We start from the raw sequence: 144,179 nt of genomic DNA on the forward strand, positions 1-144,179 counted from the left end.
CCAGCCCTCCTGAGAAAGTGTGTGTTATCTCTATTCTGATGTTTACATACCTGGGCCAGCCCCAGGAGTTTGCAAAGTGTTGTGGAATGGAACAGTTCTCAGACCAGTTCAGGGAGGCCTCACCCTCTGTGCTCCAATCTGTTAGATCTACTCCAGGTGTCCAGAATCTACAACAGTGTCGTCTCTAGAGAACTTATAACATGCTACACATTGGGGGAAATAAATATAGCAGGAATGTCTCGATTTTCCAAGTGTTTTGAGCACACTAAATGCTCAGTGTTTCAGTATCATGTGACTCACATATTCCAGTGTTCTCAGGCCATTGTCACGTTCCTAGACAGAAAAAGATTCACGTTTAATATAGAGAAAATAACAGATACAGAAGAGGAAATATTTTATGGTATTATATGGAAATAAAATATAAATAGCATATTTAGCATTGCTAGAAAGTCTTAAAATTTGAACCAGTTATGCTATTTAACCTATAAATAAAATCATAGGACTTTCTTGGTTCAGAGCAGCACAGTTGAGCCTTTTTCAATTGTTTGTTTGTTTCATCAATAAGGGTTTTGCCTCCTATGCCCTACATTGGAATTTTAATACAATTTCACTCAATTTAAATAGATAATAAGTGGGATCTTACCATTGTTAAATTACTAACAGTTACACCTTTTTTATAAATATGTTGGAAATTCAGTTAGAAACCGCTTCTCTCTACATCATTTCTGTAGTACCACAGAAGCACTGAGAAGCTCTGTCTTCTCTTTCTGGCTCTGCCAGTTACTGATTATTTAACCAAGGGTAATCTCTCTGAAAATTAATCTCTCTGGAAGTCAATTTCCTCATTTATAATATGGGGACAATAAATCTTATGTAACCTACATGAAGGGGTTGTCATGAGAATCAAATGAGGTAAAACATATAAATATATTTTGAAAACAAAAGGAGATATTATTCCTGGAAGCTTAGAAGAATTTTAATAGTAATAGAAATAACAAGTCCTCATTTTGTAAATATTTTCTTTTATTAGGAATCTTATGATTGCAAGCGATAGAAATCAATCCAAAGTAGCTTAAGGGAGACAAAAGGCGGAGAGAGGATTGTATCATAAGGATACAAAAGCATCTCCTGGTATCTGAAACCAGGAGCATATCAAGGTCTCAGGAAAGAACTGGAACCAGTTACTTCTATTTTCTCTTCTATTTGTTGTCTGAAGCATTTTTTTAAATATCCAAAGATAGATTTCTTCTGCTTCTCCTTGAATGAAAATGTGGCTACCCACAATCCCCAGTGTGTTTTTACAGATCCAGCAACCTAAAGACACTTTTATCTCTTTCCTTTCCAACTACAAGTTCACAGGAAATCTGGTGATGCCTGACTTATGTGCCCACCCATAGTCCTGTACTGTGATGACTGACCAAGGACAAGATCAACAGAACGGCTGTTTGGTGAACACTGCTATTCTCCAGTAGACTGGAAGAGAGACCCTTTTTCCCTCCCAAGAAAAGGGATGGTTGAACATAAAATCCTGTAGATAACCACTGCTCTTCTTGACTTCCAAAGCACTTTAACATGTGAATAAAATGAAAAAAAAAAAAGTATTATCTTAACAGATAGAAACAGAATTTCTCTGAGGGATGGAACTGTTTTTGTTGAGGGGAAAAAAATGCCTTGGCAAGCTATTTGAAAGAGAAGTGAGACCAGCTGAGTCCCAAGCACAAAAGAGTGCTTAAGGGTGCTCTGCTCCAAAAAATGAAAGGCATTGGGTTTTGCTCCTAAGAGGATTGGCGAGGAAAAAGAAAAGAGGAGACTGGGAGGTAAAGAGACCAAGAAATGCTCTGCATCAAAGCTGCATGGAGCAAAGAATTTGTAAAAATCTCCCTGGTGGTAGGATACCCCCAGCACTCCCTTCCCCCAAAAACATTTAAGAAGAAAAATAACCAATATGTGATTTGTGGTTGTTGCTGTGTAATTTGGGTTATATGTCTGCTCTGTGGACATTACGTGAGTGAGCTAAGAGTTTGTGTGTGTGTGTGTGTAAATTAAGTATGTCTGGAGCAAATCAGTACAGATCAGAGGAAATGTGTGCAGAAGCAGAAGCAGAGGCAGAGCACACATCACCCAGGATTTCAAGGGCAGGGCAGCAGGGGCTGACTCAGGGTTATAAATGCATTATTTCCTATGAGCTGCCCGATAACTTGTCAAGTAATTAAAACATATATCATTACTGTTGAACAGATGAGGAAACTGAAGTTGCAGCAAATTAGTCTCAGAGAAGAACTAAGCCTGTATGTCTCCTCACTCCTGGGCTCATGTTACTGCATTGAATCCACTTTATTTCCTTCAACTGTTAGGACAACGACACAACAGTGGTAGCACACCTTAGTGGCAAGAATCAAGAAGACATTTTTTTTGATGAAATGCTTTTAATGAAATCACTAAGATACGTTTTATTCATTTATCCATTCATTTAATATATATTTGTTGAATTCCCACTCCGTGACCAGCCCCTTGCTTATGAGTAAGACTAGTTTGACCAAAATGAATCTTAAAATTGTGAAAGAAAATGACTAAATAGTAATGGAGGACCATGCAATTCACAATGTTCTTGATTTTTTTTTTTTTTTTTCTTTTGGTACTCTTTGAAATTGCAGTATCACACAAAGTCTGATCTGGTTTCAGCAGCAGAAACTCACCGCTTCAACCTTCATACACTGCTGCTGGGAATGCAATGGTGCAGCAGCTTTGGAAACAGCTTAGCAGGTCCTCAAAAAGTTCAACATAAGAGTTATCATCTGACCCAGCAATTCCACTCCTAGGTATATGCCCAAGAGAAACAAAAACAGGTTATTCAAACAAATTCTTGGACACGAATGTTCATATCAGCACCATTTACAATAGCCCAAAGTAGAAACAACCCAAATGTCCACCAGCTGATGAACGGAAAAACAAAAATGTGGCATTTCCATACAACGGAATAATATTATTCAACAGTAAAAAGGAATGAAGTACTCATACCTTCAACAGCATGTATGAACCTTGAAAATATTAGGCTAAGTGAAAGAAGCCAGACACAAAAGGCCAAGTGTTGTATGATTGCATTTATATGAAGTGCCAAGAATAGGCAAATCCATAAAGACAGAGAGTAGATTAGTAGTTGCCAAGCACTGGGATGAGCAGGGAATTAGGAATGACTGCTACAAGTATAAGTTTTCTTGGTCAGAGTGATGAAAATGTCCTGTAATTAGTAGTCATGGTTGCACAATCTTGTGAATATATTATAAACTATTGAATTTTACACTTTAATATGGTGAATTTTATATGTGGATTATATCCCAATTAAAAAAACTAACCACAATTCTACTTATGTACAAATTCAGGACAATAAAATCAGCATCAAAGTGAACACTAGCCACACCGCAATCACAGGACTTCCATTGCTATGCTACATTTTCTTTTCAGTGTTTTCCTGTGCTGTCCAAATGTCCTTCAGTCAGCCACTTTATGTTACAGAGGAGTCTCAATAATCTTGCAGACATTGAACTCTAGGAAGGAGCCAATGCCCTACTTTACCTTACCTTTCTCAATATTCTGGCTCCATCTCAGGGTAAACTTTTTGTTGTTGTTGAAAAAGCAATGTTAGTGGCTCAACCTAGTATAGGTCAGTTGTCCATCTCTGCTTGAGAATTGTTAGAGGTTAGGGTAAAGCCTTGGTAATTATTTTAAACTTTACTTTCTAGGACCAATGAATGCTTGGAAAGTGCCCTGCCAATCTAAACACTGTTCCTCATCCAGGAGTTCCCAAAGAGCTGTTTGGAAAAGGGACAGGAGCACTTTGTGAAGCAAACCACCACCCTGTCAATAGCTGTGCAGCCCCAGATAGCCAAGTAGAGCTTTGTGAAAGGATGTGGTTGAACTGGTGGCTGAAGCTTGTGGGCTAAGCAGCACCTCCCAGTCAGCACATATTAAAAATTTGTGGGCCAACATGCTCAGGCTTGCTTGTGAAAAATGGTGTACCCCAGGCAGGCCATGAGCCCATTTACCACCCAGGTGCATCCAGGGAAGAGAGAGGCTCTGCCAAGGCCCTGCCTGCATCTGCCTACCCTGCAGAAATTAGAAACAGGGTGTGCAAGGAGAGCATGGATTCCGGGAGCCCGCCTTTGAGAGGAAATCAGTGCACTGGGACCCCTCCTTGTCTGGGTCTGGACTGCCGAGTTATTTAATTTATCTTCCTGGGTGTTAGGGGTAGAGTAACAGGGGGCTGGGAATCAAAGGCCAGGGTAGGCCAGGCACAGCGAGAGGTGATCAAAGATGCTCTGCCAACACTACATATATTTTACCCCATCACTTCTCATGGGAGGTTTAGGATCTGATCTTCAGCTTCTGACTAATTAACTCTCCACTTTACATGCTGCTGTGGTTGGGTATATGGAAAATCTGTATAATTTCATGTTTTAAAGCCCTTCATATGTGATTTTTTCCCCCCATTCAATGACCCTGACCTCTTACAAACAACTCATTTCTTAATAACTTAATATAAAATATATTTTGCCCATTTTATCCCCTAATCCACATACAGCCTAATGAGGTGTTGATATTCAACAAATGCTGGCTAAACTCCTTACTACCATTATTTGGAATAATATTGCCAATAACTGTAGTTAAGACAAAAAGCTCTCAGTGTTTCCCTGAATCCCTCTGGCCTGGCTCCTGCTCCCAGTCGTCCATCAGTCCTTCTGTTGCAGTTCCTGCTGAGCTGAACAAGAGACACACATGTCAGTTTCACAGCGTAGACAGAGAGCTACAGTGAAGGAAAAACAGCTGAGCCAGCAGGAAGCATACACTGAGGGGGAGGTGTTAATATAGCTATTTTTTAATCCAACATAGTAAACAAACACAGACTTTAATAAAGCCAAGTAGCTCTTCCTTTGAGATACTAGCCTATGCTTCAAGTTGGCCCAAAGTTTACTCGATCTTTTATTAGAACAGCATTTTTGAAATTTTGGTAAAGTCAAACAAATATAGGGAAAAAAAGATATGTCTTCATTCTCAGGCTTATTTTTAAAAAGAAAAGTAGGAAGCTTGAGAACTGTGAAAAGACAAGGCAGATAAAAATTACAGGGCCGGCCCTGTGGCTTAGAGGTTAAGTGCACGCTCTGCTACTGGCGGCCCGGGTTCGGACCCGGGTTCGGACCCGGGTGTGCACCGACGCACCGCTTCTCCAGCCATGCTGAGGCCGCGTCCCACATACAGCAACTAGAAGGATGTGCAACTATGACGTCCGGCTATCTACTGGGGCTTTGGGGGCAAAAAAAAGGAGGAGGATTGGCAATAGATGTTAGCTCAGAGGCGGTCTTCCTCAGCAAAAAGAGGAGGATTGGCACGAATGTTAGCTCAGGGTTGATCTTCCTCACAAAAAAATTAAAAAAATAAATAAATAAAAGCAAGTGTTTAAAAAAAAAAGAATTACAAAAATACATTCAAAATTTTAGCATTATCCATCCAGATACAAATGGATACTAGATCATGAAATTGACTATAACCTAATTTCTCCTCTTTGGATCTTATCCAAACTCCTCATCTTGCCCTCAAAGCCTCCAGTTGTCCTCTCCACCTTACTCTCTTCTCTCCTCTATTTTGCAAAAGAGTAAAACACTTAAACTCCTGGATCTGACAAAGCAGAAAGAAAAACTACCATCATTATGAGCACATGATGTGCCAGGAACTGTGCTATGCATTATGTTATTTAATCATCACAACACTTCTGCTAATATATGCAGGTTTTTTTTTAGCTGAGGAAGATTCGCCCTGAGCTAACATCTGTTGCCAATCTTCCTCTTTTTTGCTTGAGGAAGATTAGTCGTGAGCTAACATCAGTGCCAGTCTTCCTCCACTTTATATGTGGGTCACCACCACAGCATGGCTGACGAGTGGTGTAGGACCTGGGATCCGAACCTGCAAACCCCGGGCTGCCAAAGCGGACCATGCAGAGCTCAACCACTACGACATGGGGCCAGCCCCTGATATATCCAGTTTTGAAGAGTAAACTGAGGCTTACAAATTCCAATTTAGGATAAAGTTAGAATAAATTCTGACCATCCTAGAATGGTCTGCACAGCTCCATAGAATATGGCCCCTGCCTACCTTGCAGCCCTCACTCTCTTATCCTCTGCCTCTCTCATCTTCACTATTTCGCTTCAATCAAATGGCCTTTGGGTTCCTTGATTAGGTCAAGCTCAGTTCCACCCTCGGGACTTTGCACTTGCACTTTGCCAATGACAGTGACTGGAATCCTCTTCCCTCAATCTGATTCCTTCTTATCTTCCAATTCTCAGTTCAAAAGTGTCACCTCCTCAGAATGCTCTCCCTGAACATTCAGTTGAAAGTACCTAATTCTTCCCTCAGAGTAAGTCCCTGGTGTGGCCATGGAGCTGTATCACTCAGATCACTCTTTAGGGGGGTGTAGTTGGCTAACCGCCTCCAACTGCCCCACCTTTAGATCCACTGCAGAGTTCACACGTAGACCTGAGGCCTTACTCTTCTGAGGCTGCCAAGTCCATGACTGAGCAAGGTAGGGGAACTAGATCCAGACCACTTCTGCCCAAGGCAGGAGTTCTCTAACAAGCAATATTTACTAGGTGTTGAGGGAAGGGATCCCCATTGGCCTGGCCAAGGTTTTCTCAGAGTTGCACCATAGACTGAGGCTCTTCCTACTCAATCCTTCCTCATTCCTTCTCTCCTTCCCAAGTGTCAGAGCTGCATCCCATTTGAGGGCTCTCCCCATCTCCTCCTGCTCCCCTCTCTCCTTTGTCCTTCACAGGCACTTCCTCCACCAAATCTCTTGCCTGTCTAATTCTGTCTTGGTGTCTGCTTCTCAGAAGACCTGAATTGGTGTAAAACACTCTTGTTTCATTCACTCTTGTTTAATTCTCTTGTAAACCACTCTGTTTAATTATCTTCATAGCACTTACAACTATTTTTGAGTATATCCTGTTTAATTGATCCACTTACATATTTATTTAACATTGTTCCTACCACTGCCCCCAACCCCACTCTATTGTAACAGGTCTTATTCACCACCTATTCCCAGTGCTAAGAGCATTGCCTAGCTCACGATAGGTCTTCAATTAACATTGTTGAATGAATTAATGAATAGTTTAGAAGATTAGATTTATACTCTAAACCCAGCTCCTCCCCTTTATTCATTTACTATGGATATTTACTGTTCTAGAAATTGGAGATTAAACAGTAAACAAAAGAGACAAAGTTTCTGCTCTTTTGAATTTATATTCAAGAGAGGAAAGATAGGCGATAAACAATCACAAAAATATGTGATAAGAGTTATAAAGAAATGGTAGTGCATAGTAAGGGAATGAAGAGTGACAGACAGGTGGTTAGGGAATATATCTCCCTGATAAGGTGACATGTGAATAGAGATTTGAATGAAATAAGGGAATGAGCCAAGCAGACTTCTGGTAGAAGAATATTCCAGGCAAGGGGAACATAAGTGCAAAGACCCAATGACAGAGTGTGTTTGGCAAGTTCAAGGGATAGCCTGGAGGTCAGAGAGGCTGGACCACAGAGAGCAAGAGGAGAGTGATAGGAAATAATATCAGAGTGAAAGACAGGAAATAATATCCGGGTGAAAGAGGTGAACTTGATAAATCAGGTAAGTCCTTGTATGTCATCATAAGAACTTTAGATGGCGTTTTTCTCTAGGTAAGATAGAAAGTGAATGGATAGTTCTGAGTAGAGGAGTGACAACATCTGATTGACATGTTAAAAGGATGACTCTGGTTGGTAGGTAGAAAAGAGCAGGGGCTAATGGTGGAGCAGAGTGACTAGAAATCAGGCTATCGTAATATTCCATAGATATCTCGAACTAGAGTATATCAGTGGATGGTGATATTTGGCCAAATTCTGGATATATTTGAAGGCAGAGTTAACAGGATTTCCTGACGGATTGGATATATAGGGTTTGAGGGAAAGGGAGGAGTCAAAGATGACTCCAGGTTTTGGGCCTGAGCAAATGGAAGGATGGATAGAGTTGCTGATTACTGTGTTTTCCTCCAGTCAAGCTCAGCTGTACGGATGCAGACACAGAGGGGCAAAGAGTTGATTTAACCACATTTGAGCTTTTTCCTGTTGAATACAGTGGTGGATGCTTTGGGAGTATATACAAAGGATTGATTATCCTGGTCGAAGATGGAACGTAAGCTGCATAAGGAGAGAAATTAGCACACCACAGGGGTGAGGGACAGGGAAAAGGCATATGGTCAATGGGCGGAAGGTCTATGTGGGATTGAAGAATTAACGGCAATGAGGTATCAGAGGGAGTGAGATGGAGAAATTAGAGGTAGAGGTCAGAAAGTGGGGCAGCCATGTTCTTTTGTACCATAACAATTTCCTTTTCCATCTCTGCATAATACTTGAGAAGAAGAGTCGTGACTGAAATGAAACAAGTCCCAAACCCACCTCTCCAACTACCAACGCATGTGTCTACCACTCTTCATGGCTAACGTTCTTGAAAATTTCCTCATTAAGTTCTGCATTCTCAGCCTTTACCTACTTCTTAATTGTACCTGTTATGGCTTCCATTCACAACAGTACATCTAAGTGCTTTGGTATATTTGCCAACCATCTCCTGCTGAAATGATAGACTCATAGAAATTCAGAATGATTGGGACCTTGCAGATGATCTAATTCAACACACTCACTTTTACAGATAGGGATACTGCAATTTATAGAGGGTAAGGGACTTTCAAAGACAGATACACAGTTGAACACAGCTTTGCATGGCTCTAAGGTTATTTGATTACCTATCTAAAGCTTCTTCTATCACAGACTATTGCCAATTCTCTTTTTCTTTATACTTGTCCCTGGGGATATTTTTTGATGCATTTGAATCATATATTACCCTTTTCTTCTTAAATCTCTCCCTCCTTTACTTATGCACTATTATATTCCTCAATGCCCCTTGGCCTCATCAGCAATGACTTCAAGACTTACCTGCATCAGCAGGAAATTAAGCTTCCTAAAAATGTTCCCCAAATATTTCTGAGAGCCCACTAAGGTGGTATCATAATCACATGTGCTCACAAACCAATCTGTTGGTTGAAGTCACTGCCTAATATCCTTCATGTTTTTCCTCTTCTTTTCCAGTTCCCTTTTGTCATGACCACTGTCTGTGAAGCTGCTTGAGAAAGACTGAGTATTGCCGATGGTGCAATGCCCATCAGCAAATGTCCATACCAAAAGCACTGTCTCTAGAGGCTTTCAGTCCATCAGTGCTCTGGTGCCTGACTGGTGGTACGTTCCATGCAGAGACAATGGCCTCTACATTATCTCTGTCCCACAATGTTGTAGCCTGCACACTCAAAGAGTGCTGCTTGTCTTATAAAGTCTCTCAGTAATAATTCAAGGGCTTTTGTTTTTCAAATTTGCCCGGAATCTCACAACATCTCTAATAAAAATGGTTTGGGTTTGGGGCCCTTATGTCTATAATGATAGAAGGGTACAATTGCCATGCTAGCCCCTCTATTCTCCTAATTATTCCTAGCCTCTCCCTAACCAAACTCTCTCCTTCTTATTTAGAAAGCAGAAACCTCAATGTAGACAATGGAGAGGTGTCCACATGCCACATCTGCTCCCAATTTATCCAGCCAAAGATACACACTGCCCTCTGATCTCTCTCTTTCTGTGTGTGTATACATGTCAGGTTGTCCTGACTCTGTCTTCTTCTATGGTTCCCTCTTCTCCCCACACTAATCCATCAACATACCAAGCCAACACATCTCAGATAAACTCTCCTTTCCCACTTTTGCTTGTTTTTCTGATGGCAGGATGAGTGGGGAAAAGGTTGGAGGCCAGCAGTTTCTTAATTTTAATCTCAGTTCTTACACTAATCCCATTTGACTTCTGAATAATACAGAATCTCACGGTTGGAAGGGATCCTAAAAGTTCTTCTATATCTAAATCTTTCCCAATATGCGACCATCTAGTCTAGATTGTTACATCTTAGTTAAGAATGTGTGAGTTTCTGAGGTGCGCTATTTCCTTTGTGGGGAATTGTACACTATTTTTTCTCACATCATGATAAAATTTCTTGCTATAGCTTTCTTCCACTACTTCTAAATCTACCACTTGAATCCACACAGAAAATGTCTATTCCCTCTGATTTACAATATCTCTTCAGTCATTTGGAAATAGCTATCATGTCTCTTTGTACCTTCTCATTTGTATCCCCAGTTTCTTCAATTATTTCTTATGACACAGTTTGGAGTTACTTTAAGATTTAGATGCTCTCAGCTGAATGTGTCCCAATTTGTCTTTTAACATGTCTCTAATTTTCTTAACATATGATGCTCAGTATAATTCAGCAATAAAAAGAAGTGAAGTACTGATACATGCTACAGCATGGATGAACCTTGAAAACCTTATGCTAAGTGAAAGAAGCCAGTCACAAAAGACCACATACTATATGGTTCCTTTTATATAAAATGTCCAGAATGGGCAAATCTGTAGAGACAGCAAGTAGATTCGTAGTTGACCAGGACTTGAGGGGATGAGGCGGGGGTGGTGGAAAGATTGGAGGATAATGGCTATGGAGTACAGGGTTTCTTTTTGGGGTGATGAAAATGTTCTAGAATTGAGTGTCATGATGGTTGTACAACTCTGTGAATATACTAAAAGCCACCGAATTGTACACTTTAAATGGATAAATTATATGGTGTGTGAATTACATCTCAATATAGTTGTTTAAAAAATATGATGTCCAGAAGGGAAAACAGTACTTTGAAGTAGATTGCTTTAACCTCTGTATTTCAATTTCATTCTCTACAACATTGATGAGTTAATATATCTGCTCTACCTCCTTGACAAGATTGTTGAATCACATTTTGCAACATCATAATTATGTAAATTATTAATTTGAATGACTCTTGCCACCTCATACGGTATTACTAAGACAATCTACTTGCTGGTAACTCACTTGTTTTGTTGGGTAAGAGATTTTTTTTTTAAATACCTATTACCCAATTCAGGAGAACGTAAGGAACACTTAGTACCCATTGTATAAAGTCCAACTCTTCACCTTAATATTTAAAGCTCTCTTTCAACTTTGTCCCACACTTCCTATCATTCTTCGCAGCCAAACTACATTTCAATGACAAAACAACTGCTTTCTCTAACATGTACATTACACATTAACCCTTTTAGCTGGTTATTCCTCTCAAACAAAATATATCCTATTATGGACTGAATGCTTGTGTCCCCCCCAAATTCATATGTTGAAGCCCTAACTCCAATATAAGGCTATTTTGAGGTGGAGCCTTTGGGAGGTAATTAGGTTTGGATAAGGTTATGGGGGTGGGGCCCCCATGATGGGATTAGTGTCCTTATAAGAAGAGGAAATGAGACTAGAGCACTTTCTCTCCACATGTGAGGGCACAGCAAGAAGGTGGCCATCTGAAAGCCAGGAGGAGAGTATTCACTGGGGAAATGAATTGGCTGGTATTTTGATGTTGGACTTCCCAGCCTCCACAACTGTGAGAAAGAAATTCCTGTTGTTTAAGCCAAACAGTCTATGGTATTTTGTTACAGCAGCCCAAGCTGACCAATACATACCCCTTGGAATTCCACAAAGATCCCCAGTCATGGCTTTCTTCTTCCTTCAAAAGGTTTTTCAAAACTTTCTTCTCTCCGAATTTCCCCTCATACTGATCGCTCCATTCCTATGCCTCCTCTCAGAAGTTTAGCTTCATATAAAGCTATGTTCTTATTCACAGAACTCTTTTCAGTTCTTATTCATCCATGTATTATATTTTGCCTCCTCACCTACTTGATAAGCTTCTCAAATGAGAGGGGTAATGTGTATAATTCTGTTATAATTTCTTTTCTTTAAAACACAAATTTTTTATCATTTCCACCAGTACTCAGTTATGATTGCTTCCTCTTTTCCTGTCATTGTAGGTCCCACACTCTATATGGCCTGAAGCTTATAGGAAAGACAATAACAGATAATCCAAAATGGCTAATACACAAACACTATGTTGAAAGTTCACTCCATCAAGTTTAATTCCAGAGTTTCTGAGGAACATTATCATTTAGAGTGCCAAGAAATACAAAGAGGGTAGAAGGTGACTAAGTACACTTTAAGGCTTGCTCCTTCTTGTTGTTATATTATGAACAGTTGAGGCAGTTCTTGAAATGGCATCCCTTGAGCCCAGCAGCTTTGTAGGAGAACAGGAAAGGGCACGTCCAGTAGGGAGGACACTGACAGTCTCTGCTTGCCCACAGGCCTGGCCTACGTGACCCGCTCTAAAGCTATTCTGACTGTAGCATCAGCTCAGCCTCACACTGGAAAACTCAAGCCCAGTTTTACCAATGGCTTTTAGAAAATAAGACTTCCAGATGCAAACCAAAGACCAATTTCCTAAATTTTAATACATCAAAGAAGATATTTTTCTTTGCTACCAAGCCCATGTTCTACGCAAACAACATTTCCTGAGATGTATGTAAGGGAAAGGTGCAGTGCGCAGTGACAATGGCAGGAACAGACCAGAACTTAAACCTATGCTCACTAATTGGATGCTGAGCAGAATGCCTCAGCAGGCCCCAGGAGCTGATCTCCCCCAGACCATTACAGCTGGGAGGATGGAGTGATGGTGTGGATCAACTCCTCATTTTCTGGGCAAGGAAGCTAAGGCCTGCAAGAAGGAATGACGTGCCCAGTGGCTTATGATTTACTCACATGGTCATAAATATCGGTTCAAACTCGGCTCGGAAGCTTACATGCCGCCCCAGAGGAGAGCAGATTTGTTTGTGTGGGTGTGTTTTATAGCTCTTGTCATTTTAAAATACACTCGTTGATTCTTTGTCTCACATTTTCTCAGGTCGTGAGGAAATCCTTCCAAATGTGCTCTGCTTGTGAAAAGAAACGTGAGAATGGATGGAAGGAGGAAAGGAAGGAAAGGAACACGGAAGGGAGGAAGCTGACCTCCTATCCTCCTCCGCAGACTTTTCTATTCCCCCGTATCCCCAGCTCTGCTTTCGCCACGGCTCCGTTCCCTCCCCAGCTCCCTCTATTTTCCACAGCCCAGGAGGCCGGCCGACTGGGCTTTGCGTTTCGGAAACCCTCGCGCTGCTGCCGGCGCTGGGCATGCTCAGACGCCCAGGACGGGCTTTTTTCCCCTTCCAACTTTGGCAGCTCTCCCACCCGCAGCCCGAAGGGGCAGGTCCGCACAGCTCCCTCGGTGCGAGCAAACCCGGAGAAATTATCCGCGCCCGCGAAGGCAGCGAGATGGGGGGGCTCGTTGGGCAGCTCCGGGTTTCGAGGGCGCTTCCAAGGGGCGCGCGACGCCCGGGTGGCCGCCCTCCGCGCGGGGGCGCGCGCCCGTTGAAGGGGCCGCTGTCCGAGGACACGTGCGCGGGAGCGCGCTCCGGGAGTGGTCGCGGGGCCGGGATGGTGGGACCGGCGGAGGGGGCGGGCGGAGCCGCGGGGGGCGGGAGCGCGCTGTGGGAGTGGTCTCCGGGGGCGGGTGGGCGGGGCGAGGATGGTGGGAGGGGCGAGGCCTCGGTGGGGGCCCGGGGGCGGGGCGGAGCGGGGCGGGGCCACAGGGGGCGGGAGCGCGCTCCGGGAGTGGTCGCGGGGCGGGGCGGCGGCGGCGCGCGGACGCCAGCTCCCTGGGCTTCTGGAGGCTGCGGCGCGGCCAGCGGCAGGAGGCGGCGGTAGCTGTTGCCAGAACCCCGACACCCGGACTTGTGGGGCACCGAGGGGCACCGGGAGCGGAGCGGCCGTGGGGAGCAGCGCGGTGTGCGGCCCCTTTGTGGACAGCGCCTTCCCAGCCGGTCAGGAGGGGCGGCGGAGGTGGCCGGCGCCGGGAGGGTGGATCGCCCGCGTCCGGAGAGGAAGCGCTCACCTGCGTTGGGGACTGCACGGCCGGAGGGCGCCGCGCTCTCGCTCGGGCACGATGGGCTGCACGCTGAGCGCCGAGGACAAGGCGGCGGTGGAGCGCAGTAAGATGATCGACCGCAATCTGCGCGAGGACGGCGAGAAGGCGGCGCGCGAGGTCAAGCTGCTGCTGCTCGGTAAGGGCCGGCGCCGGCCCGGGGCCCGGGGGGCGGCGGGGGCGGGCGCGGACTCCGGGGCGTGCGGAAACCCGGGGGACGTGTCCCGGCCGCCGATGGCGCGTGTGGTAGTGCCCGAGATGGTGTCCGAGGGAGCGTGTCCGGTCCTCGTCCCCCCTCCTCGGCCGGGGAGGACTCCCCGCGGTGGGCGGGAGCTTCGCTTCCCTCGCTCGCGCTGGTGTGGACCCCCGAGGGCCGAGGAGTGGATCTCGAGGAAGCCCTTTTCTTTGGAGTTAGCTCCGCCGTGTGAGGATGAAGGGCACCCGCACAGTAAGAGCCCCCCACCCTTCCTACAAGGTGCGCTCTCGCGGTTGTGGTTCCCCACGGGCAGGAGCGCCAGGCTTTGTGAAGTCAGCGCACCTTCTGCGGGGCCTCCGTGGCTTGCAGCGTGTCTCCACCGGCGACTCGGTCAGTGTGAAGGGAGCACTGATTGCATTGACCCCCCGTGAGAAAGTAGGCTATGCTGGGTGCTCCATTTCTGTTACTGTGGGGTCCCGGAAACCACCAGAGTTGGTAACATTTGCTCTAGTGAGATGCTCGAGCGGAGAAAGCCGATGGGAAAGGTGCGAGAGGGTCACGCCGAAGACGGCACTCCTGGCCGCCTCACTTTCGGATGGATGAGGTTGGCCAGGTACTCGCCAAGGCTTTCATTTGTTCTTAGCATTGTTCTCTTAGTGAAACGCTGTGTGAAGGTCTTTTCCAGTTGTTTGAAAGGAGAGAACATAAAAAGAGTGAGCCAGGGTTTTGACTGAGGGATACATTAGGAAATATTCACAGCCTAAGATTTGTAGTTGTATGAGTTAGGGTTTTCTTTTGTTTGCTTGTTTCCCCCCCCCACCCTATAGTATTTAAGTAGATGAAAGGTTTCTTACAATCTTAATTTGCACTCTCAGCGGTTGCTTTTAATTTTATAACAGTTATAATAAAAGGCAAATATTGCACAAGCTTCTGTTTCATTAGTTTAATGACTGCAGGAAAAATGGTGGTTTTTTTCCTCCGTTACTAGTAGGCTTAGAAGCAGAAACTTGGCGTGACTAAAAGTAATAATGATCTGAGTCATTTTTCGAGCGAACTGTGAAATAACTTTGCATTTTAAAGACCTGGCTGGCTTTCTTCACCCCCACCCCCAACATTAATCTTTCTCAGTTAATACTGTTTGCTTAAGTTTTTACATTAATAAGAAATACCCTATTTTGACGAGGGGAGTGTATTTTTAGTGTATTGAACATAAAAGAGACACACCTTGGTATGGAAACATGTAGATGCTCCTCTTATGAATTGAATGTACTTGAGGCAAAAATGCAAAAAAAATGATTAAAAAGTTATTTTCCTGCAGTTTCTGCACTCCTGCTCTGATATATTATTTCAGTGTATTGTAGTGTGACTCTTAGTTTGAGCCAGCCGTCCACCATGTTTAAAGCAGTTGAAAAATGAACCCTCTGGTGTTATTTTATGCTTTAACTAGATGTCTGTTAGAGAGAGACGGACTGGGATAAAGGTCCAGGAAGTTGGGTTTTGCTTCTACTCAGAAGAGATCGGTGTTTCTCAGTCTTAGCACTGTTGGCATTTTGGGTAGGATGCTTCTTTGTGGTGCAGGCTGTCTTGTGCATTGTAGGATGGGAGCATGTCTTTGGCCTCTACCCATTAGATACCCGTTGTAGCCCCCTCAACCTGTGACCCTTGAAAATGTCTTCATATATCCCCAGATGTCCTGTGGGGGCAAAAATTAACCTCTGCGAGAACCACTGTTCTAGATTAATAAGTAAATATAGTTGAATGTGTAATGAAGAACCAAAAGTTGCATCTCTATAGCCAACTATAAGAGAGAGTTATGAGAAAGTGTAGCAGAGTCGTGATTTTCAGAAGAAATTGCGGAATTTTTGTTTCTCTGTGCCAGTAATGTCAGAAAGATTTCTAAATGATTTTTGAAATCTTTAGGTAACTGAGTTCCGTCTGCTGTCTTCTCTGGCTTGAGTCTTTTCCCTGCATCTCTTCTCTGTGTGGAGATTCTGCCGCATTCCTGGCTTGTGGGCCCAGCACTCCTCCTCCTTCCCCTCAGTGTCTGTCTTACTCCCACTGAACTCTACCCTTTTGCCCAGAATTCTAGCACCCTAGTTCCTATAAACAGAATACTGGCTTACTTATTTAGGAAATCATAATTCTTGAAATGTTTGAAAACATTTCTTTTTCCCCTGATTTGACTTTAGCGGGAAGTGTTGACCTTTGGTTCTTTTCTGGATGTTTAACGTCATATATATAAGCAAGTCAGTGGAATCGTTCCATATAAAACACGGCAACCGAATCAACTAGGAATATAAAATGGTTTCCAGGTAATCTGTAACGAGGGTCACTTCCATTTACATCAGGTCTTCTACCTCTTCTATTATTTTGTTTTTCTCATCACATGATTTTTTTTTTCATTTAAGGCAAAAAGCCTCTAAAATATATTTAAGACATATATTAAATAGTTCATTATATTGCATTTTTCCTTACGGCCTGTATTGTCTTTTTAGACATCTGGGTTGAAAGATTCAGGTATGAAACACACATTATTAGTAAAAAGCTTTGGGTAGTGGGTATCTATTATAATTTTTTTTTAAAAATCAGAGGTATTTCACTATCTTTGTTAGGAGCAGTGAATTAGGTCTTAGAAAAGAGAAGACCTAGTCTAATCATTGGCCTAAAGGAAATTAGCTCAGCCTTTGGGTGGTTCAGTTCTTCAGGTTTTAGTATTAGATTAGGTCTTAGGTATTAGTATTAGTTTTCAGGCTTTAGCATTAGAATAATAATCCTAAGTAGAGAAACTTAGTTTAATAATGAAAGTTTTCTTTCCATTGTATATGGCTCAGGGGAATACATTTTTTATTGTTATATCTTTGACCATGTTACAATTTGTCATCCTTTTAAGGGCAGTATCATTAGGCCTGGACCATTGCTTCAGGGAGATGTTCTTGTACATACGGGTACTTTATTATAATTTTCAAATATCTAAGGAGTTAGATTAAATAAAAGTAAAATGTTCATGAATTAGTTCTTCATAAATCACTTCACTCCAAAGCTTTGAGTTTTTATTCTTCTGCACTCTACCTCATTATCCTTCCATCCACTCCACTCCTCCTCGCAAGTAAAAGTCCATAGCCTCATCTCCTCCTGGAGCTTGGTTTAAATGTTCTAGGTCGAGTGAAAATGAGGAGAGGGATTAGATCTCTTCTGCTTGGTGAGTGTTTTTTCCGTTGCTACCGCAACCGGCTGTGTGACAAGCTCCATCGTTAATCTTTTCTGTTCCCTGTGAATTTGCCTTATGACTTCTTAGTTGAAAAATTCTGGCATTGCAGGACTTTGGATTTTGCGTTGATTTAGCTATTTCTTAGAACTGGCTCAGGATCTTAGATGTCAGAAAGACTACTTTCTTGAATAAATGGACCTGGTATTTCATGGATTGTCTGCTTCTCTCTGTCTCTTCCACCTCATATTGGCAAGTACTTTGATAGAAGCCACAGGTGGTATTGCAGTATGTTCTGAAACGGCTGATTTTTCTGTATCCTCTCTTTGTTTGTTTCTTTTTTTTCCTGAAGAAGATTAGCCCGGAGCTAACATCTGATGCCAGTCCTCCTCTGTTTGCTGAGGAAGGTTGGCCCTGGGCTAACATCTGTGGCCATCCTCCTCCCCTTTATATGGGGAGGCTGCCACAGCATGGCTAGACAAGAGGTGCGTCGGTCTGTGCCCGGGATCAGAACCTGTGAACCCTGGGCCACTGAAGTGGAGCGTGAGAACTTAACCGCTGTGTCACTGGGCAGGCCCCAAAGTATCCTGTTTTTCATTCTCACCTCTATAGTTGAGGTTCTGCTCTGCCTCTGGCAGCCTAATTCCAATAGGCTTTCCTGCTTCCCGTCTTTGCCCCTAGCCTGTTCTTCCTATGTAGATGTCATGCTCCTTCCTCACTCAACCTTTGTTGGCTTCTCCATTGCCTGCAGAATAAAAGCTTCTTCTACACCTGGCTTCCCTCTGTCTTTATACTCTTCCTCAGGGCACCCTCCTCCTCTAGACAGACACAGCTGACATATGGGGAAGCATATTTGCACTCCGGCTTCCCGTGTTGTTTAGCCTTATGCCCGGCCTTTTTCCCCACTGGCGCAAGCACTTTACCGGCAGAATCTTTGTAAGTCATCCTTCGTGTCACTAACATCCCATTTACTTTGCCATGTGCATAATTAGTTCTTAATTGTGTTAATATCTTGTGTAGGATTAGGACTTACCTAGAATATAAACTTTATGCTTTGCCATTTTCAGTATCGATGGGAATAAATAACTACCCAGCCAAACAAAAAGGAATAGTAATAGTATGTGATAACCAAAATAAGTGTATAGTATCTCAAAGCAAATTGTTTGGTTTAAGAATTTTTTTCCGTATTTATAAGAACTTTTCACAGTCATTATATTATTTGATAAATTAGAGAAAATGACAATGGATAGTCATTGGAGCAGAGGGTCTGCTCTGGTTGTGCAGTTGTGTTATTCCTTAAAACATGTTTTTTTGGTAAGAATAGATCTCATTTTTGGCTTCTTTCAACTATAAATAAAGAGCATAAATCTTGTTAAATTTATCGATGATAGGAAATATAATACCTATCTTATAGGATTTAGTGGAAGATTTATTTAAATCTGAAAAAGATCACTATAATTTCTTAAACAAAAATTGAATTTCCAACCAAAATCTTAATTTTTATTTTGTCATGCATCTCTCTTCTTGGAAAATTCGGGGTACCACAAACTCACATGGGAGGACCTGAATGTACTTGTCCCATTTCTAGGTCACATATTTCTTGGTCACATGTTCCAACATGCAGTTACCTAGTGTGTGACTTCCCAGAGTGTGACACTGGTGAAGCGCAGATCCCAGATGGCATGTGATCCATATGAACTGAGGTCAGTGGCACCTAATCAATGTCGTGCTTAGGTTGCTTTCTGTCGTAATTTCTTAAATACTAATTAAAAACCTTAACAGAAAGAGGGCAAAATAATTTTAAAATGAATGTTTATTACCATACACTTTGTGGCTTTAATACAATGCAGAATTTATTAATTTTACATTTCTGAAGGTCAGAAGTCCAAAATGGGTTTCCCCAGGCTAAAATCAAGATGTCAGCAGGGCTTATTGTCCTCTAGAGGTCTTGGAGAAGAATCCATTCCTTCGCCTTTTCCAGCCTCTGTCTAGAGGCTGCCTCTTTTTATTGGCTCATGGCACCTTTATCTTCAAAGCCAGAGATGGCTGGTGGAGTTTTTCTCATGGAGCATGGCTTTCCTGCCTCCCTCTTCCACTTATGAGGACCCTCGTGATTACACTGGGCCCACCCAGATAATCCAGGATAACAGATCATCTCAAAATCTTTATCTTAATCGCATCTGCATAGTTCCTTTTGCCCTGTGGGGTAACATGTTCACAGATTCCAGAGACTCGCACATGGGTATCTTTGGGGGCTGTTATTCTTCCTACCACAGTCTGCCCTCTGGCCCCCAAAGATTCATGTCCATCTCACATGCAAAATGCACTTACCCTGTCCCAACATCTCCAGAAGTCTCAACCTGTTACAGCATGAACTCAACGTCCAAAATCTGATCCAAATCTCATAATCTAACCCAGTATGGGTGAGATTCTGGGTATAATCCATACTGGAATAAAATTCTTCTCTGTGCACCTAGAAAACACAGTATCTGCTCCTAGAATATAATGGTGAGACAGGCCTGGGATATCAGTTACAGACATTCCCTTTCAAAAAGGGAAGAAGTGGGAAGAAAAAAGGAGTCATCAGTCACATGTACTTTCCAAGCTGCGTTAGGTTTCAAGGCCTAACAGTAATCCTCTGGGCACTGGGCTGCCCTCGGAGTCATCCTTCCTTTTTAATGAAAGGTGGCACATGTTTTTGCAGCTGAGTACTTTTATCAGCCTGTTTCTTGCCTGTAGAATTACGGTGATCTGAGAGCATTCTTTTATTTTGTACTCTCTTAATTTATCTTTTTCCTCTCCCACTTTACTATAACCAGCAAGAAAAAAAAACACCTTGCACTTTCAACAGTTTGCTTGGAAATCTCCTCATCTAAATATCCAGTTCATCGCTTACATGTTCTGCTTTCCAGATACCTGCAGGACGTCATTCACTTAGGCTTTCCATCACTGTATGACAAGGATCCCCTTTCCTCTAGTTTCTAGTAACACGTTGCTCTTTTCCATCTGAGTCCTCTCCAGCAGCACATTTAAAGTCCGTATGTCTATCAACAGTCTGTTCAGGACAGTTGAGGTATTTTCTAAGATCATATATGTTTTCTCTGCCGTGTTCCTCACTTCCATCTGAATCCTCACTAGGAGAGACCTTAACATCTGTATTTCTAACAGTGTGTCAAGGCAGTCTAGGCTTTTTCTATCATGCTCCTCAGAATTCTTTCAGCCTCTGCCCGTTGCCTAATTCCAAAGCCATTTCCACATTTTTGGTATTTGTTACAGCAGCACCCACTTCCAAATATCCTTATTGATATCTCGTGTATAACTTTAGGGAATGTGTAATGATTGTAATTTTACATTCTTCAATCCTTTGTAATTTATGTAACTATCATGGTAACAGCAAAATCACCAGTTTTTGGTGCTTCATATTCAACCCATGGTATTTCATTTGAGACATGGTGTGAAAAAGAATAAGAGTTTTCTTTGCCTTCTCTTCAGTGAACTTTTTCCTGACCATCCAGTCTTCCTTCCTCTCCCTTCCTAATTACACCATTTTGAAATCATCTTCTGCATTTACTTTTTTACTGTCTGTTGCATCTCTCTATGGGTTTGGCTCCATCAGAGCATGAATCCTGTTCAACTTGTTTATCACCTAGTGGGGTGATATAGTAGTCCTTTGATAAATGTTGATTAAATGAATGACTAGATAAATTATTGAACATTAATTCTGACTAATAGTCTTTAAATGGAAAAAGTTGATACATTTTCCTTGTGCCTTGGGTAATTTTAGTAAATTTTGTATCCCCAGTGTATCCCCATTTATCTCTTTTGTATCTTGCTGGTTAGAGTAACCAAGACCTACTACGTTATTTCTCACATAGTTCTAAAAAATGAAATTAATTTGGAGGACCTAATTCCTTTCTTTTTAGTTTATTCATTTTATTTATTTAAATTTCAGTTGTACAGCATTATATTTCAACTTCTGTCTAGACTACATGTGTTCCCCACCAAAAGTCTAGTTGCCATACACGTGCCGCTTTACCTCTTTTGCACTCCCCTCCCCCTAACCACCAATCTGTTCTCTGTTTGTTTGTTTATCTTCCACTTAAGAGTGAAATCATACAATATTTCTCTTTCTTTGTCTGACTCACTTCGCTTAGCATAATACCCTCAAGGTCTCTTCATGTTGTTGCAAATGGCAAGATTTCATCTTTTTTTTATGTCTGAGTACTATTCCAGTGTGTATTTTATATATACCACATCTTGTTTATCCATTCCTTCATTGATGGGCACTTAGGTTGTTTCCAAGTCTTGGCTATTGTGATTTATGCTGCAGTGAACATGAGGGTGCATATATCTTTTCAAATTAGTGTTTTCGTTTTCTTTGGATAAATACCCAGAAGTGGAATGGCTGGATCATATGGTGGTTCTGTTTTAAATTTTTTCTTTCTTTTTTTTTTGTGTGAGGAAGATCAGCCCTGAGCTAACATCTGCCAATCCTCCTCTTTTTTTTTTTTGCTGAGGAAGTTTGGCCCTGGGCTAACATCTGTGCCCATCTTCTTCCACTTTATATGGGACGCCGCCACAGCATGGCCTGACAGGCGGTGTGTCCGTGAGCGCCCGGGGTCCGAACCGGCGAATCCTGGGCCACCGCAGCAGAGCACGCGCACTTAACTGCTTGTGCCACCCGGCCGGCCCCTGTTTTAATTTTTTGAGAAAACTCCACACTGTTTTCCGTGGTGGCTACACCAATTTACGTTCCCATCAGCAGTGTACAAGGATTCCTTTTTCTCCACATCCTCTCCAACACGTGTTATTTCTTGTCTTTTTAATAACATCCATTCTGAAGGGCATGAGGTGATATCTCATTGTGGTTTTGATTTGCATTTCCCTAATAATTAGTGATGTTGAGCATCTTTTCATGTGCCTGTTGGCCATCTCTATATCTTTGGAAAAATGTCTGTTCAGATCCTCTGTCCATTTTTTAATCAAGTTGTTTGTTTTTTCCTTTGCTGTGCAGAAGCTTTTTAGTTTGATGAAGTCCCTTGTCTATTTTTTCTTTTGTTTCCTGTGCCTGAGCAGATATATTCAGAAAGATGCTGCGAAGATCTATGTAGGTTGGTGTTGAAAAGTGTACTGTTGAAAAGTGTACTGCCTATGTTTTCTTTAGGAGTTTTATGGTTTCAGGTCTTACATTCAAGTCTTTAATCCATTTTGAGTTAATTTTTGTGTATGGTGTAAGATAGTGGTCTACTTTCATTTTTTCGCATGTGGCTGTCCAGTTTTCCCAGCACCATTTGTTGAAGAGTCTTTCCTTTCTCCATTCTATGTTCTTGGCTCCTTTGTCAAAGATTAGCTGTCCATAAATGTGTGAGTTTATTTCTGGGCTCTCAGTTCTGTTCCATTGATCTGTGTGTCTGTTTTTCTGCCAGTACCATGCTGTTTTGATTATTATAGCTTTGTAGTATATTTTGAAATCAGGGAGTGTGATATCTCCAGCTTTGTTTTTGTTTTCTCCCCCCTCAGGATTGCTTTGGCTATTTGGGGTCTTTTGTTATTCCATATAAATTTTAGAATTCTTTGTTCCCTTTCCATGAAAAATGTCATTGGGATTTTGATAGGGATTGCTTTGAATCTGTAGATTGCTTTAGGTAATAGGGACATTGTAACTATGTTAATTCTTCCAGTCCATAAGCACGGAATATCTTTCCATTTCTTCCTGTTGTCTTCAATTTCTTTTCAACAATGTCTTATAGTTTTCAATGTACAGGTCTTTCACCTCATTGGTTAAGTTTATTCCTAGGTATTTTATTCTTTTTGTTGGGATTGTAAATGGGATTGTATTCTTGATTTCTCTTTCTGCTAGTTCGTTATTAGTGTGTAGAAATGCAACTGATTTTTGAGTGATGTGTGAGGAAGATTGGCCCTGAGCTAACACCTGTTTCTAACCTTCCTCTTTTTTACTTGAGGAAGATTGCCGCTGAGCTAACATCTGTACTAGTCTTCCTCTATTTTGTACGTGGGACGCCACTGCAGCATGGCTTGATGAGCGGTGTATAGGTCCATGCCCAGGACCCAAACCCTCGAACCCTGGGCCATTGAAGCGGTAGTGCGCCAACTTAACCACTACACCACTGGGCTGGCCCCACAACTGAGTTTTGTATGTTGACTTTGTGCTCTGCAACTTTACTGTCTTCATTTATTATTTCTAATAGTTTTTTAGTGGATTCTTTAGGGTTTTCTGTATATAAAATCATGTCATCCGTAATAGTGACAGTTTTACTTCTTCCTTTCCAATTTGGATTGCTTTTATTTCTTTCTCTTGCCTAATTGCTCTGGCTTAGACTTCCAATACTATGTTGAATAAGAGTGGCAAGAGTGGGCACCCTTGTCTTATTCTTGTTCTTAGAGGGATAGCTTTCAGTTTTTACCATTGAGTATGATGTTAGCTGTGAGTTTATCATACATGGCCTTTATTATGTTGAGGTATTTTACTTTTATATGCATGTTTTGAGAATTTTTACTGTAAATGGATGCTGAATCTTGTCAAATGCTTTCTCTGCATCTGAGATGATCATGTGATTTTTATTCTTCATTTTATTAATGTGGTGTATCATGTTGATTGATTTGCAAATATTGAGCCATCCTTGCATCCCTGGAATAAATCCTATTTGATCGTGGTGTGTGATCCTTTTAACGTATTCTCATATTCAGTTTGCAAGTATTTTGTCGAGGATTTTTGCATCAACGTTCTTCAGCGATATTGGCCTGTAATTTTCTTTTTTGTGTGTCCTTCTTATCTGGTTTTGGTATCAGAGTAATGTTGGCCTCATAACATGAGTTGGAAGTGGGAGACCTAATTCTTGTTGCATGATCAGAAAAATACTGTTTGACTGTTGGTAAATTAAGTGGTAGAGTGAAATGTGATATTTATATTTGAATATTCTGGACACTTCGTTTTCAACATGATTGTTACATTGCTACCTCACGTGTTATTTGACTGCTTTCTTAAAATGTGTACGGTAATACAATGAGGCGTTCAGTATAGTCTCACAACCATGTTTGTCACACAGGATGATGGGATTGTGAATAACTGTGGCATTCAGGAGCCAGCAGGGTGCTCAGAAACTCACCACAGTCTCTTCTTTATGTCTTACCTGTCTTCATGTGTTGAGAATTATCTCTGAGGGGATTTGTAAAGTGCGTTCTATGTTTTTGGTGTGGAATTATGCCTGAGGTGTACCAGATCCTTAAGATCATTTGTAGTCTACTTAGGGAAATACAATATATACATATAAATAATTCCTCATAATGGCAAGTGGGGAGGAAGGTAGTATAAGAGAGACCAGGGGAGGTGAGCTTCAGTATTGGGGTCTTCATTATAGATCTTGTGGGATGAGGGTGGAGGGAGCATGCCTCTCAGAAATTACTGTGGTAATAAATCTGTCCATTTTCTTCATGTATTTCTGAGTTTGCTTTCCAATCCTGATTGGCTGTGAGCTCTGTATTGTATAGAAACCTACAATCTAAAAGAGACTTTGCTATCTATAATTTAGTTTTCTTATATTCTCCACGTACAAGGAATTTTATCCCTCCAAAGTTTATTTAGCTCTGTAGGGAGACTGTCCAGATAGGGAAAGGCGGTTGACCCAGAACTCCAGCAGTAAAATGTTTTCCTTGAGACCTTGGCCAGGTTATCCCAGTTCTGTAAGCTTCAGTTTTCTTTTCTATAAATGGCAGATGGTAAATGTACCTACCTCATAGGGCTGGGGGACAGAGTAATCTAGTGCATCTAAAGTATTTGGAACAGTACATGGGACATAAGTTCTTAATGAATATAAGCTGATATTATGAATACTTTAGAGACTCCTTGGGTTCAGCCCTTCCTCCCTGCCTCCTTGCAGTTTGATTCATTTGTGGTGATAGATGTTAAATCCTTCTGTTGGCTCTTGTGAGCAAAGGGGGTGTTCATAGGAAAGACTTCAAGAAGTATAAAATCAACCTTAATTACTAGTTTTTGATCCCACCATAGCTTCCTTGTGGGACTGGGATTTCTGTGACCAGTCTCCCCACTGGGAATAGACTTGGTAAATACCTGTGCTATGTGAAGAATTCTGTAGAGTGAATTTTAAGTAATTGGAAAACTTTACACATGATTTAAAAGTGGTTTTCTCTCCATTTTATTACCCAGTTTTAGAATAAATGAAATAATTTCCTGCAAACTTTCCTTTTATCTTTCTTGAAAATAAAACAAAGCTATTTTGTTTTATGTATAATTTCATAATTTGAGTTGATTCAAATGAATGTACCATTTCTCAGGAGAGTTTGTGATTCCTTCCCGCAAATTTTAAAACCTCTCTGAAACTCCCTGTACTGATGACTCAAAGAGATTCCTAGTAAAACTCCAGAATTACCGTGAATTTACTTTTAAGAGACAAGCAGCATATCTTGAAAAGTAGCAGTAATCTTGATATAGAAACAACGAAGCATTGAACGTGTAGTATTTATGCCTTTTAATAGTTTTTCAAAGGAATCCCTTAGGACTTAGCCCTGAGTTACCTGGAATTCCTTCTGTTTACTTTGCCTGTCTGAGGTACAGTCCAGATTTTTTTTCCTGTAATTTACTTATCTATATTACATTTTTTCTTCTTTGGGCACTTGCCTTTCATTTGACAGCCTTTCATGGTATTTAAGAGGCATGGAACCTGTAAATAAACCACACATAAGATCAATATAACGTAACAGGAGTTAGAAGGAAACTGCCCTCTTAGACATAGCTCTGAAGTTAATCTAATTTCAGGAATTACATTTGTATCTATACAGTTTAAAATTGATCCATGAATGGTTGCTCACGGAGGTTTCACCAACTGAGCACATCAGTGTAGCCAGCAGCTAGATCAAGAAATGTCTGCAGGGGTGTCCTGGGCCTGTAAAAAGTCGTAAGGCTGCTCAGTGAAGTTGGTGGAGGTGGTGAGGTGATGCTCCCCTAGTTCCAGGCCAGCGCTCTGCACTTGCTCCCACTCCAGCATCCTCTCCTGCCTCCCGGCCCTCCTCATCCACCCGGACTCCCTCTGCCATCTTCACACTTCTTAACAGACTCCTGTGTCCTGGTCCATAAACATTCTCAAGTCATGCCCACCATTAAAAGTAATAAAATCCAAACAAAACTGTTCATACCTGCCTTAGGTAATTTTTAATCTCTCATTTGTTCATCTCAACTTTTCAAAATATTAGGCTGCATTCCTGTTGTTACTTTTTCATTTTCCATTCACTTGTTCTTTTTTGGCTGAGGAAGATTAGCCCTGAGCTAACGTCTGCGTCCCTCTTCCTCTATTTTGTGTATGGGACGCCACCACAGCATGGCTCGATGAGTGGTATGTAGGTTTGTGCCTGGGATCCGAACCTGAGAACCTGGGCTGCTGAAGCAGAGCATGCAAACTTAACCACTACACCACGAGGCCAGCCCCTCCATTTGCTTTTTAGATTGCTTTTTATTTTAAAATTGTGGACTTTTTCAATGATGTAGAGGTATTGAGAAATATAACAGACACTCATGTAACCCACACCTACATATTTTTTTTAAAGAGCTAGCATCTTGTGGCCATCCTCTTTCTTCTTTCCTTCTGGAGTTTCTCTTACAATTAGATTGGGCTTCTCATTCTATCTTCTATAGCTCTTAACCTCTCTGCGGTTTTTTATCTCTTTATCTTTTTGTGCTACTTATACATTTTCTAGTTCACTTTCTCTATTCAGTAATAACCTAATCTGCCTTTTAGTGTATTGAATTTTTAATTTTAATGGTGACATTTTTATTTCCAGAAACTATTTCTAATCTTTCTGTTAAAAATAGTTTATTATTTCTATTCTTCTATTTTCTAACTTTTTAAAAAGTCATTTTCATTATACCATACTTATTTCAAAGTCTCTTTGTGAAAAATTTATTGTTTGAAGTTCTTGGGGTTCAGCTGCTTGTATTGTCTTGACTGTATCTCACGGTAGATTGTGTTCTCCTGTAATTTTTTTGTGAGCATGTATTAACTGGCACGTGGCCTGTGAATCCTGTGCACCCTGGGTGCCGGCAGTTTTCCTTTCAGTCTGGTGGGTTGAGGGTGGAGGGCAGGCTTATTTCTGATTTACCAGAACACATTACTCTCAAACTGAAGGCAGCTTCCAGACTCTCCCCAATATAGTCAACCACTTTCTCCCTCTTCCTGTTTTTTCTCTCTGAGTTGGTGGCACCACCAATCCTTGACTTCTCATTTGCCTTTACACTCAGTCAAAGCTCCATTGACTTTATTTTCTAAATAGTTTACTTGTGTTTCTGCCTCGCTTTTTATCATCCTGCAACACTGAATTTATGATTTCCCTCATTCTTGTGCTCTTTTTTGCCTACCTCCACCCTGTGCTCATATGGTCTCTGCTTAGGATGAGAGGTTTATGAGTGTGCGTGTGCGTGTGTGTGTGTGTGTGTGTGTGTGGTGGGGAGGGTCTCCCATTTCTGCTCTGGGGTCCTCACTGACGTCCATCAGGCCACTGTCCCTTGCATCCAGCTTGTTTCTTGTCTGCTGGCATCCACTGCTCAAGTGTGAATATCCTGTTGGTCCGTTATGTCTCATTTTGGTCACAGCCAGGACCATCTCTCTTCCTGTCTTGGCCCTCCTTCATCTCTCATGGATGCTGTGGACCTCCCAGTCTCTGTTTTCCCTGGGCAGCCCTCTGCTGCAGAGCCAGTACATGGTAGCCAGGCTCTTGGCTATCTTGAGTGCTCTCCCTTCTCTGGTTACCTCAAGCATGTGGCAAATCATATGTTGCATCCATTCTGCGGTGGTGGCAAGGTGCTGGGGAGAGATGGGCTCAGGTGTTCCCTCTGCTTAACCACTCTTCTCTACCAGGCTGCTTGGATGTGTTCCTGCCTAGGCGACTTGATCCTCCCAGGATCCCAAATAGGCCCCTCTGCTGTTAGCAGTCTCTTCATCTTCTCTCACTTACCATTCGCCTCTGAAACTGGCCCAAAGATGTGCTCAAGATAGAAGTGACTCCCGGCCTCCCTTATCCCCATCTGCCTTCTGCAGTTGCTACTAGGCCACCGATCTTGCTGCTCCACATGTGCTCACCTTATTTTCCTCAATTAGCTCTTCTTAAACTTCAACTTTAATATGCACAGAAATAAGTTGGAATCTTTTAAAATGCAGATTCTCGTTTAGTAGGTCTGGGGTAGGGCCTGAGATTCTGCATTCCTCACAAGCTCTTAGGGGATGCCTTTGCTGCTGAGCCACAGTCCAGTCCATACTTGGAGAAGCAGAGTCCTAGAGCAGGTGATCCTCCTGGATCGTTTCCATTTATCCATTTCATAAGCATTTTTCAAGACTTAGTCCATTGTCGCCACATTCATGAAGCCTCTCCTAACCTTGTTAATAAAGTTTTAAACAATGCCTTGCACAAAGTAAGCACTCATTATGTTTTATACATTCACATATATTACACAAATATATACAATGCCCGTCATACTTATTATATAGTTAAACTTCTTCTAATGTTGATCTGAAACCTTTTTTTTTAGTAGTGCATTTTGAGAAAAACTGATATAATCTTGCATGGAAACATGCGCTTCCTGGAGAGTGATCAAAAACTATAATTAGTGATAATGAATCTTCTGTGTATTTAGCAAGAACTTTTAGAGTGAATTTCTTCTTTTGATGAGATAGTTATTCAGGTCAGGTTGAATGTGACCTTATAATAATGTTTTATGAATGTTGTCATCTGGTAATCTTCAAGATGAAATTCCTTTGTCAGAAGTAAATAAAGGATGGTTGCAAATCTGAGAAAGTTTATAGTCATTGGTCTTGAAATAAATGATCGTACTATTTTTATATCAGCTTAGCCCTCCTTATCTCTGTGCGCATACAACATAATTGCTGTTGCCTTTGAAAGGGAATTCCGATCTTTGAAGACTATCTTTCACATTAATATTTACTGACAAGTACCTACAAAATATGAAACATTTTGTGTTTAAATATAGCATAAATGATCTATAACTTATGCTTTTATCATAGTATCGTTTGCTGGTTAGGCTTAACTTTGTTAGTTATGACATCTGGTTCTTATGAAACATATGTAAATTCATTTGACAAATATTTCTAGAATGCCAGCTCTGTGGCCTGCATTATCTTGGTATCTGGAAATAGAACAATTTTTGGGAAGCTGATATTGATTAAAGTAGACAAAACATTCTTTAAGCGTTTTACCATTAGATAAAAACAATATGGTTGTTTTGGCTTGTTTAGTTATAAGTTTTAAGTATAAAAAATGGGTTCTGGGTTTCTTCTCCCATTTGTCTTAGTATGCCTTTGTAGTAGATCATTTTAGCTTTGTTTTGCATGATTGCCTTTTATGCATCAGGTTGAATTTTATTGCTTTTTGCCAAAAGCTATTCAAAACCTTTCAGAGCAAAGAACAAGTAATGAGCTCCCAGTAACTTATGCTGAGCACATGGTGATGCTTAGAATTTCAGAACTAATTTCCTGAAGAGTTACCAACCAACAATGCAGCCTGTTGTAGTTTTAGCAGTCACATCTGAAATAACTTAAACTCTAGTATAAAAAGCACCGGTGTAAAGAGAGTGATTCTGAAAAGTAGAAAACTCTTAGCAGGCTCTTAATAGTGGCTGCCTTTGGAAAATCTGTCAGTGGGACTTACGCTTTATAATTCATAGACTTGTGTAGATTTTGAATTATATTTGGGTGTGTGTGGATGTTTTTGTTCATCGGTGAGCAAATGTTATTTTAAAAAACAAAAAAGTGTCAGAAAATTCAAGCATCAGAACTGTCAGATAAGGAACTTAATTTTTCTGAATAAAAGTAGAAAATGCCATGAGAATTTCTAGAATGGATCCTTATACATGGGGGAGTAAGTTGAGAGCTGAACTTTAATATTTTTAGACTTGTATAGAATTCTAGAAATCATTTGGCGTAATGGTTTGTCTGGATTTCTGAAAGTTAAGATTAGGTATTTAGATTTATGATAGCTTTAATCGTTAAATAGTATGTGGATACATCTGCAACCAAGATAGCCAGCTTATTTGATGGAACATTTTGAGTAAAAATATACAGGTGTAACTTACTTATGGTGTATTTCCCATATACATAGTCTGTTATTGAGGAAAGGTTGGTTTTTAATAATTTGTGTATCATTTACATTTGCTGCACTTTCAAGGTTTAGTTTACTGTAATTAAGGTTCTGTAACTTGATATGTGTGTGCCTTAAGTTGAAGCATTCAGCTGGAGCGTTTCTATTATTATAGTAATCTTCTGAATACGTTTCTTCTGCTAATAATGGATGATGTGATATAGATTCGAGATTGTTTCATGCTTTAATGCAGTCTACTGTTATAACTTCAGTGTAGAGACTTTATAAAAGACACATTCTGTCACTTTCTTGGGCATAAAATATTCACAAAGTGTTTTTCTTCCTTTCTAGCTATCTCTGTTTCTCTAATTTTGTATTTAATGTTTATATATCATTCTCTTATAAAAATAAATTGGCATCTGTGCTGGTAGATACGGTAAATATTTGGCATGGTAAATGTGTGAAGAACCCTTCTGTGTTTAGACAAGGCTCTTTACGTGCTGAGAAGAGATGCTCCTTGAATTAGCTCTAGCAAAGAGGGCATTATTACACAGAAGGCTCAGAGGAAACCAAGGCTGAAACTCTTCAAGCTGATGGGTCAGGAACCCAGGCTGGTGCCTTGGGCTCTGGAGCTGGACGCATTGCTGTGGTGCCTTCCATCTCGCCTTCTCGTTTCCTCACTTCTTGAGCTTTAAGCTCAGTCCATACCACTCACTGTCTCAAACCCTTCATTAGTTTTCCAAAAGCAGACAAATCTGATCTGCCCACCTCAGTTTTGCCCCAAACTATGGAGTCCTAGGCCTTTGGCAGGTGAAGAGTGGGCTCCATTAGGGTCAAATGCTCACTGCTTTCCGGTCCAGGCAGCTGTGGTGGGAGAGCAGTGCAGGGTCCCGGAGCCCCCTCCTCAGGAATGCCAAGGAAAGGGCGTAAGACTCTTTAAAAAAAAAAAAAAGGAGTGTGGTGCTGCTTCCAAATCCTTTATATAGCCAGTATCACAAAATAGTTTATTTATTGCCTTTTAAACAACAAAGCAATAGCTTTTTATTAAGCTACTCCATCAGTGATGACATGTATGTTCTTCGTCTCACGTGTTTTGGGTTGTTCACTCTTGAGTCTGATATGAGATATTATCAACTAATGTCTCAATGTCACTTGAATAACCTTGTTATATGCAACATTATTTTATTGTAGGAAGAAAATATAGGCATTGCTCTCTTTTGTTCTGATATCTAATTATTTTCAAATGTTGATTTTCAAATTATAAAGATTAATATGTATGTACTTTGGGCATTTGGGAAAGTCAGTTTTTGAGTAAGTTTCTTTTCTCTATGCATTTTGAATAGCTGACATGATACTGTATGTGAATGTAACTGCACTTTTTTTAGCTTATGTATTTAGCTATCATTAAACATTTTTTGTAAATCTCAAATTTAGTAGCTACATAATAATCCTTTTTACAGATCTGCCGTAGTTTATTTAATCACACTCATAAAATTGAGGTCTTCCAGTTTTATAATCAGATATTATGCTGTGATGATTATATTTTATGCATATATCGTTGCTTATATTCCTGATTATTTCCTTAAATTACAGGGTTAAAAGGTTTGACTTGTTTTAAGCTCATGATTTGTTAACAGGATAATTTTTTTCCCCAGATGTTCCGGTTTCCAACCCTGCAGGTGGTAGTGAGGCTGCTGTCGCCTCACTCTCATCAGCATCGAGTGTTCTTGTGATTATCTGCGCTAAGTAGATGAGTAAAAATGGCTTCACATTGTTACTTTAAGCTGTACTCTTGGATTTGCTAAGGAGTGGTAGAAGGACTTTCTCAAGAAGTGAATCTGGTCCATTTTGAGATTCATCAGAACCTGTCCTGTAATACTTTGCATATTTATTGCATATATTTTTCCCCATTTGTGTGCTTATTGACTTTGTTACTTTTTGATATACATTGCTTGTTTTCCTTCAGGTTAAATAAGAAGATTTAGAATTGTTTACATGGTTGGCCCATGTGACTATGCCTTGAATGATTTAACAAAATGATGTTTTTATATTCACTTAATTATACATGCCTTTAGGATACACAACCTAAGAACTTTTTCATCAGAAGTAGAGAAGACTTTCTTCGGAAGAAAAAAATGCAAACTATCATAGACAAGATGGATTAATTCATTCATGTTAACATTGATGACTTATGCACCATAAACAAAGTCGGGCCAAAGGCATACTATCTACAGTACCACCTGTTACCATGGAAGTGCAAACTAAAATAAGATACCATTTCACACCTGTCAGAATCAGACAGTATCAGATGTTGACTTGGACGACTTTGATACACTGTTGGTGGGAGCATCAGTTGGTAGAACCATTTGGAGTAATGTTTTGTCAATAGCTAGTAAAAATACACATCCCTTGGACCCAATAATCCCAGTCATAGTTATGGACTCCAGAGAAAGTATTGCACTTGTACCAAGAAAAATGTTTCCTGCAATATTGCTAGTAATAGCAAAAGTTGGAAATACCTAAATTACTCGTCAGGAGTGAATAAATGAACAGGAATGAATAAATAAATGAGAGTGTATATTAAAAATGAAATACTATATACAGCTGTACAAATGAAATCCTCTACAGAGAAAGTGAACATATGATAAATCTCAGTGACAATGTTAAGTTAAATATGCAGTTTGCAAAATGATATGCTGTATGACACATTTATATAAAGTTAAAAAAATCTTCAAAACTGTACCATATATTTCTAGGTACAAACGTATATAGCAAAAATATAAAGAGATGCCTGGGAAGGATAAACCTCAGGTGCAGAGTGCTGGTTCTTTCTGAGAAGGGAGAGAGGGCAGTGGATGAGGGAGAGGTAGCCAGGGTGCTGTGATGTTTTCATTCTTAAGCGAGGAACTAGACGCACAGATGTTTATTCTCTTATTTTCTAGATATTTTTGTATGACTGAAATATTTTGTAAGTAAACAGAAGTTTTGTTACTGTAGGCTAATTCATGTCGATTTTGGAGTCTTCTCTTTCTGTGCTGTCACATCTGGTTATTTCCCAAGCCCTGTTTACTCATTTCCACTGCCTTGCCCATCATCCTCTTTTTCCCATTTTCATGTAAGTTAATTTAGTACTCTCCTACCTGGTCTTCCTACCTACACACTTTCCGCCCTTCATTCTAAATTAATCCTCCTGAATGACGGCGTTGATCTTATCAGTAACTGCCCAGGAGTCCTCAGTAGCTCTGGTTATTTACAGAATGGCACCCTGTTTATTAGTATGGTATTCAAGAGGCTCTGTGGTTTGGCTTCCGTATCCTTCCATATCTCCCATGACTATCCCTTGACACCTCTGAGCACGTCCCGTGCTTTTCCATCTTGCTCATGCTATTCCTTTCTCCAGGAATCTCCTTCCATCCTTATCTATTTCCAGTCCTGCCCATGTATGTTCATGAGCAGAGTTTGGGACAATTTTTGTCAAAATTGAATAATATCTGGATCTTTAATAAAGAGGAAACAACTCTTATAGATTTCTAGTATTGATTTAAATGTATTGCAATATCACTTCAATATATAATTATGCAAACACATAACTAGGTATAAAAATTATATGTTTATTACTCCTAAGCAACCACAAAGCCAAAAAAAATTACAAACAAAAGTACACAAACTATACAGTTCTCATTCACATTGCTTGTTCTGTGCTGGTTGTGACATAAATCAGGTGTAGACTGCGATTGCATTTGGTGAGCCTGGACTGAGCCACAGGATATCTCCGTTCTCTCCACCACTTTCTCCTGTTGGGTTATTGCACAACTCTCATTCCTGCGGTGCTGCCACCTTCCCTGGGATAAGTGCCTCACTGAGGTGTCATCTGTGATGTCGTGCACTGTAAGGCTCTGTAGTGTTCCCACCAAGGAGCCTGCTTTTATAACATGAATAAAATATCTGGACCTAAATGCAGATAGCATTCAATAGATATTAAATGAGATACTGTCTGCTCTGGGCTGTGTCAAGTGTGTGGATCCAAAGATGCACCAAACATGGATCCTGCCCTCAGGGAGTTTAGTGGCAAAGTAAAACAAAAGAAAACCTTATTTATGGGAGGGATAAATACTGGGGTTGGGATTTCAACTTATACAAGGAGGCACTGGAATTTCAGATTCAGAGCTGTTAACTCTTCGGCCCTTCAGCTATGAAAGGGCACAAGCAGGGATATTAGGTAGATATGTTTATTTTGAGTTGATTTCTCTATTTTTATATTTATGTTCTTCATTCCTTCATTGCTTCTTCTCATTTCTTCCTCATGGACCCTGTTTCCTCCAATTTCCTAAACTAAGGTGGGTAGTAATAATCTCCTGTTACAAAGTAAGAAATTGAGGCTTACACAGGTACATAGTTTGCCCAAGGATACGTAACTAGTAAGTGCCCTGCTGGGTCTTGTGTATCTCCTCATCGGATTCCAGCTTCCTAACGCTCTTGGTGTATTGCTTGTCAGCACTTTCTTAGGCTTGGATCTAAAGGAAGCTTCCTTATGTTATTTCATGTGGGCTTTTGCATTTGTGAAATTAAAGGGTATTTTTCTCCCATTAGGGGGAAAGGGCCTGGTAAAGAGTAGACATTCAGTAAATATCAGTTGAATAAAATAATAAACAATTATATATTAGTTGAAAGAATTAGTAACTACAACTTAAACCACCAGTATTAACTGGTATACATAATTAGGTGTTTTAACTGGATTTTTAAAGGGGAGACTAAATCATAATGTACATTAAAATAGTGTCAGTGTTTTGTTTTTTAAAAAATGAGCAAGAGAAACCAACCTCAGGATGTAATCTGGGGTTAGTATGGATTCAGTCTCATCTCTTGTACAGAAGATACATCTTCTGTATCTAGGGCTGAAGTATTTCAAATGAAAAATGAAATTTATTATTAAAAAAAACTGATTCAATTAAATTCCTGAATCTCTGAAGAAAGAGTTAATTATACTTACTACACTGTAGTTACGGAAGAAAAAATGTGGACTTTTATATTTTAGAAAGACTTTTTCTGCATCAATGACTTTCCCTTTAACCAAGGTAACTAAAATACTCAATTTTTAAGAATATGCCGTAATGTAAAAATATCCCTGTCATAGACAGCCTGGCCCCTCCACGATGATGATGGAGACTCTAGGAGGGCAGATTAAATTAATCAACCTTGTCATGTCTAATGTACTCTTCAAGAAGAATCGAAGTATTCGTTTAGCTTTGCGTCCTTTTTTTCTTTGATTAAGGCCTAATACATGGTTTTACATCCCTGGTTTAAGGTTTGGTTATAAAATATATATCTTAAAAATTGGTAAGCTGTAGTTAATGCATGTTTTTTTTAATAACTTTGTAAGTGTATTGAACACTGATATGTCTAATTATCAAATTAGAATTAAAACCATTTCCATTTCTACCAGTTAACCAGGAATATGTTGGGGGTATTTTTGCTCTGATACTATATGAGAAAAAGAGTGAAATGATTAATAAACAAGTCAGAGGTGCTTAGGATAGCGTGCTTGTGCCATCAAAATGCTAAAATATCCCAAGTATGCAAAGGCGTGTTTGTGGTCAGCTTATTTTGAGGGGTCGTGTTAGTTAATGGCCTTAACATTCTGAAATATGGCCCTAGAAAGTTTATTCCAGAGGTCATCAAAAAGAGATACATCCTTTGTGCTATGGCCAAGAAGGAAAGGAAAAAATTTTTATTGAACTGAAAGTAATATTTTTTTTCTTGCATTTAGAAGATTGTCTAGTTTTCTTGATCTTAATCTTTGGTGACTTCTATTTTGTTTCCTTTAGTACAATTCCTAGAAATATTTCAGGCAATTAACTTACATAATTCTCTGTGGAAATCACGTTTGTATACTCACTAAACTAATTTTTTTAGGAAAGAAATAGAGAGGTGCATCTTTAATTGTTATTTTTATCGCTATAATGTCTTGTGTTTGAGTTCTGGATTGTAAGTGTTTTGTTAAGGGTGTATTTTTTAAACCTCTGTGCAAATATGGTGAATTTTGTATTTGGTGCAGTTATGATAAACTAGGATTGAACTTGGTGTACAGGGACTTTAGAATAAAGCCCTGATCTTCCCCAGACTCTTGAGCGTTTGCTCTGAAAAGAGTGGCGGGGATGGGGTGACAGAAACTGATTCTGTGAACTCGTGTGTATATGTTAATTTCCAGACTGAAGCTGTCTGGGGCTTTTGTTTTTTATTTGGTTACTTCTTAGATAAACAAGCTTCTACCATAATTTATATTCTTTACTAGAGTAAATTTATTAAGGTTTATGGTTGATAAATAACAGTTTAATTATTACATCATTTTTTAGGGTTGTTTCCTTCCTTACAGTGAAGCAAATGATGCATACATTTTACATTTGAGGGAAAACTATAAAATATCTCTTGAAAATTGTATTTTCTCTGAGTTGGAAGAACTGAGAAAGATTTCGATTATTGTAATGAGAGCTTTGGCCTCAGTGATAGCTTTCGGGGCTGTGCTCGAAAATATGTGATTTTAATTGTGAAAGATTTGGATTTAAAATTTATTGCGTTATGGATATAATATTTTCTAAACTAGGTTATTTTTTATAAAATATAGTTTCATCTTTAATGAGAAATATTACTGCAGCAAAAATACCTATTACATATTATGGAAAAAATAAAATAATACGTTGGTTATTCTTTATTCCATTTTAGCCAGCTCATTTTTAAATGGATTGTCTATAAATGTTGTATTTCTAACTCGAGTACAGAGATTTTTCAAAATTATTGACTCAGTAAGTAGGATTATGCAACTTTTGAATTATTGAGCTTTTCTTGGTAGAAGGAAAAGTTTATTGCTTTTAATAAAGTCTCCGTACATGAAGAAGACAAACTCTTCAGAGTTGGTATTAATCAAACACATGAATTATTTTGTTTTTTGGATATTTTAATCATAATTGAATTATTGTTTCTTATATAAAAAAGGAAACAAAATTTTCTTTGATAGTATTGTCAATTTCAAATAATTTCTAATTCTATATTTCTTTCAGGCAATAGATGTATAAAGCATAAAAACGATTTCTTTTTTTGGTATGTGCCAGGTCTATAATAGTTAAAGGTTTTAGTGATTTCAGAATTTGGTTGTTAGGGGTATTGTTTTTATTCTGAAATCACATGGTTTCATCAAGATTAAACAACTCCCGTGTGCTTACCTTCTTTTAATATATTTTATGTAGTCTAGTTTTCAAGACTTTGCACTCTTAGTCATTAAGGTGTCAAAGTCAGTGAGTAGGCTGGTGTCTTTATTATTAAAGATCAGTGATTATAATTGAGGTTTTGAAATTTTAAGTAGCAATGGCATTCCAGAAAGAATGATAACAGAGTTATGCAGTTAGATGTTTAAGAAAAAAAAAATTCCGTGTGTCACTGAGCAGACTATTAGAAAGGTATGTACATATGAGCAGGCAAGTTTGCCTGTCCTCCTGGTGGCATAGCAGAGAGCTGTCAGAGCAGCCTTAGGTGTCAAGGATGCCACGTTCATTTGCATAATTCTTCCAAACACTTTTCCCTTGTCTTAAATAAATATGTTGTATTCAATAAGCACTTACTGTGTGCTTATCCTGTGCGAAGCATCCTGTTGGAAGAAGCAAAAGAAAACAAGAAAGATAAGGTTCTTGTACCCCGATCTAGTGGCGAGTAAGAGAGTTAGGGTGTCCTTCTGTCATGTGAAACAAACCCCCAAGTATGTGTTACAGGTACACTTATTCTGAAGGGGGTCTTTTGAGTACGGAAATGAAATTATTTATTTCTGATTCCAAAACTCTTAATGAGATGTTTGCAGGCTTAACCAGTATGCTGATATTTAACAACGTTTCTAGATATTTAATTAAATTTTTCTTTTCCAAACAGGGACCTTTAAATAAAAAATCACAGTGCAAATGGCGAAACATTATTTTCTCAATATGCACCAAGCTCCTCTTGCCAGCCTCAAGAAATCCATCCCTTTCAGATTCCTCCCAGTCCATCCTGGGATTTGTCAGGGAGAATCTCTCAGCTCTGTCTTTGCTCTTGGCTTCCACATGGACGGCATCGTTTTCCTCTGCTCTTACTGTGTCTCACAGTGGTGATGTCTTCTAAAGTTGTTGAGGTCAGACGTGGCCTGGCTTCTGCCACTGCCCACCCCAGATATGCTGGGACTGCTGCTACCCAGCCTTGAGTTTGCTGTGTCTGTCTCTTGGCCTCACGAAGGCTCTTGTGATATTTCCCATGTCAAGTGAAGAGCACTGTCCTTGGCCATAGCTGCTGGGACAAGTTCTGGTGCCTTGTGCTCTCACAGTCCCACAGAGACTTTTGTGAAACAGTTCTTTTTATGTTTTACATGCTTGTTTCTTGCAGTGCCCTTGTGCCCTGTTCCAGCCCTAGTCCAAATGGACTTGGCTGAGCGACAGGCTGGTCCTTTGTTTTTGAGCCAGATCCTGTGGACTGACTCCTCCTCACTCCCCTATTTCTTTTGCAATAGTGTCTTTTAGTTCCAGAAAAGCCTAAATCCCAGATGACCACAGCTCAAGTTCAAGCAATACACTCAGTGGGTGGCCCATAGCAGACACCTGAGACATTTCTATTTACTGCCTTCTTTTTCAGTAAACATTTTGAAATATGCTTTGTTTCCTGTTTGGGTGGCCAAGAATCTTTAGTTGTGGTTATCCCCAGGTAAATTTTCTCCATTTCACTCTTCTGTGCTAAAAGATCCTAGTCTTCAAGCAGGCAGAACTCAGTTTGAATCTCAACTTTAACTGGTGGGATGATCACGACACATTTCTCAATTTCTGGGAAACTCAATCTCCTCACCCGTGAAAATGGCAGAAGACATCTGTCTCATAGGGATTGGAGATGTGTCAAGTGCTAGGCACACGCCGGATGCTCATTATGTGGTAGCTAATGTTGACCTCCCCGAGTTGGTTGGATCACTCATTAACCATCAGTAAATAAATGAATCCCTTCTGTTACTTTGCTTCATGGATCTGTGCTTAGAGGCAGCTCTGTTGCAAATCAATTCCCCGAAGCCCCTCTAGAAATGACTGCTTCTTTTTTAAATGATCCCACCACCACCCCACAAGGGACATTCACGTATATTATAGGCAGCCTCTCTTTTAGGCTAGCTCACTGCAGACAATTTTCCTTTAAAATGTGAAGGAACACATTAGAACTGTTTGCACAGGATGTGAGCATGTGACAGTCAGCAGAGTATAGATTAAAACACAACAGCTCCCAGAGCCCAGCTTCTCTGTAGTTCTCAGAACCTCAGTTTGATTATTAAGAAAAATGAGAGGAATGAACCAGGTGATCTTTTGAGAACTTTTCCACGTTAAAAAAAAAATCTGTTATTCTATAAGATAAGGTCTGCTTGTACTCAACTTTGTATGTTAGATAGGTGGTTTGCACATAAGAAGGATGTATTCTGGTATTCCCATCATGGAATGAGTGAGTGTCCAGGAGAAACTCAGTCCAAGTCAGAGTTTGGAAATTGATCAGACAGCTTCCAGCCACTTTTGGTTGTGACCTTCAAAGATTTTCATTACATTTTAAAAATGAATACTTGTGGTATCCATTAGCAAATCAAAGGCTTCATTTCAAGTTATTTGCCAATGTAATATCTTGAGTGATTTTACCAGTTAATACTCTTTTTTTTTTTTTCCCTGAGGAAGATTCACCCTGAGCTAACATCTGTTGCCAACCTTCTTCTTTTTACTTGAGGAAGATTTGCCCTGAGCTAACATCTATTGCCAGTCTTCCTCTTTTTTGCTTGAGGAGGATTCATCCTGAGGTAACATTTGTGCCAGTCTTCCTCTGTTTTGTATGTGGGTCGCTGCCACACCAATGAGTGGTATAGGTCTGCACCCGGGATCTGAGCGTGGGTAACCGAAATGGAGTGCACCGAACTTAACCACTAGGCCATGGGGCCAGCCCCACAAGTTAACACTTTTAAGAAGAATATTACCTCAAATTGTTATAGTACATTATATTCTTGAGAGCAGTGTGAAAATCTACTAAAGAGGATATTTTGGTAAAACAATTTGAGTATTTCCTAAGGAAGGCAGGAAGTATATATGTTTTTTATATTCTTTCCACATAGTAATACTATTTTTCAGGGAAAAATATTTTGATAGCCAACATAATAGTTGATATTGTGTATAGTATGATGTCTTCCATACAGTTTCCTCCAGAACACTGACTTTCCATAAGTCAAGTAAAATGGCTCCCCAGTTAATTACATCTAAGAAGTGCTGAATTAAAGCTAACAGACTTTTTAATGTAGGGCACTTTTGAATCTTTAATATGCTAATGTGCATTGTGTATCCTCAGAGAGAAAGTATAGTACACACCGTATTATGCTATATGGCCTGGTATTCACAGAAAACCTACTGACCTTCTTCATAATACTAGTGTTCCAAGGATAGAGTTTATGAGATCCCATTCATATACCATACTTTGCAGTTTATAAAGTATGCTTGCACCATTACCTCATTTGATTCTCACAACCCTGTTAGGTGTTTTGCTGGTCAGGTACATGGGCATTGGAGAAACTGTGGCTACACATGGAGGCACATGATCACTCAGTTGGAGATTAGTTTATGTTGAGAAGGAAATTAGATCTTAAATCAGCAACATCATGTTGTTTTGAGAAATATTTGAGAAGGTAATTGAGTACAGCTTTGGTGATTAAAGAGCAATCTGTTAGAAGACATTGATTTACAGAATGAGAGTTTAAGAATGTCAACTATTTATGACTGGGCGTGCTGGTGCAGTTTTCCACTCCGTAATTATGTTTGTGCCAACAAGAAAGAATTTCTTAAATGTCGTGGTCGTGTGTTTTTAGAAGTTCATTATGGCTCTGCTATATAAATTCTCAGGGTTCTTCTTAAATTAAATGTAAAAATACAAGTTAATCTATGATGTTATTGTTTATTAAGGCAGGCTGTGTCTGTTTCTGAAATGTGAGCTCCACAATCCAAAATACTCTCCGTCATAGACTTGATAGGAAGTTGAGTTCAAAGAGATTTTTGGTGTTCCCTAGTCCATCCTCCTTTTTAAAAAGCTGAAATATCTCTGCAACATTGCTACTGGATCATGGAATTGTCTAGCAAGATTGAAAGTCCCTGGAAAGGTGCTCCGTTCTGTTTATAAACAGATCCTTATACCATGCTTACCATTTGCCAGGCAGCGTCCTAAGGGATCTGTAACCATCAGGTTATTTCGTTAATAGTTATTGAGTGTCTGCTGATGTGCCAGGTAGTTTGTCTGGCTCTTTAAGGTGTTTTATTAAATCCTACAGCAACTCACTGAGAAAGTTTGTGTTATTATGTTCATTTTATAGATGAGGAAACAGATGCTCTTCTCATGCATCTCAAACTGAGAGTACGCACCTGTGTGCCGAGGTTAAGGCAAACAGCAGGAAAAGAACTATGCTACATCTTCCCTAGCTGGCTTTGTTGATGCACAAGTAAAATGAGCGGAATTCTCTTCTTCAGTTTCATGTTTTCAAAGAGATTTTGCTCTTGCAGCTACCGTTTCAGCAGCAATGGGAAATCTCTCCACCTAGAAAGAAACCCTTCTTGGGTTGAAGGAATACTTTGAACAGCTCCTTGAGGTTGGCAGAGAGATATTTAAGATACCTGAGAGAAGTAATCAATGGTCCTTATTGAGCCACGTACTAGGATCTGGTGTGGCTGAGCATGGTAGGTGGTGTTTGAGACGCCACGTTAGAGGAGAGTGCAAGAGAGTTGGGGTGACTTTCAGTGAAGAGAACCAGAGGAAGGTAGGATGGATGTGTGTGAGTAATATTGTTAGGTTTCTGGTATGCAAGGTGTGATGTAAATCTTATTCCTTATCTCCCCAAAAAATCTGTGTTAAACTTTTATTTTTTAAATAATTTGTGAAGCTGGATTTGTTTTAGGGACTGTGGCCAAGTGCTGACCACAGCTTCAAGGGAGTCTCAGAGCTGACTTGCTGAGACCACCCAAAGGAGGATGACCCATGTAGGTTGCATTTGTCTCTATGGTCCTTGTGTTTGTTTCGCTCTCAAAATGTATGTGTTGGTTCTCTTTTATATAGCATCTGAAAGGGTGTTAGATGTTTGAAGTAGAAAATAGCCCCTACCCTAGAACCCCTTAATCTTTTATTTAAGCTAAATAATTTTAGTTCTGCAATCATCTCTATCACATTACCCCCTAGACACCTTCGCATCCTAGTAGCCCTTCTGTGTGTGCGCCCATACCTATTTGCAAAACCCAGGTTTACGTGAACAGTAGCGAGTACATAGACCTTTCTCGATTGATACATGTCCTCTAGTGATATGGGCTGTGTAGGGTAGATTCTCCATCACTCAGTGGTAAGCAAACCTTTCGCTTAATTGGCACATTAATTCTGTTCCACTGAAAATCGTTATATGGCTACTTAGCTCAAACCAGTAACACATATTTGAGAAACTGGATGTTTTGAGTCTAAGTTCTGTGTTTTACATCCATTTTAACATGTGAAGATAACTTGTTCCAGCCTATTAATTACTGAATTTTGAGATATTTTAGAGATACTGGTTTTCCTTCTATCTTTTTTTGCCCACCTCATGATTAAAGTATGAATTTTGTAACACATTATTCACACGCTGATAGTAATTCATTAATCAACATTCTTTAAGTAGATACCAGATACAAGCCCACCTAAATGAACTAGCGTCTAGCATTGTGTATTCTTGTGTTGAGCATAAGAGTATTATGGGACATACTGTTAGAGCCTTGCTGAAATTAAGCTTCTCTAGGTCTCAGTCTAGTCATGCCTTTTTCTCTGTCTAATAATCTTATCAAGACGGGCCTGACCTTTTTTAGTGAGCCTATGCCACTTCCTCATGCTGGTGATTTCTTTTCTGAGTGCTCACTATTTACCTTTTAATGAGTTGTCTTCAGAATTGTCAGGAATTGATTACCTAATTTTCCCACTCCTCTTCGCCCATCTCTTCTCTTCTCTAACATCCTCCATGATTTCTCAGTTTTCGTCGGATGACCTTACAAAGATACCAGCAATTGGAGAAGCAAGAATGATGACTTAGTAATAGGCAATTGACATTTCAGAGCATTGGAGTACCACCTACTTGATCACTTGGCCTTTTGAGAGTCATGGAGAGGCATCAGGAAAGGCTGTGTAACAGATTAGAAAATAAAGCCAAAGATGTCATATTTGTCCCTCAAAAAGAGAAAGCTGACGACTTTATATGTGAGGATGTATTGTAATGGCCAACTATTTTGCACATTCCACAACGCCTGAACAAAAGGAAATGGATTTAAGCTGGGCTATTCAAGGATTTATATTGACTATAAATAGGAATTTTATGATTCTAAATATTGTTCATCTCTGGAGTGACTTTTTAGAGGAAGTTGGATTTTTTTTCCTCCCCTCTAAAGTCTCTAAAAATAACAGATTTTCATCTCCCAGCAGTGGTGTAGTCTTGTAGTGCTCCCAAAGGCTAACAGAGATGCTGGATGACCTTTACAAGTCCTTTCTTGCTCAGTGATTCTATCTTTTCACAAATCTCACCTCACATCTAGAGGTCTGTTCTGTTAGAGTCACTCTTATTCTTTCCCTTTTTGTCATTTAAAGTGCTGTTAACATTCCATCAGAAATCTGCTAATGGAGAAGTGACTGTGCAGTTTAGTGTGCTATTCCGTATAAAAATAAATACTTCATATGTTTATATAAAATGTAAATACTTCATATAATATTTCAGTAATTTAAATGGCAGAAGATACTTGATGAATTATTTTTTATTTATTTATTTTTTTTGTGAGGAGATCAGCCCTGAGCTAACATCCGCCAATCCTCCTCTTTTTTTTGCTGAGGAAGACGGCCCTGGGCTAACATCTGTGCCCATCTTCCTCCACTTTATATGGGACACCGCCACAGCATGGCTTACCAAGCAGTGCGTCGGTGCGCACCCGGGATCCGAACCAGCGAACCCCGGGCCGCCGCAGCGGAGCGCGCGCACTTAACCGCTTGCGCCACCGGGCCAGCCCCCTTGATAAATTATTTTTAATGACATCTTTGTTTTTCAGTTTACCTTAAGAGTTTTGGCAGAGCATTTTTTTGCTGTCTTTTGTGAAATTGAAGATGCCATGCATTTGTTTTTACTTTCTCTTAATAGTTCACTACTAGTTAGTTCTTTCAGCTAAATTATTCTATAACCAGAAGTATTTTTCATTATAGTACTTTTTATTTTATTTTTTTTTATTTATTTATTTTTGTGAGGAAGATCGGCCTGAGCTAACATCTGCCAATCTTCTTCCACTTTACATGGGACGCTGCCACAGCATGGCTTGACAAGTGGTGCGTTGGTGTGCGCCCAGGATCCGAACTGGCGAACCCCCGGCCGCCACAGGGGAGCGCGCACACTTAACTGCTTGCGCCACTGGGCCGGCCCCTATAGTACTTTTTAAAAACTAGATTACTATAAAGCAGGTCATATTATCTGTTCCAAGAGAACAAATACTATTTGGAAATATCATCCCTAATTTTTTTCTGATTTGGAATTAAAATAAATCATAGATATAATCAAAATGTTAAAGTAAATATGTAAAATATTTCCATAACAATTACTACCCTATTTGGACAGTGTCATCTGGTTTGACCTTCCTTACTTTGTACTTCTTTGAGAGTTAAAGACCAGAAGGTAAATTAATACAAAACCTTTGACTCCTGGATCTCTACTTGCAAGTGATGTGACCTTGGGCAATTTGTTTAATCTTTGTTAGGCGTCAGTTTCACTATTTATATAACATGGTAACGATGCAGTGCTTATTAAGATTGATGAAAAAAAAAGAATGTAAAATGCTTAGCATAGTGCGTGTCACATAGTAAGAATAGAAAGGTAGCTGTTTTTATGCTTTAAGAAAGCAGGTACATTTGCTTATTACCATGAACGCCCCTGTTCATGGGGCGTTTTGCTAGGCAGTGAGCAGGCAACAATGAAAATTCAGCTCTTGCTCTGGGGCAGCTGTCGTGCTTGGATGGGAAACATTAGGTAGAAACAAGTAATTTGGATACAGGAGTGATCATAGAAATGCAGTCTTTCAGAAAGTGGAATTGGATAGTAACTTGCTCCCTGGGAAAAACAGAACTTCCAAGTTATTTTTAAAAAGGGTGGGTGCTATTGAGATGATTTTTCTTTGTGAAAAATAGATTGATACGTTGTTCTTATAAACATAAATAATCATAAAGTTAATAGTAGAAATACGTTTCACATTTGCTTGACTATAAGTGATTGTGTGTAGAGCACTGCTGGGGGAAGTGAGAAGTCTCACAGATAATTTAATTGTGAATATTTGCATATTGGTAGTAATTTAGTATTCTAGGTTGACTTGATCACTCATATTGAATTTTCATTCTAATTTTGTTTCTTTACGTATTATAATTTAATTTTAGTCCTTTCAAACTACTGGGAGTTTTGATAATATGTATATTTATAAATTTATGTTCAGTTTCATCCCCCCCCCACTGTTCCTAATGTCCTTGGTTGGGGATGGAAGTGGATCATCTTCTACACGTGCTCTATATATTCCTGTGGTTCTTAAAAATGATTTGCTATAGTTCCCCAAGCAGGTTCCAGGTGCTTTTTCCTTTGTAGTCTTCAGGTTTATAAGTTGACGAGGTCTGTGAAGGTTGTCATGACAGCTTTATTGTCATCATTGGGGTATACCACCTAGGGCATCATGTTGCTGTGAGAGCTGCTGAAGTGGATGGCATCATTATAGACAACAACCAGTGAGAGTGAGTGGTTAATGGATTGCTGTTTGCTGGAGTGCTCTATAACCTAAAGTCAGCTGAGAAACACTGGTAGTTTCATAGACTTCTTGGAGTTGGAGAGAATCTTGGAGTTGACCCTTGTCTAGCCTTACAGCTAATGTAAGAATGAGCTTTGTCATTCTGCCTCTCTAAATGGTGGGCATCCTGTCTGAGCACTGCACACAGAGGGATGGAAGGGAGAGAATGAAGTGCTTCTTGAGATGCTTGGCATTCTGTGGAAAACAGAGTCATGTATGGCAAGAGGCATATGGAGTTAGCTTCTCTTTTCTGTACTTGAGATGGAGGTCAGTGTTGCTGAAGTGAAGATGGAGGCAGCTGTCTGGCAGAGGAAAGGAGGTCCATATTTTACTTGCCCTAAAGCAGTGGTTCCCATAATTGTCAGATCCAGTGCCACTTTTTGTTGCAAATAATTTTAATGTGCCCCACGATAACCTGAAACAAAATTTGTAGATAATAATGACCTATCTTTATATACTTATTAAAAACAGTCAGTAGAACACCCTAACTGAAATGTTTTAAGAGAAATAAAAGAAAGTGATTTGTAATATGTTTTTCAGTTTGTAAATGCTCAGCCACAACTACAAGGTATCATTACAAAAGTCAGAGACTTGTTTCTGTAGGGAGAGTCATTTGTGGTTTGCTGCACGTGCAGACTGCGATAGTATGCCATTGAGAATGTGAGTGTTAGAGCTGGAGTTCAACTCCTCTGAAATTTCTAAATGATAATGATAACGTTCTTCTTTCCACTTATGCAGTAGCTGCATTCCTGGAAAAATTCAGCATGCGTTAAAGCCGTGCAAACAGGTCTTTCTGTTTATATGGGAAATGGGGTTAGTTTCTAGACTCAGATGATGAACTTTTTTTTAATTTTTTTAACCAACAAAGATGTTCAGAAGATCATTGGAAAACTGTGCAGAACACAGAACAATACTTCATTGATAGGATTGTTTTGTATATTGCAGTAATATACCTAACCATTCCAACAACCAAAAATGCTCTCATAAATTTCCATTACACTGCCCGTGGGTCTTCACCGTCCTCTTTGGGAGTCACTGCCCTGTGCTGACTCCAGTAGAACTTCACCAGCAACTTGAAACCCTGCTACCTCAGGTCAAAAAGCTTAACATGAACCTGCGCATGTGAAAGTGCTCTAGAAATCTCTAGTCGTGTATTGAACCCCTTTTCACTAACTTACTAGATTTTAAGATGCTGTGAAATTTGTTAGAAACAAGCCCCCATGCATACAAAAGCCACATCTAAAACACCAGATACACTTTTTTTTTTTTTCCCCATTATGGTAAAATGTCCTTAACATAAAATTTGCCATTTCAGCCTGTTTTAAGTGTGCAAATCACTGGCATTAAGTATAGTTACACTGTTGTTCACCCATCTGCACTACCCATCTTTGGAACTTTTACATCATCGCAAACTGAAACTCTGTACCCATTAAATAATAACTCCCCATTCCCAGCCACTGACAACCACCATTCTACTTCCTGTCTCTATGAACTTGACTATTCGGTATTCCTCATATGAGTGGAATCATGCAATATTTTTCTTTTGTGTCTGGTTTATTTCACTTAGCATAATGTCTTCAAGGTTCATCCATGTTTTTTGCATGTGTCAAAACTTCTTTCCTTTTTCAAGCTGAATAATATTCTGTTGTAGGTATATACCATTTGTTTGTTTATCCAGTCATCCATTGATACACGTTTCAGTTGTATCTTTTGGCTGTTGTGAATAATGCTGTGAACATGGGTGTATAAATATCTCTTTGAGACTCTGCTTTCAATTCTTTTGGGTGTATACCCAGAAGTGGAACACTGTATCATACAGTAGTTCTATATTTTATTTTTATTTTTTAGAAAAATCTGTTTTTTATTTTAAACTGCCATGCTGTTTTCCATAGTGGCTGCACCATTTCACATTCCCATCAACAGGGCACGAAGGTTCTAGTTCTTCATAACCTTCCCAACACTTGTTGTTTACTGTTTTTTTTGATGTAGCCATCCTAATGGGTGTGAGGTGGGTATCTCATGGCAGTTGTGATTTGCATTTCTCTAATGATGAGTGATGTTGAGCATCTTTTCATGTGCTTATTGGCCATTTGTGTATCTTCTTTGGAGAAATGTCTATTCAAGTCCTTTGTCCATTTTCTAATTGAGTTATTTGTCTTTTTGTTATTGAGTTGTAGGAGTTCTATATATTTATATAGTCATGTGCCACATAATGATGTTTCAGTCAACGACAGAATGCATATACGACAGTGGTCCTGTAAGATTAGTACCATACAGCCTAGGTGTGTAGTAGGCTAGTTTTGTGTATACCATCTAGGTTTGTGTAAGTGCACTCTATGATGTTCGTGCAACAACGACATTGCTTAACGACACATTTCTGAGAACATATCCCCGTTGTCAAGCAATGCATGACTGTATTCTAGATATTAGTCCCTTCTCAGATATAGAATTTCACAATATTTTCTCCCACTCTGTGGGTTGTCTTTTCATTTTCTTTTTAGTGTCTTTTGATGTACAAGTTTTAAATTTTGTTGACGTTCAATTTAGCTATTTTTTCTTTTGTCAAATCCAAGAAATCATTTCAAAATCCAATGCTTGAGGCTTTCCTCCTGTGTTTTCTTCTAAGAGTTTTATAGTTTTATCCTTTATGTTTAGGCCTTTGATCCATTTTGAGTTAATTTTTGTATGTGGTGTAAGTTAAGGGTCCAACTTCATTCTTTTGCATGTGCATATCTAACTTACTAGATTTTTAACTTTTCACTTTCAAAATTATTACATTCTTAGCTATCTTACCGTTATGTCTTAATTTCCTTTCATGTGTAACTTTTTTCTACTTAATTTTTAAAATGTTCTACTTATTTTCTCATTTGCATTATGCAGTTATTTTTATTCTTAAATATGTGCACATTTTATTTTTTTTAATTTTTTTCAATTATTTTAGCTTTGTCCTCTCTGAATCTTTCTTATTTTTAACCATCTCTTTTTTGTACTTGCCCACTTGATATATTATTTACTTGGTTTGAGTGCTATTTTTCTATTGTAAGATTATTTTTATTATAAAGCGGTGTGATTATTATTTTAAAAATTTACCAAAAAAGATATATAAATTAGAAAATGAAAAACATTCATAATCCTAGTCTGGAGGGATAAGAACAGTTTGGTCTATATCCTTCCAGATACTGATTGGTTGTATATGTGTATATCCATACATACATATTTAATCTATCCATACATGTTCATACCCTGCTTTTTCACATCATGTGTCCTGTACATTTTTCTGTGTCGACTCAGAGCTATCACATTTTTAATGCTTAGATAAAAATATATTCATATGGCTATTTCATAATTGGTTTAATGAACTCCCTAATCCTGGACACCCAGGTTAACTATACTCTTTTCATATTGTTAAAATGTATAGATGTGTTTAGGACAAATCTCTAAAAAGGATTGTGGTGTGTGGATTTAGGGTATTTTTGAAGGCTTCTGAAACACATTTTCTGTTGCCTTCTGAAAGGTTATAACAGCTCTACTCTCCTAACGGTATGTGAGTGTACTCAGACCCCCACACCGTTTCTACAAATATTTTTAAATATTTTATTTTTTTTGATGACTAGTGAGATTGACTATCTTTCTGTGTTTACAGGGCTTGTATGTTTCCTGTGTTGCCAGTTCTTGTGCTTTATTTTTTATTTGTTTGTTGTTGCTTGTTCTGACTTTATTCTATATTGGTTTATTGGTTTCATCTTATCTATTTTAAATATTTTATTTTATTTTATTTTTTTGTGTGTGAGGAAGATCAGCCCTGAGCTAACATCCGTGCTAATCTTCCTCTTTTTGCTGAGGAAGACCAGCTCTGAACCAACATCTATTGCCAACCCTCCTCCTTTTTTTCTCCCCAAAGCCCCAGTAGACAGTTGCATGTCATAGTTGCACATCCTTCTAGTTGCTGTATGTGGGACGCGGCCTCAGCATGGCCGGAGAAGCGGTGCATCGGTGCCCGCCCGGGATCCAAACCCGGGCCGCCAGCAGCGGAGCAAGTGCAGTTAACCGCTAAGCCACAGGGCTGGCCCTATTTTAAATATTTTAAATAATTGTTTTCTCATTACAGTCTTTCTGTAGTTCTTTTCTTGATTCTCTCAATTTTGTTTTCACTATTTTGTCAGAATTAAAAAAAATAACTTTTCTCTTTTAAAGTATTCCTGGATTTAAAATAAGGAGCAAGAATAATGCCTCAAGAGATGACAATTTTAGGAAGATCCCACGTCTTGCATCGGGCACTTGGGGTGGCCTTTTCCTTCCACTTGCCACTGCGGGAGCCCTTCTGGCCCTCTTTAATGAAGCTCTGAAATGCCTGTGTTGAATGGCCTAAAAGCTTTTAACTTCTGCAAGTCTGGAGTCTAGAGACCTACAGGCTAAAATTTCCTCCTGAGGGATTATTTGTTGGTACTAGAATCAGTAGAAGTACATCATGCTCTCATAACACGCACCACCTATCTGCTAGGTATAAAATCTTTGGACTTCTGCTTTAGATAAAATCACTAGTCCTTCAGCAATAGATAAAATCACTAGTCCTTCAGCAATAGATAAAATCACTACTCCTTCAGCAAACTGTGCAGTCAGAAATGCTACACAGTAGAAGAAGATGCAGAAGGAAGGTTCCATTTAGAAAGAGTGTGGTCTTTTCTGAGCAGGGAACCAAGTGTTAGTCAAGGTTTCAGGATGATTTCAGGGGAAGGAGGTAAGTACAGTGTCTGTAATCAGGTTTTAAAAAATATCATTCTTAAATTATCTTTTTAATGATAATTATTGATTACCAATTTTTTATTAATTTTTAAAAACATCTTTATTGAGATATAATTCACCAACCATACAATTTGCCAATTTAAAGTATACAATTCAGTATTTTTAGTGTATTCACATTGTTGTGCAGTTATTACCATATCAATTTCAGAACATTTTCATTACCCCCAAAGGAAACCTGTATCCTTTAGCAGGTACCTCCCATTTCCCCTAAACCCCACCCCCACCTCCAGTCTTAAGCAGCCACTAATCTACTTTCTGTCTCTATAGAGTTGACATTTCTGGACATTTCATGTAAGTAGAATCAGACGACAATATGTGGTCTTTTTGTTTGACCTCTTTCACTTAGCATAATTTGTAGGGTTCATCCATGTTGTAGCATCTATCAGTACTTCATTCATTTTTATGGCCAAATAATATTCCATTGTATAGATATGCCACATTTTGTTTACTGATCATACAGTCACCCTCAGTATCCATGGGGGGTTGGTTACAGGACCCCCCTGCGGATACCAAAACCTGAGGATGGTGAAGTCTTTTATATAAAATGGTGTAGTATTTGCATATAACCTACACACATCCTCCCATGTACTTTAAATCATCTCTAGATTACTTAAAATGCCTAACACATTGTAAGTACTATGTAAATAGTTGTTATACTGTATTGTTTAGGAAATTATGACAAGAAAAAAATGTCTGTATTTCTTCAGTATAGACGCAACCATCCTAGGCCTTTTGATCTGCAGTTGGTTGAATCTGCCAACTCGTATTTGAGTTGTTTCCACCTCTGGCTACTATGAACAATGCTGCTGTGAATATTCATGTACAGATTTTGCATGGGCTTGTGTTTCATTTCTCTTGGGTATATGCCTAAGAGTGGAAATGTTGGATCAAATGGTAACTCTTTGTTTAACTTTTTGAACTGTCAGAGTATTTTCAAAAGTGACTACATCATTTTACATTCCCACCACCAGTGTATGAGGGTTCCAGTTCCTCCACACCTTACTGACACTTGTTAATGTCTGACTTCTTGATTCTAGCTATTCAGTAGGTGTGAAGTAAGTATCTTACTGTGGTTTTGATTTGCATTTCCCTGATGACTATTGATGTTGAGTATCTTTTCATGTTTATTAACTCTTAATAACTCTTAAAACTTAAATATACTAAATCCCTAATGGAAGCTCTAACCTGGCATTTAGATCCATTAGTGAGGATGAATCAGGGGAACATATATTTCATTAATTCTAAGCTACACATTTTTCACATTTAACATCACTGAAATCAGCATATCTTATAGTAAACATAATATGGCTTTAATAGAGACAATTTGAAAAAAGAAAATCCAGTTGGCATTTAAGAAGTTTACCATTTCTGGTTGCTTAGTCCTAGAGCAGCTGGTTCAACTAGAAACTAAAGTGTTCTCAAATTAGGGCCAAATAGTTCCTTCTCTTACAGTTCATCCGATTAAATTTTTAAATGACTCAGGATGTGAAGCCTCTTTGCTTACATAAACCTTTTCTGATTAGTGTGTCAGTACTTGCCAAACTATTTTATCATGTCCTAGACAATCCTGAGGGATATGATGTATTATTTATCCTCATTTTTTAATAAGAAATAATTTCCTATTTCTTTGTAAAAATTAATTTATTGGATATTTACTCAAGAATTTTTTCCTATTTCCTTCTTTATAGACTTGAAGTCCCTGTGTGTCAGTTTGCATAAGGGAGAACAGGGATTTAGTTAAAGCTGCCCCATCATTTATCAGTTTTAGACTCTCTCTTGTGTGGTGGGAAGAGCTGATGAGAACAAGCAGTGAAGGCTTGTCTTTTACTGATTTCCATGGGACTTTGGCCCTATGCAGAAACTGGGTATGGCCACAATGTATGAATTCAACATAGCCTTTTATTATTGTTTATATGAAACCTACGTTTTAACACAACTGCATGAATCAGGATAGTACAAATGATTTTAATGATTTCCAATAGTGTAATCTAGAGTTTTGTATTGCCTCATTCCCTCCCTCTGTCCCCCACTCTTTTACTGTGTTAAGAACACCTAACGTGAGACCTACCCTCGTAACAAAATGCTAAGTGTACAATACAGTATTGTTAACTATGGGAAATGGGGAGTTGCCCCATTTCTTTTTAACTTATATCTTAGTAATGTAAAATGGCATCTAGTGAAACTATATGTATGCCTCCTACAGTAGAGAACAGGGGGGAATGACAATCCTATTGACAGATGATATTGTTTTATAGATTCTGGCATCAGATTATAAATAGATTATTCCTTTTATTGAGCCAAATTTGCTTCTGTGTAATTTCTGTTATTGATCTTAATTCAGCCTTCTTGAGTGTCACACGGTATAACTTCTCTTCCCATGTGAGGGCTCTTCAGCTATTTATCAGACATCCTATTTTCCCCTAGTCTTTTTCTTTCCTAAACATTCCCCCCTCCTTCAGCCTTTCTTCAAATGAAGTAGTTTATAGTCCTCTATGCCTCCTCTCCGGATATAATTCCTTTTATCAGTGTCTTTCCTAGAAGAGTGCTTAAAGAGGGTATTTCACACATTAGTGGGCCTGTGAAAAGGATAAATGGGCTATAGTTCTTGTTTTTTGGAATTATATGTACCTGTACCTGTTTTGTTGTATGAACTTTTCCTTAACCTTTTACCATCATTTTCTTACTTTTCCTTAATTTAGTTCTTCCAGTGAATTACTGGATACATTAATTTAAGATACATGAGTAACAGGTGTTGATATTTTAAGTAAACTGCATGTGTTAATCACTTCCTCTGAGTGGCCTTTCCTTACCCACAATCTGAAGTGTTTCCTGACACCTGTTCCTCCCCCTCATGAGACCACGGACCACAGCTCTATTCCCACTCAATCTGTCCTCAGTGTCCAGTGTTGTGCCTGCCATATTGTGTGGGTACTCCATACATATTCTTTGAATGGAAGAGAAAATATTATGATTGTCTGTTTCCTTGATTGTCTTCTTTTATTCTGGATACAACTTTCTAGAATCAGGACCCAGGTCTTATTCAACTTTAACTTGGTGTTTTAGCTTAAAGGTGGAACAGACAGTGAAGGAAAGAAGAGAATAGGCTTATGGAGTACAGCAGAGACTTCTGCTCATCCCCCAGTAGCCCCTGGGATCTGTTTTCTGGACACGTAGCCACACAGCTAGGGACTGTATTTTCCAGCCTTACTGGTAGCCAAGTGAGGCCAGGAGGTTAGGTTCTGGTCATGGGGATGTAGGTGGAAATGATGGGTACAGTTTTGGGTTGTACCCTAAGAGGGAAAGTGCATTTCCTCCACTTCCTCTACTTGTTCTGCCTCCTGCTGACTGCAGGGTTCATGTACAGGTGGGATCACAGACAGATGTCTACCCCTGAGTGGGAAGCTGTGTCATGAAGATGGCAGGGCAATATGAAAAGGGCACTTGGATCCCTAACACTGTCCAGCTGACTGTGACCCTGGGACTGCTTGCCCTTAGACTGCTGTGGGAAAGAGAGGTGGCATTCTTTCTCTCATTTAAATCACTTCTGTGGCCTGGACCAGAATCCTAATTAAAACTTTAAGGTACATGTATACATTCCAAGAGCGTGGTGTCACACGGAATTGATTTAATCTGAGTTGGTGAAAGTAGAAGAAGGGAATGTATATATGCCTTGGTTACCTACTGAAGGGAAGTGTTTATGGTGGAGAGAGAATGATGTCAGCTCACACCAGGTGTGACACATGTGGTTGTCCAGGTCCGGTTGGTGGTTGCTCAGAGGAGGCTGTGGAGGTCATCTGTGAGATTTGGGTTGTCTGATAGGGGAAAGTACAGTATCCATGTCTCTTTCTAAAGATGCTTAGAAACCATTGCTTATATATTAATAGTGAGGGTTACAAGAGTTAATTCACACTGTTTTTATTTTAATTTAGCCTAAAATCAACCTACCTCTTGCTGAGCCTCTAGCTGCTGATCAGTGGGAAAATTACAAATTGTTCATTGTTGTTTAAGCCTTGGTCCGATCTGACCATTTCAACAGTCCATTTTTGTAGTGTTCAGGTAAAAATGTTTCCTCACTTGCCATCCTCCCTCCTGCTGTTTCCCCTAATTGGTGTGGGGACAGTGGGGGGGGGGAGAAGAGTGGCTTGCTTGAATTCATTGTGCAGGGACAGAGTCTGGTCCCTTAGATGTGACGTGCTCCTCCTCCTCTGGTCTTGGAGGTGATGTTCTCACCTAGGTGCTCCTGGCATCACCATTGAAGTTTCTGGCGCTGTAACTCATGGTTGCATGGAGCCTGCCTGCCTGAGCTGCCTCTAAGTGCAGGCCTCGGAATCTCTTACCTAAGTCTCTGCAGGGCTCTGGTCTTGGTGCCCATCCCATCTGCCATAATGGGCCATGTAGCAGGCCCAGTGTCTGCCAACCCAGTTTCCACACTCCCTGAAAATTGGATGTGCCTTCGCATCAACCCTAGATGCTCCTCTGCCTAAATATGGTGTGGTCTTTTTTAGTGCCCGTGTTGATAACGGGCTCCACATGGGAGAAAGTAGGAGGGAGGATCAGAGGCAGGGATGATCGTGAAACTTTTGGAAGTAAAAGTAATTTGCTGTGATTTGAATGTGAGATTTATGTGCATGAGTGATGAGATGAGAACGTGGGTTGAAGCAAATGAGATTAAAGAAGATGATTTTATTCAACTTTAATCATGCAAGAGATATGACCAAATTTTTCTAAGTAAATTGCGTGGTTTTGATTCAATCTTATGTACAATGTAAAAATTTGGAAATTACAGAAATGTTTGAAGAATAAAATTGCATTACGGAGATATAAACACTTCAGTGTATTTCTTTCAATGTAGTTTTTTTTTGCATAAATATATGTATATAGTTTAAAAATATTATATATGTATGTTTTTCCTCTAAATTGTGTTTGTGTCTTTTGCTATTTGGAATATTGGTATTTTTCTGGTCCATTAGTGTTAATTTATTATGAATTAAAGAAATCTGTACTTTGATACTCATCAATTACTAATATTTTTCCCTATCTGTAGTTTGCCTTTCCACTTTATTTATGGTGATTTTTTTAAACATTGTAGATTTGAGGACTTCTTTGTTTTGTTTATATATCTTTATATATTTAAACCTAGACAATTTTTAAAAAATTTCTCAGCGTAAAGGCCAAGCTCTGTATCAAAGAAACCTAACCTGGCCGTGGCCTAGAGAAGATAGATGCTTATTTCTCTCGTGTAACAAATCTGAGGTGAAATAGTGCTGGAGCGCTCTGCCTCACGTGGGCGTTCAGGGACCCAATTTCCTGCCTTCTCATTGCCCCACCTTCCCTGGGTATTGTCTTAATCCACATGGTTGGAACAAGACTGTAGGCATACTCTTTCTCTGGCTCATCCGAAGGAACAGGAGAGAGGGAGTCCAAGGCTGCATTTTCCTTTTACACACATGTGCTTTGGGGAGAAATGTGGTTTATACCTGGCAGCAGGGAGCCTGAGAAATGTGGTCTCTAGCCGCCGTGTGTCCAGCCACTACTCTTATTAGAGCAGAAGGAGAGAACCTGTTAATGGGCAATCACTAGCTTCCACCACACTTTTTCTTGCTTTATTCTGGTCTTCTAGTAGCAGTAGGAGAACTCTGAACTTAGGGATCCCCAATTTTTTTTTTTCGTAATGTGCAGTAAGCCTTTGTTCCTGAAGATACATTATCTGCTTTGTACTGGACGTAAACAGACCTGCTCTCTTCTCCAGAGGGAGGCGTTATTTCTGTCTTCGAAGACTGTTCTCCATATAAACATCCTTGAAAAGATGGTAGAGAGAACAAAGGCAGTTGGTGCCTCTGCCCATACATGTTCAGAAATGCCAGAGAAACCCATGGAGAATTGTAGGTCAACATAGGACAAGTTGAGAAAGTTTGTATGTGTTAATTATTTACTGATCCTTAATAGTAAACAGCTGAGCAAAAACATGAGCACAATTAGACTTGAGTTTTAGACAAAGCAACGTATGGTTCCCTGATAAAGGAAAACATTCTCCCCCTGTGTGGTCCTAAATTATTTTCATAAATATGTATCACTATCATTGGGAGCAAAATTCCTTATGCTTGTAGGTCTTATGTGAACTATAAAAACAATTTTATAAATTAATATATTTAAAAAGTAAAATTAATATTAACTTAATATGACAAATAATGATATATTAGCTGCAATAAATTGTACTTGCAATATGATTCTTTTGAAATTAACATACCTCTTCTGCAGTGGGCTGTATAATGACTACTTTTCCCACATCTTTTCTCCATCTAAACTTCTGTAACTTTCTTTTGTAAAGCATGCAGTAATTATCATTTGACCTTCACTTGGTGTAAATGGATCATTAACCTCCTTAGTTTTTCCCTCATTAGCTAAAGATAATTAAAGTAATACTTTTTGGCACAGGGTTAGTCCAAGCTCTTTTGGGTCCGTGTGACAGAAAGCAAACTCACAACTGGCTCTCATAGCTTGGAAGTCAAGGTGAAATTGTCTTCAATTATGACTAGAGTGATATATTTCCTGCTTTTGCCCGGTCAGTCCTGGTTTATGCTGCCCCAAACTCGCAGCACTATCCCACTTTGGATGGTAAATTGCACTCATCTCTCTAAGTGAGACTTCATCTAAAGGTTCAAGTAGTGTTGTCAGGCTCCTCTTGACTTCACTTTCTCTCAGTCTCTCGGTGCTGCTTCCCTGTGTTGGGCTCCATCCTTTAAGTGTCTTCCATGATGTGATCATGGAAAATGGCTTCTGTGGGCCAAATTTCACATTATCCTTTCAGTGCTGGGATTTTTCTGATAGCTTTCACATAAAAAGCCAGGGAAGACCTCCGATTGGCACCTAGATCTCATTTCTTTCTTGGAGAGAAAATAAAATCACTGTATCCAAAGTTACTATTTGGTAAGTTTTATATATATTATATACAAATGTGTCTACATATATTAATTTATAAAAGGTTTTGTTTGATGGTTTGTATAAGACCTATAAGCATAAGTATTTTTTATTCCCAGTCACACAGCTCTGATTGGCCAGCTAGGAACACATGACCCCTTCTTTGGGTAAAGGGTCAAGTGATTGACAGCCAAACCAGATAGAGTGGTGGAAAGACAGGTTCCCAAGCAAGGTAAATGTTTGACACTTGCTTGAGTATCTTAGGCATCTATAAACACAAACTCAAATATAGACCCTGAAATTGTCCGGCTCTGTTCAGTCACATGGAGTCATTCAAGTGACTGAGAATTTCTTAAATTATTTGTTATGCAAGTAAAAACACTGAATTACAAATTCTTCAGAAAACTTGTAGAGTCCCAAGAATATGCTTGTGGCCTCCAGTCCTTCATCCTTCCTCCCCCTCACTTTGTGAGTCTGTAGACTTGATGTGTAGAAATGTTGATCTCTCAGTTAGTGTAGCTGACTTAACGTGGTCTCTGACTGGGTTGCCCACAATCTTCCTTCCTTTTGTCCTGCTTTTCTAGAGTAGTCTCGTGTGTGCAATCATTCTTGCTCCATGTAATAGTATGATACCTATCTCAGGCTTGAGTGGCTCAGGGGGTAGGTTTATGGGGAGTTAACATGGATTTTAAAGTTTTTAAGTTAACATTGACCCATTAAAGTGGGTCATCTAGGGGACCTAGATTCTGATGTTTACAGTCATTATCAAATTATTTTAATATCCCAAAATGTCAGATATATTCCATAAATGTGTGTATATTTATTTAAATATAAGTTCAGAGCTTCTTATAGCTAAATAAAAAAGATTTTTAGATTATTACCCATGTTGGGGAATTATAATGAGAAACAAAATCTTCTCCCAACCCAGAAATCTTCTTCGCAAAGGTAGTAGAGAAAGAAAACACTTTTTTTATTGAATAAGCATTGAACCAGAGTGTGGTGTGCCTCGCAGGCAGTCTGCTAGGAGAGTGCAGAGACAGGAACCTCATCCCCTGATATGGGGATGATACAACGTATTACATACACATTTTCAAGAGGCACAATAACTAGTCCTTAAGTAAGAGGCTTGACAACACCTCATGGCTCACATAGTTCGTCCTAACTTTACCTGCTAACTGGGGAACTGTCTGTGTTAGCTAATTGGCCTTATCCAGAGGAGGAACAAACTTCTCCTGTTTTTATGACAACTTTTTGCAACTTGTAGCAAGGCACCCACCCAAGTTAGGCTCCTACTCTCCCACAGAAACTGGGAGATGGGGGTGCTATCTCCCTTGATGTTTACGTTGCAGAGAAATGGCTTCCACACCCTCGAGAAAGACATTCTAGGTCATAAAGCTGACAAAAAAGGCATATTTAGTTTTCAAAGGGATACACACACACACACACACATTTCAAAGAAAGGAGAAAGTACGTACAGTTACAATTTTTCTAAAGTAGATGCTCTAAGAAAAAGGAGGGGAAGGAAATCTTTTCCCTTCCTTTCAACTGGAATAATTAAGCCTCTTATTTTTAATTTCTATTTGCCCTTATACACTCTTTATTTGCTTCTATCTTAAAAGGGGGGACCTTGATCTTGCTAATCTTTAGTAGCACTATGATAAACAGAAGTGACTTTAAATGCACTTGTAATTTAGACTAAATTATAATGTAGCTTTATTCAATGTAAAAGTTTTAAATTGTTAAGTTCTACATAAAAATTAGGATTTCATGAACGTTGAGTGGTGGTGTCAGGAATTCAGCATAACTTGACTAGATCACCAATTTAATTGCTGAACAGCCTGTGATATTGGGCAGCTTACAACCCTGAAACCAGGAAATAAATGTTATAAATGTGACCTTAAGTAGAGGATTAGACAAAGAATCTTCTTAAAAAAAAAAAAAAAGTATTTGTTTTTTGAGAGTAGAGCCTTTTTTTTTCTTTTAAACTTTGCCAGCAGTTAAAACTTGAGATTTCCTATACTGCCCAGCTCCCCCCAAGATCAGGGGCAGACACTGTTTGATCGTCATTTCTATAATGTCAATTATGTTAATTCTATTCAAGGACTTAGAATCTAGCCAAGGGTTACTTTACATAGATCTTGGTTTGTTTGGAGTTTCCCCCTCCCCCTCCCTCTCCTTGTCCTAACTTGAAGCATTTCCTTTTCCAAGTTCTGTTAGTAGGGGCTATAGGTGTGTTCCTGTGACCTGCAGATGAGTTCCCTGGCCATGGTTCTGTGTCGATGCTCCCTTGCCCTATACCTTCCGTGTGGTGCGTTATCATCAGATGCTGAGTTCGGAGTCATACTCCTGCTGGGCGCAGGATTTGCTCTCAGAGATGCAGTTTTCTATCAGCCACTTCCTCCTTGAAGAGGGGCCTGAGGGATCCCCTCAGTGACCCTGCCTTTGGCTTTGCAGTTATGGGCCTGCCATGACCACTGCACACATTCTTGGCCCTTCCCACAACTCTGAAGTCCCACTCATTTCACAGTGCCCAGCTTGTTGATGCTTACTTTACAGACCACTTAGTCACCTTGACTAGCCTGGCCTTGTGACCGCAGTGGTCACATGCTTTGATCTTTGCTGACCAATACATGTTATATATTACTTGTTTCTTCTTGAAAGAAGGGTCTTTCCACCCCTTTAATCCCACCTCTGGACTTAACGTGAAAAGCAGTAGCTGCCTCGCTGATACTTTTAGGGAAATTTACCCTTTTCTCCCTTCCCCTGCGCCTCCACTACCTCTGCGTTTTTTTACAATATTGCTTCCTGCTGATCTTCAAATGTGACTGGGCTGACTCAACTCTGTAGAGAGCATCCTTTAACCCTTTCCTGTACACTCACTACGTGGAAAGAATACCAGTACTCAGAGGGTTGGAACCATAACCATGTGGCATTTCTCATGTTCCTATTAGGAGTCTGTCTGCGTGAAAGTGAGAATTGAAAACTAATTACATAAATTGCTAAGCTTTGAAAGATTTTTTTCAGCATTTCTGCCTGTAGGATATCTGTTCCACCCAGAGTACCTTGTGACTAGCAAAGAAATTAGGTAGCAATTCAATTAATAACACTACTATCCCTGCTCTTTAATGTTAAACAGATTTCAGGATTTTTTGAACCGTAAGCCATTGACTAGATGTTCATTGCAAAGTAAGCTAAGTGTCAACTATCACCAATTATTTTAAGAGATAAGTAAATTAGAATTTAAAGATAACTCCTAACATCTGGAAAATTTGCTTTTTCCTTGTTAAGATTTAAAAATTCTCATATGTGTACACATAGTTCAACTGGTAAACAATCTTACTCTTTACTGTTTCTGTGTCCCCTCGTGTGGCTCTCAGACCTCACCAGGTTGGCTCATGTGAGCCTTTCTCCGGGCCTTTGAGTTGTTGAGTTCTTTGGCTAACAGAATGGGCCATGGGTGGCTGTTCATCAAAGCTCACTATGCCTGTGGAATCACCACCTCTGTGTATGGATGCTGGGATCTAGAATGTCCAGTCCCCACAGCCTGGCAGCTGCTGATTGACTTGCAGTGCTCTAGAAACCCGAGGGCCCCCTTCCAGATCGCCTGGAAACTACCTCACACATGTTCCTTGGGCAGACCTCTCAAGTTAGAGAAATGTGTGAGGCTGTAATGCCTACAATTGTGCTTGCCACAGAGCCAAGTACACTGTTGTTGATTAATAAATAATGGGTTGTTTATCTTGGAATTGTTTTTATTGGCAGATGCCCTGAAAGATTGGAAGGCTGTCTGTACATGAAGAATGCCCTCGTTGTTTATTCAGTTCCTGCTTTTCCACTTAATGTGCTGGTATCTTGGGGAAAATTTTTTGAATATCAAATCACAAGTAAAATTTAAGCACTCCCCCCCCCCCCCCCAGATTTTCAAATAGGCCGTTTACCTATGACCTGTTCTCAGATGCCTCTGATGGTTTGGGTGCGCGTGTCTGTGTAGCTAGAGGGAGAAAGGGGCGAAGGGAATGGAGCCCAGAAGGTTGCCATCTAATTGTATCCCTTACAAATAGTGTAAATAAGTCCAAGTACATTTCTGGTTGATGGACTCTGTATCTGGCACAGGCTGCTGAGAATTCAAGTAGAAACAAGTGCAGAGTGAGAGGCAGGGATCACCTGGGGAGTGGGTCAGGCCGTGATGAAGGAGGTGAGTTTCGTGGTTGATAGAGGATCACCAGAGCGGCAAGAGGAAGCAGAGCAGATTGCGTTTTGGCAGGGGAAACAGTGTGAAGCTTTGGGCGTGATCAGTGGTAGGTGTTCTTGGAACTGTAAGTTGTTCAGTGATGCTGGAGCGTAAAGCACTGTAGGAATCTCCCTGGGAAAGTGGGAATGTGGGGCCCAGACAGTGAAAATCCTGAGCCCTCTCTCTCAAACCGTAATAAACACCTCCACGCTATGTAGCCCTGACCAAAGACAACGTGAGGCCAGAAGATATTGTTGTATCTTCCTTGTTTTGTGTTCTGCACTCAGATGTTTTCAGTATCTGGCAATCAAGAGGAGCCGGACAAGTAATTGATCTAATTGGACATAAAGATAGCAGCTACTCTAAGTGTGAAGGATAAGAGGGCTCTGATTTTATAAAGGCCATTTCATTGGTAATATTTTCATGTTACCATGGCATAATGCTGGGGACTCAGATTGTGAGGAGACCCTGCGTATTAGAGTGGAGGAGAGTTTTGAGAATGGGCTTATGGCATGGGTGACAGGGAAGATGAAGACATTTCTGTCCTGCGCACCGTCGCATCCTCAGTGCAGCAGCTTGTGTTGGCTGTTTGTCAGTTGTTTAATAGTGGTGGTTGAACATATTGCATGAGACAGCTATTTTAACATATATTCTTGAATTATTTTTCCTGTGGCTTCTTGGCACCACTACCATCTACTTCACAAGAGCCAAAGGCTAAAATTATGATAATTGGCCAAACGGTTAAAACATCTTCGAGGGAGCAAAATCCTAAATAAAACTACTTATAGTGTGTCAATTTAAGTTATAGAAAATTGAATTTTTTAATGCTTTAGGGAACACACACAAATACCAATGAAAGCATTTTTTTCAGTTGAGTTTATTGAATTTAAGTACTAAGAAATAATAAACAGGTGGGACTTACTTTTGAGAACTTTTCTATATGTTTGGAAACCAATAAAAATCATTTTGTCATAAAACAAAATTCAACTGTTAGAGGCAGAAAGAGAGAGAGAGAGGGAATGTGTGTGCATGTGTGTTGGGAGTTGTATATACATAAGTGATTAAGTTAGAAATCCCTTATTTTATTTTACTTTTTTTAGGTGCTGGTGAATCTGGGAAAAGTACAATTGTGAAGCAGATGAAGTAAGTAGATTTAAGACATTCAATTTGTGTTTTGTGTGTAAGTGTGCCCTTCTGTCAGAGGAAGTGAGTGTTCTCTGTTTTCTTTGTCTCAGAATTATCCACGAAGCCGGTTATTCGGAAGAGGAGTGTAAACAGTACAGAGCGGTGGTCTACAGTAATACCATCCAGTCAATTATCGCCATCATCAGGGCCATGGGGAGGCTGAAGATAGACTTCGGTGACTCAGCTCGGGCGGTGAGTTCTTAAATTAGTTGGAGCAGGCGTGATGAGTAGAAAGAATAACTTGCCTGGTAATACCATACCACATAACATAGATTTATCAACCATCTCAGGACCGTTTTGTAAAAGGATTCAGAAGCACAGTAGTGAGTGAAGTGGGTCAGAAGCTTCAGAAGTGAGTGAAATAAGAATACACAAGATCTCATCATCTGCCCTTGATAGCTGGAATACTTCCCTTATCCATCAGGTGGTTTGGACAACTCAATACCCATTGCAGTATTTTCTGTATAACACGTGATATTTGGTACGTTGTGTCTCCATAACAATTTTTAGAAGTTACTACTGAGTTTAGTAAACTGCCCACACTGGCAGTCTTCAAGATTCATTTTTATAATTTGGAATGCTGAAATGATCTAATTACTTGTATTCATGCCCGGACTAAAAAGCAGTCTAATATGATGAGAACAGTATAAAAGGTTGTCTGTCTTTGGAATAGGAAAGTCTTGGCTATTAGAAAACAGGTATCAGAATTTCAGAGCTAAAGGAACAAGGACCTTAGGAGAAAAGCTGGTTCCACCCCTTTATGTTATCAGTAAACAAGCTGGAACCCAGGAGATGCATGATAGAAGGAGTATCGCACAGTTAGTGGTAACCCCGGCACTGGGCCCTCTGCCCACTTATTTGGCCCAGTAACTTGTTTTTATTTTGATTGGAAGCAGCCCTGGTCCAGTCCATACCACGCTTTCTTTTTCTTCTTTTCACCCAGCCAGTTTGCTTGCTTAATCTGTTTATTTCAAGTTTTATTATATGTGTGTGATTTTTTCTTCACTGATTCTTTTTCTGTTAACTAATGTAAAACTTGACCTTCCCAGAAACCCTTAGCTGAATCTCTAGCTTAATTTTTAATTTTTACTGTACAAAGTAGGTGTATTATTATTACTACTACTTCTACTACTACTACTTTTTATAATTCCTTTGTATTTTTGTGTGTTCCATATGTGCTCTCTCCCTCCTAATACTATGAAGATTTTTGTGTACAGAGACTAACTTTTTGTTTTTGTCTTCTTTGTTTCTGTTAGATTTGTTTTTAACATATAGGCTCAATTCATGCTGGATGGAAAAAAATGAATGAAAGCAACATTAGGAAATATACATTGGAGAAATCTGTAAAATAAACCTGCTTAATTCTTTAGAAGTTACTCTAAAATTTCTTCATAAGTTACTGAGCCTTATAAATTTACTAAGCTTTTCCTTTTAAACAAAGATTAAAAAGCTTAGTATAATGAATTACAATTTCCAAGTAGATTTCAAGATCATTTTTAATAATAATTCATAACATTCTTCTAAATTGTCTTTTCTGAAACAAGATTCAATCAGATCCAGACATTTTTTGCCTTATCTACTTACTATCCGCTCAGTCTGTAATTTATTCATTTATCTTTTATTCATTCAACAAATGCTTTTTGAGCTCTTAATCTTACACAGCTCTTAGTCTAACCACCCTTAGATAAAGATAAACCACCCCCTGGGCCTGGCCCAGTGGCGTAGTGGTTAAATTTGCATGCCAGGCCCAGTGGCGTAGTGGTTAAATTTGCGTGCTCTACTTTGGCGGCCTGGGGTTAATGGTTTCGGATCCTGGACACGGAACTACACCACTCCTCAGCTGTGCTGTGGTGGCGACCCACGTACAAAATAGAGGAAGATGGGCACGGATGTTAGATCAGGGCCAGTTTTCCTCACCAAAAAAAAGAAAAAAAAAGATAAACCACCCTTAGATTGACATAAATTGTACTTTATACCAATTCCAATTATGGTAATTTAAACCTTTGGTCAAATTCATGCATACAGTATTTCTACATTCAGCTCTTATATGTGATTATTAGAGATTTTGTAGCCTCCATTTTAGGAGGTAATGAAAGATCAATGCAGGCAGTGTTTTATTAAGTCTATTTATTTTCATATTTTTCTCTCAAGAAATGTTGCCATTTTCTGCTTTTTTAATTTTTCTTTTTCTTTTTTTTTTTGGTAAGGAAGATTAGCCCTGAGGTAATATCTGTTGCCAGTCTTTCTCTTTTTGCTGAGGAAGATTGGTCCTGAGCTAACATCTGTGCTCATCTTCCTCTACTTTATATGGGGGATGCCTGCCACAGCATGGCTTGATGAACGGTGCATAGGTCCTCCCCCAGGACCCAAACCTGCAAACCCTGGGCTGCCAAAGTGGAGCGTGCAAACTTAACCACTATGCTACCAGGCCGGGCCCTTAATTTTATTTTTTTTAACGTAACTTCAACTTAGTTTCAGGACTGACTGGGAATAACTACTCTCTCACCACAAGCCTTTTTTTTTTCCACTCTGATTTTCTGATGCTTTGAAGTCGACATGTGGGCCTGCTGTGCTCATCCTCGTTTTGCTGGAGCTGGTTTGACCCACTCTTTTTACACTCCCTCTAGCTGTAACCGAGTAACTGCTTTCTTCTGCCTTCAGACTGTTACTTCTGTTTGCACTAGCCGTTGTTACTGACTCCTTCACACAGATGTCTTCACGCTCTCACGTTGGTTTTGATTGGTCTCCTCCGTGTCTTATGTTACCTTGCCTCTACATAAGCTTTAAATACTCCAAGGCTCTTGGAACTGTGCTGAGGAATCAAAGGTGGATTAAACATGGCCTGGACACGAGGAACGGCCACTGGAGCTTGGTATTGAAACACATAGAAGAGTTTTCTAGACAAAACAACAAAAAAGCATTCTACAAGTAAGAAGCAGTATCTTCAAAGGCTGAATATATTTCCATTTCTAAACTATCAATTCCTGGAAGTAATATCGCTGAGTTGAGGGATAACCAGATATTTAATTTTGATGGGTACCACAGATTTGCTTTCAGAAGAAAAGCGATGTGAGTAATCTTTTCTAGCAACCATGCATCAGTGTCTGCTTTACCAGAGTTTCACCTGCCTAGATATTATCAGCATTTTAATTTTTAATATCTCATGAGTGAAAATATTGTCTTCTTTTTTAGTTTTTATTTTCCTGTTTTTTAGTGAGGTGGAGTATCTTTTTGTCTTCTGTGAACTCCTCTTACTATTCTTCACTCAATTCTGTTAAATTACTTGTCCTTTTCACATTAATTCTCTTTAAATATTAGAGATATTAACTCTTCTTTATGTTTTGCATATATTTTTGCTCAATTCATTTTACTTTTTTGAAATAGTATTTTTCTTGTTATAGAGGTCTTAAATTTTTTGCGGTCAATTCTGACTCGTATGTTTGCGTCTTGTTAGAAAGATATTCTTCAACTTACAATTATTTTTGAAATTATTCTTAGTTTTCCAGAATGTTTATAGTTTTATTGTTTACATTTATCTCTTCTCTCACCTGTAAATGTTATTTTTGTCTCGTGGTAGGTGGGATCTAAGTATATTTCATAATCTGATCATTTCTTGCCTTATAACTATTTGTTAAATACTCCATTTCTCAGTGACTTGAAAATGCTCCCTGTAGCATGAAATTGGGTGTGTTTCTGGACCCCATTTTTCTTCCCATTGATATATTCTTTTTTTCCCCCAGATCAGTCACTTATTAAATTATCCTCTCTGAGTTTGTTTCATCATAATAAGGTGGAAGTAATAGTAACATCTGCCTTGGACGGTTGTGGGGAGTAATGACATAATGAACATCAAGTGTTTACCTCATGCCTTGGTCATAATAGATGATCAATAAGTGTTGTTGCTGCTGTTGTTGTTATTACTATTGTCACAATCACATTGTTTTAGTTTCTGTTGCTTCATACGATTAATTGGTATTTGGCAGAGTAAGAGCACCCATCCCATTGTTCTTCTTTTACCAAATATCAAGCCTGTTATGCATTTCTCTTCTAGATGAACTTGAGAATCAACTTAATTCCCTGCATCCCTGTTGAAACGAAACAAGCAAAAAAAACCTGTTGGTATCTTGATTGGAATTACATCTTAATATCTAGGTTAATTTGGTGAGAATTGTATAAAAAGATGTAAAATTTTAAGAGATGGTAACTAATTTGCTGTGGTTTCCTTCATATTTGGCAGTTACCAGATTTGCAAAGCAGATTATACATCACTTATTTGAGATGGAAGGAAACAAAATTGTTTTTAAGGCTGTTGCAGAGCAATCAAGTTTTGTGCCTAATATCCTTCCAAAACTTGCTCAGAATGAGTGTAGTCAATCTGTGAATGCTGATATATTGATAAATTAGATCATTGTTTCTAATAATGTGAAGTTAGGAAAGTATTGTGCAGGGGCCTATTAGTATGTCTTAAGCACCACATCACTTAAAACAGTGCTGCTCAAAGTATGGTCTGTGGACCTGTGTCAGTCCACAAGCACATGCACAGGAGAAAGACAGAAATTAAGGTGAGCATTTAGAGAGATTTATAGCAATCGACAGGGTAATTTATATGTTGACTCTGATAGTTTAAGAACATGGATTTATATTTTATGCCATCTAAATTTCCTTTTTTCTTTTTTTTTTTTTTTTTTGGTGAGAGAGTTTGTCCATGAGCTAACATCTGTTGCCAATCTTCCTCTTTTTGCTGAGGAAGATTGGCCCTGAGCTAACGTCTGTGCCAGTCTTCCTCTATTTTGTATATGGGACACTGCCACATCATGGCTTGATGAGCGGTGCATAGGTCCACCCCTGGGATCCGAACCTGCGAACCCCGGGCCGCCGAAGCGGAGCGTGCAAACTTTACCACTACGCCACCAGGCCGGCCCCTAAATTTTATTTTTCTAATGGTATTAGTTCTGAAATAGATTGGAAACAAAAGAAAATAAAACACAAGACTGGCCCTTCGTCACAGGTAGTGTGAGAAGCACTTACTTGGAATAACCCAGGCTGTAAGGAGCAGAAAAGCTTGCCTTGAGTTGACTTAAAGAAGCTCCTTCTCTCCCCCAGCCTCAGCATGCTCCTGTGTCATGGACACTTCCTTCCCTCTAATTCTGTAATTTATTTCATTAGTTAGTTTATATCTGTCTGCCATATTTGCCCAGATCACTTTTGAGAAAGGTTGTATCAGTTTACCTTCCTAGCAGCGGTTTACGAGAGTGCCTTATCTTAACGCTCTAATAGCCAGATTTTAGGAATCTTACATTTAAAAATATTCAGTGCAATCCCTATCAAAGTTCCAACAACATTTTTCACAGAAATAGAACAAAGAATCCTAAAATTTATATGGAACAACAAAAGACCCCGAATAGCTAAAGGAATCCTGAGAAAAAAGAACAAAGCTGGAGGTATCACACTCCCTGATTTCAAATTATACTACAAAGCTATAGTAACCAAAACAGCATGGTACTGGCATGAAAACAGACACACAGATCAATGGAATAGAATCGAAAGCCCAGAAATAAACCCACACATCTATGGACAGCTAATCTTTGACAAAGGAGCCAAGAACATAAAATGGGGAAAAGAAAGTCTCTTCAACAAATGGTGTTGGGAAAACTGGATAGCCATATGCAAAAAAATGAAAGTAGACCCTTACCTTACACCATACACAAAAATTAACTCCAAATGGATTAAAGACTTGAATGTAAGACCTGAAACTGTGAAACTTCTAGAAGAAAACATAGGCAGTACGCTCTTCGACATCGGTCTTAGCAACATCTTTTCAAACACCACGTCTGACCGGGCAAGAGAAACAATAGCAAAAATAAACAAATGGGACTACATCAAACTAAAAAGCTTCTGCACAGCAAAGGAAACCATCAACAAAACGAAAAGACAACCTAACAATTGGGAGAAGATATTTGCAAACCATACTTCTGATAAGGGCTTAATCTCCAAAATATATAAAGAACTCATGCATCTCAACAACAAAAAAACTACCAACCCAATTAAAAAATGGGCAAAAGACCTGAACAGACATTTCTCCAAAGAAGATATACAGATGGCCAACAGACACATGAAAAGATGTTCAAAATCACTAACTATCAGGGAAATGCAAATCAAAACTACAATGAGATATCACCTCACGCCCGTCAGAATGGCTATAATTAACAAGACAGGAAACAACATGTGTTGGAGAGGATGTGGAGAGAAGGGAACTCTCATACACTGCTGGTGGGAGTGCAAACTGGTGCAGCCACTATGGAAAACAGTATGGAGATTCCTCAAAAAATCAAGGATAGAACTGCCATATGATCCAGCTATTCCACTGTTGGGTATTTATCCAAAGAACTTGAAAACACCAATTTGTAAAGGTACATGCACCCCTATGTTCATTGCAGTGTTATTCACAATAGCCAAGACTTGGAAGCAACTTAAGTGCCCATCAAGGGACGAATGGATAAATAAGATGTGGTATATATACACAATGGAATACTACTCAGCCATAAGAAACGATGAAATCCAGCCATTTGTGACAACATGGATGGACATTGAGGGTATAATGCAAAGTGAAATAAGTCAGAGGGAGAAGGTCAAATACCGTATGATTTCCTTCATTAAGTAGTAGATAATAACAACAATAAACAAACACATAGGGACCGAGATGGGATTGGTGGTTACCAGAGGGGAAGGGGGGAGGGAGGAGGGTGAAAGGGATAATTCGGCACGTGTGTGTGGTGATGGGTTGTAATTAGTATTTTGGTGGTGAACATGATGTAATCTATGCAGAAATAGAAGTACAGTGATATACACCTGAAATTTTTACAATGTTATACACCAATGTTACTGCAATAAACAAAAAATTTAAAAAAATAAAAAATAAATAAATAAAATTGCAATAAAAAATAAAAATATTGGCTAATTTATTAGTAAATCTTATTTCACTTTAATTTATATTTTCAATTTTTAGTGTAATTGTACAGTTTTCCCTATCTTTGTTGACTATGTTTTTATTTCTTTATGTCAGTGGCCTGTTTTATCCCTTATTCCCTCACCTGTTGGGGTCTTGGTGTTTGATTATCTGTTGGCTTGTTCACATGTACATATGTATTGACGCTTTGTCCACTAATGTAAATGTTCCCTCACATTTTGCATATTGCCTATAATCTTATGGTTTTTGATTTTTAAATTTTCCCCTATTATTTCTTCCATTATGTTTAAATTTAGAAAATCTCTCAACCAAAGATTTACCAAATATTCATGCTATTTTAAGTTTTTTAGGGGAGTGAATTTTAACAGTTTCCTATGTTTATTCTTTAGTCCCTCTGAAACTTATTTTGTTATATATGAGGAGTAAGGATCTACATTATTTTTTTCCTCTTCAGGTGGCTAATTATCTATTAGTGTTTGTTGAATATTCATATGCTTTCCTACTAATTTACCTTCATCATATAATAGGTTCAGCTTTGTGGGTTTTTTTCATATTGAGCTGCAATAATACTAAACAGTCTACATAGTGTAGGCTTTTAATATCTAATAATTTTAGCCCTCCTTCCCCAGTACTCTTTTTCAAAATGTTCCTAGTTATTTCTACTTGTTATTTTTCGAGATGAATGTTCGAATGGGTTTTGTATTCTGCCTTATGTTTGCAAACTAAGATGATGTTACAGGATTATAGTGTTTTGATTCTGAGAAATACAGATTTATATATATAGCAAAGTGATACTAACCTTCATTTGAAATGTAAGATGTGCCTCCAGCACAGTATTTTCTATTTCCCTCCATTCATGTATCGATTATCACATATTTGGATATCTCTTTGGACAACAAGTTCTATTGTCCATACAAAGAACACTTAACTATTTTTTATTTTGTTAACTTGAAAATAAAAATATATATAAGATTCATAAATGTATGCATAAAATTTATATTTGTAATGCATTTATTGTAATTTTTTATCTTGACATAATGAACTCATGCTCACTGCAGTTTAGTCAAAATTTTTGCTGTCTGCAATTTAGTTAAAATTAACATAGAATGTTTTATTTTTAGGCTTTTTCTGCCTTTTAAGCAGTGTTATGGGAAAAACAACTGATTTCTTATTTCCTTGCCTCAGTCATTTTTACTTGGGTTACATTTGTGTTTTTAGAGAAAAAAAAGTTGTACATTTATGTATTTCTTAATCAAAGCAGTTCTTTAATGTCTGGGATTGGCACCATGAGCTGTGGAGTGGTGACTTCGCTAAATTTCTCAGGATTTCCTCAACGGTACGCTGACTTTGATATAAGCAGTATAGCTGTCTTAAATTTATAGGAGTGATTATATGCTACAGAAATGTGGTGGATTAAATGAGCAGTTCTCATATGTGGTGTTCAGTGTTCTTGGCTAATGTTAGTGCAATAGTTGAGCAAAACCATTGAAACAAAAGATTTCCATACATATAACAATCATGACATCAATATATTATCCTTCTGGCCAAAAATTCAGAGGTGTCACTATTTTTTAACACTCTTTTATCATATTATTTAGCCTCTGTTGTAGAAGAGCTCTCTGATGTTTTCTGTTTAAACTCTTAATCTCATTCATAAATTCTGTCTGCTATCACAGTAAGTAATCATCTAGCCCTTGCTTAAAAACTTCAGTCTCTTGCTCCCACTCCCCTTTTTTTGGATGGCTTTGATTGTTAAAAAGTGTTCTTCATATTGAATTGAAATAATGATATCTTCTCCCTAAGAATTCTTCTTTTTCTGCTCTGTTTCTAAACACAAAGTCTACTCTTTCTTACCTTTAATGATCTTTAATATGCCAGAAGACAGCTGTCATGGTCCCTCAAAGTCTCCTCTTCCCATCCTGGGAGGACTCTTCTGAATTCTCACGAAGTGGGTGACAGCCTCAAATTCGGTGTGCTGTCGCTAAGTAAATACAGGTGTTCTCTGACCGTCAGTAGCAAAGGCCCTGTTATGTGTCTCTCGACAACCTACCATTTCAGATCTCCTTTCTGAGTTTCCAGAGTACGCAGTTTGTTGCTTACATCTCCAAACCATCTTATTTCCATCTAGTTCTTAGTAATCTTGAAAACATATTAACTTGGCTACATCCAAGGATTTTTCCTTGCTGCTCACAGATAATTGCCTGGCAAATAACATTCCTTTCTTTTTAACACCACCAAAGAGTTCCTGTGAACTGCTTTACAGCCTGTCGCCCTCTGACTAGGCTCCAGTGTTTTCTTTCTGTAATCCCTGTTCTCGTTCTACCCCATGTCACCTTGTTTTTGGTACCCTCACGTTTATCTTTCTAAGTGTATCTTTCTAAGTGTTCTTAAGTAACATAATTTTCCACGAATCTTGAAAAGACGTTATTCCACGGCAAGAAAAGATCGTTGTCATCCTTCTGCAGTTTTTAAATATATCCTGTTTTAGGCAATGGCTACTTACTAGTTGTTGACTGACTAATATGTATGATTGGGTGACTCATTAGCTGTGGAACTTTAAATAAGTTGCTTAACCTCTCTGTGCCTCAGATTTTTTTAATATCAAACAGAAAATTAGAATAACTTCTAAAGTACCTTCCTGCTTAAATTCATTACCTTAAAGCTCATCTACAGACATCTGAATGTCCTGCTAATGACATGGAAATGAGTGTTCCAATTAGTTTTTCAGGGAAAAGAAACTATTTTACACTTCGTAAAGAAGAGATATTTTTGAATGCCACAGAGAGAGTACAGTTCATAAATACAGCTTCCAAAGTTTCTCATGTCTTTTCTTCAGGCTTCTTCCTAGAAGGTTTGAAGACAATGTGATCTTTTTTTTTTTTCCGTGAGGAAGACCAGCCTTGAACAAACATCTGATGCCAGTCCTCCTCTTTTTTGCTGAGGAAGATTGGCCCTGGGCTAACATCTGTGCGCATCTTCCTCTATATGGGACGCGCCACAGCATGGCCCAACAAGAGGTGCATTGGTGCTCGCCTGGGATCCAAACCTGTGAACCCTGGGTCGCTGAAGCGAAGCGCGAGAACTTAACCACTGCGCCACCGGGCCAGCCCCAAAGAGAATGTGATCTTATGATGCGTACTGGAGGGCATTAGTCTTTTCTGTCAAGATATTTTATTAAAATTGAAAAAAGGTACAATGAAAGCTCATTTAGTAGCCCACTTAAGTGAAAAGTACTTTTCTAAAGTGAATGGAGACAATTGTTTCATGTCAATTAATTAATAAATATGACCAAATTTAGAAATTTCTGATATATAGGTAATTATTTGGAAAACTGAATAATTGTTTACTGGAATTAGGTAAATGTGCTAAGAATGACTTGGAACCATGTTGTGTTGGGGTTTATTAAGGATATTGTACACGTGTTGGTTGCTTGCATGTCTTTCTCTTGTGATTTACTAAAAAGGGGAACATATGCTTGAATAGTATGTTCCCCAGCTGAGAGACTTAATTATTTTTCACAATGGGTTCCATCTGAAAAGAAAATGTTTCTCAAATTGGCAGCAGAATGAATCTACATTGTCAGCGGGTACCCTCTGTAGCCTGTGCCACCAAATGCTTCTCTTCTGTACACCTTATTGTCGTGTGCACCATCACTTTATAAACAGCCACAATATTTTTGAGAACAATTAGGGATTGTCTACTCAGTTAACATAAAACTGTTAAGTCTCAGGCTAAAGAGAATTAGCTGTTACTACCTAAAGACTCGAGGCGTGTTATCCAGGACTGTAGCTGCTACACACGAGTGTATTTGAAATGTGTCTAGTCTGAGTTGAGATGTGCTGTCCGTATAAAAAACACCAGATCTCGAAGACCAAATACATATAAACAAGAATGTGAATCATCTTATTAATTTTATATTACATGTTGAAATGATAATATTTTATATATAGGTTAAATAAAATCATTAAAATGTTTCACCTTTTTTTTTTTTTTTACTTTTTAAAATGTGGTTATTAGAAAATTCAGAATTACATCAGTGGCTCACGTTGTATTTCTTTTGGACAGCACTGACCTAATGTGGTGGATTACCTGCGGATCAGAATAACTGTACATATTTGTAGCCTCAAAACCTACAGAAAATTTAATTAACTTTGTATACAGTATTCCTTCACTTAAAAACTTCGGCGCACTGTCTTCTCTATGCATCCTGAGTATTTCTGCTCCAGAGCTGTGCCTGTTTTGTTTCCTGTGCCTGGGTCAGCAAACACTGGCCCCACCTCCATTGATTTTAACGTATATACACTTGAAGTTCTTCTGGAAAGTCGAAGACTATTCTGTGAAACTGTTCTTGCTTATTCCACATTGATTTCTCCCTTCCCTGAACTTATTTTGCATCTACAAAGTGTATCAGAAAGCTAACATTTAATTAGATTCTGTTTTAAAGTGATCTCTAACAGTGTTAATCTGTTTCTTAGATTAGAAACATTTTTGGGAGGGAGGGGCAAGGCATACATTCTTCTGTTTTCTCAAAAGTGGTCATCTTCAGTGTTCCACGTATTGTCGTGGATAGTGGGTTAATATGTCCCCTGATGACCTGTACATGTAGTCATTCTTCCAGCTTCCTAGCACTGTGATAGCTCTTACTAATACCACAAAACATAGACTCATGATTTAAGATTATGCCTTTTTGATTAAGCCAATTTTTTTAAGTGGTGCTTTAGAGAAATAAAAGTTATGATACCAATAAAAAACATAAGGGAAATTTCACTATTGCACTTTTTGCAACCCATAACGTCTCCCTCTGTACTTTTTACCTGTAATGTCTCCCTTTTTACTTTTTTACAAAACGGTCCTCGAATGTTCAGGATGATGCTCGCCAACTCTTTGTGCTTGCCGGTGCTGCCGAAGAAGGTTTTATGACTGCAGAGCTTGCTGGAGTTATAAAGAGATTGTGGAAAGACAGTGGTGTACAAGCCTGTTTCAACAGATCCCGAGAGTACCAGCTTAATGATTCTGCAGCATAGTAAGTAATCATAACTTCAGAACTAAACTATCATGAATAATTACTTGCAAGTCAAATATACCTCCGAGTCACTTTTATTGCAGAATTGGCTGATATATTCTTGTACAACTCAGGATATTCAGGATGACAGTATTTGAAAACTTTCTCAGCCTTTTGTGTGTGTGTTTGTAGATACCAGTGCTGTTACTTCCTTTGTGTTCAAACGTGTCTTGAGACTCATGTTTACGTAACACTAATTGAAACATGCAGGATGGGACTTTCCAGTATATTTCCAAGAAAGTCACTGGAACTTTTCAAAGGTCACTCTGAATTTGAGTGTATCTCTGGTTTGCCTGGGACTAGCCAATGGGGAGGGTCACTGATTTGGGTTCTTGTCGTTGTACTCACGGTGCCTGAGAGGAGCTACTTGTCCAGTCACGGGCACCTTGAGTGACACGCATCCTTTTTGAAGAGGTGCGTGGTGATCGCAAGATGTTTTCTCACTGAGTAAAATAGCTCTACACTTGAAAATTGTCAGTTGTATGTGCCTTGTCGCATTAGACATTGTTTACAGATATCTAAGTACAGTTTTTTGCAAGAAAAATCTGCCCTGATTTTCCAAGTGGTGGCCCAGACAGTTCGTAAAGCAAGTTGTGATACAACCTAATCAGGGAGCTTTCTGCTTGGTGATCTACATAGAATTTAAAAAATCAAGTATTTGTTTCCATAATTTGGCAAACATATGAGTAGGAATAATTGGTCTTGAAACATGTGCTGTGCACTCATTTTACATTCCAAGAGTGTTCCATTCTCTTGACAAAGCTGTTGGCTTTTAGGGACACAAGTGAGTATTGGATAGAAGATGACAGGTATTAGAAGGTCTAAGTAAATACACATACTTTGCCACAATGCAAAACAAACATATGGGGTATGGCCCCCCATACCCCATTATTATCATATAACATGTCATTTGTCACATGTCAGAGTACTCCATGTGTATTACATGAATGATTTAGTGTGAGTGAATAAATGATGCATGCTATTCTATAACCCATACCAATTTTTGTAACACTATTTCTTAGTCTATATTATTGTTTTCAGATAATATTGTTTCCAATATATTATTACATATGTAGTTTATATATATATATATATATATATGTACATGTAACATCTTATTGAATAAGTAGCCCATCTTGCCAACTGGTGTCATCACTTCTACTAGGAAATATTCCTTGATTCACTGAGTAGGCCGTTGCCTCTCTGTTTTATGTACTCGTAATACAATGCATTTTCTTTCATAGCACTCATGGATTTATATTTATTTTGAGGTAATTTGATTTATATTTATATTGAGACTATTTGATTATTTTCTGTCTTTGCTGCTACTCTGTAAATTCAGTGAGGTCTGTTTTTGCCCAGCGTTCTGTCTTCATTGCCTGACACATGGTTGTCACTCAATATGCCTTTGATTACTAATGAATGAATTAATAAACCACACTTTACAGAGGCTAGAAGAGAAATTAGAAAAAATTACTTAGAGCGAGAACACGACTCTAAGACCATAATACTTGTTTTGGTACCACCAGCACCTACAGAAAGATCTGAATGGGAATCACTGTTCTGGTGAGAAGGTTGCTCTGAGCCGAGCCCAGCATGGGGGCTATTTCAGTAATTAAGGGGTGCTTTTCAGGGACAGTATATTGAAGTCTGTTTCTCCCTATGGGGGGACTTCCTGGATCCCTCAGTCTGTTGACCAAGACCCTCTCTCGTTGCACAGTGCTTGGACGTGCATTGAGAAAAACATGTCACTTTGGCTCGCCATTATTTTATTAGTAGTATTCCTGACCTTAAGGTGGCAATAACGGAGCCATTCTTTAAGAATGAAGGATGCCATAGAAATCGTTTTCTCCACAGTGGTTACAGGGCATCATGATTTCTGAGTTCTTGACTGGAAATGGGGACATGCTGCCAAGTGGCCCATTAAGACTCTTTAACCACCAATTTACACTTTAAATTTGTGATCCTTTAAAACAATTGGAGTTTTTCACAATGACTATTTTTTGTTTTTGTTTTGTTGAAATATAAATATGCATTATTTTTAGATACTATTAGAAGCATAGCAGTTTTTAAGCAAAGAAATGTATCTATTAGATAAGTAGTCAGAGCACATTTTAAATAAGAGTAGGTCACTGTTTCAAAGAGACAATTAGTAACATTTTGCAATGGCCTGTTTTGTTTGTTTATTAAATCAGATTTTCTAAAATAAGGTATAACATTATATATGTGGAATTAAAAACAGATAAAGTGCTGGGAGATTATCACCAATGCAATAATAAGATTCTTTTAAATTCAGTAAATACAATATAGATAACTCCAGCTATCATCTCTCTATGTATTCTAGTATCAACACCATATACATATACTTAACTGTCTGAAACATTTTTGATCACAAATTCAGTGTTTGGATAGCTTTCCAGCTCCATCTCCACAAATCAAATATTTATTGAGCTCCTTGTGTTTGCAAAACCCTGTTCTAAATGGCTAAGGATTTCAGAGGATAACGTCAATTAAAGTTGCAGTAGTTGGTGCCTCTCTATAATAAGCCGAGATGTATCTTCTCAATTATCCTTGACCGTTCCACTCTAGCATTAGGACACACTGCAGCGACACTCCCCACCTTCAGCTGACCTTAGGATTACTTCCAGACTTCTCAGTTCAGGTTATGCGTAGCCTGCTAGTGGCCTTACTTGCTGAGAAACAAGAGGTGACTCTTCTGCCTCCATGTTATTTCACTGCTTATCCTGGTGTGAAAGACATTCCCTTTTATCCGTCCCATTGTTCAGACTTCAGCTTACACCCCTCACTCTCCACGAATCCTTCTTTAACCACTCAGGTTCACATTAATCTCTCCATACCTAGACTTCCTATAACATTATTGACTGTATAATTTGACACAAAATAATTTACACAAAATAATTGCATGGTATGACACCATTACGTTTTTATATCACAACATGTTTGGCGTCATTGGCCGAGAATGTTGAATAAGTGACTAAAATCAGTGAGAAGTAAAATATGAGTATTGATTTAGGGAGCCAGTAAGATGCAAACTAAGGGAACATTTGTCGTGTTTCCCTGTATGTAGCTTGAGGCTGGTTGTAAAGGAACAGTATCCAGTTTAACCTTTGGCCAGGGGTTTCCTGCCCACTTTCTCAAAAACGAAGACTCTAAATCCTCAACAGAAGAGTACTGTCTGGAACATAAACACAGTGCTACATCAAAAAAGTATAATAGAGAATTTTAAGAAACAAACTCATGGTGTGCAGTTAGTTTGGGTGTTTTTTTAAGAAGTTATTATTCTGTTTTCTTTCCCAACAAGGAGAATTACTAATTACTGTCCTTAAGAAACAAATGACACAACAGTTAAAAAATGTTAAAAGAGCTGTGTGGCTGGAGAAGTATGAACATTTTCGCTTCAGTGGGAGTTGTGTGAGATATAAACTTAAACTAGTTATATTACATCATTACACAGAAATGTAAAAACGTCCAGTAATTTGGAATATTGCATGCATCGAAACGTTTTACTCTTTGTTTAGATGATCTTTATTGGCTGCATTAACTATTAGCATATTGTTTTGTTGTTTATTTTTTCAGCTATTTGAATGACTTGGACAGAATAGCACAACCAAACTATATCCCAACCCAACAAGATGTTCTCAGAACTAGAGTGAAAACTACAGGAATTGTTGAAACACATTTTACTTTCAAAGATCTTCATTTTAAGTGAGTAGCTTCAAAGCATATAATTTATAAATTTAGATATAAAACACATTGTTTAGGAAAAAAGGTATAATAATAAAAGTTTAAAAAAATTTAGAGTTGGAAATTATAAAAAACTTTGCTCAGATGATTGGACAAAAGAATTTTGGGTGAAAGAGGGCAAGAAACTTCTTAGGAGGAATATTTATATTTTTATTTATGAAAAATAGCTGCACGAATTCTCTTTGCCTATATTTTTTGCAGGGATTTAAATAAAAATAGTTTTTGGCTTTCATTTCTAAATAGAAAATACTTCTCTAATATTGTGTATTTTGGGGAAGTGTTGCCATCTATTTTTAGGTAAAAAAATACAATTTTACTGATAGAGTATATGCTTATTTTTGGAAATATTTAAAAAGAAGGGTACTTTTTAAATATTTTTCATGAAAATTTTTATTCATGCAAACTGATGTTTGCACTATTTGGTGATGAAAAATGTTCCTTTAATTTAGAGTGTACTGAGTATTAACTTACTGAAGCTAAGGATTGTAGCCTTTAGAAATGAGAGGGATACTGGAGTTCATCTTGTTCAGTCCGCTCATTTTATAACCAACCTGGCTTGAGGAAGTTCAGTTAAACATTATGTTCAAATTTACAGAACTATGCTTTTCTTCTTCCAATAAATAACAATTTCAAAGTATGAGAAAAACTGCTAGCCTTACTTCAGTTAACTCTAATGCCCTGAAACAGTAATGATAATAAAGCAGAATTTCTGAAAGCATCTTAACAAAAGGTTCCTAGTCAGAGATAAACAAATATTCATCAGCTCACCTCAGAAAGAAGCTCACTGTTACAGACTGTGTGAAGCACAGTTAAATATGTACATTTATACCTCTGGTTCCCTGAGTATTTTAAATATAATACATTTGTACTATCATTTGTCACTGTTATCCTACGTTCATTGGTTCATGTAATTGAATTTTCCAGAAAACTAAAATTTAATGTTAATTTCCCACGGCAGCTTCCCTCCAAAAGAACAAACATTGCCCTGCTTTCTTAAACAGAGACACAGCTCATAATTAGTTTATCTGACCATGCAACTTTGTGTTTTAATACGTGGTACGGTTTTGCATCTGCTTTTAATTTTTTTCTGTTTTCACTGTTTTTTAAGCTGTCAGTGGGCATCTTTTTGCTTCTGGCATTGTCTCTCATTGAAATCATTTGCCTTCTTTTAGTCTGCTTACTACTTCTAGGATATTAAATGACCAAACTCAGGAATATTAAAATATTCTTATTTTAAATAATCTGATATGTCTTATCTGAGAACTATGGTCATATTTATCTAAAAATTATGAAGTGATTTTAGTTATAAGGAAGCTCACTGTTAGAATGAGGCTTTAAGGGTTTTTGTTTTTAAACCTAGTGCACCTTAGATTCTGATTTTTTGCTTTTTATTTACCTTGCTTTAAAGACCATATTCTATAGCAAACTTAAATTGTTATGTTCAGATAATGGCTTTATTTTAACCATGTAGTCCAAGGAGAAAATGCATGGGGTTGGGGTTAGCAAGTAAGGGTTCTAGACCTAGGCCCCTATTAGGTAAGTGGGCAAACTTGGTTAAGATTCTTACCGAGAGTATTGCAATCTTGCCTATTGTCAGAGGTTTAAACGTAAAATGAGTTATTGTCTATAAAGAGTGCACGGTAGAGCTGAGAGCCCTATAAATGGTGGGAAGTGGCAGTGGTAAATGTTAAGTCAATCATTTGGTACTTCAAGCCGTCTAACGGTGTAAATTCACTCAGTCTTGGTTAGATTCCCCTTAAACATTCACTTCCAGACCATACTTTTCACTTCCAGCCTGAGTTTCTCTAAGTTGTCATTTCAACATCTAGCAAGCAGTGATTCAGTCAAGTTGTCCCTCACCGTGATCCTTCCAGGAAGTCCGTTTCTCTTGCTCTGTTTAGTCTCCTTAGGCATGGTAGAATTTCACAGGATGTATTTAGTTACTGTTTTCACCTGCTGACTTAAAGATAAACATAGGTTTGTCAGGAACTTCAGATAAACTTTGTCTTATTTTGGATTTGAATTCTGTTAAATTACTATCATTGCTAACATATGATTCCAACTTTCCTTTTTTTATATTAAAGAAGTCTCAGCAAAATAAGCATAGAAATGTACTCAGAATAATTCTACTGGGAACTCTTCAGTGTGTTTATCATTTGTGTGTTTTGTGTTGTAATTCATTGTCTGATTTTAACTGCTGATGTGAAATTTCAGTTTCACTTATTTTGTTGTATGATTGGAATTAACAAATTCAAAATGAAGCAATAAGGCATTATAAGTTAAGAATATATATTATCACCTCCATGACTAGGCATTTGTGAAAGGTGTCTACGTGGATTATTTTGCTTTAAAGTATCAACGGTCTTATTTTACTATGATGTTTTTGCCGAATATAGAATTAAAGTATTTGATTAATACTTAATCAAAATTAATTAATAAAATATAGAATTAAATATCCTTCTATTATAAAATTATCATCATAATATAAGACCAATTTCTGTTGCTTTTCTGTAGTAATATAAATGTATCATAGGTTTTGGAGTGCAGTGTCACGTTTATGGAGTTGATACCTGTGTATGGTCAGCTGGCTTTGTACCAGTCAGTCTTGGTCATGTTGGCGTTATATGATAGTCTGAGGATAAGTCAACATATCTCAGGATCTCCAGTATCCCCTTCCACCTTTCCCCGCTCCCCCTAAAAAAAGCAACCTAAGAAAACTCAAATTCACTCCCTATTTGATGCTAGTCTGAAGTCCCATCTTTTCATGTGAAGGAAAACACTTTACAATTTTGTTCTGTTTTTGGCTAATTTTTAAAAAAATAGAAGTTCAGAGTTTGAGGATAATTCTGATGTATGTGTGAAACAATGCATAATGCTCTATGCACAGTCTGACCATTTGTATTATCAGTTCTTAGTCATTTTTGCTCCTTGGTTTATGAATTAGACCAGTGATTCTCAAAGTATGGTCCCCAGATCAGCAACGTCAACTTCATCCACCTGGTGATTTTGATGCACACTCAAGTTTGAGAAGCACTGGCTTGGATGAAAGGTTCTTTGTTTGTGACCAATATATGAATGGCTCTAAATTAAATAAATGGAAGAGATTTCTTCTGTAGTCAAATTACTTGATTATCAAGATAAAGCTGTTTTATATTTAACATTTCCACCGCATAACTGGAAGATCTAGATCTTTAGCTTTACAACATTAGTCTGTTGTTGCCTGAGAGTGTTTTAAAATATTCTGTAGACAGTTCTTTCATTCATTCAACAAATATTTATGAAGTACACTTGGTGTGTGTCCAGTGTAGGACATGCAAAGTGACCAAAATAGACGTCTTTGGCTTCACATTGTTGGGCATGGGCGTTTGGAGATTAAATATTTAATATTCAGGGGTTGATGATTGCTATAGTGAAAAATAAAGCAAGCTAGGACATGTCTTAGTCTCTGGGGCTGCTGTAACAAATTACCACAAACTAGGTGGCATAAAACAACAGGAATTTCTTCTTTCGTAGTTCTAGAGGTGGAAGTTTGAGATCAATATGTCAGCAGGACTGTGCTCCTTCTGAAGCTTTAGGGAAGGATCCTTCCTTGCCTCTTCCTACTTCTGGTGGTGATGGGCAATCTTTGATGCTCCTTAGCCTTCGTCACATGGCCTTCTTTCCTGGGTGTGTCGGTTCCTTTTTGCCTAATAGTTCATTCCTCAGTTTATCTCTTTGCTCTTGCTTTTTACTGTAGCGGAAGGGAGAAACAAGGCCATGCTTTGCACACTTGGCTTGGAAACATCCTCAGCTAAATATCCAGGTTCATCTCTTTTGAGTCCTACCTTATACCCAACACTAGAACACAGTCCAGCAGTTTTAGCCACTTTAGAACAAGGGTTGCCTTTTCTCCAGTGTCCAATAACATGTTTCTCATTTCCTTCTCAGACCTCATCAAAAACATTTTTAGCATTCATATATTTCCCAACACTGTGTTCACGATGACGTGTATATTCTTTGAGATAGAAGCTTTTCTACCGTCCTCTTCACTTCCATCTAAGTCTCACCAGAATCACCTTTAATGGCCATATTTCTAACCAGCCATCTTTTCAAGGAAGTCTGGGCTTTTTCTGTCAAGTAACTCAAGATTCTTCCAGCCTCTGTGTATTACCCAATTCCAAAGCCACTTCCACATTTTTAGGTATATGTTATAGCCTCATCCCACTCTGGGTACTAAAATTTGTATCAGTTAAGGTTCTCCAGGGAAACAGAACCAGTAAGTTCTGTTTATTTCAAGGAGTTGGCTTACATGCACGGGCTGGCAAGTCCGAAGTCTATAGGGCAGGACAGAGGCTCGGACAGAAACGGATGCTCGAGGTCTTGAGGCAGGATTTCTTTTTCCTTTGGGAAACCTCAGTTTTTGCTCTTAAGGCCTTTCAGTTGATTGGGTGAGATCTGCCCACGTTATCGAAGATAATCTCCTTTACTGAAAGTCAACTAATTATAGATGTTAATGACGACTATAAAATACCTTCATAGCAGCACCTAGCTTCGTGTCTGATTAAATAACTGTGTACGATAGCCCAGCCAAATCGAACATACAACCACCAGCACAGAGGAAAAACGTGTGCTGAGGTGGGTTTGGTTGTTATTGTCTATTGAGTGGTAGGGAAATATGTGACATTTGATCAGAGTATTTAAAGTATATTATCTTTTTGGTAAAATTATTTTCAAATTGTGTTCCTTGGCAAATTAACAAATGGGTGATCATTTTCTTTTCTTTTTGTTTGGTCTTTATCACCAGCTATCCTTTTTGTATCTTACCCATTTTAACTTATTGTGTGGTAGAATCATTTTGTTATATAGCATACTTAAATTTAATGAACAATTTACTAGCTAAACCAATAGAATGAAAGCCACTAAAATGATGACAGAAGTAACAATACTAGTTGATGTACTCAGAATTGGTTTATAGGCCATTACTACCCTGCAGGGAAAATTCTTTTTGCCTGAGGATTAAATAGGGACTATTTTAATTAGTGCACCATCTAGATAAATGGAGCCTTTAAAAATGTACCAGTTTGCATAGTGTTTCCATTATGTAAGTGGTTATTTCTAGGTTGCATAACATGATGTGTATGAATTTCAACTTTTGCTTAACTTAAACTCTTATAAGAAAAAGGAAAAGATCATTGTGTTTATGCTGTTTAATAATTCTGTTACTACCCTGTACACTAACCTACGATGGTCTACTATTAGATATTATGTAAAAATTGAGTTTTTCACTCTTAATTTTAAGACTATTCAATAGGGCCACTCATTTATCTCAAATTTCATCTCATTTTTTTTCTATACCATGGTTTTACTTTTTAATTTAGGCAACCTGTTTGCCCCTGTCTGAGTCTGACTTGCTTGCTCAGCTTTTTCTTACCTGGAATAGTTTCTCCTTTACATGAAAGTCCTGCTTGTTGCCTCTGAGAGAAAATGGCATTTCGTAGTGGAAAGTGGGGACTGTGTCCTCTGCCTCTGCCGTGCCGTGACTTTGGCAAATTGAATACACTGTGTTATCTCTGCCTCTCCGAATTGCTTCATGTGACTCCTCAGTGCTTACATGGTACAGTCCATTGATTTCTGTTTGTTTTCATGTTCTGTTCTAAGTGTTCTCATCTGTTAGTGAATGTATTGGTTTTTTGAGGATATTTTAGTTTGGTTTGGTTTTGAAATACCCCTGCCCTTTAACTAAAATTTTCTTCCCATCAAGTCCTTCCTTCCCATCCCACATTCCCCTTGCAGTTTGGAGCTTTTTTGTTGATGTTATAGATCTCCTCAGAGCTTTTGAACATTTAATGTGATGTCAGACTCATTATTTTTCCTCTTACAGAATGTTTGATGTGGGAGGACAGAGATCTGAGCGGAAAAAATGGATTCATTGCTTCGAAGGAGTGACTGCCATCATCTTCTGTGTGGCCCTGAGTGACTATGACCTGGTTCTGGCTGAAGATGAAGAAATGGCAAGTAGAACCACTTTTAAAGATTGAGCGTGAAATCTGAAGAGCTGGAGATGTTGCCAAGAATTTTTCTGAGAAAAATTCTTGAGACATTTTTGTAAATGTCTAAATTAGTTGAAAGTTCAGGCTCATTTCTCTAACTCCTCTGTTGGTATACTAAAAGAGAAGTATCCTAAAGAAGCACAGATGGATCCTGAGGACAAGGAAAAGACTAAGAGTTAATCTTACCTCAACTCTATGTGTTGAACTCTGCATTTCCTGTATCTGGTATCTACATACTGAATGGAAATAAAGTTAGGTCTGTAATAGCCCAAGGCTCATTTTTTCTTAACTTGTTACTTCTGCAAAGATTACTCAGTCATCTTTGATCCATGTTACACTTTGCTACTGCCATGTAATTTTCATATGTGTTTCAGTGTCCCATTAATCTGGGGGAAATATTTTTAAATAGAAATTTAAAGCTCTATCATTTTAAATTAACTTTAGTACAGACTGGAGGAAAAAAAGAGATACAAATGTCGGTTTTATATTTTTAAAATCAGGTACGTGCAGTTATAATGCAGTAGGCACAGTGCACCACCATGCGTCCGGTTCTCTCATTTTCACTATAAAATGTGAGTGCCCTTCTGGAAACCACAGATCCTGGAAGGGCAGGAAACAGGAACTGGAGGTTTCCTTCCCTAATACACCATTATATATAGGGTGTTGGGCTAATTGTGTTTCAACTTGTTCTGTTTAATTTATTGATCTTTAAAAACCTCTACTCAGCTTTTAAGGGAAACTTCAATTAACTCTGTAATGATGAGATCTCTTGTCAGGTGTTCGCACGTGGCACCCCTGGACTGCAGGGGCCTGCGTCAGGATGTTCCAGGTGCCGTGACCATGGTGGGCGCTCAGCGAGTGCTGGTTGACTGCAGAGTGATGAGTGATGTAGACACTCACCTCGCCTAAAATCAGAGTGTGCTTGTTCTTAAATGGCAGAAATGTATTTTTGTGGCATGTTATCTATTTTTCAGCTGACTAAGCTCTATTTTGTTATAACACGTGTTATTTTTTTTTTTTGTGAGGAAGATCAGCCCTGACCTAACATCCATGCTAATCCTCCTCTTTTTGCTGAGGAAGACCAGCTCTGAGCTAACATCTACTGCCAATCCTCCTCCTTTTTTTTTCTCCCCAGTGCCCCAGTAGATAGTTGTATGTCGTAGCTGCACATCCTTCTAGTTGCTATATGTGGGACACGGCCTCAGCATGGCCGGAGAAGCGGTGCGTCGGTGCGCGCCCGGGATCCGAACCCGGGCCGCCAGTAGCAGAGTGCGAGCACTTAACCGCTAAGCCACGGGGCCGGCCCCAACACGTGTTATTTTTTAAAAGTAATATTTCTTAAAATCCTTGCCATGATGACAGACTGGTTGCATTCTTCTCTGTTACAGAATCGAATGCATGAAAGCATGAAGTTGTTTGACAGCATATGTAACAACAAATGGTTTACAGACACATCTATTATACTTTTTCTAAACAAGAAGGATCTCTTCGAAGAAAAAATCAAAAAGAGCCCTCTCACCATATGCTACCCGGAATATGCAGGTATTTTATTTTGTGGCTAGCCTGTCAAGTCATCTATTTCTAAATGCAAATTCCCCTAAGGCAAGAGTTCAGTTGTTGGTTTGAATTTCTTGGTTTAGTAAATCTTCCCTTTAAGAGAAGTTACTTATCAAACTGCTTTCAAGCACAGGTAGTTCTTTGGGGTGTGGATGAGATTACTGAAAATAACATATTCATTTTATGGAAAAGCTGTTAGGTAATTTTCTATGATGGCTCCCAATTTTCCTAAATTTAAAATATTGGTTTGTCCTTCCAGTTTATAGATCTGTGTCAGGTATTGTGTGACACACAGTGAATGACACGTGTCTCTTCTCACTGTCTCATCTTAGAGGTAGACAGACTCATAAACAAACAAATAAAAACAGCAACACAACATGCTCCTACAAAGGAAGACGGAGAGTAATCTTGAGGGGAGGAGATGAAGAAGGCATCCATGAGTTCACTGACTCCTCGGGGGAGTCAGGGAGGGTTTCACAAGAAATCTAAACTTTAGTAATGAGCCTGTTAATGGCCCTTTAATTTTACTACTGTGGAAAATGGCCCCCAGTGAGAAAAAGAGACCTGAGATACAGTCCTGGCTTTTCCATGATTAGCTCTTTGCTCTGAAACAGGGCAGTTAATTTACCTGGGTCTGTACCCCATCTGTAAAATCAGAAAGTGGACTAAAACATTGGTTATAGTAGAGTTTAGTTCCTTGGAACACCTCCTGGGCTGCTATGGGAAGTGGGTGCAGGGAACAGAAGTGCTCATGCCCTCCCCCAAACGTACAGCTTCTCTCACTAAAGCAGAGGAATTTAGCTTTCACTTTTTATTTATTGGGTTTCTGAATAAGATTTTATTTTAATGACGAGAATTCTGTGCTCCTCCAAAAAAGATTTTGACTACCGCTGGTTTATATGATCTCTAAACCTAAATATTCTGAACTTTGGTTAATGTAGCTAATTGATACAGGTTATTTACCCTCACTCCATCCTTCCTGTTTAAAAAGAAGTCTCAAGAATTTGTTTCATTATACACAAAATTTCAGTCAATCTTGTATTAAGTTGTACAATGCGAATTTACTGCCTTTCACAGGCAATGTTAAAACAACCCTGTGATAGCAGTGCTCTCGTTTGCTGCTCGTACAGGGGAGAGCACTGGGGCTTCATGAAACGACAGAGTCCAATCCAGACCCAAGTCTGTGGTGCTCCTGACCCAGACCATTAACAACCAGACTGCGTGTAATTAAATTCTCATTGGAACCAAAGGGGGAGGTTCTTGCATAAATATCATCACACTGCTCATGATTACGGAGCCCTTTTTGTGTACTGCAAAGTTATACTTCACTTCAAAATAATTTCACACAGTTGCTTATTTTAAAACTTTTGTTTTCTGTTTGAAAGTCGTAGTATCTTAAGTCACCTTATTCAGAAACATTTTTAGTGCTTATTAGGAATAAAATTATTTCTAATTGCAGAATCAAAGTGGGTCAGTTTTGCTCTTACTTTCATCTGTCTTTCAGTTCATTTTGGTCATTTCCTATGAAGTAGCCATTCTGTACTTTTGTACATTTTGTACAGAGTACCCAAGTGAATCCATAAATATCACGTATCTATAGGGATTTCAGGGTGACCAAGAATATACTTTTTAGCTTTTTCTTTGCCAGGTATACAATGTGTTCGAGGATTTTTCTTATTTTGTCAAGTTAGTAAGAATCTCCAATCTCAGAATCTTCGAACTAAGAGAGTATTATGTAGTTCTTTCACATTCCCAGTGTTAAAATTGTAATTTAAAATCTTCCATGCCGCAAGTTTTGATTCAGTTGCCTCTTGCTGCAACCTCAACTGTTAATTCCTGTGGCTGTTGCTTTCTGTAGAAGAATCCTACGTGGCCTCCAGACTCCTCACTTGGTTTATCTCCTACCTCTGTCTGCTCTTGTCTTCTTCTTTTCTTTTTATCTGGATGTTGGCATTTCACCACATTCCATCTGCAGTCCTGTAATCTTTTAGCACTCTGTCCTTTCATAGTCATATTTATTCTCACTGTGTTAAATTCTGTTGTCAACTCTGATTTCTCTCTAGAGGCTCAGGCTTGCATTTCCAACTGCTTGTTGAACATGTACATGTTTTTTAGCACCTGAAACTCAACTGAACTCATGTTATTTTTTTTCTCAAATCTCTTATATCTCCCTTTGAATTATATCACCAACCTCCCAATTCTCCATTCTTGAACCAGGTTATCATCCATATTTACCTTTATTCAGGACAGTTCTGTCACATTAGAAAAGATCTATCCAATTCCTCCCCCCAATTCCTTGCCATCCTTTTCTTAAGATTTAAAATCATATTGAAGAATGTGCTCATTATTTCATTCATGTGTCTTGTAGCTCTTGGGATTCAGTAATCTAACTAGCTACCCAGAATATAGACTGCAATGAGCTATGCACTTAATGCAAGCTCTTTTCCCAAAACATATTTTTAATTTAGAGGTTGCATAAGCTTCTGTGAGTCAACAAGATACTATTTATTGCTTTAGAATTTCAGAGAATCAACCTTATGATTTAATAAAATAAACTAAATTTTGATTTGTAAAAAATATGTGGTTGGCTACTTAAGAGTTAAAATGTAAACTTATTTTGACAACCCACCTACCTAGACTGCGAAGTCATGCAGAAATAGAAAATCTGAACAAATCGATTACTAGTAAAGAGATTGAATCACTAATCAAAAACCTTTAAATAAACAGAAGTCCAGGACCAGATGGCTTCACTGGTGAATTCTACCAAACATTTACAGAAGAATTAACACCAATCCTTCTCAAACTCTTCCAAAAAATAGAAGAGGAGAGAACACTTCCAGACTCATTTTACAGGGCCAGCATTACCCTGATACCAAAACCAGACGAGGCCACCACAAGAAAAGTACAGCCAGTATCTCTGGTGAACATAAATGCAAAAATCCTCAACAAACTATTAGCAAACAGAATTCAACAACACAATAAAAGGATCATACACCATGATCAAGTGGGATTTATTCTAGGGATGCAAGGATGGTTTGACATCTGCAAATCAGTCAGTGTGATACAACACCATAACAAAATGGAGAATAAAAATCATATGATCATCTCAGTAGATGCAGAAAAAGCATTTGACAAAATTCAGAATACATTTATGATAAAAACTCTGAACAAAGTGGGTATAAAGGGAAAGTACCTCAACGTAATAAAGGCCATATATGACAAGCCCACAGCTGACATGATACTCAGTGGTGAGAAGCTGAAAGCTTTTCCTCTAAGATCAAGAACTTGACAAGGATGCCCACTCTCACCACTTTTATTCAACATAGTATTGGAAGTCCTACCTAGAGCAGTCAGGCAAGAAAAAGAAATAAAAGGCATGCAGATTGGAAAGGAAGAAGCGAAACTGTCACTATTTGCAGATGACTGATATTTATATATAGAAAACCCTAAAGACTCCACCAAAAAACTGTTTAATCAACGAATTCAGTCAAGTTGCAGGATACAGAACCAATATTCAAAAATCTGTTGCATTTCTACACACTGGTAATAAACTATCAGAAGGAGAAATTAAGAAAATCATCCCACTTAAAATTGCATCAAAAAGAACAAAATATCTAGGAACAAATTTAACCAAGGAGGTGAAAGACCTGTACTCTGAAAACTATAAGACATTGATGAAAGAAATTGAAGAGACAAATAAATGGAAAGATATTACATGCTTTTGGATTGGAAGAATATTGTTAAAATGTCCATACTACCCAAAGAAATCTACAGATTCAGTACAATCCCTATCAAAATTTCAATGGCATTTTTCACGGAAATAGAATAAACAATCCTAAAATTTGTACAGAACCACAAAGATACCAAATAGCAAAAGCAATCTTGAGCAAGAACAAAGCTGGAGACATCATGCTCCCTGATTTCAAACTATATTACAAAACTCAAATAATCAAAACAGTATGGTATTGGCATAAAAAACAGACACAAAGATGAATGCAAAAGAATGAGAGCCCATAAATAAACCTATGCTCATCTGGTCAATTAGTTTATGACAAAGGAGCCAAGAATATACAATGGGGAAAGGATAGTCTCTTCGATAGATGGTGCTGGGAAAACTGAAGAGCCACATGCAAAAGAGTGAAACTGGACCACTTTCTTACAGCATACACAAAAATTAACTTAAAATGGATTAAAGACTTGAATGTAAGAACTGAAAGCATAAAACTCCTAGAAGGAAACATAGGAGGTAAGCTCCTTGACATCAGTCTTGATGATGATTTTTTGGATTTGACATCTTAAAAGCAAAGGCATCAGGAGCAAAAATAAACAAGTGGGATTATATCAAATTAAAAAGCTTCTGCACAGCAAAGGAAACCATCAACAAAATGAAAAGGCAACTTATGGAAAAGGAGAAAATATTTGCCAACCATATATCTGATAAAGGGTTAATATCTAAAATATATAAAGAACTCATATAACTCAGTAGCAAAAAAACACAGTCTGATTTTAAAAAAGGGACAGAGGATCTGATTAGACATTTTTCCAAAGCATACAGACAGATGACTAACAGATCTAGAAAAAGATGCTCAACATCACTAATCATCAGGGAAATGCAAATCAAAACTACAACAAGATGTCACCTCACACCTGTCAGAATAGCTACTATCAAAAAGTCAAGAAATAACAAGTGTTGGCAAGGATGTAGAGAAAAGGAGACCCTTGTAACTCTGTTGGCGGGAATGTAAGTTGGTGCAGCCACTATGGAAAACAGTATGGAGGGTCCTCAAAAAATTAGAAATAGAACTACCATATGATCCAGCAATTCCACTTCTGGGTATTTATCTTAAGAAAACAAAACTACCTACTTGAAAAGGTATCTGCACCTCCATGTTCATTGCAGCATTATTTACAGGGGCCAGGACTTGGAAACACCTGGTGAAGTGCAGAGGAGGGAAGCACTGCCATCACAGGGTGACCGTTTGCATATTGGGGCCTCTTGACATGGAGTCAGCCTCAGATGTGGAATAGAAATTGCAGAATGGCTTTGCCAAGCAGGCTGGGTAACACAGGACCTTGAAAGCCAGGCAGATAATTCTGTGTTATTACTGCAAAAGAGAGATTGAACAGTTTTTTCAAATGAATGTTTTATTGAAGTATTATATTTGTACATATGTAAAATATATACCTACACACACTGAGCACAAATGTGAAGCTCATTGAATTTTAAGAAGTGAACATAGAGATATGTCCATCACTCAGGTCAAGAAATAAAATCCAGGTCCCCAGAAGCCCCATCATGCCCCTGCCAGTCTTACCTGATCAGACCCCCTACACACACACACACACACAGAGAAACCATTATTGTGACTTTTGTCCTCATTGATTAATTTTGGTTGTTTTCCAAACATCAGTCGAATCATACAGTATACACTCTTACAGTATACACTCTTTGTGTCAGGATTTATCTGTTGAACGGTATTTTTATGTAACTCATCCATGTTATTGTGTGTAGCAGTAGAACTTTTATTCTCACTTCTCATTGCTCTGTGGCAGCTCATTGCATGACTATACCAGAAGTTATTAGCCAGTCTACAGTTAATGAACTTTTGCCTCCTAAAGTAGAAATTAGTTCTGCTATTAACAGTCCTTAAATGTCTTCTGGTGAACATACGTACAAACACACCTCGTTTTATTGCACTTCACTTTATTGCACTTCGCAGATATTGCATTTTTTGCAAGACCCCTCACCAGCAAAAAGATTATGACTCATTGAAGGCTGAGATAATGGTTAGCATTTTCTGGCAAAAGTTTTTTTTTTCTTTTGGTTTTTTTTTTTTTTGAGTAAGATTGGCCCTGAGGTAACATCTGTTGCCAGTCTTCCTCCTTTTTTCCTTTTTTCTCCCCAAAGCCCCAGTAGATAGTTGCGTGTCATAGTTGTACATCCTTCTAGTTGGTCTTTGTGGGACGCTGCCTCAGCATGGCTTGATGAGCAGTGTGTAGGTCCATGCCCAGGATCCAAACTGGTGAACCCCAGGCTGCTGAAGTGGAGCATGCGAACTTACCCACTGCACCACCAGGCCAGCCCCTAGTATATTTTAATTAAGGTGTGTACATTGTTTTTTTAGACATAATGCTATTGCACACTTAATAGACGATAGTAAAGTATAAACATAACTTACATGCACTGGGAACCAAAAATTCCTGTGACTCGCTTTATTGCGATATTCACTTTATTGCGATATTTGCTTTATTGCAGTGGTCTGGAACCGAACCCACGATATCTCTGAGGAATGCCTGTGTATAATTCTGTCAGGGGCACACCTAGAAACTGAATTGCTGGGTAACAGAGTAGGTGTGTGATTATTTTTAGATCCTGCCAAACCATTCCCGGAGCGTTTGTACTCAGAAGTCTTTAGTCACCTCAAAGCAGGACCGTGTTATTCACTTTTTTATAGCTTCATAGCCATGAACCACATTGTAGACTCTTGTACAATTTTTGAATGAAGAAAAATGAGTGAGAAATGCTAATTAATGTGTGTATAGGAAAGGGAATGAAAAATACTGATGGGCATTTAGCCAGTTTTTCTTGATCAGCCCTTAGACTAGAGCTGAAGTAGCATGCCACTATCAGGGGCTGCAGGGTTTGGTGTCAGGATGTAGAGTATTAAGGATAAGAAAAAAAGGGGGCTCTGGCATTTGGAGATTGAAGCAGGAACAAAGATCATGGGGAACATGGAATACCATGTTTTGGGGTTTGGGGTTTTTTTTAAGGGTAACTTATAGTCATTAAAAGGTAATTAACATGAGTATTTTTCATTTAGAAGAAAGAGTTTCTCTCATTCTAGAAGGGAAAATACACTTATGGAGTCCACATATTTTGTATGTGTGAAACTGATTTCAATATTTTAGGGTCCATTTTGCTTAGCTGTATACTCATTTTAACTTTTCACCATATGTTTCTTTCCTTTTCCCATCTCAGGCTCAAACACGTATGAAGAGGCAGCCGCATATATTCAGTGTCAGTTTGAAGACCTCAATAAAAGAAAGGACACAAAGGAAATATACACCCACTTCACTTGTGCCACAGATACGAAGAATGTGCAGTTCGTTTTTGATGCCGTAACAGATGTCATCATAAAAAATAATCTAAAAGATTGTGGTCTCTTCTGAGTTTTGCAGTTACTGGTAAAATGCATTTTGAAACCAAATGAGTACTTATATGTGGATCTCTCTAGGCTAGAGTCTTGCAGCAACACAGAATGTAGTATATGGCAGACACAACTGGGACCTGACCAAAGTTGTTTTGTTTTTTTAACTGAAAGTAACAGAAGGACTTTCCTTAAATGTGAAAGGTGGTCCTGGTGTGACCTAAGGGCCGTGTTAACACTGGGCTCTAGTGTACGGATGATTTCTGCGTAAGTGTAAATATGCAAACCTATGTACACATGGACTAATTACTTTACTTTTTCACGTTACTTTTAGGTTTTAAGAGTGGCAACTTAGAATTCTAGTGCGATGGCTTTGGAATGACAGAAATATTAAGTACTTTGTACTGAATGACAGACTATTACTATGTTTGCCAGTTTTAACAGCTTTATGTTCGTGTCCTATAAATTTTTAAGTACAGTAATTAATATTAGGAAATGGTGCACCCCTTATCTTGGTTATATGTATACTTGTAATCATAAAAATGTTATTTGTACAAACATTGCACAGACTATTTTAATAACATGATTTGTTCTTTAAATTTAATGTGTTTTATTGAAATGTTCTTAAAGAGGATAAATATATCTGGCTTTGGATCAGTTATTTAAACATTATATGCATTTTGATTTTTCTTTTGCGAGTGCATGCTGATCTGATTCTACATTAGATTTGGTTTGAAAACCTAAAATTTCAGATTTTAGAGGATATACTATCTTAGACTTATTATAAACACTTAATTTTTATTCAGTTGGTTTGTTTTCACTTTGAATTTTAATATTTGGATGGTATTCATGCATTGCCTTAAAGGTGATGCCAGATTAATTTTTATACACTTTAAATAACTACGTTTTTATTTATAACTAAGTTTAGGTGGACTTGAGAGCATTTTTGTGGGTAAAATAAGTCAGCATAATGAATTTGGAGACATTTATTTGTGTATTTCCTTTGGGAAATCCTTGTACTGAGCATACACGATAGCTCCATGTTTGGAAGATAACAAGAAAGATCTTTGAATAGTCTGCTGCTGATATGATACAAGTTTTAAATTCATATATGTAACTAGTTTCAAATTTAATTATCACCCTGTGTTAAAATTACTTTTTTCCCTTAGATTTTTCAAATTTCCTACATTTGCTTGAGTTTATATTATTTCTTTTTAAATTGTGCTATTATCTGAGAATGAAATCGGCAATTACACTTAGGAAATGAGTAATAGTACTTGATAAAGTCAGTGATTGTATGTATGCTCACGTAAGTGTTACATATTGGCTAGATAGTGAACTTTGATACAGTCATTTTTCTTTTGATTATTCATAATGTATCCCCTGTGACCTTGTTTCAGCAAAATGAACAGCATTCCCTACCCTACTTCTCTTTTTTATACTCATCTTGAAAAAGTCTTTGAGTAAGCTTTGTGGGTAAGTAGTTTCTGAGTTTAGTCCTGTGCTGTCGTTCTGAAATATATTTGTTGACGTGTGTGTATGTGTCTCTGGGTAACCACAAACCACGTTTATATTTGTTTCATTTTGTGGATTTTTCTTCTTTGTAATGTAAAGAAATTCAAAGTTATTAAAATTGCTTAAATGTGTTAGTTTAGATTCTTTATGTGCCTTTCATGAAAGATATGTTTTCATAATTTTACCGATGGAAGACCTGTAATATCCATATTGTGAAAGCTATGTGTGAAATTCAACTGTACTATGAATAAATTTGAATCATGAGAAATACAGTTTAAAAAGCCACAAAGAAGCACATATTGGTGACCATTGATGAATTCCTGAACTTTATTCTGTGTAATTGTGTTACTAATAAATCCTAATAAATTTAAATTTTTAAAATTTTACAAACCTGTTGGCTAACCACATTTTGCATTAGGATTTAAGTATCAGTCTTTAGTATGCTCATTTCTTCTTTATCTATGTGATCTTTTTGCAATTTCATCTACTCCAGAAGCTTGAGTTTTTCCTGCTCCAACTTTTCTCATGAGACATGTTGCCACATTTGGAATTGCCTCCTTGGTATCCCTTTCTGAGAATTTATTGCCTGCCCCCACTCAGTCTGACCAAAATCAGGTTCATCATATTCTCCCTCTAAACCAGTTCCCACCCCCCAACTTGGCCATCATAGCTGCTCAGTACCGTCATTTAATTCTCAGTGCAGAACTTTTTAGCCATTTGGAACCCTTCTTAGCCCTCATCTTCATCTCTAATAAGCCACCATTTGCTCACAATTCCACTTTTCCAATGCCTCACATGTGTTTTTGTTTTATTTTTTCTTTCTATTCCCACTACCACCTACTGAATTCAGATCTTTGCTTAACTTCCACTTGAAATGGCTTATTAATTAAATTCCTCACCTCCCATTTCTCCTTTCTCTAATCCAAGTTAGTTATTCTAATATAGAACTGTGCCTGTGTTATATTCTGTGTGTTGACCTGCACTGGCTCTGACTTGTCAATAAAATCAAGTCTAACTTAGCGTCCCATCAGGGCTCTTCATCATCTGGGCCCACTTCACTACGTCCCCACTCCTCTCCCACACTGCATCCTAATAGTGCTTTGTGCATAGCCTGGGTTTTCCTCTGAACATTGTACTACATAGCATCTGAGATATACTTAAAACAATGCCCAGAACATGGGAAGTGTTCATTCATGTCTGCTAATGTTATTATTTTTATTCATTAGCACTTTTGTTTGTGGTATATTTTTTAGATTCAACTGGCTTCTGTTCTTCAGTCTGTGCTTTGGGAACTACATGGTTCTGGTAGGGCTGCCAATCACAGTTCTCACCTCCCTGGCCATAGGCTCAGGCCCGACCAGTCCTAGTCCCCCATCACTGGGCAAGTGACCCAAACTGAACCAATCATAATTCCAGTTTCCATTTCTAAGGTTCCTAAAGCTGTTCTGGTTTCTAAGATTTCCTTTGTTCATTTCAGTACCCTTCTATAAAACTCCTTTTATGCTTGATCTAGTTCATTCAGGTTCAATCTCTTACTGAAAAAGTCCTGATGTAAATGCATATGTTCTTACTGAATGCTAACAAACAGTAACTGTGAGATAGATCAAAAAAGGCTCAGAGAGGTTAGTTAACTTGAGCAAGATCAGATCATGGTTTCAAACCTATGACTTCTGACTTGGTCAGAGAACTCCAAAAAATGCTATCTTATTGCCATAAAATGTAAAAGTAGCCTTTTTAACTACCCCCACTCTCACTTTCTCAGTTTATCTGAACCATAATAGTTTTTTAGATTAAAAATACATAAGATAGAACAAAACTGGAGGTATCACACTCCCTGATTTCAAACTATATTACAAAGCTACAGTAATCAAAACAGTATGGTATTGGCATAACAACAAGACACATAGGTGAATGAAACAGAATGCAGAGCCCAGAAATAAACCCATACATATACGGTCAATTAATTTACAAAAAAGGAGCCAAGAATAAAGAATGGGGAAAGGGCAGTCTCTTCAATAAATGGTGTTTGGAAAACTGGACAGCCACATGCAAAAGAATGAAACTGAACCACTCTCTTACACCATACACAAAAATTAAATGGATTAAAGACTTGAACGTAAGACCTGAAACCATAAAACTCCTAGAAGAAAAACATAGGCAATAAGCAACTAGACAGTAGTCTTGACGACAATTTGTTGGATTTGACGCCAAAAACAAAGGCAACAAAAGCAAAAACAAATCGGACTACATCAACCTAAAAAGCTTCTTCTGCAGAGCAAAGGAAGCCATCAACAAACTGAAAAGGCACGCTATAGAATGGTAGAAAATATTTGCAAACCATATGTCTGATAAAGGGTTAATATCCAAAGTATATAAAGAACTCATGCAACTCAATAGCAAAAAAACCAACACAACCCCGTTAAAAAATGGACAGAGGATCTGAACAGACATTTTTCCGACGAAGATATACAGATGGCCAACAGGTCTCTGAAAAGATGTTTAACGTCACTAATCATCAGGGAAATGCAAATGAAAACCACAATAAGCTTACACCACAATCTTCTTACACCTGTCAGAGTGACTTATCAAAAAGATAAGAAATAACAAGTGTTGGTGAGGATGTGAAGAAAAGGGAACCTTTGTGAAGTGTTGGTGGGCATGTAAATGGTTGCAGCCACGATGGAAAACAGTATGGAGATTCTGCAAAAAAATTAAAAAGAAAGCTACCACATGCTCTAGCAATTCCACTTCTGGGTATTTATTTGAAGAAAGCAAAAACAGTAATTCAAAAAGATATATGCAGCCCCATGTTCATTGCAGCATTATTTACAATAGCTAAGATGTGGAAACAAGCTAAGTATCCTTTGATGGATGGATGGATAAAGAATGTGGTATACATATATACGATAGACTATTATTCAGCCATAAAAAGAAGAAAATCTTGCCGTTTGTGGCAACATGGATAGACCTTGAGGGCTTATGTTAAATGAAATAAGTCAGACAGACAAACACTGTATGATCTCACTTATATGTAAATCTAAAAAAAAAAAACATAGATAAAAGGTTGGTGGTTGCCAGAGGTTGGGGGTGGAAGATGAAATGGCTGAATGTGGTCAAAAGGTACAAACTTCAAGATATAAAATAAGTCATAGGGATGTAATGTACAGCGTGGTAACTATAGTTAATAATACTGTATTGCATATTTGAAAGTTGCTAAGAGCGTAAATCTTAAAAGCTCTCATCACAAGAAAAAGTTTTTGTTAACGATGTACGGTAACAGATGTTAACTAGACCTATTGTGATCATTTTGCAATATATACAAATATTGAATCATTGTGTTGTACACCTGAAACTAATATGTTATATGTCAAATATATCTGAATAAAAATATAAAATAAAAACAAAAAAAATACATGTGGTACCTATTATGTCTTATATCAAAGCTATTTATGTTATTCTTAACACCCATTAGATTTGAAGCTACTTAAGGGGGTAAACAGTTATGGACATTTTTACATTGTTTATTGTCTGCAGAACCACCCACAGTGCTTTGTGTAATAAATGAAGTTAATAATGTAATCAATATTACAGGTGTCCGTACTGTCATTGCTTAGCATGTTATTTCAGAGAGAAGTAGAAATTGGTGGTGGTGGCAGCCTAGGCTCTGGTGTCCAGTTCGGCTTCAAATCCTGGCTCTATCTCTTGTTAACTGGGTAACCTTGGGCAAGTTATTTAATCTTGCTCTGCCTCCTTTTTATCATCTGAAAAAATACGGATTAAATTATCAGATCATTAATCTTAATGGTTGTTGTATTTAATGATAAAGTTCACAATGCCTGTTAAGCACTTAGAAGTGAGCCTGACGTGGTAAATAATGTTTTACTGTTACTTGATTATAAAGACTAATTTTGGGGTGCTTTATAATAATAATCAGTGCATAACCAATAGTTGTTGATATGAGCTTTGGATGAAATGCCTCAAAAACAAAATTACTATCATAATTTATCTTTATAGTTAAAACTGGTGAGTGTCTCACATTGATATTGGTATTGGAAAATGGGAAGGAGGAAAATTATGCATCTCTAATCAACTTCAGGGCACTTCTCTTATTTTAATGTAACCAAAAATATGTGAGATTTATGTTATTTTAAAGTTAGTTTGGGAAATTTTCTCTTGCAATTGCTTTCAAAACCCTATCTTCATAGTTAAAATGCCAGTATATCAAAAGTTTTATGTTTCACAACTCCATTGGCTCATTTCCCAGTCATTTTTCCCTTAACCAATAACTGCTTGCTTTGGTGTCTGTTGTGATTTCTGTTATTTACTTGGATTTTTTAGTTACTTTAAAAGTTAGGAAACACATTTCATCAATTCCAGAAACACCCCAATATGCACAGGCAAGAATCTGCTGTGATCACAGGCCAGGGCTGAGGAGGCCTGTACTGGGACAGTCCTCCCATGTAGTAAATCCTCTCGAGCACCGTATTTAAGGTCACATATTTCCAGCTTCTTTGATTTACTGGCCATTTTCCTGGTTCTCCATTCCAACAAAGTGAATGGAAACACTGCCATTGCCAAAAGATGGGTCTTTAAATTAAGAATGCATTATAATTGGTTAAAAATGAGACAATAGTGTTGGGCAAAGCATGTACAGAAGATCAACCAATGCAATTTTAGCTACTATTTTAGCAGCTGATAGAGTGCCACTTTTAGTAAAAGAAGGTGCCGTTTCCTCCTGAACTGCATAATGCCTCACCTAAAAGAAAGTACACAGAGGAGGACTCTTGAGAATCTAAGAATCAAGGCCAAAGAAATTCCTTTTCCAACTGCAGCCTCTGTGAAGGGGTTCTTAAAAGTAATTTTATTCCTGCACAGACACACTCTGTATGTATTCTCTCTTACCAAGATTTTCTGTATTAACTTAGATCAAGAATTTTGTGGTTAATTCTTACTGAATTGACAGATGTTTGTACAATTTCAGTGAAAAGCTAGTCTTAAAAATAATGGCTATTATTGGAATTTTACTGGATATCACCTGGACTTTTTTGTTATGCATTCTTGAATTTTAATTATTTTCTGTGAAAACATCACAGTAATTTCAGCTTTGATCCTTTTCTTACTTTTGAAAATCAAAAAGGAGTGAAGTCAAAGCTACTTCCAGACAACTGTCTTTAATTTTTATTAAATAGTACTGTTCTGGTTCAATATGGCAATGTAGGAAGATCCTGAACTCACCTCCTCTCACAGACACACGGAATTTACAGCTACATATGGAACAGTTTCCTCTGAAAATAACCCAAAAACTAGCTGAGAGACTCCTACACATCAGGACGAATGAGGAAAAACCCACAGTGAAGCAAGTAGGAGAGACGGAGACACAATCTCACCATAAACCTCACCCCGGGACAGCAACCCACACTCAAAACCCGGAGCTTCTCCCTGAGGAGCAAAGGGTTGGAACCCCACATTGGGCACCCCAGCTTTTAAAGCCTGCACCCGAGAGATAAGCCCCCCAAAACATCTAGCTTGAAAGCAAACGGGGCCTGCATCCCATGAGACCCCAAGACCATAGCTAACTGAGAAACAGCTCTGAAAGGGCTCAGGCACATGGACTCCCCCACCATCAGCCCAGAGCAGAGGGAGCTGATGGAAAGGCACACAGACTTGCTGTGAGAGAGGCACATTTGCTTATGTTAAAGCACTGGCCTGAGGGGCAGGCATCTAATTTATCACACATCTAGGGGCCTCCTCAAATACTGTCTGGGATGAGGCCAGTGGGCACCATCTTGCCCTCTCCCTCTGCCTGGCCCAGCTGGCTGGTGTCTCCTAGAGAGGGGCTTGTGCACACATATGGTGCCCCAGTTTTGGTGGCTGCTGCTGCCCAGGGACAACTCTAGATCACTGGCTCTGGTGGCCAGTGAGAGTTAAACTTGCGGTCCCACAAGACTGTGTATACTATCATACTTTAAATCTGCTACCTGTTAGAACTAATAAGTGAGTTCAGTAAAGTCTCAGGATACAAAATCAATATGCAAAAATCTGGGGTTTTTTTCTATCTGCTAATAACACACTATCAGAAAAAGAAATTAAGAAAACAATCTCATTTACAATTGCATCAAAAAGAATAAAATACCTAGGAATAAATTTAACCAGGGAGGTGAAAGACCTGTACGCTGAAAACTCTAAGACATTGATGAAAGAAACTGAAGAAACAAATGGAAAAATATTCCGTGCACATGGATTGGACGAATTAATGTTGTTAAAATATCCATACACCCAAAGCAATCTACAGAATCAATGCAATCTCTACTAAAATTTCAATGGCATTTCTCACAGAAATAGAACAAACAATCCTAAAATTTATATGGAATCACAAAAGACCCTGAATAGCCAAAGCAACCTTGAGAAAGAAGAACAAAGCTGGAGGCAGCACATTCCCTGATTTCAAACTATGTCACAAAGCCATAGTAATCAAAACAGGATGGTATTCGCATAAAAACAGGTACAGAGATGAATGGAACAGAATACAGAGCCCAGAAATAAACCCATGCGTATATGGTCAATTAATTTACAAAAAAGGAGCCAAGAATATACAACGGGGAAAGGACAGTCTCTTCAATAAATGGTGTTGGGAAACCGGACAGCCACATGCAAAAGAATAAAACTAGACTACTGTCTTACACCATACACAAAAATTAACTCAAAATGTATTAAAGACTTGAACATAAGACTGAATCCATAAAACTCCTATAGGAAAACAGGCAATAAGCAACTTGACGTTGGTCTTGGCAACGGTTTTTTGGATTTGACACCAAAAGCAAAGGTAACGAAAGCAAACATAGATGAGCAAGACTACTAATTAAAAAATTGCTGCACAGGAAAGGAAACCATCAACAAAATGAAAAGGCAAGGTACAGAATGGGGAAAAATATTTGCAAACCATATGTCTGATAAGGAGTTAATATCTAAAATATGTATCAAAAATATATAAAGAACTCAAACAACTCAATAGCAAAAAAGCACACAATCTGATTTAGAAAGGGGCAGAGGATCTGAACAGACATTTTGCTGAAGAAGACCTATAGATGGCCAACAGGTCTGTGAAAAGTTGTTAGCATCACTAATCATCAAGGAAACGCAAATCAAAACCACAATGAGCTATCATCTCACACCTGTTAGAATAGCTATTATCAAGAAGATAAGAATAACAAGTGTTGGCGAGGATGTGGAGAAAAGGGAACCCTTGTGCACTGTTGGCGGGAATGTAAATTGGTGCAGCCACCTTGCAAAACAGTATGGAGGCTCCTCAAAAAATTAAAAATAGAACTACCATATGATCCAGCAATTCCACTTCTGGGAATATATCTGAAGGAAACAAAAATACTATGTGGAAGAGATATCTGCACCCCCATTTTCATAGCAGCATTATTTACAATAGCCAAGATATGGAAGCAACCTAAGTGTCCATTGATGGATGAATGAATAGAGAAAATGTGATATATATATCACATTACATATATGTTATGTACATATACATATATGTATACTTACATATATGTATATGTACATTACATATATGTAAGGTATACATATATGTATACGTACATTACATATATGTAAGGTATACATATATGTTATGTACGTATACATATATGTAAGGTATACATATTATATACACACACATACACATACACACAATGGATTATTACTCAGCCATATAAAAGAAAAAAGTCCTGTGCAGATTTAAAGTAACATAGTTCTAAATTGAGTCTCTCAAAAAATCTTACTAATATGACAGGATTCATTCAATACCATAACTCATACATAGTTTCAAATATATTACAGATAGTCCGTTCCTTCTAATATAAATACATATAGAATATGTAGACATAATACATCAGCTGTGTGCCTACTTCTCATGCTGCTTTACTAGTGCTCTCATTTAGTCATCAGAGCAGTCCTGCATGTCATTGGTAAAGGTTCCATTTTTCAGATGAGGAGACAAATTTAAAAAACTTAAGTGTCTGGTGTAATGTTAACTACCCTGTAAGTGGCAGAGGCGGGAGTAAAATTCAGAGCTGTAAGTCATTTATTAGCCATGTCTTCAAAGCCCAAGGCGTAAAGACATTTTTCCTAAGAGTACCACATAGTATGGTGCAGCATGTCCCAAACGGTGTTGCCTAAGATGTTAATAAGCATGCACGGTGCACAGTAGCATGTGAACGGCTGTGGAAAGTCCTGCCGTGAAGAAGCCTATGTGTGTTAACCGCTGTTTTACAGACACTGAAGCTGGGCTCACGCCGCAGCCACAGCCCACATGTGACTGCAGAGCACCTGAGATGCAGCTAGTCGAAATGGAGATGTGCTGTGAGTGTAAAATGCACACCTACATGAAAAAAGAATGTACATGTTGAAACAATATTTTGGATATATTGGGTTCAATTAAATATTTCTTTAAAATTCCATGTGTTTCTTCTTACATTGTTAATGTGGCTACTAGAATATATAAAATACTCAAGCGTCTTGCATTAGATTTCCATTTGGAAAGGGAAACACTTCTTTTTTTCTTCCACAACAACTCTATTTGCACGTTCCCAAGTTTTAGAGAAGCAGATACCATGGAGAAAAAGGTAAGATTACAAGACTATTTCAGTTCTAAAATGCTAGGGTTTGGGGTGATGTAATATGGCCTCTACTGTGGGGGAGGGGGGTACCTCATTCTTGCTTCAAATATGTCAGCTGTGATAAAAGACAGCAATACACATTTTCAAATCCACACTCTAAAATGAGTTTTTAAATTAGCTGTATCCTTATTTTTAGTTCTAATACATGGAGTAGCAAAGGACCCCTCTGGGGACTGGAAAATTACTAAGCCCTGGTCTACAAACCCATCTCTTCAGTGTTATTTAGCCAAATCATAAGATTAGGGTTTTTTAAAATGTTGTTATTGTGTTGTGTTTTGTTTTTTAATATATTTCAATTCCCCCAGCCAAATTCCTTTCTTCCTCCACACCTCCCACAGGACCTGGCTGAGCACAGTCATGCATTAAAAAAGCTTCCGAACTCTTTTCGGAAAGAGTAGCTCCCCGGAGCTATGGAGGAGGACAGGAATTTCATATTATGCAGGACTTAAATTAGGATAAGATATCAACTATTCCAAGGCCTTAGATGCATATTTTGTTTTAGATAAAGACAGAAGACAGCCATAAAATCACATCTGTTCTTAAGTTTCAATAAAATCACATTTGTTTATCTGTATAATTGAAGCTTTCTAGATTCTCAAACTTCCCTCAGGATTTGAGTTCATTAGTTCAATAGTGTCAATCTGAGAAAGGTTATTATACATATGTGCATATTTTATCTATACTTCTCATTAGAGTATACATAAATAAATCACTCCATGAGAAATATGATTTTCTGTGCCAGCCCCGTGGCTTAGCGGTTAAGTGCGTGCGCTCCGCTGCTGGCGGCCTGGGTTCAGATCCTGGTCGTGCACTGACGCACCGCTTCTCCGGCCATGCTGGGGCCGCGTCCCACATGCAGCAACTGGAAGGATGTGTAGCTATGACATACAACTACCTACTGGGGCTTTGGGGGAAAAAATAAATAAATAAAATTATAAAAAAAAAAAAAAAAAAGAAATATGATTTTCTACTTGACACAATGTGCACCAAAGTTAACTATATTGGAATATGTGAATAATTTCATTTGTAATTAGTTGAAATTATTAAGACACATTTTAGAAATGTCTAGTTATTTTTTTTTAAGTTTGGAAGAGCCTAAATGATTAAAGCTAATTTAAGTCACTCTAACAATTATGAAGAAGAAAATGACTAGGTTTTATATCAACTTAATTATCATTTGATTAAATGATTATGTATCCAATAAAAGCATTAAGATTCAAGTAAATTTATATCTGTATTTTTATATCAAATAATCTAGTGTTAGAAAGAATCAAAATTTTTTTTATCAAATCATGGTACTCATACAAGTTCTATCTTCATTCTGGTAGTTCCACTTGTTTCCACTCCTCATATCACTAAATCAGTAGAATGCACTTACCTGTACTTAAACACATCATAGTTTGCATTGGAAGCAGTACTTTTCCACGGAAAAGAAGCAGCATCAATCCTGCTACCTAATTTCCTAGAGTCCAACTTTATCTTTTAGGCCTGTGATTTTTCTTGGCACAAATGTGTGGAAAATCAAAATCAATGGTTATTCTGTTTACCAAGCAGCAGAAGACTTCACACACTTGGCTGGCGGTCCCAGCCCAGGGCTCTTTCTCAACATGACTTGTCTCAATTTTGGCAAAAGAGTTCATCTAGTAAGCCATATAAATGTCCATATTTTCTAATTAAATGTTATCCCTCTTTTCCTCGAAACTTTGGCAAAAAAAATGCCCTTTCTGTTTAGTTATTGTCAAGGACAGTGGGGAAGCATTTGACCTATTAAGGAAAATACAGCTGCCAGCTCCACTTATAGACACTATGGCTAAGCTCTAGTCAAAAATCAACTTAAAAATGCAGGGGAGACATCACGAAGATGGCAACATAGGTCATTCCTGACTTTGCTCCCCCTCACAAAAAGAACAACTAACAGCTATTCATGGACAAGACATTACTAAGAAAATCCTAGGACATAGGGGTGGTGCTGAAGCACCCGCCCTGCACCACAGAGACGGAGACAGACCGTATTAGTAGGGTAAGAGGAGGGGCTATGCACTGACGGCACTGCCTTTTCCCAGGCCAGTGCAGCACCACATGGAGAGATCTCCTCTGAGCTTACACTTCTTCCAGTGGGAAAGAGAGCATGGGTAGACATCCAGCTCTGCCATCGTTATGGGTTCTTCTCAGGAGCTCTCACTCTGGTCTCGCCCCATGAGGATTACAGGGGAATCTGCAGGACTTGACCACTGGGAATCTGACTGTGATGGAGAAGGAGGTGGGGCTTGCAACAACCAGCACTTGGATCTTGACAGACTGAGTTCCTACCTGCAGCACCCAAGTAGTAGTCCCAACCAGCATCTTTGCTCACCTGCACAGCCAAGATGGTGGTGCCATCTGACCAAGGAACGTGGCAGGGTGCGGGTCTGCATGATTCAGCTGTGTAGCCCAGCATTGCTCAAGTGGAGAGTCCAGCAGGCAGAGCTGATTGCCTGAAGAACAAAGCCAGTGGTCCCGTTCAGCCAGGGCATGGCTTCGCTTGAGTTAAGACCACAAACAAAGAGCCTCTCAGGCCTTGGAGCTAGTTCTTCCACTTCACCCAGCAGGAAAACTAATTCGTAGCCCTGCTGATTGTCAAATATAGCCTTCAGCCAGCTGGACCAGGGAACCTAACTAGAACACACGAGAAGCTGCATAGCCCACCCAACATCTCTGCTTACATAGGCACTTGAACAGTGAGCACAGCCTGGGGCTTTCCCCATATACAGAGCAAAACTAGTAGCCCTGTCTGACTAGGGAATTCAGTGCATAGTCTTGCCTAGTTTGGGCCCCCAAACAGGGAGCCATGCAGGCCCTGGGGTCTGTTCTGCTGCCCAGCTACGGCAGGGAAGCTAATTCATAGCCTCATCTACTGCTGAGTAGAGTACCCAGTCCTGACTGTCTCATAATCCTGACCAGAGAACATAGGCAACTGCGGAGGCCATCCTATAGCCTTGCTTGGGCAGGAAAACATGCCAGCGGTCCTATCCAACTGTTCTCAGTGGCACGCCCCACCCCAACCACAGAGCTTGGGCAGTGGCCTCACCCAAAAATAGACTCTGAGAGCAAGCTCCTCCCGCCCAAAGCCATTACATGTGGACATATCCAGAAGCTCAAACTGAGCTGACTGGTGAAGTGAACCTGTAAAGTCTGGAAGAGGAGCTCAATTACTCAGATGTGCTGATACCAATGTAAGGAATTAAGAATCATGAAAAGTCAGGTAAACATGACACCACCAAAGGAAACTAATAAAGTTCCAGTGACTAACCCTAAGGAAATGGAGATTTACGATCTGTCAGACAAAGAATTCACAATAATCCTCGCAAAAAAGTTTAGTCAACTACAAGAACATACAGACAGATGACTAAACAAAATTAGGAACACAATGCATGAACAAAATGAGAAGTTCACAAGAAGTAGAAACCATCAAAAAAAAAATCAGACAGAAATCTTAGAGCTGAAAAATACAATTACTGAACTGAAAAACTGAAGAGAGAGCTTCAAAAGCAGACGACCATGCAGAAAAAAGAATCAGTGACCTTGAAGACAGGAAATTTGAAATTCTCTAATCAGAAGAGCAAAAAGAAAAAAGAATGAAACGGAGCAAAGAAAGCTTATGGGACTTATAGGACACAATCAAAAGAAACAACATCTGCATTATGGGAATGCCTGAAGGAAAAGAGAGAGAGACAGAAAGTATATTTAAAGCAATAATTGCTGAAAACTTTCCAAACCTAGAGAGAAAAATGGACATCCAGATTCATGAGGTCCAAAGGACCCCAAATAGATTGAACCTGAATAGGGTTGCACCCAGACACAGTATAATAAAATTGTCAAAAGTCGAAGTCAAAGAAAGAATTTTGAAAGAAGCAAGAGAAAAGAAAGAAATTACATGTAAGATAGCCCCCATAAGACTATTGGCAGATTTCTCAGCAGAAACTTTTTAGGCCACAAGAGAATGGGATGATATATTCAAAATACTGAAAGAAAAAAACTGTCAACCAAGAATTCTATACCCAGCAAAGATGTCCTTCAGAAATGAAGGAGAGATAAAGACTTTTGAACAAACAAAAGCTGAGAGAGTTCATCACCACTGGACCTGCCTTATAAGAAATGCTAAAGGGAGTTCTTTGAGTGGAAGTAAAAGGACATTAATTAACATCATGAAAACATAAGAAGGTAGTGTAAATTCAATGGTACTAGTAAACATATAGTCAAAGTTATATTCTATAATATGGCAATGGTGGTGCGTAATTCACTTACAACTCTAGTTTAAAAGTTAAAAAACAAATGTAGTAAAAATAACCATAGCTACAGTAATTTATTACTGGATACACAATATAAAACAATATGTAAACTGTAACATCAACAATTGAAAATGTTGGGGAGGGGGAGAAATCAAATTGTAAAGTTTAGGAATGCTATCAAAGTTAAGTTGTTATCAGTTTAAAATAAGGTGTTATAATTTTAAAATATTTTATGTAAGATTCGTGGTAACCCCAAAGGAAAAACCTATAGCAACTACAGAAAAGAACATGATAAAGTGTTCAAAGCATACTGATACCAAAAGACATGAAAACACACAAAAAAACCCAGCAGGATAAGAAGCAAGGAATAATGGATCTACAAAGCAGTCAGAAAACAATTAACAAAATGGCACAAGTAAGTCCTTACCTATCAATAATTGCTTTAAATGTAAATGGACTAAGTTCTCCAATCAAAAGACACGGAATGTCTGAATGGATAAAAAACAAGATCCAATGATATGTTGCTTACAAGAGACTCACTTTAGCCTTAAAGACAAATATAGACAGAGAGAAGGGATGGAAAAAGATGTTTCAATGAAATGGCAACCAAAAAAAGCAGGGGTTGCTATACTTATATCGGACAAAATAGACTTTAATCTAAAAATCATAAAAGGAGACAAACAAGGTCATCATATAATGATAAAAGTGTCAATCCATCAAGAAGATATAACAATTATAAATATTCATGCACCCAATATCAAAGCACTTAAATATATAAAACAAAAACAAACAGAGCTAAGGGGAAATAAAGAGCAATACAATAATAGCTGGGGATTTATTACCCCACTCTCAACAATGGATATATCATCCAGACAGAGAACAAATAACGAAAAAGAGGATTTGAACTATAGATCAAATGGACCTAACAGACATATACAGAACATTCTATCTGACAACAGCAGAAAACACATCCTTCTCAAGTGCACATGAAAGATTTTCTGTGATAGACAATATGTTAGACCACAAAATAATTCTTAGTAAATTCAAGAAGATTGAAATCATCCCAAGTATCTTCTCTGATTACAACAGTATGAAACTAGAAATCAATAACAGAAGGAATACTGGAAAACTCACAAATACAAGGAAATTAAACAACATTCTCCTGAACAACCAATGGATCAAATAAATTAAAGGGGAAATAAAAAAGTATCTTGAGACAAATGAAAATTGAAACACATCATTATGTACGGAAAGAAAACTTATGTGATGCTGGGAAAGTAGTTCTAAGAGGGAAGTTCTTAGCAATAAACGCCTACATTTAGAAATAAAGAAGATCTCAAATAAACAATGTAAATATATGCCCCAAGGAACTAGAAAAAGAAAAACAAACTGAGCCCAAAGTTAGCAGAATGAAGGAAATAATAAAGATTAGAGCAGAAATAAATGAAATAGAGAACAGGAAAACAATAAAAATATTAACAAAATGAAGAGTTGGTTCTTTGAAAAGATAAACAAAACTGACAAATCTTTAGCCATACTAACCAAGGAAAGAAGAGAGAGGACCCAAATCAACAAAATTATAAATCAAGCAAGGAACATTATAATGACACCACAGAAATACAGAGGATCATAAGAGGCTTCTATGAACAACTATATGCCAAAAAACTGGACAACCGAGAAGAAATGTAAAAATTCCTAGAAACACAACTTCTACTAACACTGAATCAGGAAGAAATAGAAAAATCAGAACAGACAAATGACTAGTAGGAAGATTGAATCAATAACCTAAAATCTCCCAATCAAGAAAAGCCAAGGACCAGATGGCTTCACTGGTGAATTTTACCAAACACTTAAAGAATTAACACCAATCCTTCTCAAACTTTTCCAAAAGTTTGAAGAGGAATTAATACTCCCAAATTCATTTTACAAGGCCAGTGTCATCCTGTTACCAAAGCCAGAAAATGACACTATAAGAAAAGAAAACTACAGGCCAATATCCCTAATGAATATAGATGCAAAAATTCTCAATACAATACTGGCAAACTGAATTCAGCAGCACATTAAAAGGATCATTCACAAAGATCAATTGGGATTTGTCCCTGGGTTGCAAGGATGGTTCAACATATGCAAATCAATAAATGTGATATATCACATTAATAGAATGAAAGAAAAAAAATCATATGATCATCTCAATAGATGCAGAAAAAGCATTTGAAAAACTCAATATCCATTCATGATAAAAATTTTAACAAATTAGGTATAGAAGGAACATGCCTCAACACAATAAAGGCCATATATGAAAAGCCCACAGCTAACATCATAATCAATGGTAAAAGGCTGAAAGCTTTTTCTCTAAGATCAGGAACAAGACAAAGTTGCCCACTATCACCACTCCTACTCAACATAGTATTGGAAGTTTTAGCGAGAGCAATTAGGCAAGAAAAAAAGAGGCATCAGAATTGTAAAGGAAGAAGTAAAATTGTCTCTATTTGCAGATGACATAATTTTATATACAGAAATCCTAAAGACCACACCAATAAACTGATAGATCTAATCAACAAATTCAGTAGAGTTACAGGATACAAAATTAACATACTCAAATCAGAAGCATTTCTATACACTAGCAACGAATTATCAGGGGGAAAAAAAAAAGTGATCCCACTTATTATAGCATCAAAAACAATAAAAATACTTGGGAATAAATTTAACCAAGGAGGTTAAAGATCTCAACACTGAAAACTACATGACATTGATGAAAGAAATCAAAGAAGACACAAATAAATGGAAAGATATACCGTGCTCACAGATAAGAAGAATTAATATTGTTAAAATGTCCGTACTCCCCAAATCCATCTATGGATTCAATGCAATCCCTATCAGGATTCAAATATTATTTTTTACTGAAATAGATAAAACAATCCTAAAATATATGTGGGAACACAAAAGACCCTGAATAGCCAAAGCAATGCTGAGAAAGAAGAACAAAGTGAGAAGCATCACCCTTCCTGATTTCAAGCTATATTATAAAGTTATAGTAATCAAAACAGGATGGCACTGGCGTAAAAACAGACACATAGATCAATGGAGCAGAACAGAGAACCCAGAAATAAGTCCAGGTGTATATAGTCAACTGTTATTTGACAAGGGAGCCAAGAATATTTCGTAGAGAAAAGACAGTCTTTTCAATAAATAGTGCTGGAAAAATTGGATATTTATATGTAAAAGAATGAAACTAAACTGCCTATCTTACACCACTCACAAAAATAAACCCAAAATGGATTAAAGACTTAAATGTAAGACCAGAAACCATAAAACTCCTAGAAGAAAACATAAGCTGTAAGCTCTTTGACATCGGTCTTGCAATAATTTTTTTGGATATGACACCTAAAATGCAAGCAACAAAATAAAAAATAAACAAGTGGCACTACAACAAACTAAAAACTTTCTGTACAGCAAAGGAAATGATCAACAAAATGAAAACACAACCTACAGAATGTGAAAAAATATTTGCAAATCATATAACTGATAATGGGTTAATATCCAAAATATATAAAGAACTCATACAACTCAATAGCAAAAAACCAAACAATCCAATTAAAATAACGAGCAAAGGACCTGAATGGACATTTTTCCAAAGAAGATATAAGAATGACCAACAGGTACATGAAAATGTGCTCAGTATCACTAATCATAAGGGAAATGCAAATCAAAACCACAATGAGATATATCACCTCATGCTAGGCAGAATGGCTATCATCAAAAAGATGAGAGGTAAATGCTGGCCAGGATGTGGAGAAAAGACCTCCTGTGCATGGTTGGTGAGAATGTAAATTGGTGCAGCCGCTATGGAAAACAGTATAGAAGTTCCTCAAAAAATTAAAAATTGAACTACCATATGATCCAGCAATTCTACTTCTGGGAATATATCTGAAGGAAATGAAAATACTATGTGGAAGAGATATCTGCACCCCCATGTTCATAGCACCATTATTTACAATAGCCAAGACATGGAAGCAATCTAAGTGTCCATTGATGGATGAATGGATAAAGAAAATGTGATATATAGAACTGACTCGTAAAAGGAACTGTTAGAAAAAACAGTTAGAAAAGGACAGCCATTTCTCCGTTCCTTGCCAAGCTCCTTCCAAAAGGGAACTGGATGGAGAAGGCTAAGTTTTTCTTGAGTTTTCAGCAGAGCAGAAAACAGAAAAATTCCAAACAAGGTTATATTGGTTTCCTCTTGCTGCTGTGGCAATTACTACCAAATTAGTGGCTTCAAGCAATACAGATATATTCCCTTACAATTCTGGAGGTCAGAAGTCCAAAATGGGTCCACAGGACTGTGTGTCACTTGGAGGCTCTAGGGGAGAATCTATTTCCTTGCCTTTCTAGCTTCTGGAGGCTGCCTACACTCCTCGCCTCACGACCCCTTCCTCCATCTTCAGAACCTGCAGCCTAACCTCTTCTCTCTGACCTCAGCGTCCATCCTTACATTTTCCATAAATGTCCTGACCCTCCTGCCTCCCTCTTATAAGGACCCTGGTGACTACACTGGGCCCACCTGGATAATCCAGGATAGTCACCCTCGTTTTAAGATGCTTAATGTAATCACATCTGCAAAGTTCCCTTTTACCATGTAAAGTAATGCAACCACTGGGTCCAGGGATTGGAACACAGACATCCTTGGGGAGCCGTTATGCTGCCCGCCTACCACAGAGATTCGCTGTTCTCATTGCTCTGGGGTCAAGAGCATGGTACTCGGAGCCAAACACCCTCCTATTAAGGATGAAAGCTCCAATATTTTAACAATCTCAGGCACACGGCTAAGTCAGCTAACTCCAATTCCCAAACCAGAATCACGAACTCATTTACTGAGAAAATAGGGCTCCAAACTTCAGTATGACTTTTAGATATATATTTAAACTAGGAGAATACCAGTGTAGGAAATCTTCATTATCTGAGAATAATTGACAATGGAAAGGCTTGTAAAGTGAATCCCTTTAAAATAGGAAGAAAAAATCCATAATAAGTAATGATAAACGTGGTTGACTAGATATTTTCTTGACAGATGAAATTTAAAATTCTAAAAATATACATGTTATGTTTAACAAAATTTAGATTACAGTTCAATTGTGGCTCTAATTTGTTGAACAAAGAGTAAAGCAAGTTGACTCTTTTGGTGCAATATTTAAAAAAAAGTGATAGAGTATGACTGCCTTCATATTTAGCTTGTATGGACTGATCTTAAAAGAAGGTATTTCTGAAACTATATTTGAGGGCTGACAAAATTTCTCAAGCACCTCTCTTAATGATTCACCTCTGAATAATGTATTTTGTTATCATTCTTATAAATATTTTTATTTGTTATCATTTTGTCAGATCTTCATTTTTTTATGGGATTTGATTATAGTATTTTTCCAATATTATTTTCATCAATTGCATTAAATCTTATATTCTCAATGACATCGGTAATTTTACTTCATGCTTGATTTGAGTCATATTTGCACAGAACATCAGGTCATAACATGTAAATACAATAATTAAACGCCTGGATGGGCAAAAATGTTTCTGACATGGAGACACAATGTACTCCCCCTAACGGGGGCGGGGGGGGGCGGTGCGGGCTGAGCAGGGGCTACTGAATCCAAAGCTCTAAATGAATTTTCATCATATGATGACTTTTTCTTCCTTATGCAATATTTTTACTATGGGGAACTCAAATAATGAATATTCAGGTAACCAATTCAGGCTTTTCCTTGAATAGAGTTATACTAATTTGGAAAAAAAATATTTGGAACTAAAAATCACATTAAAGTTGTCTTAAAATTTTATTCCTTATTTTACTATTATATTAAGTGCATTTAACAGAGAGGTGATTAATTTATAATGATTTTTTTCTTACATATAAGCTCCATGAAGGCAGGAATTATATCTGTATTGTTCACTATTGTCCCTAGCACTAAGATAGTATCTAATACAGAGTAGGGACTCATTCAGTGTTGGGAGGGAAAGCATGATATAAAATTTTTTGAAAGGTGATTATGTTGAGAGAGCATTCACTAAATTGCAATGTTTACCACAGAGAATTTGTTAAATCCATATCAACAAAGGATGCATTGTAGAAAGTAGAATTCAATTAAAATATTTTATTACCAATATTTAATGTAGAAAAAGTATAATATTTAATTCTTTCTCCTTTTACTATGAGAACCTTCTAGGTCATATTTCAAACTTAGTATTTCCCATAATTTTTCCACTGAACATAGTATTATCCCAGATAGGCATTTGGAAAACGGGGAAATTATTTTGTCAAACAAATTTGGAAATAAACAGCAGACTACATCCTCCTCTTAGAGTTCTAAAGACTGATACATCTTGCTACAAAACAGGACAATGTTTACATTTGCTATACTTATTTAATAAAGGAGGGTCCACCCCCCTCAAACACCCAGAGGGACACAATGAGTACGTTTAGAACAGTTTTTGGAAGTGCCTCCTTGTCTTTTCTCTTCTTCCCCCTCCATCTCTTCCCTATTACTTTGAGCTTTCAGAATTTGGCAAGTAGAGAAGAAAGGTAAAAAAATCGAGAAGTAGGCGAAGGAAGGAAGAGAGAAGGAGAAAAGAAGTTAGAAGAGTAGACATGCTCAATGGTGTAGAGAAGACGGGTACACGAGAGGCTACACTCTGGAGCCATGGTCACCACGGAGAGAGACTGGGAGGTGAAACCACTGGGAGTAGACCCGGCTGGTGGTCACCTACAGGAAGGCTTCCGCGTGAGGAAGCTGTCCCTGTGTCTAAGGACGTTCGCACCAACGTCTGTGGTAGTTCGCAGAGAACAGCTGGGAGGAGTTGGCCTTCTGGTCTCTCCTCTCTCAGAAAGCCCCTGAGATTCTTATGCAAACAGCTCTTCACCTCCCTGGAGTTTTGCAAGCCGGGGAGTCAAGAGAGAGCCGTGAAGAGTTACTGACTGGCTTGCACTTACGTTAACTGTAGGGCCCACTTCAATGATTCTTTAGAAAATTTTAATTATGAAATCAGATGTGTTTGTATGTAGATGGGTGTGCACAAAACATATAATATATATATGTGTGGTTTAAAGAAGAATAAAGCAAACACTTGTGTTCTCTATGACGCACAAAGTTCTTTGGAGCCCCCATATGCCTGTCTCTGGTCACAACTCTCTGCATTCCCTCCAGAGTTAGCCAGGATCCTGAAGGTGTGTTTATCATTTCCTGTTTCCTTATTAATTTACCACGCATGTACATATCCTTTAAATATATATTGGTTAGTTTTTTATACCTTTGGAATAATATATGGCCTCAAACTGCACGTGTTCTTCTAAGACTTGCTTTTGTTGTTCAATATTGTTTGTGAGATTTACCCGTGTTGACATGTGTAGCCCTTGTTCACTTATTTTCACTGCTGAATTTTAATCCATCATATGATCATAGCATAATTTATGTAGTCATTCTCCTTTGCTGGACATTTCGGTCATTTCACCTTCTTTTTCCAGTACCACCAGGAACATGCTCATCTGGAGCACATACTTAGGGAGTAGAATTATGGAGTACCAGCATATTCACATCTTGCACATTGCCGGATGTGAAATTGTTGTTCAAGTTGGGTGTGGCAATTTGTACTCCTACCAGCAATTTATAAAACTTGCAGTTTATTTTTTTTTTTAATTTTTTTATTTTTTTGTGAGGAAGATCAGCCCTGAGCTAACATCTGCCAATCCTCCTCTTTTTGCTGAGGAAGACTGGCCCTGGGCTAACATCCGTGCCCATCTTCCTCCACTTTATATGGGACACCGCCACAGCATGGCTTGACAAGCGGTGCAGTGGTGCGTGCCCGGGATCCAAACCCCGGGCCGCCGCAGCAGAGCATGTGCACTTAACTGCTACGCCACTGGGCTGGCCCCTAAAACTTGCAGTTTATTTACATCCTCCAGAACACTTGGTTTTGTGAAACTTGTAGCTAATTTGCAGCAAAGGAGTAAACTTTACTCTGTGGTCAGCTGCCGGGAGGCAGAGCTTGTGGAATTTTGAGTTTACCCTCTAAGAACATCTCTGTGCTCTTGCTTCCTTGTGAGTCAGCACGAGTTTAGACCCAGCCACTGTGGTATGGTGTCCTGTTTTAGGAAACAGTGTCTGAGAAAATAAATATTAATCTAAGATCTGTATCGCTGAAGCTGAAAGAAGGTCACCACTCCAGCCTGTGCAGGTGTCTGGACCAGTAAGGGCACGCCTGCAGGAGGGGAGAGACAGCCTCTACAGTGAGAGATGCCTGTGGAAGATGTGGACTAATCTGAGTTTACAGTCCTCTCTTCCTGTCTGGTGTTTGGAAGCAGAACTAATCTCCTTTGTATTGAGTAAGCCCCTTGGTTCTTGGACAATTCCATGTGGGGTTGGGGAGGGAGTGTAGGGGGACATCTTCAAAAGAGAGATAGAGGATCCTATGCTACATAAGGAAACTTGAAACCTCAAACAGCTAACTGGAAATTAAGAAGTGTAATTGTATGTATAGTGCAAGCAAGTTAAACAGGTGATGCTAAATTCACATACTTGGTGATATAAAAACCCTCCTCTTACCTCCTGTTTCACATTAAACCCAATTTAAACTTCTCTGACAAGCTGTACCCTAACCAGCCTTCTTATAACTAGCCAGCCTTATTTCTCACAACCCCCTCCAAAATTTCACCTTGTCTTGTCAGTCTGGTCTTCTCAAAGCCTTATGAATATGCCAAGGTTCCATTGTCAATAGTTCCCTTTCTGTGGAATGACCTCTCCCCACTTCTTTCTCGATATAAGTAGGCTGAGGTTACACTTAAAACTGTACCTTAAATTACAATAGCTACAAGCCTCCACCAACTATGCTTACAGAAATTCCAGTATTTGTAAGAACTTCTCTTTTCTAGAAATTTCCAACATTTGCTTGCAGTGAATTATGGAATATTTGTCATTGATCTTGTCCCTCGGAATCCAAGGGAGTCTTTGGCTCTCTGTAGCTTCAGCTAACGGGGTCACGAGGAAAAGCAGGGAAGCAGGGGCAACAGAAAAGGGCGACAGGAATAACCACACGTTAGTCTATGCTGAAGACGCAGCAAGCGGCTGACCTATAGAACAAGTTCTCGAAACCCATAACGGCGTCTCCAGATCCTGCTGCTCATTAGAACCACGAGCGAGCTCTCCAAAATGCTGACGCTAAGACAGAGATTCTGATTCAGTCGATCTGGGTTGAGGTCTTGAAAACATCCCCAGGTGGGATCAGTAGGCAGGACTGAGATCCAATGAGAATCAATGAGTCTCCCCGGAAATTCAGGCCTATCTATTTCAGCTCTGTTAATTTATGTTCCCCAGTCTAAGGCAGTTGTTCTTGAACTTCAGTAGGCATCAGAATTACATGGGAGCCTGTCACAACTCAGACTGACGGGCTCCGCTCTGACAGTTTCTGATTCAGTAGGTCTGAGTGGGACCTGAGAATCTGCATTTATAACAAGCACTAAGGTGATGCTGCTGCTGGTCCCGCGACCAGACTCTGAACCACCAGTCTAAGGCAATCGTTTTGGAAAGAGAATGTTTAAAAATGATTTATTTTTTAGGTGGAGGAACTAACTTTTCTTATTTTATTCTTTTATTAATTTAGATATGTGGAGTCTTTTTAGTTTTACAACTTGTATACTGCAAAAACACCAAAATAGAAACAAAGATTAAGAAACTACAGTATGCTTTTATTTTATTATAGATGTGAGAAGTAAATACAGAGCTTTGAAGAATTTCCTCCAAATACTTTGTATTCTGATCCCTCTGCTTTTTAAAAATTTAATTCTGATTCAAAGAATGGAGGAAACCCATGTTTTTAGAATGAGGCATATACAATAATCTGATGGTCCACCACTCTCCCTGATTTAGAAAAAGCTTGTCCACCACAATCATTAGAGTGGTATGTCTGACCAATGTTTCTGTCTGAAACTTAGGACGAAACCCAGTTCTTGGGGCTGTCTGTCTGTCTCATAACTCAGCGTCAGAATCAAGCACATCTTACTCTGATCATGCCAATTCATTATTCTTTAGGTGGTATCACTGATCTTTCAATTCTCTAGGAACCTTGATAGCTTACAAAGACCCTTTTTCTTTCAGCAAAATATTACCAAGGAACATTTGATTTTGTAGTCAAGGCTGTTGTATTTCTCAGATGCACACAAATCATTTCAAGGTTCTTGCTAAAAATAAAATCTACTTTTTCTTTAACTGTGTATGGTTTAATCATATCAAATATAACTTAGGTCAGGAATTTAATGTTTTTTCCTTTTAAATATAAAATAACTTTCGTTCTTTAAAAAAAATTTGACTCCCATAACGTCAAACGTCTTAATATGACTCTTTCTGCTTAGCACATTAACATTTCTAATGTGAATTCATGAATAAATTCTTACAGATAGCAACGAATTCTCATATGGAATAATTTACAAAAAATACATGTTTTAAAATAAGTTTGGCGTTTTGCACAAACTGTACATTTTATTGCACCAGTATTATTTTTAGCAGTAACAAAATCTACTCAAAGGCCAAAAACATAATCACTACAGACTTTTATTTCTAACAATGGACCAATATCCAACATCACCAGAATTATGAATATAAAAGTAAAACCATCAAAATAAAATGAAATGATGCAATTTTAAAATTATGGAACTGCCTGACTTCTCAATTAGGAAAAAACTCTGACCAAACAGATGGATCCTGAACTGATCCCTGAAGACAAGTAGACTTGTCTTTATTGGACCATCACTATTAGCCATGGCTTTGCCCTTTCCTTGCCATTAACTCATAACACTTCACCAGACTGGAATAGTCCAGACATAAGGTGACTATTAAATTAGCTTGTGGGAGCATCTTAAAAACTGACAAGAAAAGCCAACAAACACTTTTTATTTAATTATCATTCCAGATTAAGTCACAAAACAACATGAAAACTTTTAATCCATGTTGGATGGTTGCTGGATTTTATCTTTACCCAATTTTTTCCTGATACACCTTTCTTTAATAAGATTCACCAAAATTCCATTACAAGAGAAATAATGTGGTTTCTGCAATCTTCTTAAGAACTTTCAATTTATCCAGAGCAATTTAAGCATTTCAGGGCAATGGGAAATTATTTTAAGATACATTAAAATTATAGACAAAGAAAACTGAAGCCTCTGTAAGCCCATAAAAAGAGTTACCGTTCATTATTCAAATCGTGAAAAAGATGTTTTTAAAAATCATTATTTGTGTCAGAAATAATTTGTGGAGTACCTAATCACCATTCAAGAAACATTACTGAATACCAATGCAAGACATGGTGACAGGTGCTTCTCCACATGGGTTTAGTTTCCCTTGCAGTGTCTAGACGGTTTATCATGACTTATTCATAGGCTAAGAAGACACGTCTTAACTGAAAACAATAAAAAGCCTCAATGGTTAAACATGTAGTCATGTTAGCCATTAACAGAATATTAATATAGACTGTATTTTTACAGTAAAGAAAATTTATGACTAAAATTAGACATTTAGGTAAAATGGGATTTTTTGGATATTATTGACTTTTTGATGTTTTTTTAAGTACTTAATATTTTTATTTGGAAGTCAAATCTAATTCAGTCATCTTCTAATATTGTCTAAGAATATGATTATCATTTTGAATATTTTGAGTAAAAAAGAAATAACAAATTTGTAAGAAATGGATCAAAGTATGAACAAAATATTTAAAGCACTCCAATCTCTTTCGCCTTTGTTTTGCACCAACAAGGGTGATAAAATTGAAATATTTGCCTCTAGTCAATGCAATAAATGATGGGGTCAAACAGGAGGCCCCAGGAAAACCATATAACGTTGTTTATGGTTCCTGGAAGTGGCTGTGTGTGTAGGTTGATAAATGCACAATCTGATCACAGCACTTTAGATCAGGAGGAGAAATTAGAGATAATCTATTTCCACACCCTCACTCACCCAGGAAGAAACTGAGGCCCAGAGCTAGTTTCAGTCCTCTTTGTAGGTCTCCCTTTATCACTTGCCCCTGTAGTATAGACGGCACATCTGGTGACACATTCCAGTATGGTATAGAATAGACTAGGGAAAAACTGCTTGGTGGCTCTCGAATTTTTGTGTGTTGACGTATGTGTTGAACATGCCCCGTGCCCAGAGATCCAGTTCAACAAGTCTGAATGGATCCCACGTCTCTGCCATTTCAACAGTGACTGTGATGAAAACCATCCTTGGCTCGTGCTCAGAAATACAGAACTGTAGAATGTAAAAGTTTTAAAAAGGGATTTTATGCTGAGTGTCCACACTTTTCCAAACAAGTCACAGTCTTTTCACTAAAATAAAATTGTTTTTCTCTTCCTTTGTAACTGTAAGGAAAAGGGAATGTTGTTTCAACAAGAAACTGGGAGGCCACCAAGCAATACTGGACCAACTTCCCACACTGGACTAACAATCAGAATCACCTGGGGATACTTGTAAGAATACAGAGTCAGAGGCCGTTTTCCTGGAGAGTCTTGTTTATGGAAGGCAGGTGGTGGGACCCAGGGATCTGCAGTTCTCAGAATCACTCCCATTAATTCTGATAACCAACCCAGTTTGCAAACTCGGCCCTGATCTGTTGTTTTAAAGCAGGCTTCAGCGGTTCTCAGCTTCGTGTGTAGAGTCAACTAGGGGGCTCAATAAAACACTCACCTCCAGAGCTCCTGGATGCGTAGGTCTGGAGTCGGTCCAAGAATTTGCATTGTCGCAAGTTCCCAGGTGATGCTGATGGTGCTTTGAAAACCACTGGGCTGGATGATGCTGTGCAAACTGAGGCAGAGGATGCACAGGAAGATGCCAGGGGCTGCTGCGATATCTCTGCCGAAACCCACGCATCTGCCTACCGCTGCCCGAAGAACAATAAAATGGCCTCCGCTGCTTTTCTCGCCTCCAAACCCTACGCAGGTGCTTCTCATTAGAGGAACCTAAACTGGAACCTCCTGGTAGAGATTCTGGCAAACGTAGTTCCCAGACTTCTAGCTGTTACAGTGGGTGGGTGCAGCGTGGGGCGGGGTTGGGGGGGGATGGAGGGATGGTAGAGGTGAGAAGCTTAAAGGGCAAATTGTGTTTAATTGCCAACACAAAAGGTAGCACAAATGTGCAGGTAAGTGTTAGCAGTAGTGCGTCTCACTATGGAAGTCAATTGATCCCTGATCATATTCAAAATATGAAGCGGTTAGTAGGATCTGAGGGTCTAGGAAAAGAAAAAATTAAGACACCTAAAAGAGAGGAAAAAAATTGAAGGTCGAGGTGGTCAGAATGAGACCAGATGGCTCAATGTGACTCATACTATAGATGCAATCAAGAGGCTTAGCCAGGCCTAAAGGTAATGTGAGCAATGAAGGAGGTCATTGCTCTTTTGGCAATGCACCCAAATGTAGAGTCCCACGTGGATGTCGGGAAACTATCCTTATATGTGCTAGTAATCAATAGAAAGAGTAGGCTTTGGAAGCAAAAACAAAGAGATCAGGAGAAGGGCCACAAATCTGTGCTGAGGGAAAAAGAGGCTTGCACAGAGTAAAGCATGCTTCAGATGAAAATACAAGAAAAGAGGACTTAAATCTGTTCTAAATATACAGAGGTAAGTCTCACGTTCACCAGGCAAATGAATGCACTAATAAGCAATGATAAAAATGAAAATAAGAAAAAAAACTTCAGGAACAGAGAAATAAATGAATGTGAAAGGTCTAACCATAGGGGAAAGCAGCAGGGAAGGCAAGAAGCATTGTGCAAAAAATTAGAGTTCAGTGAATGGAAAGAAGCAAGTTATTAAGGTTGTAGTCAGCTTGACTGACTTCTGCCAGGTCTGCACTTGTACAGGCACTGTTTGAAACTCAGGCATTGAAACAGAGAATAGCCCTGGTATAAAAGATTCAGTTTTACAAAACGACGTTAAACAGGGACATCGAAGCTGTCACTGATTTGGGTAGCTCAAGACAATCAGATAATCACATTAGCACAGAACCAGACTTTCAAACACTGTGTTCTTTTCAATTTTCTCTTGAATCCTTATTTTAGTTATATTTTGGGGAGACAAAAAAGTAATATTCTTTGCTCTCAGTAAATTAAATGCCCCATGTTGCCGCAATATCTAAACACATTTTAGGCTCCATTTGAACATTTAGAAATGCTTAGAAGAAATCACAAAGATAATAAACAGATTAAATTAAACACAATTTAATTTAAATTAAAATTTAAAACCTCTTTATGTAAAAAAATGTATACTGGAAGGAAAGAGTGCCTTTGATAGATTATTGGGTGAACTAAGAAAAGTGTAGCATTATATGTGTGCTTATAATCACATATCGTAAAACTGAAGAATGAATATGGAGAGAGAGACATTAAACTGGTAAAGTGGTGTGAGGCAGGAGAGAGAAAGAGGGATTATATTTTTTACTTTATACACTTTACTTCCACTCAAATATTATGAGCCTTTTGTTTTATAAACATAGATTTATTCTTTAAATATTAAAATACTGGATTTAGGAAAGTTGATTATTTGCACATTTTCACGACTCCTTCGCCTTGGATATCTTCTCAGCAGCATTTTATTCCAGAAATCAAGGAAGTGATATCTGCTGAGTTGTGAGGGAAAAATTTGTGTCACAAAAACGTAATATTAATTTAAGCTGGAGGGTCAGAAAGACATTCCCCAATGAACAAGTACCCAAGAAATATATAATTCAGGTACTCCTAAGTACGTCCATGCATACAAGCATAAATTCATTAATCAGAAGTCACTGTGTAAAAGACCAGTTGCGAATATGTGATCCATTGAAACACAGAATTAATGCCAAAATAATGTGGAATATGATACAGAAAAGAACATAAAAGTTGCAATTCTTGAAATAAAAGGTGCACAAGAAAAATAATAATTTCTCTGTAAAAGACCAAAACAAAAATTCTGCAACGTACCCCCAAAATGAGAAAGTAGAGATGGGAGGATACTTAAATGCAAAAATGTCCCCATCTTTCCCCTACCACTGAAGAGTGTAGTGAATGCTGTAACGTGGTACCCAGACCCCCCTTCAGACGGCGCACTCACTTCCCTGTTGCTGGAAGGTTGCGGGGGTGCCGCCTGCTCCACAGCCCGCAGCCCTCAGCTCCCCTCAGGAATTGCATCATTGGACGTGATTCACTCGGCCTGAGGCCATGCCCCCTTCAGGGGCGGCCAGCATCTAGGGACTGGACGTCTGGGGTCCCCTGCCAAAGCTCGGAAGGATTCTCTAAGCTTTAGAGTCCGCGGGGGTTGCTCAGTACTTGATTCTGATTGCATCACGTTCTGCTTCGCTATCTGCCCATCTCGTCCCCCTCCACAGTGTTCATTCCAGGAGCACTCCCTCCAATCCGCCTGCATTCAGATCTCCATCGCAGAGGATAGGACAGTAGGGTCTAGCTAATAAGGTTAACCAGAAATAACTTAGATATAAATTACTGAAAAGAAGAAAATATTGAAAAGAGGAAAATTATCTGAAAAAACCCTAAAGAAAATGAGCAAATGGAAAAACTCATAAAAATTCCATAAGCGGATCAATACAAGACCAATACAATAAAATCTACAGCCCTCCCCATCTCAACAAACAAAAATTTGAAAATATAACGGAAAAATTCTGAATAGCAACAAAAAGATAAAACATCCTGGAAATAAACCTAAAAAGTAAAGTAAAGCACGTGACATACATGAAATAATTTTGAAATTTTAAAAAAGGGGGACAATCAGGAAGGTTTTGTCCTACCAGTTGTCAAAACGTTATATGAAACTATAGTAATTTTATCAATTTAATATTGAATGAGGAATAGATAAAAAGGTTATGCGATAGAGGAGTCTAGAAACAGGCTTAGGAATATCTGAATTTAGTTTGTGATGAAAGGAGCAATTTATGTAAGTGGGAAAAGAATGAACTCGTCAAGAATAGCGTTCAAACGAGGGACTGACCACTCGCACGACGTTAAGCCAGATTTATAAACCATACTGTGCAGGAAAGTCAGGTGAAGGCTGAACTTGCCCCTCGAGCCTTTGATTCCCGTCCTTCCTTTCACCTCACGACCTCATTCCATTCACTTTCCTCCTCTTTCTCTGTGCGTCCCGCCTCTCTCCCTCTGTTCCATCAACAGTTAAGCATGCTTAAGTCTTTCCCACCTGAAACAAACAGCTCATAACAATAAAAGAAAAGCTCTCAAACCCCGCTGTGTCTTCGAGCTGCCACCATATTGCTTTCTCTCGAGCTGCCCGCCGTCGCTGTCTTGCTTCTGGCCCTCCAATTACAGCAGCGGCCTTCTGAGCCCATGCCGCACAGCGGGTCTCTGGAGACAGATTCTGCCACAGAGGATCTGGACGACAGGGTTGGGAGCATGCTCTCGGGCGATGTGCTAGTGAGGAAGCGACGAAGGCGGGATTAAGCAGGGGGAGAAGGTGGCCCACAGGGTGGTTCCTACCGAGGCCTCCGCTGATCCTGTGGGAGCACCACAATTCTCCCAGTAGGAACAGGGGGGCCGGCCCTTAAATCCCCACGTCAGACAGTCGTGGGCCTGGGCTGCCGTGTGCGTGGCAGCCCCGCAACCGAGGGCAACCCCCAAGGCAGGTGGCGGTTCCCGGCTGAGGAATGGAGTATTTGGCCCACAGAGGGGATCCGGGCGGCGCACGACAGCACCCACTGCATCTATGCTTTGAGGGGCTCACAACCACTTTGAAGTAGTTTCTCCCCATCAGGGAAAAGCTTTGCCAGGATTCTGGTCGGTCTGGTTTCCTGGGGGAAATTATGAGAGGAGGGTGGGTGACTGTGGAATGAACCACAGTCCCTGTTGCGGCACCTGATCTCGGAGCTGCAACTGATCCTCACCCTCTCCCTCCCCTGCCACGCCTTCCAGAGTCCCCTTCCCCTCAGCTCACACCTCTGCTGGTCTAGGCAGTTTGCCTGGTTGGGTGAGGCGCACCGTCATCCCTGAGGGGTTGGAGCCCCCGGTTACTGTGCCATTCCCAGGCTGTGGCTGCGGTACTTCTCTATACACCATCGCAGCGGGGCCTGGCAGTGCCCGCAGACAGCCCGGTGGATCACCCGAGGGCCAGACACATTCCTCCCTGCCCGCATCGGGTAGCAGCTGTCCTGCCTCCTCCTCCTGAGTCTAGTCCATCTCTATCAGGCTGATTGGAATGAGTTGTATGGTAATGTGATGGGACCATTGGATCCCTTGATCTTGTGCAGGGCTGGAACTAGTTGAAGAAAGTGGGGAACTTAGGGTGCGACATGAAAGGAGGCATCGATCTCAGGGTTGTGTGACATGAAAGGAGGCATCCATCTCAGGCTTGTGGCACTTATCTCAGGACACTTCTCTTTCCACACAACATGGCTGAGCAGGTCCACCAATGGGAGCTCCGCCCATTGGGAGGATTTCTCCTCACCGATGTCTTTCAGGACCAGCCCTGAGTTACCTGTAGTGCAGAAACACCCATTTTTAGCTTGTACCTACCATCCCAGCTGACCCATCCACTAACCCTGCTCCTCCTTTTTTCTTCTCTGTAGCTGCCATTACGGGCTTTCTGTGAGGCAGTAGGAGTGAGCTGAGGGAGAAGGGCCAGACAACAGTGGCAGATGACTGGGGATCTGGGCCAGGTGCTCACGAAGTTTACTGGTGCTTTCTGGCTCTGCTCAGGCTCAGTTCCAGACATACCACTTCCGTCTTACAATGGATGCAGCTGGGCCTTTCCCCACTACTTATGACTTGGTGATTACAGCTCCTGAGGGAAACTCTGGCCACGCAGTCACTGGATGGTCCAGGGTCAGATGCTTTCTCCTACTGGGCTTGTAAAATCCACAATGTCCATTCTCACTAGGGATAATGCTTGTACTAGAGAGTCCCAGATGGTGCGGCCCAAGTGACAGGGCTGCTTGCACCATAGCCTAGGCTTGCACTTTCCAGCAAAGCTCTTTCCTGTTCTTGTCTCCACTCAAAGACGGCAATTTTCCATGTCACCTGATAACTAGGTTCAAGCAATATTTCCAATTGTAGAGCTCTAAAAGATCTACCAAGTGTGATTTTTTTTTTACGTTGTGGGAGATGCAAGATGCAAGAAGTTGTCCTTTATTTTGGAAAGGATGTCCTGACACACCCAAGATTACTGGATCCCTACAAACTGCTCTGACATGGCAGTTTGCTAAAACATTGTAGGGTTTATCTTCCACCCTGTAGTGTGCATGTGTTTACTAAACTTCTCACATACTGTTTACTGCTTGCGCATCTCATCACATTAAAATGACGTCTCTTGAAATGTCCGGACAGTTCGGATTCCTTCAGATTATACTGTGACGGACAGCAGGATAGTTAACATTGCCCTGGGGCAAGACCATAAATGTGTAGTGTTGTCCATCACATGTGAATACAAACGGCTCCTGATCTGACCTTCTCATATGAATGGGAAAGAAGGCGTTTGCCAGGTTAATGGCTGCATAGCATTTGCCAGAGGCTGTGTTAATCTTCCCCAGCAAATACCATATCAGGCACAGCAGCTGCAGTCGAGACTACTATTCTGTTAAATTTGTGGCAGTTCACTAGCAACCACCACAATCTATCTAAATTTTGAAAATTAAATGGCCATATGATGCGGACAACCACGCTTGCTTTCTTTAAACCTCTGAGGGTTGCATTCCTCCAGAGATAAGATATTGTTTTTCATTTACTGTCATGTCTAGAGAGAAGGGATGAAGGCAGTTCAGAGTAGCCTGTCAGGATAGTTCTTAACTCGCAGGTCAAGAAGCAATGTGAGCATTCTGCCCAACGTCAAGTATATCCATTCAAAATATAAAGGCAGGGACCAGGGAAATAACCACCAGGTGGGTCCGTGGACCCAGTGGACCGACTGTTAGCCAGAGCTGGCCAGGACTTCATTTGTTACCTCTCTTCCTATAGACATCCGCTCTAACTGGCAGAAGGGGAGAATGTTGGTACTTTGTGTCCCCAGGTTTCAAAATCAATTCATACCCTGTGTCCAATAACCTTTAAAAACCTTGATAATCCTCATTCCACAATGCTTAGTTACCCAAGGAAATGGTTATAGACCCCTTTAGGGAAGTTCTAAGGGAATCTTTACTGAATAGAATGGCAGTTTTCTAGGTTCTTTCCTCATTGGGATGTGGCTTCTCCTTCAGGCGATGGTTTCTAGGTTGGAAAACTGGCTCAGGTTTGGAAAACTGAATTTCTATTGAGGCAACAGCCCTCATCTTTCTGATCATCAATCCTTGATTTGTCTATTTTTATTGTATAAATTATGCAATACCCTGGATGTTGCCTCTAGGAACATGGTGTTATATTAACCATTTGCATAGCTTTCCACGGGTTGGGACCCCTTGGTTCTCATTCTGATCTTATCACTCACTGTGATAAATTGCATCCACCTTACTCAGACAGTTAAGCACTGTCACCTGGCCACCTAGGATCCCATTTATACACATTAATCTCTTTCTCAACCACCTCCTCTGACAGTTCTGGCATTTCTACTTCACTTCAAGCTTCCAAGAGCCATCTTAGTAACATGTTAACATCATCTCTAGGGTACTTGTTAGAATTTAAATCTTGTATCATATGAGATTGCACTATATCAATAAACTTTCTCATCCAACTTTATGTCTGGTCCCCTTTGATCTAGCGTCCTCAGGGTCCAGTCTAGATACACTGTCCTGCCTTTTGCCAGCACATTGTTCCCATCTTGCAGTTCCATTAGTGTATAGTTCCTCTCCTCCCTCTGCAGGCCCGGCACATACCCACTGAGCTGTGCTTGGATTTGACCCTTAGGATGGTAGCCTACAGGGGAAGTTGGAGTAGAGGCTAAAGAGGACAAACATTGTGTAGTGAGGCACTTGCCTCATTCGAGGCCTGTGTGTGATCTTTAAGCAAAGGGAACAGCCACTATCTCTGTCTCTTTTTTTTTTTTTGGTAAGGATGTTTGGCCCTGAGCTAACATCCTTTGCCAATCCTCCTCTTTTTGCCGAGGTAGATTGACCCTGGGCTAACATCTGTTCTCATCTTCCTCTACTTTATATGTGGGATGCCTGCCAGAGCATGGCTTGATGGGTGGTGCATAGGTCAACGCCTGGGATCCGAACCTACAAACCCCAGGCCGCTGAAGCGGAGCACGCAAACCTAACCACTATGCCACTGGGCTGGCCCTGCCACTATCTCTTAATAAGAGAGAATGGACCACTTCTTCAGGCTCAGTGGGTTTGTGAGACTCTGGGTGTTCAAGGTGCTCAACAGCATCTACCCCTTCTGAGTCCCACTCCTTTCCTATTAGGGTTCCATGTGGTACAGAAGAACTTTCAGAGCTGAGAATTCAACATCTTTGAAGTTCCCTGACTCTTACAAATAAATTGTGAACCTGGTCCTCTTGTCTCTGTGCCTTCTGGCTGCAGGAGGTTAGGATTTTCATAAGAACACCACGGAGGCTCTCTGACCCTCACATTTTGTCTTTAATTGGTGATTTATTACTTTGAGACCATCGTTATCTCTTTTCAGTGTTGATCAGCAATAGCCACTCAAGACAGAGACATTCCATCAGTCAGCGCATACTTTTGCACTGGTGTCCCATCCCAGTTCACATCAGTGAAAGTTTTAACCATTGCACTATCACAGCTTGCCGGGGGCTATCCCTACCCCAACTACTACCAGTGACGGCATCCTCATTGCCAGCTGGCGAGTGAGAGATCTATCTCCAAAATCCAGTTTAGAATCCACTTTTTAGGACCACTTCTCGTACCAGCTGTCTTAGATTGGATTTCCTGAAATGCACTCTGATACGAGGAGTTGTGAGCAGAAAATTTATTGACCTCATTCAAAATTGTGAGAGCCAAGGAACTGAGATGGCCCTTCAGAACTATCCTAAATTGAGACAAGAGGTCTTTGTGTTCCCACCTCAGGAAGGATTTGGTCATGGGCCACCCTGATGGGAGGGTGTAATTCTGGATAAGGCAGTTCCTGCGGCTGGGTGCAATTCCCATTGAGAGTGCAGCTGGGAACTAACAGCCACAGATTATTTGGAGCAGCTAGGGGATGGATGTTTGGACTCCAGAGAAAAGATCTGGGTGGAGAACTTTACTCCTCTCCACTGCTCCATGAAAACTATGCCTGTCTTATTGTCTAAACCAGTGAACACGTTTTAGACTTTATCTTACTTGACTTTATCCCAGCATTAGATTCTTTGGTCATCACTCTCTTCTTGAAACACTCTTTCTCTGGCTTCCTTGAGATTATTCCCTTGACACTAGAATCTCTTGGTTTCCCTATCTGGCCATCGCTCAGTCTCTACTGCAGCTTCTCTTTCTCTGCCTATCTCTTAGATGTTAGTTTTCCTCAGGGTTCCATCCAAGGCCCTTATCTTCCCCAACTGATGTCACAAAACTGTGCAGATTCAATTCCAGTCCATGTAGTGATGGTTCCTGTATATAGCTCACATCTTTATAGTGATTTTATCCTAAATAGGAATATTGTTTTTTGGACATTTGGAATGGCCATATCCAAGCTCAACATGTCAAAAATGGAAACTATGTTCTCTTCTTAAGGATGGGTTTCTCCTCTCGGGTTTCCTATCTCAGTGAAAGACATCACCTTCCAACAATTACTTTAATCAGAACCTGGGAGACTCCTTTGCTCACTCTCTTTCTCACACTTAATATTCAATGTCACCAACTGCAGTTGCTTTTACCTCAAATCCATCTACTTTTCTCTACCTCATTTGCCTCATCTTTGGGGCATGTCAACAGCCTCCTAATTGGCTGCCCATTGCTATCATGCTGAAATCCAAACCTCTTATGGAATTTACCAGTCTCTTTGTCATCTGACAGCTCCTTACCTTTGCAGGCTCTTTCTCACCACTTCTCAAATTCTATCTTTTCTATTTGCCCCTGGCCTTTGACTAAATAATCTCTTCTCAGCTCTGAGATCTTAGTTGATAGTCACTGTTAAGGAAATGCTATCAAACATAGTGAAATAATATAGGATATTGTTTAATAGAGTATGTTCTGAAGTCAGACTCCCTTAGGTGAAAGTCTTCACTGTGTATTGACTGTGAATCCCGGACAAGTTACTAAATCTCTCTATACTTCAGTTTCCTCCCCTGTAAAATGGGTATAAGTTTTCTTCTTCATAGCTTTGTGGTGAGAATTAAGTGATATAACACACATAAAATATTTAGAATATATGAGACACATAAAATACTGAATAAATGTTAATGATTTAAAAAATTTCCTAAGTTCTATAATTACTCCTACTAAACTTGACATACAGTATTACAATCCCTTATTTTTTCCTTACATTCTTCTCCAGATTATAAGTTCCTTGGGAGCCTAATATACCCTCTGTTCTAATCACAGAATCTAGTAATAATTATACAAAGTTTGGACAGGATGCAATGGCAATGATATGAGGATGTCTAAATCTTTCTGAGGGTTCAGGGAGCGTCCAGGGAATGAAGGAGGAAAACCTGAGCTCAGTTCTGAAGAATAAACAGGAGAGATGCAAGCAAGGAAGGGAGAAAAGGGCAGCCCCTGTAGAGAAAACAGGATCGTGAAGGCTCAGACTCAGTAAACGGTAGCATGGCAAGTCGTTAATGAAACTGCTACAAAAGGGTGAGCAGGGCAGTGGTGGGGGATGAGGCGGAGACTGGTAGTGAACAGATGATTACACAAGCGGAGCCCTTGTTTCCAGGCCCCGTAAACTTCCCTGATTCACTGTGAACCTGGAAAGTAGATGGCCCTTGGAAAGCAAAGATTGGGTTTCCCAACCTCTTGGCTGGATGGAGACTTAGAATTGTATTTAATCTGATTGAAAGAAAATAAGCAATGTTCCTTTTTTTCCGTGTGTGTGTCTCTAGGTGTGAAGTCATACCTGCTGCAGCGTTTCAGTGAAGTATTATTAGCTACGTTGCCTTGGGTTTTAGATTAAATTTAAGTTGAGGTAGTAATGATAATAGTGGCTACTACTTCTTTAAGAAGGTGTATGGCAAAATACGGAAAAGAGAGACGAGGTTAAGCAAGGAGTAACACAGGATCAAGGGCCAGCTTTTTGTTTAAGATGTGCAGGACTTGTCAGTGTTTGAATGTTGTACAAAGAGGAAACCAGAGATCGATGATGAATCACAGTTTCTGATGAGCACAAAGCAATAAAATCTGAAGAAAGGGAGGAAGAATTAGCCTTGAACTGGAGCAGAGAGACACTTCTTCCATTAAGATGAGAGGAAAGCAAAGAAGGAAGAGTAAGAATTAAATTAAAGTTATTTTTATGTGCGGTAGTGGAAGTTGAAGTACCTGGGAGAATGAGGTGGACAGCAGTGGAGTGAAGGTTCTCATGGAGAAGGTAAAAACTTGGAAAATACCCTGAAGGGAGAAGAGAAACGAGTGGATTGGGGACATTTAGAATGATATCTGGGTAGAATTGAGGGTAGACATAATATATTGGCATAGCATGCATTTTAAAGAAAGAGGTTTTGTTGGAGAGCGGAAGAATGATGTTCTGAAATAGGAATGGAAGGCAAGAAAATCTTAGTGTCATCTATTATTGCCTTTAACCATATTACATTGACACTATCTACTTATTTACTGTCCTACTTAATAGCCAGGCTGTAAAATCTACAAGACAATGACCACAACCTTTAATATTTTTGTGTCCCCAATGCTGGAACAGTGTCTTCTTCGTAGTAAGTGCTAAAATGAACTGACCTTTTGGGAGACCTACCTACGAAGGGAACATTTTCTTTTAAAAAAAAAAAAATGTTGAGGGTACATTTCTAGTGAAATAGGGGTTTCAGGAGACAAAATGGAAAAGATGTAATACGAAAAGTAAGCTGTAGGGGCTGGGGAGGGGAGGATGAAGGACGGAGCAAAGTTGCAACAAGAACACAGAGTAGAGAGAGGGACAGAGGGATCTGCATTGAAGACAGTTGTTAAGTAGGACAAGGAAGAGAAGCAGAGCGGGTTGAAGTGACCTCAAGCTGAAATTCTGGCCTCAAGTTCTTTCCATATTAAAGCATTTAAAGACTTTCTTGAGCCATTTAATGCTAGATTGTATGCTTTGTTTGGGGCCTAGTCAGCAATGTGCAGGCTTTGCTTAGGACTACAAACAGAAGAGTGGGTAAAATTTTTCACTAACCTCTCAGTGTATAAACCGTTATCCTAGATTATGGTGAGTATATTTAACTCTGAGTACTTCAGTGTCATTTCTGCCTGTTCCTCCCTTTCCTTTTCTCAACTTTTTCTTCTCCCTTTTCTCCTCTGTCTTTTCTGTTGTACCTCTGCCTCTTGTATCTCCTTGTTTTTTTTATCTCCTGTTTATTTTTCTCTCCCTAACCATTTCTCATTTGTGACGAAGGAGGAACATTTGTGAGATGGGAGTTAAAACAGAAAATCAAGATGAAGGAAGGAGAAGGTAGTGCAGCACGATGAGCATGTCTTTCTCTTCCCTGTTAAATAGAAAAATGTCCCCACAGGCTGTGTTTGATTAGAAATAAACTGCATCATGTGACCAAGGTGAAGAGTGGGCAGGAACTGAGGAGCTTCAGGGTCAAGGGAAGCCGTGAGCCTCAACTCAAACACACTTGGCCTTTCATTCTAGCATTGCCATGTACTATCTTTTGTGACACTACAAGCTCTTTATCCTTTCTAAATCTCAACTTTCTTATTTCTAAAATGTGAAAGTTAGGGGCTAGCTCAGTGGCATAGTGGTTTAACTTCACACGCTCCACTTTGGCTGCCCAGGGTTTGCAGGTTCAGATTCTGAGCATGGCCCCACACACTGCTTATCAAGCCATGCAGTGGTGGTGACCCACATACAAGATAGAGGAAGATTGGCACAGATGTTAGCTCAGGGCCAATCTTCCTCACCAAAAATAAGAATAAGAATACGAATACGAATATGAATAAGAATAAGAAAATGGGAACGTTATTATCTAACTGTGATAAGCAGAAATTTGGCTTCCATAATTTTTGCTACCTGGTGTTACACCCATGAATATGTTACTTTACACGGCAAAAGGGACTTTGTAGGTATAATTAAGGTTGCTAATATGTTAAGTTTAAGATTTGGAGATTATCCTGAATTGTGTAGATTGGTCCAAGGTCCTCACATGAAGCCTTAAAGGCAAAAGACAAATGCAGACGAGCAAGTCAGAGAGATTTGAAGCAAGTCAGAGGGATGGGAAGGGTTTGATGTACTGCTGCTGGCTTGAAGATGGAGGGACCACATGGTAAGCAAGAGAAGGAGTGAATTGTGGCAATGATCAGTTATCTTTGAGGAGGACCTGGAGTCCCAGTTGAGAACTGTAGCCCCCGCCAATACTTTGATTTCAGCCCACTGAGAAGCTGAGCAGAAAACCCAGCCACACGGGGCTGTGCTTCTGACCTACAGAAACTCTGAGATGATAAATTTGTGTTATTTAAAGGTGCTGCATTTGTGATAATTTGTTCTAGCAACAATGAAAACTAATACTAATACTAACATTATTGCAAGAGTTAAAGGAATTGACATGTGGATTGGGGTTTTAGGGAGTCAATAAATCACATGCCTTTCATCTCTCAAATTTCATCTTTCAACTGAGAAACAAGACACAAAGGACAAGTGGAAAATTAGATACTAGTGTTATTCCTGGTAGAGGCTGAATTGGATGGTGTGACCTCAACGTGTGGCCGCTATGGGCTTTCCCATTCTTCACTCAGGAAATAAATTCATACTTTTAGTCATCAACTGAGTCGAATGATCTTAGCCCCCCCTTTATAGGGGCAGACCACCTACTACACAGTTGAGAAGAGAGTGGAGAGCAGCTCTCTCCCAAAGTAGGCAAAACTGAAAGACAGACCCCACGTCTTTTGGGGTGAGCATGATTATTTCCTCATCACAAACTCATTAATCACACAAGGCATACTTGTTCAATGGGTAGAAGGAGATTAGGAGGGCTATTCCATCTAAAATGTTTCCACATTGAAAGACAGCTCAGGAGAATGAGATCCTTAGCAAAGAATCTGGCACAAAATAAATGTCTTATATATAGTTACCAAAAAGTGGCAATTATTGGGCTTTCCTAACACATCCCATTGCAGTGTGGCTCTTTTTCCAGAATCTGGCCCTTCTCCTTCATGTTGACCTCTCTGCACTGAATCAAGACCCAGAGGTTTTTGTTTTGGTGCCCAACTGAGGCTAACATCTCTTGCTTGTAGACCCTCATGTAACTGCCCAGCTCCCTTCATCTCCTGTTCTGTTACCCTGTTGTACTGGCCTGTTGGATCTCATGATCTTGGGACCAGATTCTCCATGCTTCTGCAAGTGTAAACTTACAAAATATGTAAAGCAATCCCTGTAGATGGGCTTCCAGTAAAGAGAGACATAATAGTACTTTCTCCTCTTCTCATTCCAGATAGCCTACATCCACTCGTGGAACTCAAAAGATCTCCCACTGAACTTGAGTATTTTTGGAATGAATGCAATAGTGGCAGGCTTTTTCTAATCTTAAGAAGCAAATAGGGCCGGCTGGTGGTTTAGCGGTTAAGTGCGCGCGCTCCGCTACTGGCGGCCCAGGTTGGGATCCCGGGTGCGGTCCAACACACCGCTTCTCCGGCAATGCTGAGGCCACGTCCCACATGCAGCAACTAGAAGGATGTGCAACTATGACATACAACTATCTACTGGGGCTTTGGGGAAAAAAAAAAAGGAGGAGGATTGGCAATAGATGTTAGCTCAGAGCCGGTCTTCCTCAGCAAAAAGAGGAGGATTAGCATGGATGTTAGCTCAGGGCTGATCTTCCTCACAAAAAATAAATAAATAAATAAATAAATAAATAAATAAGTAAATAAATAAATAAATAAGAAGCAAATAAAACTGGTAAATCAAATTTTATACTTTTAATTCTTTTTCTTAATACTTTACTAAGTATATGTCATAATCTAGGGAGCAATGGTATCTACTTTGGCACAAAATCATTGGTGTTGCAATTACATGGTTAATATTAATAATTCATAGTACTACACATGAGCATAATGACTTCTATGTCTTTTACCTGAACAAATTTGATAAAAAATGATACAACATAGAGTGGTGGGAATTTTAGATTAGGTAAGAAAAGATGTAGGTCTGTGGTTCTGTGGTGAAGGATTCTAAGGAAGGAGCACATGTTGCAGAGGAACCTCATAAATTGCAAACTTAAATAGTCACTGACTTTAAATCTAGGCTGGCTCTGACTGTAATACTATTTTATGCTCCTCTTTCCCAGCCAATTAAAATTCCAGCAATTACATGGCACTCCAGTTGGCTATTTTTACTATCTGCGTAAAGGCAGGCAATCATCTTAGAGTCATAGGATCTAGGAGGGAAGTGAGACTAGTACAAACTCCTCATAAATAAAATGCATTTATTCTTTTGAGCTTCATACAGAGAAAAATGTATATTTCTGTCATGGCACTATCACGATGCCAGGGTCAATTCTAAAATATTTGTAGATATTGGTATGTTCATTTAAAAAATCTTTTGTTCTTGCTGCATTTATGCAAAATACCTGTGAAATTCTATGGGATCTTTGACAGGTTATTTAACTTCTCTGTGCCTCAGCTTTCTCATCTGAAAAATGGGGATAATAATATCAATTTCATAGAATGAATCTTTCACTCTATGAAGTGAGACTCTTAAATGAGTCTCTCACTTTCTCCTTACACACACACACACGCGCACGCGCTGCTTAGAATAGTGCCAAACACATGAAACTACATACACTATTGTTGTTGTTGTTATTTCTTAACACTATTTAAATTGAATGACATATTCTGTGGCAATATTCATGTAGTATTTACAAGTGCTTTCTGTTTGTGGCGTGCTTTTAGAGTTTACAAAGCTTAATCCTGTCTTGTAGTCATATAATCAGGCCAGCTGGAATTATACCCATTTAATAGACGAAAAAATTGAAAATATAAGTTACAAGATTAAAAAAAGTGAATTAAAATTTGTATATTCAACCTCCAACTAGGATTATATTTTATTACATTTTACAGCCGTAATGAAAAGTATGTGAATCTTAGAAAAAACATTTTGTTTTTCATCTTCTACACAGAAATTCTATTCAGAATAGTACATGTATGATTTTTTTCAAAAGAGAGAAATTTTAATTTAATTTCAATTCTTTGTGAAAATATTTCATTCTCAGTAGTCAATATTTTTGATAAGTAAAAGGAAACCCACATTTACGTGTTCTCTGAGATGCTGAGGCAGTAAATGTTTATTTTTCAGCTTATGACAGGGCTCCTCGACAAGTGGCTGCTAATGACAAATGTTTACCATTCCCAAGCTCAAAGGAAGGTTCCTTTGAGGAGCGGAATTTAAGTTGTCTCAGTACAGCAGTGACTAGTCTGACCTTTGCAAAATGTCCTGAAGTTGATTATAAGAAGCTAGACACTTCAGCAAAACAAATAAATAAGCTTTAAATGGTAACAAGAAATCCACAAGGAGGCACAGACAAATCACAGCAAGCTGTGCATTGAAGGCCAAGGAAATCACATATTGCCCAAGAAATCAGTTGGTGAGGTAAATATGAATGAAATATAAAATATATGAACCATCCAAATGTGGCTCTTTTCATTCAAAGACAAATGGATGCAGACACATTCACCAAATAGAACTGTATGTTCCTTGACTCTGTTTACCTTGTAAAAAATGCAAATTCCCGGGCCTCTCCCATGCTTTACTTTTGAGTAAGTGTGGTCTCTGGAAACACACTTTCAACAGGCACTATATTAGACTCCAAGGATACTAAGTTTAGGAATAGCTGCTCTGGCTTTGGCTTCAATCTTCTCAGGGTAATTTTTGTACCCTAAGGGTAGGTTTTGAGTTGGAAGAAAAAGAAGCATAAGGTATCTTAGTGCTCAGGGCTGTGGCTGGGCGAGCAGTGCACTCTGGGGACATGGAAGAGACTTGCACTGAAGAGGAAAACAGGATTGGACAGGGTTGGCTTGGAGGGAGTTCTGACACTGTGGAAAAAAAGATTAAATATTGCCTGTGTCAGAATTAATCACATTTCTTGCTTTCAAGTGTTAGAACCAAACTCTAGCTATCCTAAGCAGAAAAGGGATTTTATTGGAAGGACATTGGAGGCTCACGGAATTCATGGCAGCCTGGAGGATTTGATTTGGAAAATGGGCGAAGACCAAGGGCGCTCTAGAAGGCTAGTTAATGGCAGTGTGACAAGGGTCATGCAGCATAAGAGGCTGGTCCAGACTGCACTTCAGAGAATGTAAACTCTAACTAGTAAACGAGATCACCAAAATTCACAGTCTCAGGAGCCCCAAAATCAAACTGGCCAGTCCCAAATTATGTGTTATCTCCTGGCTACGCTGGTATGGAGTGAGAAACATCACCCCTTTCCTATCTGTGGGGCTAGCACTACCTTCCATGAAGGCTACACAAAACACAGGCTTTGACAACTGGGAGATAAGGTGCTAAATAAGAAGTAGAAACTTGGATGTTGGGCGACAACAACAACAGAAAACATTGTCAAATTTCTGCTATGAGCTCCACTGGAGTGGTCATTGGGTCCACCTATATCCTGTTCAGCTGAGTTTAATGACCAGTGATGGTAGAGCTCACTTTTCCCAGCTCTTCTTAATTTGCCCCTGCTCCTCTTTGCATTAGGACTTACATATCTATGATATATTTTTCTAATCAGAACTTTCTCCTTCCTTGTGCTCAATATCTTGCCAAATACAGCCACGCAGAATTTCCTACTTATTACCTATTAGGATTACGTGATTTTTCTGAACGTGTTTGAACAGATGGAATGCGCTCTTGCTCACTTCTTTTATTGAATACTGTCTGCTTTTGGAAGCAGTGCATTATAAGGGCTGATATTGTCTAAAAATAAATTTTCAAAATTCTCAATTTTACTTCCTGAGTTATTGCAATAGCTATAGTTTTTAGCAGTAGTGCTTCAACACGTATATAACTGACATAAAACTGGAATAGTCTCATATTTTGTTAAATGTGAGTCAAATTAGTTTAAGAAGATATGTCCAACCAGCTCATATCAAATGGGTCAATCAAATATTTACCATATTCCACCTTGGTGGCCTATCAATCTTCTAGTCCTTATTCTAAATGAAATTCTAATTGTGTGGTGAGATAGAAATAAAATATCACACACATTTTAAGAATAACACAATCTTATGTCCATGAGAGTGTTTGCCAACACAAGATAAACCTTCACCCAGGAAGTGTAACCTGACTTTGACCTTGTATGTATATAGTTGAAAGGGAGTACATCAGAACTGGGGAAATTATGCTGTGTTCTCCACTTAAAGATAAACTTGCCCTGGCTAGCGCCTTTGTAATTAGGCCCTGTTTCAGCCCTATTACTTCCTTATCCAACAAGCTGGTCCACCCACTAGTAATTGGACCTTCCTCTTATCTGATAAGATTTTTCGTTCACCCTATCTGCTTGTATGTAGAACTTTTGAATGTTTGGTAGTCATTTGACCTACTGGATTTGGGATACTCTGCAGGCAATTTCTTTAACATTAAGATGTCAAGGGAACAACCATCTACCTAGAAACTTTAGTGATCATTAGCAAATACTAAACGCCACTTTCTTCCCAAACTCATAACGTGTTTCCAGAACCTATCTCTGAAGTAGGAGCAAAAGTGGAATTGGTATGCTGTCCTCTTTCTCCACGGAGGAAACAGAGCAATTTTGACAGAAATTTGTGTGTCACCTCCCTGATAAAATCCTCCAGAAGCATCCCATTTTACTTATGATAAAATCCAAATTCCATAGCTTGGTTCACAAGGTCCTGGATGACTTGTCCCTCCTTCCCTACATCAATTTGTGCCATTTTCTCCCTTCCTCACCGTGCTGCAACCACACTGAACCCTCTCGCATTACCCAGATACACCAATGTCCTTCCAACCTCAGGATTTCTGTTCTGTTGATCCCACTGCCTTGAATACTCTTTCCCAGACTCTTGAAATGCTGTGTCTTTTTATCAAGCCTTAGCTCACATTGCACAACATCAGAAAACCTGCCCTCTTGACTCAATCTATAGTTGTCTCTCCTTTGTCCAATTTATTGTCATATCATCCTGTTTACTTGATAGCACTGACCACCTTAAAAATTATCTTATGTGTTAATTCTCTCTCTCTACTAAAATATAAGCTCTAAAAGGATGGGATGGGGTATGTCTTGATCGCCAACGAATCCCCAGTGCCTTGCAGATCACTTGACATATAGAAACTGTCTATGGATAAATGTTTTTTTGTTTGTTTTTTGTGTGTGTGTGTGAGGAAGACTGGCTCTGAGCTAACATCTGTTGCCAATCCTCTTCCTTTTGCTGAGGAAGATTGGCTCTGAGTTAACATCTATGCCCATCTTCCTCTATTTTGTATATGGGTTGTTGCCACACATGGCTTGATGAGCAGTGCATCAGTCTGTGCCCGGGATTTGAACTCGCGAACCCTGGGCCTCCGAAGTGGAGAGCGTGAACTTAACCACTATGCCACCGGGCCAGCGCCTGGATAAATGTTTTGAATGACTAATGCTGACTCTGCTTGTCCCAAATGAGACATTATAGAGGCAATTACAGAGGGCTTGCTTGTGACGACAATGGAAAAAAATTAATCTTATATGCCTTATAAGTGTGTATTTGAGTTACGGTTGGTCCATAGTACCAACTGCATTGTACTATCTTGTCATCTTGATGGTGACAGTCATCATGAGATCAATTAAATTACTGAAATTCTGGATGCCAGATCTATCTCTGCCTTCTCTTTATTTATCCCACAATTCCAAGGGCCTGCAGTCACTAAGAAGGGAAAATTCTTATAATTTTAACAGATTTAAGTGGTGGGAAGGAAAAAAGCATTCTAGGGAGATAAAGCAACATTATCCTGAGCCTGTAGACAGGAATAAAATAGGGGTAAAGTTAAGACTCTCTGAAAAAAGTGGATATTGTTTAGGGTAGCGATGAGAAATAAAATCCTTTGGGAATAAGGTTAGATTATCGTTAAGGTATGATTAGACTAAAGAGTAGATAATAAATCCAGGAATAAGAGTATGGATTTGACACTGAAAACACTTGGGGACCAATTTAAGTCCCTGTACAGGGAAGTGGCCCAAAGACAGCAATATTTATGAAAAGTAATCTGTCAGTTATATACTGGGCAAATTCCAAATGGGAGGAAAGAGAGGTTAGAAGGATACTTAAGATACACAATTAATGTTTCCATACCTGCCAAGAAGCTAATTGCCTTTACTTTGATAAATCTAAATTTTAATATTTGTTTAAGTTCCTTCACCAGAAGAACATACATTTTCTCTTAACTGCATACAATATTGGGATTTTTTTACTTAAGGAAAAAATAAAAGTAATAGGTCTTCACAGCTGTATAGAGAGTAGAATAGCTGATGTCTTGCCCTCAATTAATTTCTTGATTTTTTTCTTGTCTTCTTGCCTTCTTTTTCTTTCACACATTTGGACTCCCATCCTCATTGGAAGTCCTTTGTCCATCCTCCCCTTTCTTTCTTTTTAATAGACATTTATTTTACAGAGTTTTTAATGTTTATTCAACAAGATGCTAGATACTATGGGGTTACAGGAGAAGAAGAAATCTTGAGTAGTATCAGGAATTTGGAGGAGAGAGTGATGAGTGTGGGCAGGAGATGTTGGAGAAGTCTGCACAAATGTGTGACTGACCACAGGTCAGCCTTGGCTCACGCACAGGTCCTTTCACTTTGCTAAGGGCAGGGATTTCTCTCCGTCTTCTCCCACTTTGAATGTAGTGGCCCCATGTCATCATTTCCTGAGCTGCAGGAAAGAGAGAAACTCATGTAGTCACTTCAGCTTTTGTCCTTTTGCACTCAAATCTATTTTCCACACACAAGCCAGAGGTGTCTTTTCATTTTCTAGATAAGTTTTAATTTGCAATTACATTATTTGGTCCATAACACATGAACGTATTCTTTGAAAATAAAACCAAGGCCTTTACAGATGAAGTTAAACTCTCATTTGATCATTATCTTCAGGGCCCATTCTTTACACCATTTCAAGTTTGGTCTCTCAATGTTTGGTATGTGAAAGAAATTTTTTATATACTAGGCTATGTGCATATTCACATTCATAAAATATCATATTAGTTTGTGTAGTATGTATGGTTTTATATAAACGGAATCTGACACTAAACATTATTTTTCAACTTGCTTTTTTTCAATGTTTTGTTTTTGAAATCTTTCAACATGGAGATATATAAGTATGGTTCATTCATTTTAACTTTTTTTTTTTTTTGAGGAAGATTGGCCCTGAGCTAACATCCATTGCCAATCTTCCTCTTTTTCTTTTTTCTCCCCAAAGCCCCAGTATATAGTTGTATATCCTAGTTGTAGGTTCTTCTAGCTCTTCTATGTGGGACACTGCCTCAGCATGGCTTGATGAGAGGTGAATAGATTCCTGCCCAGGATCCGAACCAGCGAACTCTGGGCCACCGAAGAGAAACATGTGAACTTAACCACTACGCCACTGGGCCAGCCCCTTAACTGCTTTTTAATATTCTGTTTCATAAATATGCCACATTTTATCTATCCATTCTATTTATGGATATTGTTCGTAAATTTTGCTATTATGAAGGATGTTTTAGTAAGCATTTATTCATCCAAAATATATTTTATTGAGTACCTTATATGTGCCACGCATTGTTCTCAGTGTTTAGAGTATCAGTGAATAAAACAGACAAAAATCCTTGCTGTAATCTAGTTTGCATTATAGCATGGTAGACAGACAGTAAAGTAATAAGTAACAATAGAAAAAGTAGAAGAGAATAAGAGTTATGAAATACAGAAAGAACAGAGTAATATAAGCAGGTCATAAGTGCTAGAGTAAGGTCGCAGGTTATGTTTTAGTATTAAATTGAGAATATGAGATTTGAGAAAGGATTGTAGGCAAAAAGGGAATTAGCCAAGCAGATATTTTGGAGTAGATGAGTCTACGTAGAGAAAACAAAGGCCTTAAGGCAGTAGGATGACTTTATGTTCCAAGAACAGCAAGAAGGCCAAGGTGGTTGGAATGGAGCAAGTAAAGAAGAGAGCAGTAGGAGATGAGGGGAGGGGGACATGCCGTGTGTGTGTGTGTGAACACACGGGCCCTGAAGGCCATTGTAAGGATTTTGGAGTTTACTCTGAATGAAGTGGAGAGACACTGAAAGGCTTTGAGTGGCATGGACTTATATGAGAGTATTACTCTAGCTGCTGTTTGGGAAGTGGATTGTGGGATGGAAAAGGCAGGAGAGCTTAGGAGTATATTGAAGTAATCCAGGCAATAGATAATATTCCCTTGGACTAGCGTGATAGAAGCACAGGTGGTAAATAGTATGGGATTCTGGATATATTTTTAAAGTAGTGCCAAAAGGATTTGCCAATTGATTGGATGAGACAGTAAGAAGAAGGGAAGAGTTAAGGATGACTTTAAGGAATTTGGGCTAAGCAACTGAAACTTGTCATTAACTGAGACGGCGGCGGCTGAAAGAGGAACAGGTTGGGAAAGCAGAACCTGAGACAAGGATTAAATTGCTGACTTTATTTGGGAAGTGCAAGGCCCGGGTTGAGAAAGAAAAAGGAAGTGAGGCAAAGAAAGATGGAAAGCAAAGTGAATGATATCTTACTGAAGGGGCCACCACATGATTCAGAGCCACAAAGAGACATAGCATGTTGCAAAACAGGCATGTTTATTAAGAATTCTGGACCTTTAAGGAAGGTTTTCAAGGAGAAACTATACCTCAGAATAGTCCAGAGGAGAGAAGAGACGGCAGATAAATATCTGCTCCATTTCCTCCCATCTCCTGTTTTCCATTACTCAACCAGATACAACTGCCCTGCTTTTCTGGATGTTATTAGTCACCTACGTGGTGGTCAGTTAGGAAGACAGATCCCACACCCCATGTTTTTCATCGAGGTTCAAAAGTAGATGGGGCTTGGAGTATGAGGGTATGAAGGCCTAGGACGTCAACTTGACCTCCAGCCAGCACAGAAAGCTCAACAAGGGCACTGGCAAAGGCTGCAGCAGCAGTGTGGTCCACAGGGTGAGAAGCATCTCTGTAAAGGAAGAGGTGGTCAAGGGTATTTGAGGAGGCACAGAAGATTTTTGTCTAATACTATAGTAGTTGGTACATAGACCACTGGATGTAGGAGTCTGTAGTTTAGGAGAGTGATCTGATCTGGAAATATATATCTTAGAGTCATCAGCCTATAGATGCCATTTAAAGCCATGAGACGTCTGAAATAATTAAGAAAGTGAATGAAGTTGGAGAAGAGAGTAGCAGCAGGGACTGAGCCTGGGGACATTCTAACCTTACAGGCTAGAAAACAAGGTAAATTAAGGAATAACAACCTATCAGTGTTCACTTTGACATACGTGGGTACATCTCTAAGGGAAGTGCCTAGAGGCAGAAATATAGATTATAGAGTATGCATCTTGCATGTTTTAATAGACACTTTCAAATTGTTCTGAAAACTGGCTGTCCCAATGTAAATATCAGCAATGTATTAGAGTTTATGTTTCCCAAAACGTAACCGACATTTAAATCAATTTTAATTTTTTTCCTAATTCAATGAATAAAAAATGATATTTTACTGTTCTTTCAAGTTTCA

The 144,179-nt window shown here is 38.8% G+C and overlaps 1 protein-coding gene across 1 annotated transcript; it reads left to right on the forward strand.

Annotated features, from left to right (window-relative positions):
• The first annotated feature begins 13,690 nt into the window (after positions 1-13,690).
• GNAI1 (G protein subunit alpha i1) lies at positions 13,691-95,911 on the forward strand. The gene is made up of 8 exons (XM_058524291.1): positions 13,691-14,088; positions 63,394-63,436; positions 63,529-63,670; positions 75,311-75,468; positions 79,105-79,233; positions 85,133-85,262; positions 86,690-86,843; positions 93,838-95,911. The coding sequence occupies exons 1-8, from the start codon at positions 13,971-13,973 to the stop codon at positions 94,026-94,028; spliced, it is 1,065 nt and encodes a 354-aa protein (XP_058380274.1). The 5' UTR covers positions 13,691-13,970; the 3' UTR covers positions 94,029-95,911.
• The last annotated feature ends 48,268 nt before the right edge of the window (positions 95,912-144,179 follow it).

This window comes from Diceros bicornis, chromosome 3 (assembly GCF_020826845.1).
Source record: "Diceros bicornis minor isolate mBicDic1 chromosome 3, mDicBic1.mat.cur, whole genome shotgun sequence".
In the NCBI taxonomy this organism is placed as follows: Eukaryota; Metazoa; Chordata; class Mammalia; order Perissodactyla; family Rhinocerotidae; genus Diceros; species Diceros bicornis.

What these genes read in the sequence shown, in the direction of transcription:
- GNAI1 (XM_058524291.1), top strand. Translation starts at nt 13,971, where the DNA reads ATGGGCTGCACGCTGAGCGCCGAGGACAAGGCGGCGGTGGAGCGCAGT. An exon ending in GGTCAAGCTGCTGCTGCTCG is followed by an intron (nt 14,089 to 63,393) that starts GTAAGGGCCGGC and finishes TACTTTTTTTAG; the next exon opens with GTGCTGGTGAATCTGGGAAA. An exon ending in TTCAAAGATCTTCATTTTAA is followed by an intron (nt 79,234 to 85,132) that starts GTGAGTAGCTTC and finishes TTCCTCTTACAG; the next exon opens with AATGTTTGATGTGGGAGGAC.